This window comes from Amphiprion ocellaris, chromosome 7 (assembly GCF_022539595.1).
Source record: "Amphiprion ocellaris isolate individual 3 ecotype Okinawa chromosome 7, ASM2253959v1, whole genome shotgun sequence".
Taxonomy (NCBI): domain Eukaryota; kingdom Metazoa; phylum Chordata; class Actinopteri; family Pomacentridae; genus Amphiprion; species Amphiprion ocellaris.
Window position 1 is genome coordinate 15,453,519 of NC_072772.1, and position 121,896 is coordinate 15,575,414.

At 38.9% G+C, this 121,896-nt stretch overlaps 5 protein-coding genes and 1 long non-coding RNA gene across 10 annotated transcripts; 1 reads left to right on the plus strand and 5 right to left on the minus strand.

The window, feature by feature from the left end:
* Positions 1 to 1,041: 1,041 nt before the first annotated feature.
* On the plus strand, positions 1,042 to 45,468 carry gdpd5b (glycerophosphodiester phosphodiesterase domain containing 5b). Of its 4 annotated transcripts, XR_002746194.3 has the most exons (18): positions 1,042 to 1,424; positions 18,621 to 18,794; positions 29,565 to 29,668; positions 31,785 to 31,878; positions 32,065 to 32,124; positions 32,535 to 32,633; positions 33,484 to 33,577; positions 34,905 to 35,050; positions 36,185 to 36,267; positions 37,531 to 37,681; positions 38,837 to 39,058; positions 39,231 to 39,388; positions 39,485 to 39,632; positions 41,054 to 41,136; positions 41,895 to 41,909; positions 43,223 to 43,335; positions 43,608 to 43,932; positions 44,082 to 45,468. XR_002746194.3 is itself a non-coding variant. In XM_023271199.3 (17 exons), the coding sequence occupies exons 2-17, from the start codon at positions 18,678 to 18,680 to the stop codon at positions 44,165 to 44,167; spliced, it is 1,773 nt and encodes a 590-aa protein (XP_023126967.2). In that variant the 5' UTR covers positions 1,042 to 1,424; positions 18,621 to 18,677; the 3' UTR covers positions 44,168 to 45,468. The 4 variants fall into 4 exon arrangements, 2 of the variants coding, with proteins under 2 accessions (XP_023126967.2, XP_023126968.2); XR_002746195.3 differs by lacking the exon at positions 41,895 to 41,909; XM_023271199.3 differs by lacking the exon at positions 43,608 to 43,932.
* An 18,785-nt stretch (positions 45,469 to 64,253) lies between these two features.
* hspa13 (heat shock protein 70 family, member 13) lies at positions 64,254 to 68,300 on the minus strand. The gene is made up of 5 exons (XM_023296822.3): positions 68,135 to 68,300; positions 67,705 to 68,045; positions 67,176 to 67,389; positions 66,787 to 66,954; positions 64,254 to 66,370 (listed from the first exon to the last, which is right to left on the minus strand). Exons 1-5 carry the CDS (start codon positions 68,157 to 68,159, stop codon positions 65,790 to 65,792), a joined length of 1,329 nt encoding a protein of 442 aa, XP_023152590.1. The 5' UTR covers positions 68,160 to 68,300; the 3' UTR covers positions 64,254 to 65,789.
* A 666-nt stretch (positions 68,301 to 68,966) lies between these two features.
* On the minus strand, positions 68,967 to 87,126 carry samsn1a (SAM domain, SH3 domain and nuclear localisation signals 1a). Of its 2 annotated transcripts, XM_035942264.2 has the most exons (15): positions 87,005 to 87,126; positions 85,266 to 85,433; positions 84,842 to 84,888; positions 83,866 to 83,906; positions 83,511 to 83,594; positions 83,065 to 83,159; positions 80,547 to 80,670; positions 79,737 to 80,161; positions 73,628 to 73,708; positions 73,305 to 73,433; positions 72,695 to 72,812; positions 72,412 to 72,563; positions 72,079 to 72,294; positions 71,422 to 71,569; positions 68,967 to 69,804 (listed from the first exon to the last, which is right to left on the minus strand). In XM_035942264.2, the coding sequence occupies exons 1-15, from the start codon at positions 87,026 to 87,028 to the stop codon at positions 69,650 to 69,652; spliced, it is 2,007 nt and encodes a 668-aa protein (XP_035798157.2). In that variant the 5' UTR covers positions 87,029 to 87,126; the 3' UTR covers positions 68,967 to 69,649. The 2 variants fall into 2 exon arrangements, with proteins under 2 accessions (XP_035798157.2, XP_023152589.2); XM_023296821.3 differs by lacking the exons at positions 79,737 to 80,161; positions 80,547 to 80,670; positions 83,065 to 83,159; ... (3 more) ...; positions 85,266 to 85,433; positions 87,005 to 87,126 and adding an exon at positions 74,799 to 76,079.
* A 6,439-nt stretch (positions 87,127 to 93,565) lies between these two features.
* LOC118469428 (uncharacterized) lies at positions 93,566 to 94,607 on the minus strand. The gene is made up of 3 exons (XR_004846297.2): positions 94,444 to 94,607; positions 94,200 to 94,323; positions 93,566 to 94,058 (listed from the first exon to the last, which is right to left on the minus strand). It is a non-coding gene; the product is annotated as an uncharacterized LOC118469428 (long non-coding RNA).
* Positions 94,608 to 100,497: 5,890 nt separating this feature from the next.
* ly6d (lymphocyte antigen 6 family member D) lies at positions 100,498 to 101,679 on the minus strand. Its single transcript, XM_023266508.3, has 3 exons — positions 101,524 to 101,679; positions 101,190 to 101,288; positions 100,498 to 101,043 (listed from the first exon to the last, which is right to left on the minus strand). Exons 1-3 carry the CDS (start codon positions 101,570 to 101,572, stop codon positions 100,958 to 100,960), a joined length of 234 nt encoding a protein of 77 aa, XP_023122276.1. The 5' UTR covers positions 101,573 to 101,679; the 3' UTR covers positions 100,498 to 100,957.
* A 9,207-nt stretch (positions 101,680 to 110,886) lies between these two features.
* On the minus strand, positions 110,887 to 121,532 carry LOC111566097 (P2X purinoceptor 5-like). The gene is made up of 12 exons (XM_023266498.3): positions 121,332 to 121,532; positions 120,714 to 120,864; positions 119,581 to 119,652; positions 117,359 to 117,434; positions 117,098 to 117,194; positions 116,241 to 116,321; positions 116,006 to 116,147; positions 114,275 to 114,411; positions 114,028 to 114,121; positions 113,247 to 113,312; positions 112,314 to 112,396; positions 110,887 to 111,126 (listed from the first exon to the last, which is right to left on the minus strand). The coding sequence occupies exons 1-12, from the start codon at positions 121,469 to 121,471 to the stop codon at positions 111,069 to 111,071; spliced, it is 1,197 nt and encodes a 398-aa protein (XP_023122266.2). The 5' UTR covers positions 121,472 to 121,532; the 3' UTR covers positions 110,887 to 111,068.
* Between the last annotated feature and the right edge of the window lie 364 nt (positions 121,533 to 121,896).

The window sequence follows — 121,896 nt, forward strand, 5'->3', positions numbered from 1 at the left end:
TGACAAAAACAAAGATCTTTTGGGCCATTCATTCATTCATTCACTGCATCTCCTCCACACATGGGGTCAACGTTTTCGACATCATCCACCAGCACTGTGGCACGAACAGCACAAATAATAATAAGCACCAAAAGTTTCAGAATTAAAAATTACGCAGGACTTCTTACATAAAACATTACACGCCGTCTCTGACTGCACATGGTGATCTTTTGACAAAAATCAATAATTCAGATTTGCTTAATGAGTCATCTTGTTTCCTAATATAATAGAAAGTGACAAAGTCTAAACATGAAAAACACCAAGTTTGATAGTTTCTTTGTTTGGTGAATCAAAGAGACATATTTCAACACCAATAATTAACTTGCATTCAAATAAATCTTTGATTAATTAATCTGATCCATTGGTTTCCAGTGATGCAGAAAAATAGACAATCACTATGTTTTGTTTACAACAACCACAGAAAGCAATGACAATTAAATGTGCAGTGCAGAACAAGTAGTCTGAATAAAGATAAAATAATAAAGAAAAGCTATTCTTCATTTCATCGGGAATGTACAAAGAAAACTGATGAAAAAAATAAGACTGCTGTGAAATATACAAAAATGTATTTAAGCAGACATAACAAGACCATATTGTGTTTATAAGGTCTCCGTATCAGGTATTAGGAATGCCGTTAAGATAAAATATTGATAAAATGCCATTTTGCCTTGAACGCTGATATGTGCTTGGTGTTGCGTTTACTGTCACATTGGACTTTTGCAGTACCAAGTCCACTGGAGGGGAATTTTAGGAGGTGTAACATCTGGCTTCAACGTGTTCGTGCGGATAAGAAATTGCGGCGAGATGTTAATAAAGATTTACTATTAGAGGTTTGGTCAATTTTTGTGAATTAAAGGGTTCTGAGGCGTAGCAACGGAACATTAGCCCGGTTGACGGTTTTTTTCGAGTTCAATTGAATGCGCAGACCGGGAGCTGGTGACGCCTCCTCACCGTACAGGAGGGCTGCAGATAAAAAGAGCCACTCTCACTCCTCCCACCATTCACTACATTGAATTACTACGACGGTGTGTGTGTCCCAGCTCCCACGGACACGGAGAGGTGAAATTTGCCTTCAGAGAGGACCACAGAAACCCTCCACAGGGCCGGACGGAGCGGCCGAAAACGGGACTTTTTATCTCCGGGACCGAACCCAGTGACACCGTCCTCTCTCACCGGCTCTCCTCTCCTTTGTTGTCGTTGTAAACTTCGGCTCAGTCAGCATTTGCCGGTGAGCCTCCCAACCCCGTTACCTTTGACTCGGCTTGTCCCCGCTTGACTTTAGGGAAGAGGGGTCGTTTTTTTAAAAAAGCTATTTTATTTTATCGGAGAAGACTCAACTTTTACCTCCGAGGAAGCAGAGAAAAGTGGCAGCAGCCCTCAGACAGGTGAGTGCGTGTTTGGAATGTGTACCTGTGTTTTGTTTCGGACCATATTTACAGTTATACACATCACTTTTTTTCTGTTTATAAGCCCTCCAAACACTGGCTAGCATCCTCGCAACGTGCCTACTCATAAGTACAAGTTAGCTGCACAAGTTGTAGAGAGTGGAATGTTTAATATTCAGAGTTACTTTGTGTTTTTAAGCTCAACGCTTGATGCTTATTGGTGGGTTCATGTGCACCCAGAAACATGAGACACGCCCATGACGTTGTAGCCCCAGTAAAGCAGGGGTTCCTTCATCCAAAATAAAGATTGCACATAAAGTTCAACATGGAGGTAGAGCTCCATCAGTTTATCCAGTTGGAACTTACTTGTGTGATCTATCCAGTGGTGGCCAGATGGGGGCAACTGTAAATCTCAGGGTGGCAAACAGAAACTCAAAGCCATAACTGAATTGTCGGAGTTCTGTTATGCTTTTGTAGCATATAGGCTAGTTGAAAACTATGTCAATAAGAGAGTTAATAATTCACCTCCCTGACATAGTTTGGTTTCTCATTTTACAGTGAGTGATCTGATGTGTTCAGACTAATGTAGGTACAGTTAATATTTAGTTTATTAGGGTGACCACTGTTCAGAAATAGCCCACATTTAAGGGAAAAAGTTCTCACACAGGCAAAACATCCAGTTAATGTAGAAGTTTGATGATATCATCAAACTACAGCAACTTATGTTACAATAAAATGTGTTTTCATTGTTTCTACTGAGATGTGTGGTACTCACTTGCATCCATACACACAACACTGCCACTGATATCCTGCTGTGAAATGAAAAGAAAAAACATCTCCCTACAAAAAAATGAATTAAAAAAATATTTTGACTTGTGTTGATGAGACTGTTTCAGAAAAATAATATCCAGCTGTGATGGAACTCAGCACTCAGGATTGATTGAACTGTAGATGATACACTGTGACCGTGTGACATCTCACCTGTCCGATGTAATTAAAAGTAGTGCCACTTACTGTTCAATCCTGACTGATCCTGTCTCCATATCGGGGATAATTTCTAAGTAATTAATGAAGTTACTCTTGTGTTGCCTTCTCTTGTTTTGGAGACGTTCTTAAGGATCGTGCTGCTGTCTGATGCTGCAGGTATTTAATAAACTCAGAGGAAAGACTTGTACAAACAGCTGAAAGCAACAAACTGAGCTTCAATTCCGGTTAACTTTTTGAGGTTTGTGTACGATTCACACAACAAACTGTGTCTTTAGTGCTCTCAGTGTTTACAAACAGAACACCAGCTGACTGGCTGTTGTTGTGTATAACTGTTGCAACCATTTCGTATGCTTTAACTTAGGCACCGTAGTTGCATTCACTGAGACTAGGAAATAGGAGTTTCAGTGGAAAGTGCCTCTGACTGTTTACCACTTACATAATTCATAACACTATTTATTTTACTTTGGAAGATGATGATTGCCATTTGGATGTTCCCAGTGCATTAGCATTCCAAGAAGGATTTTGTAGAACACAAGATTACTCATCATATTTATGTAGCGCTGCATCAGAGGACGTTTAATCATCTTAAACCTTTGCTCTTTGGTGAGGATCCATTTGGTCCAGTGTCTCTGTTACAACCTTCCTGACTGCTTTAACACTTCTGTCTGTCACTAACAGATACACCCTCCGTAAAAAAAAAACAGCTTGTTTGTTTTGGTTCAGAGCTCCACAGATGACGGTTATTTACATCCCACTGGAATGTAAATAATTACTTCTCCAAGGATTCTAATGTGTTTAGTCAGAGTTTCAAGAAAAGGATGACTCAGGTTGAGTCAAGCCTTTAAAAATTAACTATGCAAGGCTGTTTCCTTCTTTTTGCTTTCTTCAACATCTATAAATGGATTAAGTAGCTTTGGACTGGAGTGTGCTGAATACAGTGTTTTTGAACCTCTGCAGGACAGTAATGTATACAGTGCCGCACAGTATATGGGGGCAGCCAGTACTATAAAAATGTTTTCAGGTCATGACATTGAGCCTCCTATTGTATGCCATGAGAGAAAATAAACACTATTCTTAACAGTTACATCGCTCCAGTTTCAGCTGAGGGACTAAGGTTGGCACTTTGAGGTTAGCTGGAGAAATGGTGACAAGTAATGTTCTTTGAATTTGCCTGGATTAAAGTATGTTATATGTGAGCTGTGGCATTCAAAAATGCACTGCTCTGCTAAATGCTGTTTTTTTTTTTTTTTTTAAAGAGTGGTTTAAAGTTCACCCTTGGTCTACAAATGTTGGTTACAGGTATAAACTGAATAGCAGGGAGATATAATAGGTCCGAACAGAGAGGAATGCAGTGAGCTGTACTCACATCAGTAATCCACTTACTGGTTACTTTTGCTTTTACAGAGATATGTGCTCTGCTGAATATATGCTCTATTATAGAGCTTTTAAACAAGCCTTTAGGTTTTATGCATATCGCTGATGCTGATTAGACATGTAGAGTTGCCCTGTGTAGCTGACCATCTTGTCCATTTGAGTCTCGTATTGATTTTGTGCCTCAGCCTTTCTCCTTTTGCTGCTTGTATAACTAGCCCTGTGTGCTTACTTGTTTATGTGCGGCATCTATTGCTTTAAAGTGGAAAAACATGCATATAATTTATCTAACAATAGATGCTGTATTATTTTGGATATTTGTTGGCTTCATATACCAAAAGAAATATATCTGCATAATCTGTTGAATCATAATTATCCAGAGGGAGTGTCAGACGAGTTGGAAAAAAAATTTACCTATTACTATTAATGAGTGTTCTGAAACTGTGAGGTTTAATTCCAGCACACACAATAATTTTTCTTTGCATATCCCCGAGAGATAATGAATTCACACAAAGAACTGACTTGCTTCTTAAAGTCTTAGCTCTAAGTTTGTAGTCGCCACATTAAAAAAGCCTGATTACCACGTTCTTCCACTTACTGACGCAGCAGTAAATGTTAAATGAAAAAGTAAATGAAAAAGTAAATGATAACTAAGTTGAATTGAGATGTAGGAGAAAACATGACAGAAAACCATGGATACAAGTCTGATCCAGATCTGCACCAAAATATAATTGGCCATGCTCCACCTCTCCACTCAAACACACAAACAAACAGCACTGAAAACATACCTGTAGGGAATAATTTCCTGAATCACAAAGCAAAAATGCTGCAACAACACACAAAGCAGTTGTGCTCACATCAGTGGAGCAAGTTAAAAGCAGTTGACGCTGACAGTCGTGCCAGTATTTGTCCTGACTTGACTTGCAAGCTGTGATACAATCCTGATTGTGAGTTTTGTGATCTGTTGCACCCCTAACAGTTAGGGTGGTGCTAGGGAGTGGTGTGTTATGAGAGGTTTGTGAGCTTTTTCACTGTTGTAGCTGTCATGGAAATGTAGCTGTTGGACAATAACAAATGCTTCTTTTTTCAAAACAGAGGCTGAATCACAGTCAGTTTTGTGCAATAGCATAATTGCTTCATTATGCCTACTGTAGGACAACATGTTTACCTGATACAGGTGAAGTATATGCATTGCAAGCTGAATGATTGGCCAACGTGGCCAAAAATCATTTCGTCCACAAGACCAAGAGACAAGTCAGACATTTATCTGTATATGATAACGTACACACATTTAGTCAATGTCTTTCACAATCAAAACTTGCAAAAAAAATGCCTTGGACTTTGGGGGCTGAGCTTTCACCATTCATCTTTGCACTCATATGTTAGGTATGCAGCTGATGTTTTTCACACAATGTGAAAACATTTCCGAGAAAGGATTTTGCATACTGTGCTACAGAATTGTTAGCTAAACAAATAAGGGTTTCCTTACATTTACAGACACAACCAGTTCCAAGTAGTCAAATAATCAGTGTCATTTCCCTGCAGCTTCGAGGTTGCAACGCTGGAGTTCCCAAGCGACTCGGTTGTGTCTGTATGTGTCCCTGCTGTCTAAAGAGTATATTTCTAGCGCATAGCAGGTCCTATTGCTATATGGAGTTCACTGTCCAGCACAGCATGGAATCTGTGTGAGGCCACTATTAATGAAACACTCAGAGTAACACTGGAGGCTTTGCTTTGTTGTCTTTGCTGATTTGCAACTTGAGCTCTGTTCAGAGCTGAATACTTTGACAAACTGGGTGGTGCACAGGTATTTTGTTAAAGCTGAGGAACCCCTCTGATGAAAAGGCATTCCCACCATCTGAGACCCACAGAATCCAAGTTTCAGTAGCTGAGAAAATGTACATCCCGTAGAATAACATTAAGACTTTCTATTTTTTCAAATCTTTAGTGCCTCAGGTGTCTCTGTGTCACACATTTTAAGCAGCCGATGTTTAGAGCTATTACCTAATCTTCTTAACTAGAAAAGTTAGTGTAGTAGTTTTTCAGGTTATTTAGCAATCACTGTTTATTTATATTAGACGTATGCTTTTTTCCCAGTGCATTGCTTAACGGGAAAATAGCTATGTTGTCTTTGTGTAATCGTCCCTGTAATAGAATTTAATAAGCCAAATGTTCACATAGGTAGAACACTCAGTTTCTATGGTGGCACCTGCTTGTCTGGCCCTGTAGTCCAAATCCAGACGACAGTCAAAGTAGAGGACAGAGATGGGTGTGATGTCAACACACAGATGGTGAAGAGCCCTCATGCAGACATACAGATGGCACCTTGATAAGTCACACTAGGTCAACTACTCTTTTCTTTGGTCTGAGGAAATAACTGTCAGCCTGAAGAGGCCTGAGCGAAACAGGCCAATGGAGTGGTCCATTTGCCCACATAGCATGATGAATGATTCCCACCGTGTCTCTGCATGCCGTGGATGTCTTTGTCAGCTGTTTGCTTTCCAGGTCACAGTATCAGCTCAACAGTATCACCTACATTTAAGAACTAACCCCAGAATATTCAGGCACACATGTGCAGGCTTAACTTCATTAAGAGTCACTGCTTGATAAGTTTTTTTTTTTTTTTTAAATATCATGCTCACATTTGTATCTTTCATGAACAAACTCATGCACCTTTTTTTATAAACAGTTTGGTAATATTAAAAGTTATGTGCTTAGATTGCTGGAACAGACTGTTTAATGGATGCTGCTGATATGCCAGGCGAGCTGGGCACAGAAGCTTAAAGCGTATCTCTTTTTCATTATGAAAGCCTTAGTAAACAGCTATAAGGAACATCAAAACCAGATGTAAGTGACACTGTAAAGCCGTAAAAGAAACCTCTTCATATAAGGCCTGAACCAGGATCCAGATGTTGTACCTGATGCTGGTTACAGCACCAGCACGCTCAAGTTGGTCTGATTTTTTTTATTTTCTCAGCTTGCTCTCGACTAAACATAATTTGCCTCACTGCTCTTTTATTATGACACATTTTCTCCTCTTTACATACACACACTGTTTTTGTAGATAAAGATTTTTTTCAGAAAACAGTGTTTAGCTACTTATTATACTGTTACACCTGCTTATGTAGCCATATAGGCATTTGACTCCTTTGCCGCTTTGATCTAGACCAGCGTTTCTTAACACATTTTTGATGGATTGCCAGGAAGTTTGGCCAAGATGTTCATGGCCCCCAGAGGATAAATCCTGACGACTTTGATGATCCCCTGGCTGTCCCTTTAGCAAAATATTGACATTTGTGGTTAAACGTCAAAAGAATCATTGGAGGGATTGCCATTAAATTTGGTTCATGCATTCATGTTCCCCTCAGGATCAGTTCTAATCTTTTAGGTCATATATTGACTCCTCATCTAGCACCGCCATCAGGTCAAAAGCTTTGATTTATGACCACATACCTGCAACACTAATGACAATTCCACAAGCCTTGGTCATATTTTCAATTTTGTGTTACTTAGCAAAGTTAGCATGTTAATATGCTAAACTGAGATGGTGGACATGATAAATATTTAACCTGCTTAACACCAACATGTTAACATTTCCTTTGTTCGTGTATTAATATGCTCTGATGGCGTTGTGCTATAAGCACTGTTGTCTTTGAGCACTTCTTCACTTCTCTGGTTATCGACTATTGGCCTTGTTTATTTGGTACCTTAAATTCTCTTTCAGATACATGTGTAATTTTATAAATTTGCTTTTCTTTTTATATGTTTGAGTAGGAGCTCAAGTCAGGCAAGCACCACAACTAGAGCCGTAGTTAGTGTTTATCAAAAGGAAGACTAACTCACGATATTTAGAGAAGTTCGATTTTAATTTTAATTTTAATTGTATTCCTAACTGTAGGATAGCACTAAACTGATAAAGCTGGCAGTTCAACTCCAGTTAGGGACATTGTAGCTGTTAAGCACTGTATTAATCAATTATTTCTGCATAAAAATCTGTATTAGTAGTGCTATTTTTTGTCCAAGCAAAGTTAGAGCACATCGCCGTAATTAGTGGATTCTAGTCAGCTTGAAAGCTCATGTGGGCAGCGTGTACTTTGACATTCAGCTCATGTCTTTCCAAGAACATCTTCCCTTGTAGCTGTTCACTGGCTGATATTCCTCTGTGGCATCCACCTCCTGTCCTGTGTGCTCTCCTTCATTTTACCTCCAGGCATCTGAAATCTCATGCACCACTGAAGCTGATGAGAGACTGTGGTGAATATACACATTAAGCAGACAACAGTGCTGTGATCCTGTCTTTAAGGTGATAATTATTCAAACCCACACACTATCAGCTGCCTAAACATTGGATGGCAGATGACAGGTTAGCACTGTCACCTCACAGCAGGAAGGTGCTGAGTTCAAACCCGACAAAGTTGGCTGGGAGGTTCCTTTCTGAAGTTTGCATGTTTTCCTTTCCACCTTTGCACTGAAACGTGTGGGTGGTCTGCTTCCCACATACTCCATAACAGATGCATGTTGTGCACGAGGAATACATCTGTCTTTAACCTTGACTCCTAGACGATGATAACCGTAGCTGTTGCTCAAACTGTAAAGTCCTGACTTTATTGTTCAGGCAATGCCTCCAAAAAAGCACTGCATTCACAGTACCAAAACCCCCTGAGTCAAAAAATGACCAAACCTCCATCCACAGAGCTCCACATGGCTTGTAATATGGCTTTTATTGGTCACTGCCTCCATATTGCTTTATCAAATTCTGTCCCTGCAGCATCAAACCAAATCATACTTCATGCATCAGAACAAATATACTCCACTATCAAATCATCTTTCCTTTCTTCAGACCATGAAGAATATTTCATACAGTAAGTTGAGGCCCACTGCCTAAAGCCCCCCCCCTTTTTTTACCTCTTTAAAAAAAAAAAAATGAGGGTGATATCTCCACACATTACTTGACCCAGTTACGCCTCTGTTGTTTTGTCCTCAGTGAAATGAGTGGGTGGATTTTCTCCTCTCTTGTTGTCCCGAGTTTTGCTCTAATAATGGAAATGAATGACAACGATGCCATGCGCTTTTCCTGCTGTCAGTGTCCTAATTTGAAGAAACTGATGGATTGTGATTAGATTAATTTTTCCTCGGATTATCGTTGACCTATATTTTTTCAGATTGATGAGCTGTCAGATTGTCGGGATGTTCTTGTCCTGAACCATTCCTCCGACGCTACATTTCTGCTATTTGCTGCTGTCAGCCAGCTTGAAAAATATCCTTCCTCTGTATAATTCTTCTGCCTCTAGCTGGCTTTGAGCTACACTAGCACTCTTAATCAGCTAGCTTGGCACAGCCAGGGATTTTAAATCTCGGATTTAATGTACAACTTTATCATAAATTGCTGTTATGACAGCTGTTGCTCAGCTCAATTGGGCACAAGTGGCCACTAGTCATTCTGTAACAATGAGCTGTTGTTTGTACTCTATCAAGATGTCTTATCAGTAGTTTCTGTTAAATAGCCATAAGAATATGATGCATTTGCTTCTTATTTTCACACATAAGTCAGTTACTTAAGATTATCTGTATAATATAGAACATACTGTACAGTAGAATCAATAGTCATTAAATAGAATCTACATTCAATGTCATGAGCAGTGAGAGCCCTAATGTAAGTGTTGTGCAGTATTCCTCTATTGTCATTTGCCAGGCCAGAATGTTCTGGCACCAGAGACACCCAACAAGTATGTCGAGTATGCAGTTTTGCTTTTTCATCTTGATGTCATAATACTCTCTCGCTATATTAGACACTTAAGAATATCCTCTGTATGAGATTGTACCATAGCATTTAACCATACCGCGTTTGAGCACAGCTTTCTCTATAACAGCCACAAATCAGTGAAATAGCCTGTCTGATGATGTGAACAGTTCACAGTACTATCAGCACTTTCAAAATCAACTTTAAAAATCTTCTAAAAGCTGCTTAGCACTGCACTCACTGCAGAGGAATCTTTGGCACCTCCCCAAAGAGGTTTTTATTCTGCCCCAAAACAGTAAGAACTGAGACTAAGCATAGATACTTGTACACTATTGTTTGTAAAATGGTCCAAAATAACAAGAAGATGCATTTTTGTCTAATAAGGTAATGGAGACTCTTTTGACAAGAAGAGGCAAATCACTTTAAAGTTATGCACTGGTATGGTGCAGCAAATGGTAGCATTTATGTTTAAGGTATACACTGTCCCATTTCAGTTAAAAAAAAAAATATTAAAAAGCTAGAGAAACATAGAGAGGAAACAAGATAAGATTAACTTGCATTAGTCTCTTGTGTGTTTATATCTGAGCTCTGTTTACATATTTGACAATCTGCTTCCTATGTGCAGCATCTGTAGCCATTTGAGAACTGATCCGTTAGAAATCTGACATTTTCAAGATTTGCTGAGGTGGTAAATATAGTGCAACAGAGGGCACAATGTGGCCTTGTCACAATGTTTCAGCTTTAAATTAACAGTTGTTTTTTTTTATTATTAGTCCTTATCAATCCTATTAAAAACCTTTGATTTTCTTCACTTAAAGGTACATAATTTACTACGTTGTTAACTGCAAAGTGATAACACAACGTCTTTGCCTGTGCATTTATTTTTCTAAACACTGGAATCATATGCTGCAGACAAATCTGCCACACAGTGATACTTGACAATAAACAGCTACAATGGTTGTTTTTTATTCAACACAGGAAGAGGTGGATATAGCATGAGATACCAGTACCAAGAATACTTTTTGAGGGGCAATAGATCTTTCTTGATTTAATTTTACATGCTGCCAGGACTCTCTACAGCAAGACCTCTTGCCTGAGCTGTCTGTGCTTAGACAGCTTTAGCAGCTCTGCTGTAATGACTCTCTGACTCTCTCTTTGCTTGTTATAACGGGCTTCATCACCCATGTGTCACTAATCACCTCCCTCTCAGGCATCTTCTGATACCACATGGTTCAGCCAAGTCTCCATGGTGCTCAGTTCCTTGGTCTCCATTGCACATCTCAACAAGCATTTCATACCGTTTAAACATGCCAGGGATAAAAACAAAATAAGATTAAAAGCAGGCTCTTTTGGGGAGGGCTAAATAGATCCCTTAGTCGAATACAAGTGCATGTTTTTTGTGTTCTGTTTATGTCAAGATTAGCTCTGTATTGCTTTTTGGGTCTATTAAATTACTCTATCTGACCTAGGTGTTCATTTCAGGCTTTGCCAATATGTTTGCTAAATTATGAAAGGTAGTGGACTTTGTAGACTGAATTATGTCAACTTTATTACTTGGACACCTCAGCTGGACAGTGTCACAGTGTCATGAAATGTGTACTTTCTCAAATGTCTTTACTGCTTTGTTGAGGGATCCTTGAATGTGCTGCAGGATAAGATAATGAGATAATTTTTGGACCCACTTTACAATCACTTGGCTCTGGAGCACTGATTGTTTGATTATGTTTGGGTAATGTCTTTTTGTCCATTTTGGGAATGCTGATAAGACACATCTGTACTTATGGCAAAGGCTGAACTGTAGCTTACTAGTTACACTTTCTCCTAACAGAAATGAATAAAATATTAGGAATAGTCTGAACTGTTGGTTCAACTCACTAGTGATATGTAATCAAGGACACTGCCAGAATTAATAGAATGTGTAATAATTACACAGAGCAGCTTTATAAAGGTAAATAGAGTTAGGAAAAATAATGTTCAACAAAACGCAAATAACAGAACATTACAAGCTTCACATCACTTCATGAGCATTATTTCTTCTGCTAAGGTGAAAGCAGAGGCAGAGATATGTGATCAGTGTCAATTGTTTGTCTGTTTGTCAGTGAAATTATTCAAAAACTTTGAAAGTTTGGGCATGAGGACATGAAGACCCATTCAATTTTGGTGCTAATCTTGGTCACTTCTGTTGAAACTGCAAGATGAGACACTGGCTTTGGTAGAGGATGGGTTCTATGAGTACCATTCTGCTTGCCTTGAAAAGGCTTCTGCAGAGTACAAAGATAGTTTGAATGACATTGCAGGAGAGTTTTCTTCAGGTAGAACAGATCTTTAAGATTATTTTATTTTGCATTAGTGTGTTGGCCCTTGGTCTCACAGTTTTCTGCTGTTTCGCCTCTCTCAGTTCCCTGGCCAGAAGAAGACACTGATTTTTTGCTGGGAAACTGCTGAAGCATTTCCTCTCTAGCTGTGCTTTTGATTGGAGGAAATGAGGCAGCAGAAAAGGAGATGACAAAAGCTGTTCAGGGGTTTTTCATACACCCCTCATATCTTCTCCTCTTGTTCACCCAAGTTCAGACACCGTGTGACAGACAGAAATGATAGGACTGATAGAAACTGCTTCTGTTGTGATGGAAAGCTTCTGTCACTTGTTGACTTCACTTGTTTAATCTGTTCCAGCCATGGAGGAGGCCATGTTAGATGACATGATCTGACCGGGTGCTTACAAGTTGACACAGCAGATATTTTATTACTGAAATCTAATGTGCTGCTCAGCATAAAATGGTGTTTGGGTTTTTTTTTTTTGCTTTGTGTGAAATGATTTTAATCCAAGATTCAGTTGTTGTGTCTGCGATGCTGAGTCATTGTGACAGTGTAGCCTCAGTCCTTATGGTGGTCAGATTTCTGCTTCCACTGTGGTTAAAGGCGTCACATCCATGTTGGCAAAATATGACTGTGCAGCAGAGTCTTCACTTCACAGATGCTTCACTTAAGTCCATTCTGTGCAGAGTTGTGCTATTCACGCCGTGTTTAACTTAACTTTGCCAATTAATTGCAGTTTATTCAAGATTTAATTGTCTCCACCGGGTCACATTTAGCTGATGAGTTTCTGGTAAGGCATCATGCTGATAAAGGGATTAATTGCGGTGCTTTTCCTTCTGTCTTCGTCCAGCCTGGAGGAGGGATGGGACACATTAACTACGAAGTTAAAGAAATCGATGGTGGCAAATCCGCAGCCTCAGTGCTGCTCTGCCTAATTATGATAATATGCCACATCAAATACATGGAATTAAAGGGCCGTTTGATGTTCTGCTCAACTGAAGCTACAGTGATTTATGTGATATTTTTTACTTTGAAGATACAAGTGGCTGTAACACTGGCATGAATGGAAGCTTTTTGAGATAAACAAGTTGCAACATAAAACCACATGCTGCTGTAACAACACGAAGGTCTTTCTGTGCATACAGGTTGTAATTTGTCAACAAAGTGACAGTATTGCAGTGCTGAAAGGGTTTTTTTACTTTGCCACGATGAAGACACTAAACTCTGCTGTGTCAGTCACACAATTGTTTTTCTGTCTTACAGGCTTGGTCGGCATGCCCAGACACATATCCATATTTGACTGTAGTTCATGTTAGGAGACTCGATCATTCTCAGTCATGATTAAAGTTGAGGCCTGCCACTTTTATGTAATATAGAAGAATTTCATTCAACTGAAATTTCATCCGACATTTGCATGTTTATTATGCAAGACAGAATTTAAAATAAAAATCCAATTTTTAATCTGTCAGTGAGATTTTTATTATTTTATTTTCAGTGCTCAGCTCAGTATATTTACTGCCACCATGCTAAATGAAAAAATGCAAAGAATTTTGATAATGCTTGAATTTGAGATTGTTGCATTGCAAGACAAAGATACAGTCCATAATTCTGGTGGATGAAGAAAACCTGCGACTGAAATGGCAAAAAGTAAATGAATCAGAATTGATTAGGCAGGAATGCAACTGGTTGCATCGTTTGCATATTGTAGTGTGTCATTCTAGTTGAACTGAAATCAATTTGTGACAAAGTACTACACACTCAGTTGTCTTTAACACACACACATAAGGACATACTGAAAACACAATCTACTCTTTGGATATAAAACAACCATAAACTTGTAAATGGCTAAACTTGCATAACAGTATGCATTTCAACAAGTTTAAAGGAGTTAAAAATAAGCAAATGATGCACTTGTTAATGTCTGTTGTAGCGGAACGTGTAGAAATGATATAAAGTACACTTTATGATTAAAATTGCACTCGTTAATTTAGGGGCACCATCCTCAGCTTGCCTGAGGAAATGATCAATTTAAGGCAAGTCTCAAGGAGACTTTGATTAAAATGAAGTTGATCAGTCTCATTCTGAAAGTCATAAACTCTGATTTCATTGACCACCAGTTCCCAAAACAAGGAAATACACGGTAGAACCGATGATAATTATACACAAACGTTTATTAACTAATACTACAAACAAACAATAAACAACAATGACATGACAACAGACAGTGAATAAATGAATGAGTAAATGCAGATAAATAAACTAATGAGCTGTGATCGTCACTGGAAGCAGTTGACAGAAAAGGTGATGAATTTAGAATTTGGAATTGGAAAAACATTGTAATTTGTAAATTCACCCATCTAGCAGAAGGAAAGTGATACTTGTGTAGCCTTTGTAGTAATGAGAGGGAGGCCTCTGCAGGATGTGGAGCTGTGATGATCTGCTGGATGAGATGTTCAGGAATGCAGGGACAAGACGGCACTTTGGCAGCTTTGCATTGCAAAAGTGTGCCAAAATAAAAACACTAAGAGTCAAAGCTCATCGTTATCAAGAAAATATTTGCGCTGTTGTAGTTCTTAAGTAATTCTTAAATCCAGTAGTATTCTTCTAAGAGTCAGTTTTTCTAAGCTCCTTTGTTACAAGCCCATTCTTACAAGCACAAGTTAAATTTTCCTAAAAGCCCAAGCTACATTCTTTGTAAAGCCAAGTTTTTCAAAAGCCCTGAAAAAGTCCAAAACTAAAACCTAAAACAAAACCAAGTCAAAAACTAAGTTGCATTCCAGTTACTTTTCTCTATATAGAAAGCTTTGGAGCCAAATGCAAATCAGCATCTAACCAATCATGGAAGTGTTCCTCCCAATGGGTGGTGTTGAGCTTCACTGTCCAGGAGAGGTCAGAGGCCAAATGCCTTTAAAACTTACTCTTAGTTCAATTCTTAAATGTACAAATTCAATTGTTCAATATTTATGGTGATCACAGATATGAAATAACACCGAATAAATGATTAAAATGACACCAAACACAACACGTTTATCTCGTATGGTTCCTGAGATAGTAATAAAATGTGTAAACATAAGAATAAACTTACAAATTGTAGACGTTAGGCTACATTGAAGTAAACTTATAACATGGTTAAACATACAAGCATATACATTCGGTAATAATAAGAAAAAGATTTAGGGAGTAAATATTCTCAGAGTGAAAAGTCTCTGTGTGTCTTTTATGGCTGTGGTCTGAGAGAGAGGAGGGGTGTTGGTATCATGTGTGCACATCTTCCACAAACACTTCAGATTTGATGTGTTCTTCTTCCATACTGGTCCTGATCAACCTGGTATCAGAAACTGAGTCCAGATCGTCACTCCGAAGATGATGCATTTCTTTAATGTTTTGATTTAAACGGTTCAAATCATTCCTGTGTAGAAAGTTCTGTGTGTTAGGCTGGGAGATCAGAAGGTCAGAATGCCAATATTCTTCTGCAGAGGCGTGGTTTTTCTCTCAGTTGACACTTTATGCCGCTTATCAGATTCTAGTGGAGGTAGGAGGCATCCTGTTGTCTCCAAAAGTGCCATGAGTGGTCCTTTATTTGTAAACATCCGATCAGCGGATGTTCCATTTGGAGGTGAATTTTGGGTTAGCTGTCTCCTGAAATGGTGTCTTCCCAAATTTACAGCTTTGGGAGAGGGTCTTTGGATCTTTGTGTGTTGCTCTGGAGTGTTCTGCTCCTTAGTACGCTACACCGTCACTCCCTGGATAATATATTGTGTCACTATCCACAGCGAATTTCATGGGAATTCCCAGAATTGTTTCTTTTTTTTGTCATGAACAAACCTGCCAAACCAGTGGAAATGTTCCCCTGTTGCTGGCACTAGATGAGTATTCTGTATTATAAGTCTTTTTTGGCAAATTTGAAGGATTTTCCCTGAAGAAGACTCAAAAGCTTGTCTTTACATGGCTGTGATCTTGATCAACGAGACGGACATGATTTATTCGGAAGAAATAGCAGACAGTCAGATGGCTGCAGCACTCGATCTGATCAAAGTCTAAATCCTTCAGATTGCTATGTCAGGATAGCAGTATAACAGCTTGATGTTTGGCAATATATTAGTGCAATATAAGGTAATTAGTGAACACACCTGTGCATTGTGTGTTTGGCCAGTGATAGGCCATAATAAAGTGAGTCTGTATTCACACTGGTCTATGCCTGGTTTTGTTCATCAGAGCTGGTCTTATATCACTCAGTGGATAAAGCACGTTGTTGCCACGCAGTACAAACAGTATATTTACTCACTGTACTGAAAATATTTGACTAGTGTAGACCTCCAGATAGTATGTAATCTTAAGTTAAACTGCCACAACTTTGATGTTTTCCCATTGATGATCTGACGGAGTCCAAACTGTGTCACTGGAAATCACAAAATGGTTCTAATTGTTCAGTCTATCTTTGAGAAAATGTTTTGCAGATTATGCATGTGACATTTTACTCTGTAATTGAGGACAGTTGAAGTTCATTTGTCTTTTTTAAATTGGTCTTTTAGGAGTGAATATTTTTTAGCTATATTTTCTTCTTTAGATTTTAGGCTTGTTAGTAATATATTGTGTCTTTGGTTGCATCACTCTTTAAAGTGATACAAAAGATATATAATGGTCTGAAATGCTGGAGAGATTTTGTGAAGGTTCTGATTGGCAGCTTCCACACAAACCCAAACTATACTAACTGTGCAAAACAGACCTGAGTTCATTTGAACTGACTCAAACAAGTTAGATGTAAAATCACAGATGTGCACTCTAGATACAGAACATTTCTATCACTTTCTGCCTGTGTCCTAAGCTACCCACTATAACAAACCTACTGTAATATAAGTAATAGATTGAACTAAGTAGTTACTCACTATAAAAAGCACACAAAGCAACTTGCACCTAATGGTGGCCATGTGCTGCAAATGAAGTAACAAGATATCTGCAGTACAGGAAAATGAAACCAGGAACATGGTTCTGCTGTATTCACCAGTAGTCAGTTAACCTTGAATCCCAGTTTTCTACAATGAAAGTTTCCGAAACTATCTGGTGCAATATGGTCACTACAAATGTAACTGTAGATGGTGCCACTCAACTCTCTATCTATGTAGCTCTGCACAAAAAAATCATTCCATCTCAACTTTTTGGAGAAATTTAAATTGGGAGACCATGGTGTTCTGCAAATTACAGCTAATAGAAGAGTTCTATCTTATTCTAGCAAGATGGCAAACATTAGGCTGTAGTAGGTGCTGTGATCAAGCAGGAGAACCGCTGATCCTATTGTATTCAAGTTTTTATAACATGTCAGTGTTAGGGGGAGAGGCAGCCAAAAAACCTTAAACTCAAAAATTCTGGAAAAAAAGAGTTAGTGGTTAGTCCAACCCTACAACTCAGTACTATGTAGTTCATAAATGTTTTTCAACTATTTTCTGACATGTTTAATGTGTTTGGGAACAAATCTCAGAACTTTGTGGACCTGCTATGGTGAGACACATTCATTACACCCTCGGGTCAGGCCCACCCTCACCAGAGCAGTTTAGCTAATAACAGGAAACATGGTCCTTGCTGCAGATGCTAATGAGCAGCTGTCCAGAGCCTGAGACAGCCTGATTAGAGCAGGAAGAGTGCAGTTAACATGCAGAATTGCTCTGAAACTTCAGATGCAGCCAATCTACTTTCTAACTATTTTTGCAAGGCTGCAAGTAAAGTGGAGTATAAGCAGTTAAAATGCTCCAGGGAGACATGTTTGTGTCTGTGTACACTTTTAATCATGCTTGTTTGACACTCATCAGCACAGACTGTTCACCCTGCCATTAATTATGTATCATTTATGCTTTGATATAACATCAAGTTGCACTTTCAACCTCAGATTTAACTGATGTGTGTGTTTGCAGCTGCAGCACAACAGGCTCCATCATGTCCCTGGAGAGTGAGGTAAACTTGTGATAACAGTCAGCACTGCTGTAATATCATTATTATTATTATAGCTGATTACAGAGTCTCAGTGCTGAATCAGCAACAGCTCAGTTGGAGGACTGAGTTATAACTGACTATTCATGCACACCGCTGCTTGGTCCCACTGACACGGCTGTAGGTGTGAAAGGGATGCTGAGTTTTGTTCTCAAGTATAATGGTGCTCTGCTGCTTTCACTAGGGATCTCACAATACCAGAAACTCAGTGATCGGTACAGATACCATAGAATTGCCTTGATTCTTGGTACCAATTTCAATACCAAAATAATAAATTATTTAAATAAATCAATTTTGACCATTAAAGATGTACATAGCTGCTTTCATAGACTTTGTACTGTAAGTCAAAAGGTTTAGCTAAAATGTCACTGGTACATTATCTTTGCATGGCCTTTTCTGCGCATGACATCAAGTAAAACAACGGGCCCTGCTTGCTACATTTTGGTCCAGACATGCAATGGTCACCATAATTTAATGTGATGTTCAATAGATGATCACTTCACTGAGCTCTTTTCAATTTCGTTTTCCTTTTTTCCCTCTTGATCACATTGATGAAAGCTCCTAGCGGTCTCAGTTGTCATTGGAAACAGGGGCTCAGAAACAAGGTCTTAATTTGAGCCTGGGCCATATATCAGAAACATGTTGCTTTTCAACCCAGCACGTGTTTTCTATCAAAGTGCCAGACATGTTACCTCAGTGGCTATTTGTTCCATGGGTTGTTCAATGCGGTCTTTGTGGTCTCGACAATCTGTAGCTGTGTTGTTTGCTTCAACATTTATGTTCTTTGTATTTTCTTACAGGATACTCTGTAGCCAGTGGGATGTTAGAGCTCTGGAAGCAGGACTGACTAAAGGAGCATGGTGAAACACCAACCCCTCCAGGTCTATGAGCGCCAGCTGTGTTTGTCATGTATCACTGGGATCTACGGTTGCCGATGGAAACGCTATCAACGTTCCCATGATGACACCACCAAGGTGAGAGTTGTACTGAAGTTTGCAATGCCAGTTAGAATGACTGTACATCTTGCTGTCAGTGAGTTACCATTTGCTGTTTTACTGAGCACCAATGTCTGACAGGGTGTGGCATATCACAAACAGTACAAGATACAGTACATGTTCTGTACTGTGTAAGGGGTTTAGTCACTTTAGATGTTCAGGTTCTTATTCATTATACAATGCCATCAGGGAGGCGTCTGAACGTTCATCATCTTAAGCATGACAACATGCCCAACATACAGCCATTAAAGAACAATTTCCAGTCGTCAGTCTGGAATTACATGAAGAGTACCTCAGAGAATTAGTGCTGTTCTAAAGGGAAAGTGTAGTTGCAACAAATATTAATGTGATTTAGTTTGTTTCAGTCTTTACTGCTCATTGGGTGAGGTTAACGCTTACATAAAAAACTGTTCGTCTCATGGTATCCTCACTTTTCTTATAAATATTTGCACAATACTGTATATAATGGTCTCTTGGTAATACACAGCTTTCACGTGTCTTCAGCAGCCAATCTGTTAATGCACAAGGAATGACATTTGACTGACCTTGCAGCATTACTAGTCAGATTCTTTCTCGTCTTACAGATTTACTCTGGCTTTACGTAGCCTTTCCTCCGTGGTGAAATCCTTTTAGATGGTTGGATGCTCTGCTACATAGAGTTGTCTAAACAACAATGGTTAGAAAAGCAGTAGGAAATGGAGTCGAAGCTCTCCCTGCTGTCACCGATTATCTCACAAGATAATTACAAGCTCTACACAAGCTCATATGTGAACATGTGCTCACATCAGGTTGGAAATGAATGAGACCTGATCATCTCATTCTGCATGTTTTTCTGAGGTCATTTTCCCCAATAGCTGCACAGCTGTCCCGAGTGAGATCACTACAGATTGCTGACAGTTCTTAGCTTTTTAATACCTCTCCTTTTGAAAAGCATCAATTTCTAGGAATTTTCATCAAAGATTACAGTTTTCCTTTTGTGTCTTTTTTTTTTTTTTTTTTTTTTTTGCTTCTTACAAACACCTGCCACCTACATTTTTAACAGAAGCATCTGTTGAATAAAATGCGGCATTTCTTCCCTTGGTTGTTTAGTTGTTAAGTTCACAAGCAATTATTGTAACTGTTACATGAATGGAAATCTTTTCACAGCTCTGAATAACAAGATTGCTGTGTAGGAAGTGTGATTTTTATTTTATTTTTTCCAAAAGTACACTGTTACTGATTGCACTACCGACAAAAAACGTATAAACGTATATAGCTTTTATACCTCCACCACGGCCTCTAGATGCCCGGCTCAGATGTTTGTCTCTCAGCATTCATTTACAAAGAACAATTATCTCTCAACAAATACGTCCTTGCTGGCTTATCCCCCATTCAGTAACCTTGAGCTTTCCACAGAGAGGCTCATTTGACATTACAGTATGCCATTGTTTTCCGCTTGTCTGTCATCTCTGGCATCCTGTCCATTTTTAATTAATTTCATCAGCTCTTGTAAGAAATATTACTTATTAAATTGTTTGTCAAGTCAAATCTGGCAGTGTAGGTTAGGAAAATCTGCACATTTTCTGGAACGGGGTCACATCTGAAAACATTTTCGAGCAAAGTTATAATAAAAGGTAGTGGGGGTTTCATATTTACAACACTTTGGCATCTGGATCATTTTAAAGCATGTAAATGTCCAGTGGCATTCGTAAATTCTTTTCCTGGATTTGTTTGGAGCGTTTGGAGCCTTGGCTCCTGAAAATTGCTTTTTTTTTCTAGTATTAGCCGCATGCCAGGATAAGTATTACAGCCTACACAAGATGATCCATTTGTCCTGACCTTTCCCTTTCTCTCTGCTGTTTAGGAAGGACATACAGGCTATGTTGCTGCAACAAACTCAAACACACAGCACAAACCCGTGTGTGCACTCACATGCACTCAGTCACTAGGCTGGATTATTTATTTATGCCCACATACCATACTGTAGACCAGCAGAAACCCAGGACACAGACAATAGTTGTGTCACTGAGCACACACACAGATCCCCTGAGGAAAGCATATGGCCTACATTAAACCTGCACTGTGTTAGACTAACAGACACAAATAACACAGGTAGATAGGAACATTTTTTTTTTTACACACTCTTCATATAAGGCACATAGCTCAACTAAATACAGATATATTGATTTTCTTCTTCTGTTTGCATGAAACTAGACACCATGTAGCTCTGTTTCCTCTTGCAAATGGTTTTCTTTTAGGCCCACTGATAGAATAGTGCAGATTCAGCATTCTTTGCTCATCCTTTGTTTTGGCTGTGCAGCGTTGGACACCACTTGTCTTGACTCTTGTGCAAGAAGCTCACAGTGAGGCACAAACAATCTGCCATCCATTTCCACTCAGCTGATTCAATAAGATTTTCCCTGCCCAGAACATCCTTTTGTTTTGTTTTGTTTTTTGCGTCATAAGCGGACAGAAATTAAAACAGATTCAGCCAAAGGGATTTCTTTTATAGTATTTTTTACAAATATATAAATTAAAAGGGCTTAGAGTGCCGCTTTGTCTTAATGCTGTAAGTAATTATGACGAGCGGAGGAGTAGAGCTGTGCAATTTGCTGTTTGTTTCTGTTTATTTGACTGTGCCAGAAGCAGAGAGCTGTCATTTCCGTTGAGAATGCTTCTTAACTTTGGCTGCAGTGATGTCATATAAGACTGCATCTGTAACGATCCCAGTAAACAAACTGTGACCAATCAAGGACCGGTATCAGGTACATGTAACAGGACCTAAGCGAATCACAGAAGCGTGAGAACTCAGAATCCCATGTTGAAACAACTGTAGGCTCATTCATAATCCACAAGTAAATCATGCAATTTCTCTCCTTTTTCATCTTTGTTCACTGTAATGAGTCGTTCAGGTTGGCTGGCTGCCTTAGAGAAGTCTGTGTTCAAGGTGCTTTGTTGGAAGACAGCCCACGTCATGCAGTGCAAGCCGATCTGGCCTCTCAGTAATAATTGAAAGTATTTCCATTTAGCGAGTCTTTACCATTCAGTCACACAAAGGCTTCAAAAATAGAAGCAAAGCTGCTCTGCCTTAATTTGTCGGTGATCTTGCGGTCTTCATTAGCCCCGGTCTGTGACATACTGGACAAGAAGGAGAACTAACAGTTACTTATTTCAGGCTTAATAGTGACTCCATAAAACTGCACGTGTTTTTTTCCCTTTGCTTTGTATAGCAACAGTTAAGATGGCAAGGGATTAGGAGATCAAATGAGCAGAATTAACATCAGACAGTAGTTGTTGAGATGGTAATTGTAAAATAGTCTGTTTTTTCATTTTGACGTACAAGATCCTCTTTCTTTTCTGTATCATCATCACTTTCTCAGACATTAACATTTCACAGCTGTATTTTTTAATTTTTTTGTCTGAACTTTGTGTGGCTGATCACATACTAGCCTGTTCATTTTCTTCTAGCTGTCAGACTTAAAGGTCATGAACTTGAGTACATCTGATGTGCAGTGACTCATTGATGAGACTTAGGATGTGATCTCTTTAATGTAGGAAGTGGTAATACTTAATCATGGGGAATTTGGCTTGGCAAGCAACTACTATATGCAGTGGAAAGAAAAAATCATTAACGCGAATATATCATTCACAAGATTTAAGGTGTGCATTAGAGCTTTTTGAGTTTGCTCTTGATAAGAAGCATTTGCTGATGTGGAAAAAAATGATCTCTGATGATTTACTGTCAAGAATTGTTTATTTGTACAAAGCTGGAAAGGGAAGCAATCATTCCACAGGTAGACATGTTGTCTATAAATGGAGATGATTTAGCACTGTGGCTACTCTCCCTAGAAGTGGGAACCCAGCTAGATGACTCTGAAAGCACAACACATAGAGCTCAATTTGAAGAGGTAAGCTTTGACTTAAGGAAATTGTGAACACAGTTTCCGCTGTATTCTCGCAATAAAACCTCAGAAAGCACTCTTATTGTAAATCAGTTAGAACAAATAGCAGCTTTTTGACAATATAGATTGTATTCAGTCTAAATGTAGCATGTGTTGATCTGCCTGAAGATCTGTTGGCTTTGCTACCTTTATTTTTCTATTGCGTGTCATGTTCCAGATGAAAAACAAGCCTGTGAAGTACGAGGGATTTATATATAACTTCACTGTGACATCAGTGCATGGAAACCCAGTGTTGCAATATCCCCCAACAATACGAGTCGTTCATTTGAAACTTTACACAAGAGTTTCTAGTTTTATTGCAGTCATTTTAATTTGCATCAGTAGCGCAGATGGCTGCTTTGTAAATTTAACACACTGCAGTGACGTCAAAACAGCCGTCGCTAAGAGACGGAAAGAAACTCTGTTGAATCTGAAAAAAAATCCATCCGTCAACATATGTACTGTATCTGCTGTAATTACATAGAAGGTCCCTAAGCTACATTCTTGTATGTGGGTGTCCAGCCTTGTGATGCGTACAGTTAGTTACAGTGCCGTAGTTCACGGTCTACCTTAAACAAGTAATCCCAAGCATACAGAAAATGCTTCAAATATACACAGTGTGAAATGTATAGAACAATAATTTAGTGGCATGAAGTTTGTGGACCTCCTGACTGGCTGGGAACTGTGTTTATGGAAGTCTAATCCTGAGTTCAGTCTTGTTGATCTTGCATGAGCGGTAAACAACAACCACAGACATGGAACACAAATGTGATCCTCTCACAGTGGAGCAGTGATCAAGTTTAGGGGAATTTTTAAAAGACAGATGTAATGCAGAGTCAGCTAACCATATTGACCTCTTGTTGGCTGGGATGTATCATACTTTCCTGTTAAGACTGTCAATCCTGTTCAGATCTACGTATTAATAGAATGGTATATAGTAAAAATATTGCCTCTTTATTTATTCATTTTAGTGCAGTCTAGTTGGAAAACTTTTGATAAAATAATTACAGTTCAGTAGGAGAAAGGCATTTGTCCTATTTTTCCATTTTCAGGATAACAATCATTTTATTTGCAGGTATTTTCACATTGTGTGCATTGCTCTGGAGGTACAGCTGAATCATAAAGCAGTGCCGCACGGCTTGTGTGAAATGCCAGGGACTTATCGGAATATGCTCAGGAATGTGAAGTGACTGAGGTGTTAAGTCCTGCGTAGATAGAGGCATGGAGAGAGGCATGCAAGGTTGTGACTCGCAGGAAGAGGAATGATAGACAGTTGAAGCATTTTATTTTATATTATTTTATTGCTGCTTGTATTCGTCTTTGGCAGCAAATTGAAATTCAGGAGCATCCCACTATATTGGGATGTTAGACTCTGAGTCAAGCTGCTAAACTCATTTGAAGTCATAATTTAGTTGCCTGTTGTCTAGTAGCAGGCGTGTGCACTGAAATGATCTTTTCAGAAATAACTCACCAACTCCGCATGAAGACAAAGCCTGACTGCTTGGCTGCTCAGCTATGATACATGCTACATGCTACTGCTACATGTTCTGCAGACAGTACTGAGTATTCTAATGTAAACAATCGAGTTGGAGCTGCTTTGCAGGACAAACTCTGTGATGACACAGGTTCTAAATGACATCAAGCATATTTTTCTGTATTATGTTCTGTGAAAGAAAGTTTTCCCACCGGACTTCCAATATATCTGTGATATCAAATATCGGTCGATACATAGGTACTGCAATCAATAACCCATCAATATGTACTGAACCTGCATAGACTGGGTTTGCAATTCTCTTTTTTTCTGCCTGTCCGTCTGTCCACCTGTCTCACAGTCAGCAGAACACAAAAGGTGTTCAGAAAGTTGCCTTATTGTATTGGTATGAAGAAGTGTTGACACCGTACATGGTGACATACTGTACATGATACAAGGACGGTTGAGTCGATGTTAGTTCATGCTGTACTATGACAGAAGAATGCTCCAGTACAAATGTGCACTCTTGTTATTATACTGGTAATCCACATGCCTGCCTGTGTGATTTATAGGCTGGTGGGCTGTGTTCTTTCTCTGTATACTGTTGTACAGAGGGTTGGAGTTTAGCACAGAAGACTAGAATGCTATAGTTGCTTTTATAAGTTTAACAGTTTGACAAAATGTGCATGTATTGAACCAGCAACACAAGCTGACTTTTGAATCTGCAGAATTACTTGTTTCAACGTGTTAATGTGTTTATTTTCTTTATCTTTTCTCAAGAACATTACATCCTGGTGTCATACTTGGTCAAAGTTCGACTTACAAATCAGATGCAAATCAAAATGGGCAGCATTGCTCTTTGCTTTACTGAAATGATCGTACACCATACTGTATCTGTGTTTGTTAATGCAAGCATGTTTTGTGTTGGAGAGTAGCTGCTGAGCACGAATAAAAAGTGATCTTGTGCAGATTGATCCAGCTTGACACGTTGAAGCATTCTTGGGCTGGGAAGTGAGCAGATTCAGTCCTATTTGCAGTAAGCAGCTGCACTCACAGTGAGATGTGGCACAATTGGAAATCAGAAAACATCTGTAACCATTCATCAGCATTTCTGATTGATGACTTAATTCAACTGAGCTCTTGGATATGACAGTGTTCTGTACATGCCTCATTGTTTGTAGTTTTATTCTGCTTGGGAACTAGATTGATGGTGTCTGTCCCAAAGGACCACATAAAAATGTTAGCATATCTAAGGAAGGGGTTAATTTAGAAGTCACTTACTATTTAAGACTTATTTTTTGCACGTAGAAAGCAACAAAGCACAAATGCTGTCTGTGATAGAATTTGAAAAAGAGAGAAGACAGTAATGTGGCGCTGACATTTTGAATGGTTCCTAAACCTTAAACTTCATAATGACATTGCTGCAGAAACACAGGAACAATCCAATAAGTCTTTTTTAATAAATATATCATTGGATGCTGTAATCCACTTGCTGTGAGCAATCTAGGACAAATGAAAAACTTGGGCATAATGTCACTGTGGAAGGAAAAAGGTAGACTCAAATAAACTTTTATTAAAATGCTGCACTGTTGTCCTGTTCTGTGGAGGCTCATAGTCCCGGTGAAGTGACTATAGATGGACCTTTTTAATTTACCACAGCAGTGTTTTCACTGTCTTCAACTATTCCTGTAAACAGGCCAAAGTTGTCTACTTTTTCTCTCCGCACCTGCCTTTCCTCCGATGCAATGGCGAGTCAGCCATGATATATTAGTTTCATGCTGTTTTTAGCAGTTTCTTTTTTCTTTAGCAGCCCCTTTTTAGAGTTTGACGGAGAATAAAGTTGGTGCAGTGATAAATGATAACACTATTTGAGTTGACAGTGATTGAAGAGGTGTTAAATCCTTAGTAGAGACAGCATATTTGTGTTTGTAGGTAGGAATTGTTTATAGTATTTATAAGTCTGCTACTCAGAGAGTTCAGTGAGCAAAGTGCAAGTGGAAGATTTTCTGGAATGTATCCTTTTTAGGTTTTACTGTTTACATGTTGCAGTGATATTGCTGTGATTCATTTGATCCCTCTATATTCAGCAGTGGAGTTTGTTCTGTTACTTGCAGTCTTCTCAGTGTTTCGAGCTATTTTGTTCCATGTTTATAAAATACATTGTACATTGTAGTCGTCTGAACCACATCACTCAGAGTGTATAGAAATACTTTAATTATTTCAATATTTGTGAATCACTTAATTACATACATACCTCTAAGACACAGTTAGATTTTAGTTAAAGATAATTCAACAGACTTGGTCCTTCCTAAAGAGAATTTGGCCTTCTGTGATTTCTTGAAGTGTCAACCCTAACAGGTTGTCAAAAGCATTATCAGAATGAGGCATGGATGACTGCTGGCATGCACTGCCGCACAAACACCCTGAGCCTGTGGTGTTCTCATGCCGCGTTTTCAGTGTGTGCTACGGGGATTTGTGCCCGAATAAAATGCCAGCCATGCAGAATGGTAATGTGGTGTCAGAAAGGCAGGCCAAGTCATATCAGGCTGGACAAGCTCTGCTGCTGAGTGAGCTGGGAAACAGGAAGAGAGAATATCAAACCTAACAAGAAGCTAAAAAACTGAGTCTTGAGAGCCATACAGTAATCTTCACAGCCTAAGAAAATATATAATAGTCACATTTTTGTGCTGATTTAGCTGTGTGTGGGTACTAAATATGTATGGAGTCTGCAAGCCAAGAACTGCAGTACCTTAAATGAAATGTATCAATTTAATAATAGACTGTACTTTATGCACAATATTGTGATTGAAACTCAAGATTTTCTCTCTGAGTCATGTTCAGCCTGTTTAAATTGATCAGAGCAGGCAAAGTAATTTTGATTTGTCCAGGATTTAACACTTCCCTAGTTGTTACATTGAAGACAATCATAACAGTGGCAGTAAACAGCAAAGATCTCAGTGTAGTCGATTTATTGAATGTGTCATCTCAGGTTGCATCTATCATAACCCAGAGGAACGGATGAGGTGGAGGGTTGAGGGTGGGGGTGAGGGGGGCTGAACAATGTCTGCTCTCAGATGCGAGGTCGGATCTCCCAGGTGTTTCCAGGTAGTCATTAAGGACCATGGGAACCAGGGTCAGTGCTTTCTCTTTAGTGGACCTGTCACACATACAGCTCTGTCTCCCACAGAGATCACGGTAACCTTTTTGTAACCGACATTTGCTGTGATCTTTGTCCTAAGACATACCTGAATATTAGAAAAAGAGAGTGCAGGAAAACTTTTTTTTGTAATGAGAAAAAAACACCAAGATAAGCATTTATATCTGCTTTTTAGAAAATACTAGCAAGAAAATGTTTTCTACAAATACTGCATTTTGTTTTTTTAGAGTGATTTTCTTGCTTTCAAGACAGGTATGTGCAGCCAGAATTATGTGACTGTACCCATATTATCTGATGTAAGATGACCTTCTTACATAAAGTTTTTTTCTTACACTTGTACTTCTGAAGCCATGTCCAAATATAAAAGCGGATTGAAGCAGCATTCCCCCAGGCTTGTTTCCCTTTTTTGTACAACTGAACACCAACATGGCCTAAGACTAAGCCCAGAAATGAAATAATACGGTGTTATTTTATCATGATTTCCATATTAAGTCTGACCCTGGTCTGAATGTTGAAATGTGGGAAAGCTCTTCAGACTAGCTTGAGGTCAAAACGTGACCTTTAAATACTGCTGTGTTTAAAATAATTTCTGACAGAATTTGATTCATAGCTTTTTTTATGTAACATTCTGGAGGCTTTTAAATGTTGTCAGAGAACCAAACGCATTGAGAATGGGAGCAGATTTAAGCAGGTCAGGCAGACTGTCTTACCTGGGTGTCACATCAGCTGGTCGAGGCGATAATGATCGGATCCTTGGCACTCGACAGTGCATTCAAGCTGATGTGCTTAGGTTGCTTAACCAAGTGACTTTGTCTTGATGCTACAGTCCATGTTTTGTAAGCATTCTGGGGCAGCTAACGATGATGAATTAGTCTTGGGATTTTTCCTTTCCATATTAGCCATTTATTTCCTGGCAGCTCAAATGCCATCTTTAAATGACGCGTTTTGTCTGACTGCTAGTCCAGCGCCAAGAGATACTCAGTTAGCAATTATATAGAGAAGAAAGGGCAGCAAATCTTCCCAGTTGAGAAGATTTAGCCAGTGAATGTTTGTTTTCTCAATCACTTGGCAAAATGCCTAGCAACTAATCAAATACCTAATTATTACGAAATATATATATATATATATATATATATATATATATATATATATATATATAAATGTAATGCAAGTGCTTCTTTATTATCTATGCAGATGTGTACACATTTATTTGGCTGAGCATCTTAGCCCTCCTAAAGACATACTAGACATCTATAATTACTACAATTACAGTTGACCTATTGATGCGATGTTTCCTCTTCCCCAGAAGCTAGCTCAAAGGCGAGATGTTCTAAGGAAATGTACATCTTGTCCAGATTTCACATGGAGTTAAAGCCAGCCCAACTAGTATTTTTAATCTAACAATGCGATCAAAAAGTGTGCGGTTTTCCCAAACAGTAACAATCTATGTGTTCGCTGGCATCGGATGTTTAAACTCCTATCACTTTTTAACCTACCAGCTTTATTTCATCAACATTGAATGTGTTATCTAAGGGCTGTCAGCATACATAAGTCAACCAACATGGCTGATGCTTATTTCTCCAGTGGGCAATGACTTTTCTTCAAATGATGAGCAATTTTCTCTGCTTTATGAAAAGGTCCAAAGGTTCTTGTCTGCGTCACAGTAAAACTCTAGATGTATTTAAAATATGTAGAGAAAAATATAAGCGTCCATATCCTCCTGAGTAAGGCCTAGGGGTGTTCTTCTGTCTGTCTGTACCTGAAGATGTCGCCCATTTAATATTTGCCAAGGTACAAGAGTGCACGAGTGATGAGGACAGTAATCAGTCAGCTCGCATGTGAAGTTATTAAAGTCATTCCTCGATAATGAGCAAAGAGTATAAGGGAATACTCTCTGCAAAGGTCAGCAGCCAGGTTGGCAGCATATGCTCAGCATAGGTAAGTCTGTGAAAAGTTAACTTGCAATGAACTCTGCTGGTCTTTGAAGGTGTTGTGGTTAAATTGAGGTTGTGCCCGTCAGTTCAATAAATGTCCGTGGTGGGATTTTGTGTTAATATAATCGTAGAATTCAATTGATTGTGTGTCGTCATTGTTTTGTCAGCATTCATTGTTGATCAAGTTGTGCTTCTTTTTTTCCAATTCTAATTAAATACAGCAGAGCCACAGAAATAATTAATTGTATTTGTGTATATTGTGTGCAGTGGGAGCTGCTGTGGTCCCTCATCCTCCTCCTTACCTTCTGTCTGCTGCTGGTCTGGTTCTACTTCTGGTGGGAGGCACATAACGACTACAATGAATTCAACTGGTGAGTACACAGCAAGCCTAATTCTCCCGTTGTGTTGTCAGGTCAAACGAGATAAATGCCTGCATATGGTTTTGGCTGTGAATGCATTCCACCCATACTTGTTTGCTTGTCGATTTCCTAAATCATTAGTTTAATCTGTCCTCCGCCATAATCTGAGCAGAGACCACCCAGCCCTCCACAGATTACACCATTACATAACAGATGGCTCGCCCAACATTTCCTGTCTGTTCATCGTTCAGCCCCGTGCCACATTTACTTGACCTCATACAAGTTTTTTGACAACATGCATGCAAACCAACCACAGGTTTTCACCAGCTACTTACTTACATCACATCACAGAGCATAATGAAAACACTGTAAACTACTAAAAGTAAGATTTGGTTAAACTTAGTGGGGGAATTAATGTGTTTTCACTTGTGTTTTAAAGCAAAGCTCCATAAGAATCATTGGAAATCACACAAAACCTCAGAATTTCATATGAAAATGTTGCAGAAATTTTACTGTAGACACTCAAATTCAATTAAACACCATTTAGAACATCAGTTTTAGCATCTCACCACCATCCTAAGACTTTCTGTCCCAAAATTATTTTTTTAATTATGGTAAATTTACAACCCAGAATGATTAATTAACATTTTGAATTGTATCTTGTTTGAAATTTTAGATAATTTATATTACAGCATGCTCTTGAACACAATACAGTACAGAATGGTTACTACATCTGTCCCATTTTGTAAAAAGCTCCCTTTCCCCTCCCCGTCTTCTCCTGCTCTCAGGGACCTCAGCAATTTCACCTTTCCTCTTATTATCGTCCTTTGTGTCCATTACCTCCTTTCACATTCCTCTCCCAGTGTATTTCATCAATATTCCCCCCTTTTCTCTATTTGTCGTAAGGTTAGCTTTACCTTTGTAGACTTTTCCTTCATGTATTTTGCTCAGCGTAGATTTGCCATTATCTTTTCCCTAAGAGACACTCAGTCCAGTTCCATCAGCAAATCTCAGCCATTGCTTTTATCTCAGTTCATGTCAGTTTTGATCGACAGACGTTTGCCATTCATTTTTAATAGCAAATTTCCTGCTTTTCTTCCTGCTTTTTGTTGGGGTTCCACATATAATCACAGCGATGACATCCCTGCCCTTATGTGTTCCAGTGATTTAGCAGCAGGGAGTGTCCCGGTCCATCTGCACTATAAATGTATTCACAAAGGGCTAGGAGCGATCAGCACTAAGTGAGCCTGCTGTGGCTCTGTGCCAATAGAATCACTGATAAGGCTTTGAATGTAATTAATGCTAGGCCCTAGCTGTCATGTCAAAACGCACACACACTTGCATTCATACACTTTCTCCTTTCTCTGCAGCTGTGGACTTATTGATACTAGTGTCACTTGATTGAGCATAATAGCTCAGAGCGACATGAAGACATTTATATGTGTATGTGTGTGTGTGTATATATATATATATATCTATGTCTGGCTGCATTTAGTTACAATAAAAACAACCGATAAATGCAGAGGGATATTTCTTGTTCCTTCCACTTACTGTTTCGTGTATTGAAGATTCCCATAAGACAAAACCCAGTTGTCAATAATTTTCTAACCGTCCATTAATAATAACAATCACATAATCTCTTGTCTCCCTGTGGTCCGACAACAGTGTCTGTGGTCACTTTGCTGTGTCTGTGGTAGTTTTATTGCAACAATAAAGCATCAAGCTTGAGAGCACTTGATCTGTATCTGTCTTTAAGTCAAAGACATCTATAGCACCAGCAGTCTGCAGCAGTTCACCAGTTTCTTACAGGATGTCGTCAGTCTTCGCCTTTCTTTTTCCGTTATACCTGTTTCAACTTGACAATGTTGTGGACTTGTAACCTCATATTCCACTGCTTTTCATACAAACATTTTTTAGTGTTTACAGGCTATTGTTTTCAACATAGCATAATGTCATTCTTTGTTTAATTGTAAGCTCATAAGTCATGGTTTGTTTTGCATGAGAGAAAACGCCAAATAGTGCTTCAGTCAAAAAGGTATATGAATAAACACAGACACACCCTTCAGTAATGAAGAAATGAGGCTGAGCACTCATGACAGGAACGTTATAAGCTCTCTTGTTCCTGCAGGTTCCTGTACAACCGCTCTGGGGAGTGGAGTGATGGCACTGTTCCCATCCTCACCACCACCGCTGCTGGCTTCACCTACATTGCATTTTTAATGGTGAATTCCAACTCAAATACTCATTCAGGAGCTGCTTAACATGTTGTGCTCATCATAAAACGCTGTTGATGCAAATTGTGACGTGTTTGCATGTGTTGCCAGACACAGCACCCACTTACATAATGATTCTGAGCAAGTTGAGATCTGTTTTTTAAAAAGTTTGACTCTGTGTTGTTCTCGTTTCAGGTTTTAGCACTTTGTCACATTGCACTTGGACAACAGTTAAATTTGCACTGGCTCCATAAGGTACTGTGTCAAATGTGTGGTTGAGCAACTGTGTTTGTGTGGTTGGTGAAAACTGAAACGTAGAAGTTGCTCAGTTTTACGTGTGTCCTTGTCGTGTTGTAATGTGTGTAGGTGTGTGTTGTATCTATTTGCTCGATGTTTGCATGTGTTCTCATTCGCTGATGATCAGCTGAACTTGTCCTGAACTTACAGTTTGTATCAAATTGTCCCCAGAGAGTTGTGAAAGTCCAGTAAATGACCTCTTCAGGAATGTTATCAGCAAACCGAATGCAGTTACTAAACACTGTTTGGGTGTGGAATAGCTCGCAGCTATTCAGGGTTATTCCGTTGGTTGTGTGTGTGCATGTGTGTGTCTATGCAAAATAACAGTCTGTCTGGTTTTCAGTCTCTCTCCCTCTTTGTCTACACAGATAGGAGTGACTGCTGCTTTGCTCACCACTATTGTTGGGGTGATATCTGTCAATCAAACATGGGGTCAAGAGTGGGATGTGATTCCCATCTCCCTGCAGGTCAGCAGACTGAAACGCCGGAAAACCCCAAAGCCAGTTTTGATGGCTTGACATCACGAATGTTGTTAAGTTTCAGGACTAAACTGAATGTTGTGATAAATAGGGTGGAGGCAGTTTGTTATTTTCACAGAACAGCCAAGACTTTGACCATAAAGCTGCATGAACTTGATAAAATAATTAGCTGTAATCAGTATTCCTTCACAAGGATATGATAATGAACTGTTTGTCTTTTCAGTGCTTTGAAAGTTTTCAGATCCTGTTTGAGCTTGTTCTGACTTCCACTTACCAAAATCGTTATCAGTGTATGTAGATGTTTTCCTTCTAATTATACTCTACCGGATTGATAAATTCCTTGCATGTAATGACTTGTTTTGGATTATATTTCCATATTTAACATTGTTATTTACAACAAAATGCAATATTTAAAATTGTATATACTGTTCTATGGCGGCACAACACTCAATCCACATTTATCCTCGTAACATTTAACAGCTAAACGATATGTAAAGAGTTGTGACAGGCTTATAATTAGTGTGTCCATGTGAGATTTTTGCACCACTAGGCATGTGTGATTGAAGTGGACGTACGTTTCCACTGAAACTGAGGCCATTAAAATTGAATGGCTCTACAAATTACAGCTATTATCTCTGAATAGTGTTGCAGTGTCTTAACCCTGGTTAATGCCTGTAATTCCATTCCTTTCTGTCTTCTTTATCTTTGTGTCCCTTCTTCTTTGCTCTATCTTTAACCCACTATCTGTTTTTTCCCTTCTGTCCATTTCTCTCTGTCCTTCATTCATTCTTTATGCCCTAAATTCATCCTCTCAACTCTGTCTCACATCTCTGTCCAGGCTACAGGTCCATTCCTGCACATCGGGGCACTTGCTGCCGTCACAGCGCTGTCTTGGATCGTGGCTGGACAGGTCGCCCGTGCAGAAAAAACATGTACGTTCACTCCTGCAATACAGAATACAAGTTATTCTTACCTAATGTAACCATCTGCCACAAACACACACAAGAGGAGTGGTGAATGATTAACACTATGTGGACAGAGGCCAGGACCTCCACCCAGGGTGTCCAAGATAACGAACATTCCTGCGGCCTCATGTGATGTTTTCCAGTCAGGACACTTCAAATTGTTTTGTCCAGGACTCTTACTGGGGATTAGCATCTTTGAGCATGTACTTAAACTCTCACTGCCATTGGTGCTTATAGAACTGAATGGGTCTGACTAGATCTGAGACTTGGTGTCATCTCTGTTAAGTTGGGGCCTGACTCTTGCTTTATTTACTGTTAATTCACTCATGTAAATGTATTATAGTTCTACAAAAGTAAACTTCTTATTTAATCTAGAGTTATTTACTTTAACTGTCTTTTTGTGACTGTCCTCATATTGGACGAGACGGTTACAATTTAGGCTGTACAAGATTTTTAACACTGTTCAGAGGAACGTTTAGTCCACAGCTACATTTTAAATTCTGTTGTTGGCTACTGTTGATGAGGTGGAAAGGTCTTGGCTTTATTACTCCCGCTGTAGCATCTCTGTAAAGCAGGGCAGCATCTGAATATAAAAGAGGATGTGAGGGCGTGTGTGTGTGTGTGTGTGTGAGTGTGTGTGTGAGTGTGTGTGTGAGTGTGTGTGTGAGTGAGTGTGTGTGTGAGTGAGGGTGGATGAATGCTGCGAGTCTCTGTGTAACAGGAGTTGCCTACTCAACCCCGCCCCGGAGCTGACCTTGAAACAAATACATTCCCTCTGTGAGCATGTGTGTGTCTTAGTGTGTGTGTGTGTATACACTCGCAGCCATCATCGCTCACTTACACAGAGGTAGATGCAGGAGAAAGTGTTTTCTCCTTGGCCCCTGATTGTACTGTTGTCCACCACACTGTGTAGATATAAACATGGCCAACCATTCATAGCAACAGCTGCTGCTTCAGTCTAAACAAAATGTATTTTGGCATGTAAGCCCTGGAAAAATTGTTGTTTCTATACGTTTAGATAGATAGATAGATAGATCTAATTAGTGACCTTTGGAGATGCTGGATGTCAGATTTTGTCATCATCAGAAAGAACTAGGTTAGCTGTTTAACCTGTTTCCAGTTGCTGTGCTGAGCGAATAAGCTGCTGGCTGTAGCTTCATTTTACAGGTATGAGAGCAGTACTGGTCCTCTGATCTAACTGTATATCTACATTTAAAAAAAAAACTGACTATTCATAAATATATCATGGATAACAGCTGTGACATTATAACTATTATTAACTGTATTCTTCCAGTGTTCCAAGTGGTGGTCGTGCTGCTGTATCTCAGTGTGTTATTAGGACTCTACGTGGTCCCCCTATATATCACCTCCCCCTGCATCATGGACCCCGACACCCTCAAACCACGACCCGATGTTATCGGTCACCAGGGAGCCCCCATGGTGAGTCTCCTGATTTTTATCATACAACCAGAATGTGGGAATATGAAAGAAACCTCTTTAAATAAATTGTATTGCATGTTTTCATACTACCATACACTTTTAGTGACCTGACACTGGCTTCACGGTGAGCCAACCAGAGAGCTAAGGACCACTTAATACTGATTTGGAGAAGGCAGATGAGAGCCTGTGTTGCCCTTATAAATATTTTTTCCCTTTTTTTTCATACATTCTTCTTCTTCAGTACTTATCGTTGTTAATTATGTACGGAAGGGATGCATTTTCCTCTGGACTGTGGTGTCCACCTGGCAAAAGCCTTGATAAGAAACAATAGTGATTGTATGTGATACAGTCAATGTGTACAATGTTTTTAAGAGCCTGTTGGAGCCTCTTAGTTAAGTATGCATCAAAAGCTGTGTTCAAACAGGATGTATGCACGCTAAAGCTTTTCGTGTTTGATTCATGTGCTTAGATTAATTTGATTGCTCCCAACCGCTACCGGCGAAAAGATTTATGTACTTGGCACAACATCTTCTGCAATGTTGTGCAACACTTTGGATGGAAAGGGAAGGCGGATTCCTGGTTATTCAAAACAGTTACTCACATGCTCAAAAACACACCCTCCCTTTTGTGGTATTTGTGCAAGGAGATCGATCCTAACAGTGGAATCTAAAATTAGGAGCGACCCTGCAAGGCTGTGAGAAACAAAAATCACATGACTAGACTCAGTTTCCCAGAAGGACTCCGTATTGATTATGGCATGTTTCCTATCCTGCGGTTGCCAGTCAGTAGCTTTACTCACAGGGTCTCATAGGAAGATGCTATTCTAGTAAGAGATGTTTAACCTTTTGGCTTGGTATTGATTATAACTTTGGCTTGAAGAGTTAAAGAGCAATCCACAACTGTGGCCTTCTCCATTTCACACATTCCTTTCAGTTTAGAGAGTGGAGCTTTTGTTCACATCATTAATGTTTATTTTTGAGTTTATAACCCTACATAAAACACTTGTTCTACGGAGCATTTCATAATGTTTTTCATCAGTGGATGTAGGTTTTCCAGTAAAGTCATCTATTAGGTCACATTGTTACGGGACTGCTAGTAATAATTGTGTGTTTGTCTTTTACTGTGTACTTCCAGCTCGCTCCAGAGAACACACTGTGGTCCTTCCAGCGAGCTTTGCAAATGAACGTCACTGGATTGGAGGCTGACGTGGCTATCAGGTACACACACACATACACATACATGCACGATCAATACAGCAGAATGATAAAGCCAAACGGTTATGTTGTCTGTCTCTGAATTTTGTATCCCCCTGTTCTGTCTCAAAATGCTGCTTTTTTGAAAACATCTTCATGCCAGTGCTAGAGTAAGCTTACACTAGTGTACATATCACGGTCAAAACCTAGTAAATACCAGCATACATACATCTAAATCCCAGGAATTAAGCACTTAACAGGCTAAAATGATGCAATAGCTGATAGATGCACGCATGACATCACCAACATAATAGAAGATGACAGACTGAGAGAAACACTTGGAGGAAGAGGGAAAATATTATGTGTGGATGCTGCAGCGGCTGAGGTCTATGATGAATCGTGGGTGTGCATGTCTACTCATGCGTGTGCAGCAATGGAGGATGAGTGACTGTGTGGAGGTGGGGAGTGTTGCTACTGGTGCACGGAGTGTGTGTTTGTGTTTCAGAGCTGCATTTTGTGGTTTAAGACTGTTGTCAGTGAGGTCTTGCGCGTTAATTTCATGTTTTTTCTTGCATTACAAGAAAGTTATATGCTCGTGTGTCCCCCTTACAGTCTTTGGAGAGGTGAATGGGTGTGTGATTGGTGCAGGCCGCTGACAGGTGAACTCCGGACAGTGCTGAGTAATTAGACTTGATGACAGCCAGAGCGACAGAGAGACTCCACTCCAGAAGCAGACACACACAGACACACACATGCATAACAATATAACAACATATCATTTATTCCCTGTGTCAGTCACAGTTAGTAATAAATTTGGGATATGGAATTATTTTCTCCCGATAGTTTATTTATAGTTGCTGAAAAAGAAACTAAGAATTTGAATAACATGTATTGACAAATGGGAAGACTTTCTCCTTTTGTCTTGTTTTGTCTTTTTCTAACTGGCCAACATGCTGATTTGGCAGTCATTTGGTATTCAGATATCAAGCAGCAGAATATTCTTCTTGTTTGATAAGATTTGAGCCTTTGTCTCTCCTGCTGTCATCTAAAGTTATCTTTAGGGTTTTTATTCCTCTACTACACACAAGTTACAAGTAAAACTGATCCTCTTGAGTTCTTTTTAAATATAAACAGTCCTTCGACATTTTGAAGTAAAAAAAAAAAAGTGAGCCACAGAAGTTGGGCGATTTTGAAAGGGAAAATCCCCTCTTCTGTATTTGTTATCAGTGAGATTCCGGGGGTTTTTATACAGATGAACAAGACTCTTTACTCTCTTCTGATCACTAGTGTGGATGGTGTGCCTTTCCTGATGCACGATCTTACCCTGCGGAGAACAACAGACGTAGGGAAGGTTTTTCCGGACAGACAGATGGATGAAGCCTCACGTTTCAACTGGACAGATCTGCAGCAGCTCAACGCCGGACAGTGGTTCCTCAAGGTAGTTCTCGGTTGCTAATGAGGACCAAATCAAGGGATTATTTTAAAGCTATTTCGGCTTTGAATTACAGCATGACATGATGCAGCGATGTGTGATAATGGCCATTAGCCCGTCGAGTATGATTATTCTGGTTTCTCAGTCATTGATCTGTCCTCGGGTTTCATCCAAATGCTAAGATCCACTGAAGGCTTGATGGATGCTCCCCTGCATACAGAGTGGATCATGGCCAGCTAGTGTTTCCAAATTATTGTTTCTACCTGCTTAAAGTGCTACACCAGCGGACCAAGCAGAATGTAAACAATCAAGCAATGAGAAGCGTGCGGGAAAACGGCCTATTGTGGCAGCCAATTATACCCTCCTGCACTGCTCCATGTAAGGCAATTGGATAGATGCTCTGCTTTTTAGGCTGTGTGCTGCTTTGCCATGTTTCAGTCTAATCCTCATACAATAAACATGCATGTCACTCAAAAAACTGCTATGGCAAGTAAGTATGTCTTGTTAAAGTACTGTCCTCCGATGTTTAGATTTATGAGATTACAAAGTGCACAAACAGACACACACTTGGCCTGTGTCTGTATTTGTGTGAATCTTTATTGCTTTCTCGCTCTTCTCCTCACTGTTTACACTGCATGTGTGCACACTGGAGATGGATATTGCTTTCAAGAATAGCCTTTCCACTTCATTGCGGAATTTAGACAAAGCAATGCCACAGTCAAATTTTTTCTTCTTGTTTTTTTAATAACACATATTAAATGCCAAACCTGATGCATTTTCTCATGAAAAAAGTAAGCTGAAGTACATTATGGATGACCTAATTATAAAGCATCTGAATTTGTTCTCCGAGGAGCGAGAGACCAATGAAGCGAGAGAAGATGTAAAGCAAATGAGTAAAAATATTGTACTATTTTTATATCCTGTGGGCGTTGTCCAGATGCTCTACAGAGCACGTGGATGGATGCTTATGTTCAAAGCAACATTACAAGCCCATACGTATTTTATTTCAGGTGTCCAGAAATACAATCAAATTTACTTAGAAGCATAAATGTTACTACAGTACAGCAATCAATTAAAATTTTAGATTGAGATTGTAAAACCAGTGATATTGTAGTTCTGTTGAATACAAATCTGATGTGTTTTTCTGTGCTCTTGCTTCAGGATGACCCCTTCTGGACAGTGCACACCCTGGCCTCACGTGAGATAGAACTGATCGCCAACCAGAGTGTGTGCAGCCTGGAGCAGCTTCTAAAGCTGGCCTCCTATCACAACACCACGGTGGTTTTCAGGCTGCGGAGACCTTCTCCAGAGCACCCCTGCTACCACAGCTGGATCAATGATACACTGCAAGCTGTGCAGCAGTCTGGGGTTTCTCAAAGCCTGGTAATTAAATTAATAATAAATCATTAAATAGACACTCGTTTAATGCAGAGTGGATGGATTAAGATGCTAAATAATATAAAAATAACAATTATTCATCTTTCACTTCATTAATGTTGGTGACAGAAAATGTCATTGAAACAACTGTGTGTCCTGTTTATTGTGCTGCGTCTAGGTGATGTGGACTCCTGATGAGCACAGAGCTCAGGTGAGACAGTTAGCACCTGGTCTGATCCAGACCTCGGTGGAGAAACGGAGCCCTCAGAGTCTGCAGAAGGACGGCATCAGCAGGCTGCTGCTCAGATACAATCAAGCCAGTACGCGGGAAATCAGGTAGGAACGACACACACACACAAACCTGACATGTTATCAGTTTGGCACATGGATTTAAATTCAAAGAAGCGCCTTAATGTGTGTGACTGTTTTCAGAGACTTCTCCGAGACCCACATAAACCTCACCCTCTACACTGTCAACGAGCCCTGGTTGTACTCGGTACTCTGGTGCAGCGGAGTGTCTTCAGTCTCCTCAGAGGCCCCGCATATACTCCAAAAGGTGCCTTACCCCATTTGGCTCATGGTAAGAACTCATCACATTTGGTTTAAGTTTTTCTTAGCAGCGAACTTTGTATTTGTCTTTTTTAATTGGGTTTCATTGTTTATCCTTTTAAGTTTGCGTTTCAGAGAATGGCTCTCTTTCATCTTTCCCTTTTCTGTTAGTGAGCATGGGTGCATAGAGCCACAAAGAATATAAGTATCCATGCTCTCTGACAACAAAAGAAATTTCAGCTTGATAACAGATGATTAAACAGTGCACCTAAATGCATTTATTAACTGGTTATGGTTGACGTCCTTATGTTCATCTGCAATATATATAATTGGATGTACTGGATAGACAGCTTTGTTAATAATTATAAGATCACAGTAGCCATTGTTTTCTGCCTCTTCCTTTGTGTATTGTTGTTCTTGGTGGAGCCATATTACATTCTCTTGTTCAGGTTGTACTGGGCAGTTGTTTTGCTGATTCCAAACCAGCTAGGAATGGCTCACTCACTGTATTCCTCCTCAATAGACCCAAAGATGTCTGTTTTCTCGTCATCTTGCAGACTCAGAAAATGTTTTTCCCCTTCTATGAAATAGTGAAAACCTATGGTTTCAATACATTTTATTTAAAAAACATAAATCATTGCTCGTGTCGAATTACCTTAAGACTCTTTTCAAGTCTTTTTGAAGATGCTGTAATTATTTGCCACTATGATAAAATTCAAACGAAATGATCAGTGATGACGTCTTGTTGTGTAGACTATACAAACGAACAGGTGGTGGAATAATTATTTCCAAAGCCATTGTAAAGCCCATGAAGTGCCTCCTTAACCAGTCTGTCCTCTTCAGCTGCATCTCCTCTGTATGAATAAATTGGATTCTACTGGTTGCTTTCAACAAGGGATTCAAGCTTTCACCTGAACTCATCATTTCCTGCATTGAACATGATATCCTATTATTTTTCAACACTCATCTGAAGTCCCAGCAGAGAGACGAGCACCGTTACTGTATTCTGCAGTGTATGTGACTCACGGTTTTCTAGGTCAATCATCTCCTTAAACTCCTACACGTGGGTAGCACCCACACTGAGCCTGTGCGGTATCGTTTCACCCGTCTTGTATGCGCAGCGTGCCAGTGTCCCCATGTGTGCCACCATACGGGAACTCTGCATGACCACATGTGCACATTAGCCCCGGCACCCTGCTGTGGTTCGTGGAGGCTGCCGTGACGTCTGCAGTGCTGTCTGTTAGTTTGAACTGGGAATCATGTCGTGTCATATTTATAGTGGTTTTATTTATTTCAGAAGCATTGCACATGTCTGAAGTAAGTTTGCGACTTATAGAAGAGATGATATTCACGGCGTATAGCTCCACCCCGTGGCGGATCCTGCTGTAAATATACTGAGGGTAAAATTCTTATCTAAACTAGCTGTATCTATGTATGTGTGTGTGCTTCCAGAGCCCAAGTGAATACTGCCTGATGTGGGTGTCTGCAGACCTCATCTCCTTTGCTGTAGTCATAGGAATATTCATTTTCCAGAAGTAAGTACAGACACTTGATGATATAACCGCAATCAAGTCATTGTTGTGAGCGCTTACGCAAGATTTTCCTGCTGGAGCATTATTTCTCTTTCACACCCAAACACGCTTATTTCTGCTATTTAACAGGCACCTATCACTTACAAATCTCTTTCAGTGTGTCCTACATTCACTCTGCACACATCTTTATGTCTGGAACACATCAGTAAAACAGGAGCTAATGCATGCCATGTTTGAAACACTTTTCTCATGTTTTTGCTGATAATAACCTTCAATGGATTGATTAAGAAGAATAATCATATTTAAACACATTTTGTTTGTGGCTTTATAGCCGTTATGTTCTTCTACCCTTTTACCTCCTTGGTTCGTTTTGTTACAAACCAGTGATGGCAGAGAAGATGTACATGACGTGAACATGTTTTTTTTCTTGGCTAAACCCTTCATGCTCCTCCAGTATTTCTTTTCCACTGTTGAAGAAGGTGGTTTTGTTTGTTTCCCTGACGACTCCAGAGACAGATGTCCTGTCCTCCTGTCGTCTCTTGGATGGAGGGTTTTGATTTCCCCCCCCTTATCAGTCCACTACGAGTTTGCTCTGCTTAGCCGAGCTCTTCAGTAGCTTCTGCTGGCTTCTATACTGACCTCTCTTTTTCTCCTGCCTTCTTTTGTCCTTTTTTGTCTTTCCTCCTCTTCCCCGTCCTCTCTCCTCTGCCTGATGTGCATGCTCTTCTCCTCCTCTGCTGCATTCTGGCATCTTCTCTCAGCTATCACATGATCAGGTAACTGGGTCACTTCTTCTGACCCGAAGTGTTCTCTCCTTTCACCCTCTTTCTGTCTACCACTTTATTTGTCCCTCATTCTTTCATTTGACGCATTCTTCACCTTCTCGCTCGTCTTACTCTGTTTCGTATGTTTGATTTTTTTTTTTGTAGCTATCATTATTATGTCATCCATCTTATTCAGAGTTTTCTCTCCACCATATTTTTCACTGTCTCTCTATATTTATTCTCATCTCTCTCTATCTCACCTGAATCGTTGTACTGCACTGCTGCCACTTTCCTCTAGAGGAACGAGTTCTTATCGTCACCCTGTGGGCTAAATAAAATTCCACCCACACAGCACAAAATGTAAAAGTCCCCAGTAGGATTTTAGATCTATCATCTGTCTTATTAAGTCAAATGATTAAATGTCTAAAATGAACTACATACCTGCATTCATCGGGGAAAGTGCCTCAGGACTGGCTTTTATTGATGCTGATGAACTAAATCCTCGCTTGTTTGCATTTCGGTTTCTGAATGCTTCCGTGCATTAGTCACAGTTCACTGTGACTAAGGCTCTTGAGTTAATTTAATTGAAATCAAGGCTGTTTTTTTTAAAGGAAGGACACCGTTTGTACACGCAGGAAATGAAATCCTCTGCCTTGATTGTAGGAAGGGATCCTCTGCGAGAATAGCAAATGAAAATGTGCTCTTGAATTTTTTTTACAGGAAAGACTAAAATGTTCTGTCTTTGTAATTCACTTAGAGAGTATATCAATAGGCATGCGGCATACACATGAAATACATTTAGTATTGAACTAAACATCATTTCTGTAAGTGCTCTAATTTATAAAGCACTTTAAAATGGTGAATAATTAACTAAGTCCCTTTAAACATTATGGCCACTTACCTTTGGAAAGAGAGCTGCACAAAATCTGCACCAAAATCCATTTAGTAGTAACTTATTAGACATTTATTATTAGATTACCTTTCATGTATAAAAATTAGCAAAACACATTTTAAATGCCTATAAGTGATTTATAAAGCATGCCTAAATTGGTTATTCATCATCAATAAAGCTAAATAGTGTTCATATTTTGTTCAAAACTCAATGTACACTTTCATGAGAAGTAAATGTGTTGTCTGAAGCTAAACATTTTCCCCCATCAGTCACAGCTAGGCGTGTACTCAAAGTCCATACTTCAAAAATTGAAATGTGATCCCTCCATACACCAAACCATGACCTTGAACTGCGTGTTGCAGGCAGAGGCAGCAGTATGTAGTGGTATGGCAGTGTCTCGAGGTGATTTCTGACCAAACATTTGACGCCGCAGGTATCGGACGAGCGGTATGCGCAGCTACAACCCTGAACAGATCATGCTGAGCGCTGCAGTCAGGAGGTCCAGTCCAGACATCAACGTTATGAAGGAGAAACTGATCTTCTCTGGTAAGACCCATGCAGGGAGATGAAGAGACACCTATGTTTGCCAGCCTCTAATGTTTTGTACTGTGTATTTGTTGTTGTTGTTAATTTTGGCTCCTGAACTCTCAAACAAATCGTCGTCCAAAATCGCTCCACACAGTGAAAGCTTTAAGATGAGAAACAAGCCATTTTGAAGTTCAGGTGCCCAGCCAGCATGCCACTCCATCCCAGCATGCGTCTTGTGTGAGTGTTTGTGAACGTTCTCGCTTCTCTTCTTCATCTCTTCCATGTCGAAGGTCAACCCCAGTAACCGCCTCCCTTCTCCATCCTTCGTGTGATGTGCAGCACCTCCTGTCCATCCTACCACACCTCCATCTTCTTCGCAAGCAGTGACTTCTCCCTTTCCTTCCGTGCATCCATTGCATCCCTCATTGCCTTCCACCTCTCTGCCTACTTTACCCTTTTCCACTCCATCCATCCATCCATCCATCCATCCATCCATCCATTCATGCATCCGTGCTCCCCTACAATCCTCCCAGTGGAGATGACGTCATGTAGAACCTCCCCTACATGATAGATGCCCCAGTCTGTCTAGACAGCCTCTAGTGCTTTGGGTCAAAGGTAGGTCATGTTAGTGACGTGTTTGTGGTTCTTCATCATTTCCTCATTCCTTTTATAAGTTGGTGTTGTGCTAATTGTTTTCTAAAAGCGGTGAGATGCGTTTTGTTCAGTATAGTGACTTCTCTCCTTTGTCCTTTGGCGCCCTCCAGAGGTGGGGAACGGAGTCGGCAGTGCTGACGAGCTGTACGGGGACAACGGCTACAACTACTACACCAATCAGGGCATCAGCCAGTGATTGGACCTCAGCCTGTGTCTTTTTTTCTGTTGCAAGATGGAAGCAGCCTCACTTAGCATTCACATCATTCCTGTTTATCAGTGTGAAGCCTTTTTTCTTCCCCTCTGCCCTACTGATTAACAGACAGACTGCTGTATCTGGAGGAGACACCAGGTGCCCATTTGCTCTGTGTACATTCTGTAAATAGTGTTTTTTTTCCTTGTCACACATGATGTAAATCACACAGAACTACAAGCACTTTTTATTGACGGAATTCGCCAAGTCTGTGGCCTCCTTTTCCCACATCCAAATGTCCAAGAGGCCCTAATGAGTTACCAATGCCTGCTTCTTTTTAAATATGAATTTCCAGATTCTTTACTTTTAGCTAATTTTCCAAAGCTGTTTGTTATTTTAAGCGGTGCAAATGATATTCTTCTCTTAGCAGATGAATTTCTTTTTAACAAGGCTTTACCGCAGCATGAGGTGAAAGATTTACAGCTCATTATGCTCCTGTCAGCTCTCCGTGGTGCTGTAGATCATGATAGTACTAATATTCATATTTATATTTAAAGAGAAACCAAACAAAAAACACAAACACAATGTTTACTGAAGTCCTGCCTTCTCCTCCAGGTGAAATGCTCACATGGTGGATGTAAGATGAGTATTTTATAGAGGCTAAATGCCCTCCTGGCCTACTTTTGACCAGTGCATGTAACTGTAAGGATCCTATCAACTGACTTGTGTGAGCTGTGCTCCCATTGAAACCAGAAGAACTGGTGAAAATGTTGGAGGATGAAGATTCGTGCTGTCTTTTTATGGTTTATGGTGAATGTGTATGAATTATCGTATTCTTTTTTTTTTAAAAAAGATGTGTACAGTGTATTGTGTGTATTCTGGCTGGGTATATATTTTTTACCCTGCGTGCAGTGCTGTGTTGAGTGTGTTCTTGTGTATATAAAAGGTGAACCAATGTGTGAGATGCTCAAGCCAACTAAGAATACCATTTGATCAATGTGATAGTTTAATAACTGCCATAGTCTGGTCATGATGGATTTCAATTCCCTGCACAGCCTTTGAGTTGCAGTTAAATCTGTGGTATTTTAAAATGCATCTAAATGTCGGTTGCTGGTGTAAAACTGAAATGCTGTAAGGTAAATGAAGTGGGTGCTAAATGTGAAAATAAAGCTGTAAGCTAACTGAAGGGATGCTACAAGTGTCACAACGAGCAGCACAGGTCAAGAAATGGATTGCCTTTTGTGTTTGTTTTCTTTCTCTGGGTGTTACTGTGCCTCAGAAGTAAACATTAAAAAAAAAAACTAATACAGATGTTTCCTGTTGGGATTTTTTCTATATCTTTTTTTAAATTATTAATTTTTTAATTTGGTTTAAAGGAATTTAATTATATTTTTGTCTTGTGTGTTATAGATATTGGCATATCAGATAAATTTAGTATCAGTAAAAATGTTGTCCAGTGTATGCCAATGAGAAAACTTTCTTTCACAGAACATGATACGGACTCCACTGTCTGCAGCACACAATTATGCTTCCATTTACAGTAAAATAGACAATAAACCAGGTTAGAGTTTAAGGTGATAGAGATGTGACGACTGCGAACGAGTCAGATGTTTGAACGGCTCTTTCAAGTGAACGATGAGAAACGGTTCGCAGTTGCAAGCCATTTGTATGTGCAAATTGCCCACACTTTCTTCACGTGTCACTTGTGTACCCCATGAGTCCCATGAGGCATAGTGGGTGGTGGTTAACACTATTGCCTTGCAGCTACAAGCTCCCCAGTTTGCGTCCCGGGCTTCCCAAGATCTTTCTGCATGGAGTTTGTATGTTCTTCCTGTGCATACGTGGGTTTTCTCCACGTACTCCGGTTTCCTCTCACAGTCCAAAAATATGCTGAGGTTAATTGGTAACTCTAAATTGTCCATAGTTGTGAATGTGAGTCCTTGTTTGTCTCGAAATGTAGCCCTGTGATAGTCTGGTGACCCGTCCAGGGTGTCCCCTGCCTTTGCCCCAAGTCAGCTCAGATAGACTCCATCGACCCTAATGAGGATGAAGCAGTATATAATCAATGGCATATCGTATCTTAAAACTGCTACCAGTGATAGGTTCCTTGATAAAAATGAGTTACCCCTAGTTGACTTCTAAAAAGTAAGTGAATATAACAACAAGCCAGTCTTTTGAATGGCTCTTTGAAAGGAACAGCTCCTCAAGATCCGGCTCCCTTCAAAGAGCCAGAAATCCCATCTCTATACAGTGGGGCTAGCTTGAGATTGACAAGTCATTGCTTTATATCTGTGAGTGGGTGAGATCATGGTGGCTACATCAGCCGATTTTTTTTTTTTTTTAATTTATTTTTTTTGTAAAGATGACTAAACTCACTAGGTAACATTGGCTACAGCTGTATTGATAGCAGTTAACATTACAATGGATAATGTCACTTACAGATATTTCGTTAGAACCAAATGACACAACATGAATACACAAAATGTACCTACCTTATCTGGTATGTCTGGTAATGTCACTCCCATGATCCTGTGCTACTTCAGAAAATTATTAAACTATATCTTTTGTTATTGTTTTGACTGGGAAACTCCCAGCAGCCAGAATTGCTCTTCCTATTTCAAAAAATTGTCGTTTGACTGTTTGAAGCTGCAGAACTCATTCATATCATGGTATGTCACTCATGTACACTAATACATCAAGAACTACTGGGGTTTATTGGTTTGCTCAAGTAAATCTTGACCAACCAGTATCGGTAAATGTCTAATTTTATTTCATTCTGTAGAAGTGTAGTATGGCTTCACCCTACTTGCATCTGAACTTCCTTGCATTACATTAGAGCCCTCACTGTGCATATTTAACGTCACCAGCGTCTTTATCAAGTAAATCATATGTGATCAGTATGTGAGGTACTTCTTACAGGAGTATGTGGGCTACAAAATGAACCTACCGGAGTTTATCGTCTCAAATCACAAAGACAGTCGAGTTCAGAAATGGAATTTTAATAGGCTGAAAAGCAGATCACAACAGATAAACGTCCTTGTTATTTTCAGTGGGCAAAACACTGACGGTGAGTATTGACAGTGGAATACAAAAATGGTCCGTGTACGGATCTGGTAATTGGATTTTCCGTTCCGAAACGGGTATTGAAAAACAAAAAACGAGTGGTTATTTGATTTTCGTTTTAAAATACAAAAATTAAAATTGAAATACAAGGCGTTTTTCCCTTTCATGATCAAAAAGGGGCATACGATTTTTTTTTTTTAATGCTTTGATTTTCGTTTTATATTTAGAATAAAAAGAAAGTAAAGTCATTTTCTGGGACCGGAAGTGGTCATCAGCAAGTGTGGAGCCAAACAGAGTACGGTGCATAGACTGTACATAAAAAAATTTTTTCGTGAGTTTTCATGGTCAGAATGAGAGATCAGATGGCCGATCTTAAAATAAATCAATATTGATTTTTTTTTATAGAGCGTTAAAGTTTTGCGAAGCAAGGGGGCGGGACTACTTGATTGACAGTCCGGTCTGGAATGAGTGACAGGTCCTATGGAGGAGGCAGCAGAGACTCCGTTCTCCTTGTTTGGATTAATTCTGATATAATAACTCTTGGTTTATTTATCGGTGCAGCAACAGAACCTTTTCCACAGACAGTTTTCCTGCCCGTTGGCTTGTTTTAACCAGTTTTCTACCTTCGGCTGATTCTACCAGCAGACACTGAAAGGACTCTAATAGTTTGGTAAATAAATGTTTATTTTCGTATCGGTGCCGCTTTTACTGCACTTTATATGCAACTTTAGTGTCAGGTATAATGTGTGCCATGCACTCCAGATGTTGGTGGAGTTTGTTTCAGTGTGTGTTAACCAGAGAAGAAAATTAGCATAGTAAATATTAGCTTTAATGTTAGTGATGCTAACCGAGCTAGCTGCTCAGTCGTAGCCTGATTAAAGCTAACGTAGCATCAAGCTAATGTGTTGAGTTTCATGTAAACAGCTGAAGTGTGTTGTGTTCCTGTAATGTGGTTCATTAAGTTCATAAAACTGTGGCTGGTTGACATTAATGTAACGTTCAGGAAACTTAAATGTGATTAAAACAGTAACATTAATGTTCTAGTTGTCAGTAATCAGCTTTAATATGACACTAAAACAGACTCTGATAGTTTTAAATGACATCAGTTTCATTAATTTGTTGAAAATTGTCTCATTTGTTGTTGTGATGTTGCTGCTGATTCATTAAAAGCAGATGATCCGCGTTGAAGATACGATTAGTTCTAGTATCAGGTGTACAAGAAGGAAAATGGAAGTTTAGTTCTGCTACATCAAAGATTTCAGGATTAAAATAACTAAATGAGTCTTTATGCCTCAAACTTTATTTTTACAATAAAGAAATAATGAAATAATCACAGATAATAAAAATATAAATAGCAGAGAAAACCTGAGAGAATAATTTCCTGAAAAGTCTGTGAAGGAAAAGCAGCTTTTTTATCCTGAAAGATCAGAATCAGCTCCAACATCTGCATCTGACAGCATCAAGTCAACCAGAAAGAAAAGAAAAAAGAAAATGACTTCTTTCTGATCACATCTGTTCCGCTGCTCACAGGCTGCTGCTGCTCACATTCTTCACATTTATAGTCCACTTTTAAAAGTTCAGCAGACAGGTGCTCTGCTTTGGAGTGTGACGATGTCGTCGGTGATGTGGAGAGTGAAGTTTCCGTTTCACCCACAGTGTGCTTTAGGGCAGCCGGGTTGGACTTGATGTTTGAAATACTGACTGACAGCTCAGATTTAACTGTCTGTAGTTCTGTTTTGATGGATGTTAAATTTTCACTCAAAGCCGCCAGGAGCTGGGTCTTTAAAATAACCGCCGTCTCGTTACAGAGTGAAAGCAGCAGTTCCTCCTGAAGGTCAGAGATTGCAGCATCTGAGGGCCTCTTTAAAAGAAGATGTAGTTGATGAAGGTGTTCTGGAGCAGGACCAGAAAGACCACGACCAAGCAGCCTTGAGATCTTAGGCAGCGTCTCTCTCGGGTGGGTGTCAACAGTGTTCACGGTCAGGTCTGTGGTAATCCCGTCAAAAAACAAAACTGAAAAAAATCTAGATTATAAATCAACATGTAACCAATGCACTCTGTGTATAAAGTCATAGTATAGGATGTAGTTCAGAAAATGTCAAAGTATAGTATACTTTTCAAGAATAACATAGTATGGCCTGTAGTTCACAGTATAGCATGTCAGCAAAAAAACCCAGCTGATTATTATGTGGTTCAAAAAGTGCAAAATGATAGGATGTTGCCTAAAATTGTCATGTATGATATGTGGTTCAAAAAATGCCATAGTGCAGTATATTGTCAAAATAGTATGTTTTTCAAGAAAACAGAATATATGTCATCTAAGAAATGCCATAGAATAATATTTCATTGCACAAGTAAAACTATAGTAATTTTTAAAACTGTTCAAATTCTTGAATGTTGCTAAAAAACAAAAAAAACTAAAACAAAAAAAAGTCATAGTAATATGTCAATTTAAAAAGCCTATAGTATAGAGTGTCGCCCAACAAACGTCATAGTATAGCATGTCGCTCTAAAAACGTCATAGTATAGCATGTCGCTCTAAAAATGTCATACTATAGCATGTCGCTCTAAAAACGTCATACTATAGCATGTCGATCTAAAAACGTCATAGTGTAGCATGTCGCTCTAAAAACGTCATCGTATAGCATGTCGCTCTTGAAACGTCACAGTATAGCATGTCGCTCAAAAAACGTCAGAGTATAGCATGTCACTCTAAAAACGTCATAGTATAGCATGTCGCTCAAAAAATGTCACAGTATAGCATGTCGCTCTTAAAACGTCATAGTATAGCATGTCGCTCTAAAATCATCATAGTATAGCATGTAGCTCTAAAAACGTCATAGTATAGCCTTTGCTTTTAAAATGTCATAGTATAACATGTTGTCCAAAAAACATCATAGTAGAGCATGTCAGAGTATAGCCTTTGGTCTAAAAACGTCAGAGTGTAGCATGTCACTCTGAAAATGTCATAGTTTAGCCTTAAGTCCACAAAACGTAATGTCCTGGCTTTCTGAAGTAGGTGAGGAGCGACAGAAAAACAATCCAAACGCTGATTTCCAGACGGTTAGACGAGTATTTATTTTAAAGAGTAAGTTTACAACAGCACAACATGTGAGGGGGTTAAAAGCAAATGGGTGTTAGTAAAATAAGAAGAAATAAACAGAACTAAAAGTGAACTTAACGTTGACATTGATGGACATTCCAACCATAAACAAAGTAAAAGATAATCAATAGGAAAAACAACTCTTCCTGTTCACATCTTAAAACCCAAAAACACACCGTAGTGGCATCCTAAACTAAAACTACCAATGGGTTCCCTGTTTTCCTTTCTGAACAATTCAAAGGTCCCTCTCTATCTCCCCACACATCCACCAACCACTGGAACACATCTCCAAAGTTCTGCTGGGCCAGCTCAGCTTCCCCTCAGAAGAAGTGCCGCCACCTGCCAGATGAAGGAGCCTTTTGAGAGGCAGCTGGCATCGTGATTGGACTGTACTTTGGTCTGTTCCAATCCAGCTTCAGCTCCAGAGACGGCAGGCGGGACGAGTCAACGGAGGCCGGGTGGACGGAGGCATGCAGCTGAGTCGAAAAAAAAAAAGCGATTTTTCAACATGTTGTAAAAATGTGCCATATGATGAAATAATGTAAACCAGGCTGTGAAAAACACTCCAGAAAGGTTTTCTTTGAAAAAAAAACTCATCATGAATTTTGGCGCAAAAAAACGCCATAGTATACTATGTCGAAAAAAAAGCGATTTTTCAATATGTTGTAAAAACGTGCCATATGATGAAATAATGTAAAGGAGGCTGTGAAAAACACTATGGTTAGGTTCTCGTTGAAAAAAAATTATCATGAATTTTGGCGCAGAAAAACGCCATAGTATAGTATGTCGAAAAAAAAATGCGATTTTTCAACATGTGGTAAAAACGTGCCATATGATGAAATAATGTAAAAGGGGGCGTGAAAAACACTCCAGTAAGGTTTTCTTTGAAAAAAAATCATGAATTTTGGCGCAAAAAAAACGCTATAGTATACTGTCGAAAAATGTCATTTTGCAACATGTTGTGAAAACATGCCATATGATGAAATAATGTAAACGAGGCCGTGAAAAACACTCCAGAAAGGTTTTCTTTGAAAAAAAATCATCATGAATTTTGGCGCAAAAAAACGTCATAGTATACTATGTCGAAAAATGTCATTTTTCAACACTAAATCTTATTGAAAAATATGTTTTACTTAAGTCCACCTCTTTCAGCCATCTCTACCCCTCATTAGGTACCACTATATTATACAAAAAAAATCCAGTAGATGTCACTGTGTTTTGAAATAGCATGCAGAGCAAGTTAGTCTGCTCACAGGAAGTTAGCACGAGCAAAAGCACTCCTCACATGAGGACTCTGCTGTGATTTTCAAAGATGAAGTAATACTTTTGACATATTATGGTGCCTAAGGAGTTGCTGAACACAAATGTGTCATTTGAAATGTAAAAAAAAAGATTTAAAAGGGTAAAATAATTTTTCTCAACTGTTTGGTAGAGGTCAATATTTTAAAAATTGGTGGGTCTCTTCATAAAAAAAACCATTGATTGGTGTTATTAGTGCCCCAAAGAGATAAGAAATATAAAGAAATAATTTTTCATTGCCTTTTTCTTGGTGAGGATGTTTAAGGGTTAACTTAACATCTGTAAACAAAACAAAAACGTATCAACAAAGTTTTCTGTTAGAGTTTGTGTTCTTGTAAGTTTAAATCCAAGATTTTAAATACTTTCATTTACTGCAAATTAATATTGACTCCAAATGTCTCACTAATTATCATTATCAGCCTTAAAAACCCACAAAACACCCCTCTATACTCGACCACACTTAGTACAGTCCGGTTCCCCCTTCTATAAATCTGCTTGGAATCTTCCACTTCCTGTTTGTCAAAGTGGCCTTCTACCTGGACAGGTTTTGTTGGAGCTCATGCAACAAACATTATGGGTAACTGCACTTTAATATAGATGGATGACACTGAATTAGAGTCTGTTTTAATGAGACTGAGTTAAGATGTGTAGCTCTGTCATTAAATAGGAAATTATTTCCCAGAATTCACAGAGAAAAGTCTGAAATGTTTGCTGGGTTAGCGTCCCACATGTTCTTTGGCTCAGCTAAAGCTAACTCTCTCCAACTTCTGGATCTCTTGAGTTGCTTGTTGTTAAAATATCTTGCTAGAGGTGCTGAAGCTCAGAAAGTCTGAGATGTTTGTTCAAAATAAGCTCATTCTCAAGTCTTATCTGAACTGTCCTCTTTTGTTTGAACTTTCCCTAAACTTAGGAGTTAATGACAGAGCAGCACATTCAGACTCAGTCTCATTTATGTAGAGATTAAACTTCAATGTCATTCATTGATGTTAAAGTGCAGTTTTTCAAATGTTTGTTGCACATGCTCCCGACCAAACCAGTCCAGGTGGAAGACGATGTGAAGAGAAAGCTCCAGAGGATGAATATCACACATTTTCATTGGAAATTAATGTCCTTTAATTAGACATTGTCATGCAAAAGTTGGATTTCCCTTTAATGATGTTCAAATCTTTGTTGAGTGTTTTGTTGATGTTGGTTTCTAAATGTTTTCTGACACTCGGCCCCAAAGATTAAAACCTTTTCCGGCTCACAAGCTGCAACAATTCACACATTATCAACTATCTTTCTGACTAAACTAAGATAAAAAGTGAAAAAACGCCTGATTCCTGCATCATGAATGTAAATCTTTTTGGTTTTAATGACAGTAAACTGAATATATTTGGGTTTGACATTTTATAAACCAAAATAAGAAATGAATTAGTGGAGAAAACAATCAACAGATTAATGGACAAAGAAAATGTGTTTTCCAACATTTATGGCTGAATTACTCCAACATTACAAGATACATACAATTTGAATTCAGTTTTATTTATATAACGCCAAATACAGGTCAAATTGTCTCAAGACGCTTTGTTTTTATATATTTTTTGTCATATTTAAAATATGACAAAGTAAGAAATTTAAACCTCTTGACTAATCCAATTTATTATTTGGTTTTTAAGAGACTAATCGACAACTAAAATAACTTTCTCCACTAAAACTAATAAACATGAGGTCAAATCGAAGGAACAGTTTTAAATACTGCAGTCCCACGATGACAAGAATAAAGTTTGTCAACAAAAACTAAATCTGCTGGTGGATTCTGTTAAAGTCCTAATAAATGATAATAAAGTGTGATACTAAAGGTTTGTGGTGCTAAAAATGTCAAAGATATCAAGTTGAACATCTGGATGGAGGTTGATAAACGTTGACCTTCTTTCATTTCTCTGGAACCAACTCCATGGATTTTATGGATGGTGGTTAAAGACCTGCTCTTCTAGTCATCTTCCTTCCAGTCGCTGTAAAAAGTCAGTCCATCCTGACCGACTTCAACACCTCTTCATGACAAGTTGTTCTGCCTCCGACCTGGTGGAAACTCCAGAAACTCGGGAAAACCTGTCGAGACTCGAAGAACTCGTGGAGACTCGAAGAACTCGTCGGGCGGGGGAAGGTGTGGTGGGCGGTGGGGGGAGGTGGGGGAGTAGAGGGGGGAGGCCGCCACCCACCTCCCCGCCTACTCTCCGCCCTGACTCCACCCAGACTCCACCCTGGCCCTGCCCATGTGGTCACTTCAGAAACTACGATGTCAAAGGGACGACGAATTTATTTCTTTTTGTCTGATCTGTAGCTCAGTGAGTTAAGGATTTGCCTGTGGAGCTGCAGGTCGCTGGTTCAAGACCAGACCCTTCTTAAATTTTTTGAAAATCGTGACAAAGACGAACAAAGAAAAAGGCCACTGGCGGGTCTTGAACCTGCGACCTTCCACTTCGTAGTCTATCCTCTTAACCCCCTGAGCTACTCGCTCAGATACTAATTCTTCTTTTTTTTGCGCATTTATCATCTATTTTTTTGTCGTTTTCGGTTTTTTTTTTTAACTCGAGTCGAGATTGACCGTTTTTCTCAGGAGGTTGGACTTCAGCCTTTGTGCTGGAGGGTGGAACCCTCAGTTCCAAGACTTTCCAAAGCCTCCACACCTCCCGAGTCCTCAGGACCTGAGCTTTCACACAGTCTGAGGGCTGAAATTTTCTAAGTCCCACAGTAGTTCTCTGTTAGATTGAACTTTCAGACAGTCCAAGGACTGATATCTTCTAAGTTCCTGAGTACTTCTCTGTTAGTTTGAACCTTCAGACAGTCTGAGGGCTGAAATTTTCTAAGTCCCACAGTAGTTCTCTGTTAGATTGAACTTTCAGACAGTCCAAGGACTGATATCTTCGAAGTTCCTGAGTAGTTCTCTGTTAGTTTGAACCTTTAGACAGTCTGAGGGCTGAAATTTTAAAAGTTTCTCAGTACTTCTCTGTTAGTTTGAACTTTCTGGTTATCAGAAGCCTTAAAACTTGTGACCATGAGTCTTGATTTCACATTTAGACCATCCATCTGAGTTCTTCTCAGACCTTCACCTGTGGGTTTTTTAGAAATCCTCAACAAACTTTGATTCTCTTCACTGAACAGTAAAGTTTGTGGCGATCAGAAGGTAACATTAGTTTGATCAATGCCTTCAACTTCTAGTAGATTTTATCTGGAAAGCAGTTTTCTGAAATGAGTTCTCAGTAAATCTGTCCACAATCAAACCAAGAACATAGAAAGAGGAAATGTTTGAAGAAACAACTTGATGTTTTCATTTCAGACTAGAAAACGCCTTAAGACCTTTATCTGTTTTTGCTCTTTTTGATCGTTTTATTGTCTCTTCTGTTTAATTTGATCTTCTAAAGTCTAACTAGTGTCTTTTCAAATGTTTTGTCTTTAGTTTGATTCTTCTTAAACATTTAGTTTTGCTCTTTTCTCACCTTTTATTCTTTTCTAATGTCTGATTTGATTTCTAAATGTTTTGTCTTTTTAATGTTTAATTGTTTTTTCAAATGTTTTACCGGCTTGTTTGAATTTTTTTTTCTTTCCCAATATTTAATTTTTCGATTAAATCTTTAAGGTTTTTCTTTTTAAATGTTTTACCACCTTTTAATGTTTAATTTTCTTTTTAAATGCTTCATTGTATTTTCTGTTTAATTCCTATTTGAAGTTTTATTGTCTTAAAGATGTAATTTTCTAATTAAACATTTAACTTTTTAATTGAATGTTTTGTCTTTTTAAAGGTTTAATAATCTAATTAAATGTTTTGTATTTTTTAAAATGTTTAATATTCTTGTTTCATTGTATTTTTTTAAATGTTTAATATTCTTGTTTAATGGTAATTTTTAAATGTGTAATTATGGAAAATATTTTATCTGTAATTTTGAATGTTTTTTTTTTTAAATTTTGTTTAATTTCATAATGACATGTATTGTATCTTGTTTATCTAATTCAATATTTTGTCTGTTTAATATAGTTAAACATGAAATACAATTACATTATATTAAACAGACAAAACATTGAATTAGATAATTAAACAAGATACAATACATGTCATTATGAAATAAAATTTTTAAAAAACATTCAAAATTACAGATAAAATATTTTCCATAATTACACATTTAAAAATTACAATTAAACAAGAAGAATATTAAACATTTAAAAAATACAATTAAACAAGAAGAATATTAAACATTTAAAAAATACTTTTTAATAATAAAACCTTTTAAAAGTTTTATTGTATTACATTTTTTTCCCTTTAATTGCTTTTTGTTATGTAGTTTATTTCTTTAATCTTCTTTTTCTGTCAAGATTTTAACCCCAAACTTAAAAATGAAATAAACCCTTAAATCACAATGAAAATACTTCTGTTGTCACAATCATGAGTTAGTCAGTTATTCAGTTTAACAATTCAACTTTATTTGTTTAGCACCTTTTACACAGATGACAAAACTAAACAAGCAAAGAGAAAAAAACTATGCTAAAACTATGATTAAAACTCAAAAAAAAAAAAAATAAAAAATTGAACATGGTAATAAAATATGTTGTGTCCAGGGGATGGAGGGAGTTTATTGAAGTCTTCTTGGGCTCACATGGTAAATCATTTAAAATATAAACTTGATATTCAGTCTAAGGAAACTGCAGGGCGACAGAAGAACAAACAATATCTCCTGTTTTCTCCTTTAATGAGTCGACTCTTCTTGTGCTTTCAGACCAAAGAACTACAGACTCTTCACAACCTGCTCAAACTCTTGGTACAGGACCTCACCACACGGGTCAAGAAGGTTTCCGTCTCATTTCTACTCTGAAGCTCACCTTCTCCTGCTCAAACTGCTGACAAATGTTTCTGCTGCTCTAAAGTCTGGTCTCTAGAACTTCCTAAAAACTCTCAAAGTCTCTTCTGCTGCAGGTTGCTTTGTAGAACTGTTCCAGAAAACCTCACTAAACCACATGGAGGGGCCTCAAGATAGTCGTCCAAATGAAACCGTACAAAAACCAAACTAGCACAACCCAAACGCTAAAGTCTCCTGCAGCCTACTAGAGAACCTCTGAGAACAGAGAATCAGGACAGGAACTCTTACCTTCTGGACAACCAACGTTGGTTCACAAACAAGAATACAGAATGTGTCTGACCAAAAACCTCTAAAGACTCACTAAAGCCAAGATAAAGACACAACTCAGCTGCAACAAATCCACTAATCACTGCACACATTAGCACCATGTGCTAACTGTGGCTAAAGAACCACCTTTATCAGGATGACTATCCAGTACAAAGCCCTAAAACACACCAAGAAACACATTAAAGATGATTTTACTGCTGGAAGCTGCAAGCCAACGCCTAAAGAACAGACTAAAGCAACGGAGCCAAACCCGGTTCAGTGGTGAAGAGAAGCAGAGGAAATGTTTGTCTGCAGCTAAATAAAGCAGGAAGACACTGAGCTGCTCAGGTGTTCCTGATAACACCAAGCAGCCACCTGGACAGCCAATAGGAACACAGCTTCCTGGAAGTCCAGAGGGCTGGGTTAGTGAAGGAAATTTAGTTTAAAGTTGAAGAAGAAAGTTAACAAAGAAAGTTGAAAACCACCTTCTGATACCTGAAATCTCTGAGTTTTCACACAAAGAACACCTGAACATGTCAAACTGGTTTCATAGTAGAACCATCATTGTAAAAACGTCATAGTATGGTGTGTTGCTCAAAAAACATTATGACCTGGCTGTCTGGGGTCACCGAGGAGCAACACAAAAACAGGACAAACGCTGGTTTCCAGGGGGTTAGGAGGATATTTATTTGAAAGAGTAAGTTTATAACAACATAACATGTGAGCAGAAAAATCACAGTCTGTCTTTAGTTCAGCTGAAAATATTAGTTTTTGTCTTTTTTATTGACCAAACTTTTCAGGAAGTAGATGAAGAATAATTAAAGCTCTCATGTAGAAGTCCAACTTATTTTGGATCCTTGTGGAGAGTTTAATCTTATAGTTTGTAAAGCTGTTGAGTTTTTAGTCACATGGATTGTTTTGACATTTATTAACCGAGTCCTGAAATAAAATTACACGTGGATTTCTGTCATTTAGTCTGGAATAAACAAATAACAGCAGCATAAATCTCAAACGTCATTATGAGGAGTCTGGATTGAGGTTTCTCACTTGATAATGATCAAAACATGAAATTTAGGTTGGTTTAAAGGAATATTCTACCTTAAATCTTTGAATGTTGACCTAAAAGGTTGGTTTCAGGAAGTATTCCACCTACAAGGTCCTCACACATCCACCTTAAAGGAACATTCCCCCAAAAATCCTTGGACATGCACCTAAAATGTTGCTTTAACCGAGTATTCCATCCAAAATCCTCAAAGAGACCTGAGTGGCTGGTTAAAAGGAATATTCCACCTAAAACCCCAAATATAGACCCGAAAGGGTGGTTTAGAAAAAATCCTTCATTGTAGACCAAAAAAGTTAGTATGGAGGAATATTCCACCTGAAATGTAGACCTGAGAAGTTGGTTCGGAAGAATATACCATCCTAAACATCCTTAAATGTAGACTAAAAGACGGTTTGGAAGAAAATTCCACCTAAAATCCTCCAATGTAGACCTAAAAGGTGAGTTTAATGGTATATTCCACCTAAAATTCACTGCTGTAGACCTTGGAGGTTGGTCTGATGGTATATTCCACCCAACATCCTTGAACATAAACTTAAAAAGTTCGTTCAAACGAATATTTCACCTAAAATCCTTCAATGTAGACCAAAAAATCTTGGTGTAAAGGAGTATTCCACCTTAAATGTAGACCTAAAGGATGGTTTGGAGTAATATTCTACACTAAAATCTTCCAATGTAGACCTAAAAGGTTGATCTGATGGTATATTCTACCCAACATCCTGGAACATTGACCTAAAAGGTTGATTTAATGGTATATTCCCAGAAGAACCCTTGAACATTGGGCTTAATGGTATATTCCACCCAAAATATTTGTACATATACCAGGAAGTCAGTGTAAAGGAAATGCAGACCTAAAAGGATTGTTTAAAGGAATATTTAAACGATTATTTTCATTATTTAATAATCTGTTATCAGTCAGAACCCATGCAAACTTATTTTCATCAGTTTTTTTAGTGGAAGTCACAAATAAAGGAGCTCTTGGTTTTTCCTGGCGTTACTGAGTCCAAAGCTGCTGTTTCAACACAGACACGTTCACATGCATCCACAAACCTCTCAGCACTCAAACACCCACAGACAGGCGGCCAGCTGGGCCGAGGCTCAGTGGCGTCCTCAGACCCACGAGTCGGGGAGTCGGTGAACTTGTTGGTCTGGTTTGAAGGCCTCCGTGTGGTCCAGTAGAAGTCCACATAGTCGGTGTTGGCTTTAAACTGCAGCGACTGGCCACCATCAGGTGGACCGGCTCGTCCTCGTAGGGCTCCTCCTGTAGCCTTGAGGGGACCACAGGAACATTCAGTAGCTGTTGGAGTTCTTCCTGTCAGGCTGGTGGTGGTAGAACGGCTCTGAAGTATCTTTTACTTGTCTTATCTGGAACAATCTAACAGCCTAAACTGTTAACAGCGGTGTAAAGAAGCAAACACACAGACATAGATTAGGACTCAAACTAGATTTATTTTAGAAAACAAATCAGCTTAGAGGCATTTGTTCACACGTGGCTGAATAGGAGGCCGTCCAATCAGATTCGAAGTTCATCAAATGAACACTTGATTATTGCTGATAACGCTCATTAAATTACTGAAGAAATCCAACATAAAAACCTGTAAACTCTCAGGCAGCTTTTGTTAAAGTTTGTCTATAATTCTATCATCATGTTCTGGAACCAGGACTCTGCAGAAGTTCCTTCAAACAGATACTTGTGTGTTTCTATTTCAGGCCTCAGGTTTGAACGTACAGCAGAGGATTAGAAAGGAGTGATTTTAATAATTAAATCAGTCCAGTAAATGCTTGGCGTGAAAATTATTAAAATTTTGATTTAGATAGATTTGTGTCAAATAATATTGTAGAGTCCCACTTAAATATATCCAGATTAGTTCAGTGTATTTACATTTTATAGAATATTTGATTTCTTAATCTCAATACTGTAAGGTCTGACCCTAAATATTATAATAATGATGTCAATTTAAATAATATTGTAGTGCAGAGTCATAAACTTTAATCAGCTAAACTTGCATAATAAATATCACTGTACAATTTTAACCTGAACATTCATATTATTGAGGTAAATTTACATAAATCATGATATTCTAGAGTCTTAACTGGAATATTTCTAACATTAATCTTTTTGTATTGTGCTGATAAACAACAACAACCCGAATTTCAGATAATATTTGTTGTCTGTGATTGTGAGACTAAATTCCTCCACATTCTGGAACTGGACTGCATCCCAAAATGGAAACATGGACAGAATTTAACACTCATGTATCCATGGCAACGCTAACGTTTCTGCTTCTTACCAAAGTTCACAACACAAGTAAAGATTTTAATGTAAAACTTCAGGGATGACTGCTGACCATAAGTATTCTGATCAATACTTCATGATCAATATCAGGACAGATGTTACAACTCCAGCTGTTGCATTAGACTGCAGTTATTCACAGAGAAATCAAAACATCACAGTCCTCATAAAAACTAGATGGGACTTTTATTAAATAAAGTGTTGGTGAATAAACAGTGTAAAAAGTGCAAAGCAGCTCCATTAAATCAGGAGATGTGAGACTTCCACAGCATGGATCACCATCTGCTGTGTTGATTCATAGCTGAATGTCAGAATGAACTGAGCTAGAAAAGCTGCTTTGAGCTGCAACATTACGGTCTGACAATCCAACACCATCACAGTTTTCATCTGGTTGTTTTGCTTCAACATGCTGTGAAGTTCAGTTTTTACCTGAATCAATACAGAGATTCTATTTTCAACCAAGACTGGAATAAAAATTAGAATGTTATGAGGTTATCAATGCAACTAAATCCTTTCAGATGGAAGGATTTACTTCTAAGTTCTAATTCAAGTTTCAGTTGGAGCACATTGCATTCACAAAGAAAAACAGAGATACCTTCATAGCAACATTTAATAAACCTAAAGCTTCCCTGTTGGCTCATTGGTGGAGTTTGTTACTGAGCATCTGAACCTTAAATCCAGTGAGACGACCATCTTCAGTCGAGGCCAGTCAGAGAACTTCAAGACCTTCCATCGGCTGGACCAGATGTGGCATCATCTCCCTCTGAACATCTGGATAACAGGAGAAAAGACAGAAATCAAACACAGATCACAGAAATACAATTTATTCACTTTCATCATTTTATAAAAGTAGCATGAACTTTATTAAAACTTGACAATATCAGTAATGAAAGTAAATGTTTTTATCTTGTGTTGAAGCTAAATTTAAAGTCAATTTTAATGACAGTTTATCCTGAGAGGAGTGAGAATGGAGCTTTTCTTTCCTTTTCAGAATATTCCGTCAAAATATTCTGTTTATTATTGGCTTTAGAAGCATTTTTCTTTACTTATTTATTTTTAGATACCTCAGACTGATGCACTTTGCTGGTTTGCAGATAATTTCATGTACAATGACAATAAAGATCTTTTATTATAACATATTTTGCTAAAACAAGAACTGTAAACCTTCTCAACCATCTCTCAGTCTGCAAAATTCCAACTGCGACCAAGAATTATCTGATGTAGTTATTATTATAATCTTTACTGAACCAGCCCTGGAATTAATAAAAATCTGTATATGGATATGATTTTCTCTGATGGGACCACTATGGAAGCCGTAGTAACAATTAACTATCCTTTGAAGGGAAAGATTAGGTCTTCATTCAGGTGGATAAAAAAAATGCTCTCCCTTAAAAAAAAGGGGAAAAAAAATGCATACAATAAAGTAAATCTCTTCTGCACTGCACACATACTACACTTTTGTATAACTCTGGATGTCAGAGTAAAGGCAGACAGATCCACCGATCAGCCACAACATTCTGACCACTGACAGTTGAAGAGAACAACATCCATCATCTCGTTCTAATGTAACGTTCTGCTGGGAAACCTTGACGTTCATGTGGATGTTTGACATGTACCACCACCTAAACACTGCAGGACAAACAACCCCTAGTCTCCATGGCAACAGCAGTCCTTGATGCCAGCTGCCTCCCTCAGCAGGACAAACAAACTGCTCAGGAGTGGTCCGAGGAACACGACAGAGCTAAGCTGTTCGCCTGGGTTCCACACTCCCCACATCCAGATCTGATTGAGCATCTGTGGGATGGTCCAGGATCAGCCTGGTCTAGGTAGGACCCACCCTGCAACCCACAGGATCCACAGAATCCACAGGACATCCCCAGAGGTTCTGATGAACCACTGGATCAGAGGAGTTTTAGCAGCATAAAGGGACCAACACAGTATTAGTCAGGTGGTCAGAATGTTATACTGTTATATTGTCATGCTGATTATATGATCAGTAAATGTTACCATCAATTATAACATCCACATTGATCAGGGAAAAAAATAAAAAACTATCAGTTCATTCAGAAACTGTGGGGTTAAACCTAAAAACACAGACCTCAACAGCAGTTTGTTTCAAAGCAGAACACCAGATGGTTTTCACTAAAGAAGCTTTCAGAGCAACAATTAAATGGCAGTTTTGTTCTCATTAAGTTCAGAGTCAGCCAAAATAATGTACACACATCAGGAAAAGAAAAACTTTTATAAATATTTCAATTGTATAAGTACTTCTACACATATAGATTCCTCTTTCTAAGTTTGATCAAATCACGATAACTCTGTGTCCTGTTGTACGATGTTTTCCCAACATGGCATTACCCTCATGAATGGAGCATCAACAAGTGACGTCTACAACACAACAGAAATGTCTGGAAACCAGTGGCCACCACTTTGAGCACCTCTTGTAATTGTAGAGGCCAAAGATAACTTTTATTAATCTCGTGATGTCTGAATAAATTTGGTATTGAAATATTTATGCAAGTTTTTCTTTTCCTGATGTGTGTAAACATTATTTTGGCTGACTCTGTATAATGGGTTTCTGACAGGTCACCAGGCAACATCTTTTTATAATAATGACAAACATACCTGCATTCTACAGGAGTGATTTTCCTCATGTGCAGGTAAAGATGTGTGAGGAGCTTAGAGATGACAGGAGCAGGAGTCATCCTCACTAATTCAGCTTCCCCCTAGAAACAGAAAGACCACAAACACACTGATATACTCTCAAACGTTCAACCTCACAGCCTCAAAATATCTGTTTAGGAAGTGTTGTGTTTCTAAATTCTCCTGAAAGCATTGGCAGACATTCTCTTACAAGGTTGTGTAAAAAGCAGCCAGTCCTCTGAGCTACTGAGAAATTTTCCTGAACAAAGTTTCTACGTGTAAATCAGCTCAACAAAAACTAAAGCCTCAGTCAGAGATAACAGGTATCGCAAATTATAAAGAACTTTCTTTGTTAACTCAGACTTTCTGCTTCAATCTCACATAAAAAGGGGAGTTTAACTCGTCAGGTGACTGAAAATGAACGGCTTGTGCAGTTCTAGATCCAAAAGTAGGATGTTTCAACTCATGTTTTACTACAAATACATGCAATAATAAATAAATACAATGGCTGGTTGTTAGTTTATTCACTATTAATGTCATTTTATATACTGGATTGAACTTGAGCAGTGGAAGAGAGAAGGAATTTAATGAAATTATGGAGATTCAGAGAGGTAATGTTGCACAATGTTAAGTTAAGCGCGGTTTAATTCAAACCAGCTGAATGTTAAACTTCAGTGCAGCTCAATGGGTTTCAGTTAACCTTAAAGTAAAATAACTTTTTTAAAAGCTAAAATACACAGCAGAGAAATACAGGTTCAGCATGTCATTCTAATAATGACAGACAGCTGTAGCAGCAACTAACACAGGTGTTCAGCGGTGTTAGCCACCTGTGCTAATTAGCCCGCTAGCTAACTTAGCCGCTTAGCTAGCTAACGCGTCCGGACCAACTGCTCAAACACGACAAAACACAACTCTTCACAAGTCGCTGACTTAACGTACAACAGTACAACGCTACTGGTTAGAAGTATTTATCTTCTTACCGTGTTTTACTCCAAAAACAAGGTCAACAGCAGCCAAAGATGCTACCAGACGTGCCGACCATAGATATACACAGACTAGATATGCTAGCGCGCTGTCTTCTATATTATCTATGGTCTGACCAATGACTGCTCTCTGGCTCCGCCCTCTGAGAATCTTGTTGTCGTTTGGCTCCACACTTGCTGATGACCACTTCCGGTCTCAGAAAATGAAAAAACGGACCTTTTTTCGTTTCTGTCTCTTACTGATTTTGCTTTCTTGTTATTCTAAATATAAAACGAAAATCAAAGCATTTTTAAAAAAAATCGTATGTCCCTTTTTGATCATGAAAAGGAAAAACGCCTTGTATTTCAATTTTAATTTTTGTATTTTAAAACGAAAATCAAATAACCACTTGTTCCGTTTTTCAATACCCGTTTCAGAACGGAAAATCCAATTACCAGATCCGTACACGGACCAAAAATAGATCCTAATATTGGATGTTCCTATTTTCCAATACGGATTGAAATACAGTATCAGTGTTCACGGTATCTTTATTAAATGCTGTATTGTATCAAGATTGCAGTTTCAACATGTTAAGTACAACAATAGGTGTAAATATGCCTATTCATGAAACAACATTTGGCAAAAATAAAAAAAAAAACAATTGTCTGTGATGCTTTTTAAAGGAATGTGTGTGTGTGTCACTGAACCATCAAAGATACAGTTCTGAATCTTCCAAAGACGTAGAACTTTGGAACAGAAATGGAAATTAACTTCCAGATTAGATGTGCAACACTGAGCCAACTAAAACAATGAAAGCAGGTGAAACGAACTTCTTCACACAAGATACCCTCTCTGATGTCCACAAATACTAATCGGGTCTATTAAACACCCTTGATGTGACAGTAACACATTTCTCGGTATCAAACACACAAGGCACTGGTAAGCAATGCTTTGGTCCTTCTGTTGGACTGAGTTGACTGTAACTCCCTACAGCAGCAAAAGCAGGCTGAACTACAAAACTCTGAAACGCAGGACAAATATTTAACATTTGTAAGCCATTGCTATTCAAATGAAGCATCAATTGTTGCACAAAAAAAATAGTTTGGCCAACAAATTGTCAAAGCATTTCTCTAAGAAGCAAATACTTGAATCCGTATTTTACTCATGATGCTAAAGGTGAAAGAATTACAGTACTGTGTGAACATTAAGGCTCTCTCCAGCATGCATCTTCATCTGTTGACTGGGGACTCTGCACCTCAACTGAACACTTCATTCATGAGGATATGAGTCTCTATTGCAGTGAAGCTGTTTTAAATTAATTGCGTACATCTACATATTTAAACTGAGGTGTCTCTCTGTCCCAGTGGACACAAAAAGAGTCACAAAGAGCTCCACAAAGGCCTCTGATGGAACCACTACTGTGCAGCAGTTCACTTTACAACAATATAGCAGCTTTTGAAAAGGCACAAGCACACTGCAATGGAAAGTTTATAGGCCTGCAAAACACCTGCACACACACACATCCACACGCGCAGGGGTACTCATTCAGGTAACAGGAATAAATAAATAAATAAATAGCTGAAGATGTACTGGCCAGTTTTGAAGTCTTTTAAACGAGTGGTTGTTCCCTGAATCAAACAACATTGAAGTATCAACTAAGCATCATCGCTGAAGCAGCAGATGCATGACGGAGAGGCTCCTCGGCCACATGTAGTCACTGTGTTACTGCGTTAGTTCTGCTGGAACTCAGTGCGCAACAAAAGCAGCTGTCACTTTAAACATTTAAAACAGGACTGACGACTTCTGCAGATGTTCTCTGTCGTTGTCAGAGGAATGTTTCAATGTGTGGTCAACTATTTTTTTTGGTCACCGCTTCCTTTCACAGTCAAAGAGGAAGCATTAGATGATCTGAACAACCAGCAAGTCAACCAGAGATTTGTGTTGTGCATGTTTCTCCCAGCAACAGATGTTAAATAAAGCACATCAGAGAAGCATCAAACAGTTAGGAATCAGTGGCAAGCCTCTGTAGCGTTCATTCCATCCTCATAAATACTCCTGATTAGAGATTAGCTGAAGTTCGTCTTGCGCAGGTGTCTGTTGGGTATTTCTATGGCGCTCACTTGTAAAGGCCACGAGCCTCCCATGATGCCAGCCTGAATGGCCACGCCTGTAACCACAGCCAGGTCGGGGTCTACTGACGTGTTGGGCTCCTTCCCAAAGTACTCGCTAATAATCTTCCTGATGCGTGGTATCCTGGTGGACCCTCCGACCAGGACGATCTCATCCACATCCTCTTTCTCCAGGTGGCCTTCGGCTAACACAGTTTCAACAGGGGCCAGAATCTTCTGGAAAAGGTCCTTGTTGAGCTCCTCAAAGAGCTCGCGAGTGATTTCAGCATGGAAGAGAACCAGGGAGGGAGCGGAGCCTTCGGGGGACTCGGAGCCGTCATGGGTGTGAAGGTGCAGCGGGACCCTGATTGTGGCGCTGGGTTGGAGGGTGAGGTTGAGCTTAGCGGCTTCTACAGCTTGTCGGAGACGGTGGATGTCCTCCTTGAGGGCAGGTGGGACACCGAACTCCTGACGAACTCGCTCTGTGGTGTACTGCAGGAGCCTCTGACTGAAGTCTTGACCTCCCAGTTTGTTATTTCCTGCAAATTATACAACATAAAATATTACTACGCTGCTTCCTTCAGTGACAACAGTCGATTTTAAGAAAAAAAGCTGCTTTGTTTCAGACCATAAAAACAAAAATTGCATCAGGTTGTTGTCTAAACAGATGCTTGTCATCTGCTAAACATAAAGTTGTGACCACAAATTCATGAAGAGGTGAGCACAGAATAAAACAATGAAGGTTCTAAGCCATGAACTGCTCAACAATGACCTCCTTATCATGCTCTTTTTTAAAGTATCTATTTATTTCTTAGCTTTTTTTCCCTTTATTGACAGGGATACTGGAGAGAGACATGTGAGGCAGTAAATGGTGCAACTGATTGGGATTCAAACCAGGGACTCATTACTCTGGGCATCAGTGCCTCTGTGGGTGTGAAACTGTAAAACGCATTACCTGCCATTGCCCTGGTGAGGAACATGCCTCCCTGTTTGTTGAGCAGAGACACATCCAAGGTCCCTCCACCGAGATCCACCACCAGCACATTAAACACGTCCACCTTGTGCAGCCCGTAGGCCATGGCTGCAGCCGTGGGCTCGTTGATCACACGCAGGATCTCCAAGCCTGCGGGAGAGTTAGCGGATTTATTCATATTACTGATATCGGGCACATAGTCCATTAAAAAGTTCTACTGAAAGATTTCTGCAGGTTTTCTGTGTGTGTAGTAGTGTGATATATGCAGATGACATCCAAACAAAACATCCCTTTTTAAAGTCAAGTGCTGAATGTGCAGCTTTCATCAGGACATTCAAAGCTCAACATGACAAAATAATCAGCAAACTGACCAGCGAGGTTGGCAGCCCTGACAGTGTAGTTCCTCTGTCTCTCATCAAATTCAGCGGGCACCGAGATGACGGCCTTCTGGATGGGTACACCCAGCTGTCGCTCTGCCATCTTCCTCATCTTCAGCAGCAGCCTGGAGCCGATGAACTCCGGACTAACAGTGAAGGTATGGTTGGTGGAGATGACAAACTCTGCACTTCCGTTGTTGTTTATCACCTGGAGGAGGAGCAGAGAATAAACATATATGAAGGTGTTGGGAGAGAAGAAAAATGAAAACATATTATCAAGATTACTTTAGTGAACTTGTCAAGTTAGGAATGACAACAATAGCTAGGTTAAGGTGTGAAGATTTGTGAGGTTAACCTCTACATTAAAAACGTAATTATCAAACAGAATGGGGTTGAAAATCAACCTGGGCTCTGGATAAAGAGTTTTGAGCTTTCAAAACTATATTATCAATTTACAAAAGAGGAAATATATCTTCTGGGATTAGAGGAAAGACACTCAGAGATCACTCCCAGCATGACCCACCTTAAACGGGTATCTAGCACTCTCCTGCTCCAGAACATTTGGCTCAAATATCTTCCCAATGAACCTCTTGGCATCGTACACGGTGTTTTGGGGGTTGCTGTCGGCCAGATCCACGGCTTCATGCCCGGACAGCACCGCGGTGGTGGTGAAGGAGACGGCGCTGGGGATGCTCTTCCTCCCCTCTTCGTCTGCTATCACCTCCACCTCCCCGCTGCCCGGGTGGAAAACGCCGACGGAGCAGAAGGTGGTGCCCAAGTCCAGGCCGATAACTCTGGGTTTGGGCGGCGGCAGGTACTGCTGACCCAGATAACCGGCCAGAAACAGGGCCAGGATGACAGAACCTGCGGCACGGAAGCAACACGAGTATAACAGGTGACCACAGCTGTTAGCTCATGTGTTAGCATCCGAAAATAGCCGGAATTCAACTTACCAATCATAGAAATCTCTCCGGCCATCGTCACACACCGCTGCGAAGTTCCCTACCGCCGAAATTTCACAAAATGTCGGTAAAATTGTTCAAGTTGCGGTATGATGATGTCCGGTTTTGACAACTGGATGACGCTAAACAGGAATTTTTCAGTCTGCCAACAAAACACACGTCAACGTTGTATGAGTCCATGTGGATGCTGGGTAATGTAGTTTATAGTCTACACAGCCGACGAAACAGAGCGCAGGAGATGTTAGCTTTGAACTACAGTTCCCATCAACACTAGCGGCATACTGCGTCTGGCGACAGTTTTGTGACGTACACATGTTCTCGGGCCAATCAGACACAGCCAAAGCAACGGCGTTCAGAAAAGAAAAAAAAAATAAGAAACGTGGACAATGAAATAAAATATTTAATTTTTATCATCATTCTTAAATAACAATAATTATTATTTCTAAGCTAACTCTTTTATTTTAAATCTTTTTATCTTCCTTAAGTTTTTTTACTTGTCTATGTTCAATGTATACTTTAAAACGTCAACTAAAAATAGTAAAAAAAAAGGAAAATAAATAATAATACTTACTAAATAATGCTAAAATTATTATTATTATTATTATTATTATTATTATTATTATTATTATTATTATTATTATTATTATTATTATTATTATTATTATTATTATTATTTCAGTCAAGTCAATTGTTTTTTATTTATGTACCATATTTAATTGATGGCTGTTAAAGGATGCATCATGCTTTCAAAACTATCCAACATTGTACTGGTGGGTAAAATACATTTCTCTGTCATCAAAACAGACAAAAAAAAGGACAGAAATCATATTTTACTGTATTTCTTTAATTTTATTTACAAAAATCAATGAAAACAGATGACTTTCCCATGAGCTTAGACACAGACTCTCTGACACACTCTTTCATTCACATACATGTTCAAAAAATAGCACACACATTAATCTGTACAGTATACAATATAGGCAAGATCTGAATATGCAATTGTCAAATCCAAACACTAGAACATATATGAGAAACTCCTTTACCAATATCACTTCATTCACAAGAAAAAAAAATACACTGGAAGTTAAAGTGAGATTGGATGGAATGACAAAGGTAAAAATGATGCAGCTGTGATAAATAAAGGCTTTAAATGCAAAAACACTGAATGATTTAGAATGCAATAAATATATCTGATATTAAATCGATGAAACGCCACTTCCTTCGCAACTTAAAAAAATACAGTCTGAAAAATCAACACTTGGAACTTTTATCTTGATAAAGTGACAAATGGATAAGATGACATCTAGAACGCTGGTTGCTGGTTTTTCCTGTCACACTTTTAAAAACTTTCTACTTTAGGCAAACTTGTGTCTGGAACAGGGGCGCAAACATAACATTTTGAGAAGATTAAAGGTACATTTTTTTAACCATTTTAATCAGAGTCATAAGAAAACATGCAACTCCCCAATTCCAAATGTCAGCGTATCCATTTGACAAACGAGCACTTCATGAGTCCACCGCCTCTGTGACGTGTTCTGTGTCGTCTTTGCTGTCTGAACATTCAGACGGGATGAAGCAGCCCGAGTCTCTGGGACAGTCGCTGTCTTCTTCCTGTAGACTGTGGGAGGACTTGTGCTCCTCCGCATCCCTGACATCATCACCTGCACCCACAAAACCAGTGGAATTATATCAAATGTCATAATATTACTAACCACATTAGAGAAGTTGGAATCTGATTCACTCAGTGGAAATTAACCAATATGTAGATTTGCCAGGCTGATGCACTTTGACATTTCCTGCTGTTATAGCAACAGCACTGTGCTATATTATTAATAGTGTAAGTGGTGTAATGACCTCAATATAAAATTAATTTGTGCGTATATAACCACACATCCACGCCACCTTGTTTAAGATATTTCCACTCTGAACAGTAACAATATTCCACCATTCTTTCCTTTTGTTACTTCACTGACAGAAGCTGCTAATCCTTACAGAGCACTAAACTAATGGAGTTTAGCTTGATGAAATTACTGGCACCTCATGTGAGTTAACGAGCTTGGCAGGGTCACGCTGCCATCTGTTTAGTAACACTGGCTTTCAAAGTGAAAAAATTAGTGACCTCTAAATTGTCATGCACGCAGGTTACATTCAATAAAGCATGAACACACCGATGAAACTCCCCAGTGAATGTTGTTCCGTCTTCATACTGGAAGTAGTTTTGTTTTCATTCACCCAGGCCTCTGTGATAATCTGCCTTCTGCTTTAAGACTTCAGATTACAGGAACACCTTCTGTCCTCTTAAGCACTTTCTGTCTGACTAACAGGAAATCACCGGTAAGCCTCTCGCTGGGTGCAGGATGTGTTTCTGTTCAGTGGCACAAATGTCTCAGCTTTTACCTGCTTTTTTACATTTTAACTGAACTTTTTTAAAAAATTCTCCAGCAGATATTACGTTGAAAAAAATACACTTAGATTGTTCAATAGTAACAAATGCAAGAGTATAATTTGTTTGAAGCTTAGAAAACAGGACCGTTATTCTTTTACCTGCTGTTTGTGTCATTTAAGTCATTAAAGCTATTTGTAGCTTGAACGAGATATGAATTTAGTCAAGTTGCCATTTTTTAAGCAGCACATTGAAAACAACAGACATTGAGAAATATACTAACGTTGCAAATTTACCTAACAATTTTAAATATTAAAAGTAATACCCTACAAATGTATAGAGAAATTGCTGCTGTTAGAGTGTTTTGTAGAATGTTCATTTTTCATTGGCTAAGGAGCTCATTGTGCTCATTATGTCCCATCTAATAAACAAACCTACTTGGCTCCACATGCTGCCTTAAAGACTTAACTATTACAACTAAATTACTGCTGCACTTTGCCATCTATACAGACAGATGAAAAGGGACTTTTCTTAATAAAATACACCTACATTATATAAATCTCATGAGTCCTGATTAGAACTTGGGAGGCAGTAATACCAGATAGTTTTGCATTTTAGTGTGAAAACCTCAAGGAAACATAGATAATTTTTACATTTATTTGTCTTTTCTTGCCTTTTTTTGGTCATATGCGCAACAAAATTTGATAAAATTTAGTTTGAAACAAAAAATACTACTCTATACAAGAACATATACAGTGAGCCAGTTATTACTGTAAAATAAGCCCCCTCATGGAACCCTTCTGAGTGATCAACGTACTGAAAACTAACTTAACTGCTCTATAACTTCAGGTGTTGTTAAGTGTGAACATTAGCAAAAGTGAGAGTGATTCTTCACCTTCTGTGTAGCGACATTCAGCAGCAGCCAGCAGCCTGCGTCTGTGTTCGGGGTCTTTGACGTTGAGCTCTATCAGGTGTTTCTCCTGCAGGTGCATCAGGTCCTCTACTGTCTGGTAGCCATTCAGCAGCAGGGCGGAGGCGTATTCCTGAAACAGCAACAGGGGCGTCTTTGTTACCATCAAATTATTATAATTACCTGAGTAAAAAACCTCAGTGGTGTACATGTTCACCTGTCATCTTACTCCATATCATCTCTCTTGTTTTTTCTAAGTCTAAGTTCATGGGTTTCCAAGAGTTTCAAACTGATTTCTAACACAGAGACAACACAAAATCAGAAATTTCACCTATATATTCATGAGACTGGGTTATTTTCAATTTTAGTGGCACATGAATCGTAATCTTAATAGATGCTTGAACCATAAAGGTGCACCATATGAGGTTCATTCTTTCTTTAATGTTTTTAACAACATCTGAAAATCATTTTAAATCTGTTCCTGTTTATGGAAACACTTTGATTAGTCACCAGATTAACCCTCTGATGTGCAGTCTGAGTCAGGAGATACCCATTTTACATTGGATTTGGGTCACTTTTGACCCATGTTGTGCACCAGAGGGTTAAAGCAAGCAGTCCCAGGTGAATGGATCCTGCCCTCACCTCCAGGTTCAGTCGCTCCAGTAACTCCAACAGCGTTTTTGGTCGAGGTCTTTTGCACAGCTTCTGTTGCCGTATTTTAGGAGCCTCTTCCTCTTCTTCCTCCCTCTCCACCAATACGTCCACATAGATGAACTTGAAGTTGCCCACTTTGTTGTTCAGCATACCCGTCCAGATGCCCATCGGAGGCTTGCTGATGATGCTGATGATGTCACCGACCTGCAGCAGGAAGAGGTACAGTTAATGGACAGAATCAGGAAGAAGATATTGATTAGACAGAATAATTGGAACTTGGTTGAGGCAGTTTTGTTGTTAGTACATAGCATGGAGAGCTACCTTGAGTTTAAGGGAGTCTGTGTCATACGGACTGGGAACAAAATCAGTGTGGACCCGAGCTCGGCCACAGAACTGTCCCTGGTAGGATCCGTCCTCCTCCAGCCTCAGACTGTCTCTCTGACCAGAACCATTGGACTCACTGGTCACACCACCTGTACCCACAAACACAGTACATCTGTTAACATTACCTAGCACCGCTTCAAGCTCTGCATATTGACCCACCACATGGGTTCAATCAACCCACCCTCTTTGATCTGTTTACACACTTCATGCTGATACTCACTCGAGGAGCTCTGGCCACTGTAAAGACTCTCTAGGGAGTTGCTCGTCTTTGCGGAGTTTTTCTCGGCTGGAGGGACACTTTCTGTCTCTGCCTCTGGGTAGTTGTCTGTGTCATCGCCCTGCAAGAAGAACAACATCAAAAAAAAATAAAATAAAACGTATAAAATACAGGAAACATCTTAGAATTATCAAAATGTCATAGATGAAATGTGTGCAAACTGATCAAAATCGTCCACATGAAAGTGAAAGACTGAACTCAAACAGGGACTGTCAGATGGAGATGTGGGTTGTGAAAGCTACAAAGCTACTGAAAACATTTTTATCTCACTATCTGTGTCGCAGTAAAACGCAAAACACTTTTCGGCTCGGGTCAGAGCGGAGAGCGTCATTTAAATATTACCAACAACGGCGTCACATTCGAGGATGTGGTTTTAAGGGAGATGAAAGAGATAAAACTCTTGAGAAAATCAACAGGCTGATGGTCTGGACTTTGCATGTTGCAGGTATCATGGGGGTTTTTCATCATTTATGCACAAACAATAATATACTCTTGACTTCCTAATTTGTGTGTATGAATGATCAGAAGCTTTATAAATGTGTGTTTGACTCACTGTCTCCTCAGAGAAGGACTTGGCATGTTTTTTGCCCATTTTTCTCCTCATGGTCAGTGAAATTGCTTTCATCTTCTTCCCAAGTCCAGCTGATTTGTGCGGGTCTGAACTTTCACATTCTTCAGTGAGCTGTGGACAGAAATATGATTTGTACTTATCAGATTGGTTACTTTTTAATATGAAACATTTTGTATAAGTGCAAATATTCAGCACTCTAAAACATCCTTAATGCAAAAGTTTCTTTACAACTACCATTCTGACTACTATATAAGCATTTACTGGCCTTATGCACTTAAAAATGAAAAACAAACACATCTACAAACCATAGTTGTTCCATTTTCCTCCGGTTTGGCCTGTGATGAGTTATGTCTGAGACCCTCAAACCTGCCGAAGCTTGTGGAGCGCTGTGAAGAACATTAAAGACAAGTGCATTAGGACAACTGGGACAGCACTGACAAGGTTGTGCAGCATTATTCAGGTCTTTCATAACTTCTTGTCTCAGATGTCTCAAGCCTCTATGGCCTTGGTGGATTGCACAGATGAAACGTCATCAGTCTGTATCCGTATTTCATAACACAATCCATTAAAAACGGTCAAAGTGTTTCTGGTTTTTGCTCACAGCTGCAAAGTCAAAAGCAAACTAAAGTGAATACAGTAAATATTGTGTGTATATATACAGCAAATATTCAATCTAGTCAGACAGTGTTCAGAAATCAGAGCTTTTAAAATATATGGTACATCTGTGGTCATGATTTAAATCATGTAACAATGCCATTGCAATAGAAACCTCTTTCTTTTAAATACACAGTGCCCTTGTTAAACTTAAACAAGCAGAAACTACATAAAAATAACTTCAATGTCTTCCACACACCAGTGGCATCCACTCACAGTTGCTTTATTCTGGTTTTAATTCTTTCCCTGTTCTCCCTCCCCAGTTTTTCATGAAACTAAAAGTCATCATAATCTCTTCCAAACCCCCATCATGTCCACAGCAAAGCACCAAAAATAATTAAATAAATGAATAATCCCTGGAAATCCTGGTTAAATATGAGCGCCGAACTCCTAGACAGCCCTCTGCTGATTGATTTAATGCAGCAGTGACTACACTTTGCACTGCAGTGCCTAAAAATACAGGAAAATTCAAGGTTTTCATTTTGTGCTATTTGTGTTGTATTGTTCGTGTTGTTTGCCTGGTTTGCAATGTGAAAAGTAGTTGGAAAATACATTTTTTTCCTGGAAAAATCTGAGCATTCTCTGGGTGATGTAACTAATTATTCCATTCTTTAACAATCTGTCATATGCTCACGTAAAGGATGCTGTACATTAAATTCAGCCACATCTCGTACAGATGTCTGCCTCAGACGTATTCTTGAGAACATTTGACATTTTTAAAGTGATTTCAAAGGTGACATTTAAACATCTCAGCTCCTTCGCTTTCTTGCCTCACCAGCTCCTACAGCAAACTTCTTTTTTTTATTTTTAATTTTCACCTACCTTTGGTTTGTGGCTCTTTGCTTTGTCTGACACATTGGATGCCGCCCTCTGTAACATTTTCTGCTGCTTTAAGGTTATTGTCAGATCTCAGCCTTTGCTTCTCTTTACCGCGCTCTCCTGACAGTCAAGTGTTAACTAGCAGAGCGGCTGTCTGTCTGATGTGCTGGCTGGCCCACTTCCTTACGACACACAGGATGTGAGGCAATTGACAATGTGTCTCTCACTGCAGTATCGCTTTGAAAGGGAAAAATACAAATGCTTAAGTGTGCATTTTGTGGCCCCGATGAAAAAAAAACACTGAGAGCCACTTCCAGGAACTGCTGCATTTAGGTTTTCTAATTGTGGTTTTTGTTTTTGCCAAGATACCAAAGAACCGAGTGTGGGTGAGCTCACATCATATCTGCTACTGGAGAAGCATCTCTGTGGTTGATTGACACAGAGTTGGGCTGTAATGTCACTAAGTATAACTCCATCACATATTCACTGTGTCAGGTTGTCATACATACTTATAAACTCGCAGTACACACTGTTTTATTCATTTTAGGGTTAAAATAAAAGGAAGAAAATCCACTCAAAACTCAATATTTCTCGCAGTTTCCCTTTATCCACAATGGGGAACTTGGTTATGGTAAGTGATGCTGGAGTAATTATTCTTATGCATCCATTTCTTCATGTGGGGTGAATACTTTTGAGGAAGTGCTTCTGTATGACAGAGGAACAGCTGAAAGTGGCAACTTTGTTGTGTCGACACACTTTCCGGTCTACCTCTGCTCTCAATATGGAAGTGAAGATTTCTTTTTGTGTGTTAGAAATGCTGTAAAAGCCGTCAAACAAGTCATTTCCTGCTTTAATTTTTTTTCGATAATAGTTAAAAAACCCATATCACCTGTGACCTCTTTACAAACGTGGTTTTCCAGTGAATCTGCGAGGTCGTTTTTACTTTACGTTGCCGTCAGTAATCGCTCTGACGTGGCCTTGATGTGGGGATTTGCCGCTGTGTTTACATTGCGGCTGGTTTCATTTGGTCAATTGTAAAAAAGGGAATTCTAAAGACAAAACCACTGCCTAATCCTACCGCTTGCAATCAGCCGTAAACTCCTGTCAATCCAGATTAAGGTTTCTAATCTATGACTTGAGAGGCTTCTGACTCTCTGGAGAAGCCGTTGTTCATCTGAAGTAAGCGCAAAGTGAGACGATGTGAGAAAATCACCTTATCTTTATCTAAATGTTTTTCGACACAGTTTCTAGGGAAGGTTTTCTCATTTGTTGTCAGTGTTATTTCAAGGATTTGTCTTTAAATTATACTAGAAAAAAGTATTAAAGTGAGCTTTTTCAAAATATAATGACAAATGTACAAAAAGACTCTACAGTTTTGTCTAATTTTAAATTTACAGATTTATGTTGTATTTTTTTGCACAAAAAAATTATAAAACTATACAAATAAATGGTGAATTTGTATGCAATTTTTTTAATAGCTACAAGATTTGTATATAAAGTAACACTTAATAACTCATATGATGCTTGATGTAAAATGAACATTTTATTATTAAAATTATAATCATAAATGGTTTGACATTTTTAAACAGGTAAATCCATTCATTTTGTAGCTGGGCCTTATTAACATGAAATATATTTTAAATATACAAGATTTTTGTCTCATGTTATAGTTTAAAAACTCATATTATATGTGATATAATTAAAGTTACATTTTTTTTTAATAACATTGGTTTGACAATTTTTATGAAGTAATGTGATCAATGTAACTTTTTACATTAAAGGTGTCTGAAATATACTAGATTTGTATGTAAAGTTACATGTAAAAACTTAGATTACACTTGATGTGGTTCTTGCATGTAGAATCTAAATAGCTAGTTTTGTAACAATATTTTCACATTTTCTTGTTAAGATTTTTAAAAAATACAGTCATACAATGAAATCCAAGTAATGATGGCATTTTCCTACAGTATTAAACCTTTTTTTGTGTGTTTGTTTGCTTCGTTTAATAGCATTATTTTTGGCCATGTAAGTAGACAGGTTGATTGTTTTCCTACATATATACCACAGTTCAAAAGTTTGGGGTCACTTAGAAATGTCCTTATTTTTGAAAGAAAGGAAGTTTTTTTTTAATGAAGATACCATGAAATTAATCACAAAAGCATTCTAGGCATTGTTAATGTGGTAAATGACTATTCTAGCTGGAAACGGCTGATTTTTAATGGAATATCTCCATAGGGGTACAGAGGAACATTTCCAGCAACTATCACTCCTGTGTTCTAATGCTACATTGTATTAGCTAATGGTGTTGAAAGGCTAATTGATGATTAGAAAACCCTTGTGCAATTACGTTAGCACATGAATAAAAGTGTGAGTTTTCATGGAAAACATGAAATTGTCTGGGTGACCCCAAACTTTTGAATGGTAGTGTAAATTTCCTTTATCAAAAGCTGAAAAACACATGATCTAATGTAACATTAAGGCTTAAAGCTGTATTTAAACAATGAGAAAATGACTGCGTTGGTAATCATATTTAATTTTTCATTATTACCCCCCCCAATAAAGCTGCCAGAATGCACTTTTGCTGTTGTTGTTGTTGTTCTATTATTTTATTTTTTATTTTATTTTTTACAGTGTGTAAAGTATTTGCTTTATAAAGAAACTGCTCACTGCCAGCAGTGTTAGTGTCACACTACATTTTGCGTTTCCTCTGTCCTCGTAAGAAGCGGCACTCTCATCAAAGAAAGAGGGTATCTGAAGGGAAAGTCTTAACCTCTGCACCATCTCCATCTACAATTAGATGTCTAGTTTAATGACGTTCCATCTCTATGAGCAGCGACCCTATAGATCTATAGGGGTTTCGTAATCTTGACCCCGGATCATTCTTTTCATCGAAGATCATTTTCTCCCAAGTCATAGTAAGCTTTAACAACGACCTTGTGCCACACATGGTGTTTGCTGCACGTGCTCGCTGGGTATCAGTGAGGGTCTTATGCTCTGAGAGATGTCGAATGCACGCAAAGGCATTGCCCTCCAAGGTCAATCTGTACTGCTGTGTGGTATTAGTAGACAGCAGCCACTGAACATGAGCGAAATCCACTGTTCTCATTCTGTGCAAAATGCATTTCACAATTCAATCCAAATTAGTACGTATGGAAGCATATTGCTGCCACACCAGGAACAGAAAAACAGATTAATTTCCAGTGAAAAGATTATTGTTTTTGATGTTTTTGAGTTATTATGACATACTAGCTTATCACGATAAGAAACCTTTCTTGTTATTAATAAACAAGTCCAGTAAACCATTTAGTTTACTAGAATATGAAGTATTTCAGGAAACAACATGATGATTTATTGTTATAACATAACATTAATGATAAAATATAATAACTTAGCCTAGGTTGTTATAATGTGAAACTCAGGTTAGATTGAGGAAATGGTGTATAAGAATGGATAAATTAAGGAGTATGGCTCGTTTATACAGTTTGATTTGGGTTGATTTGAGTTTGGGCTGAACAATGGCAATATTCTGGAGTTACTGAACTGCAGTCATGTGATAAATATGCATAAGTAAAGATGGATTTTAAAATGCATGGGTCTGAACAGAAAGAAGAATGAGTCCAACCCTCTGGAGGAAACCTAGCATCATTTCTCACTGATCAGCTGAAGAGGCGCTAAACACTGTTGACTTGTCACATTATCATCCATCATTCTCAATAACAGCAGAATCACATCACATCTCAACCCAAACATCCAAAAAAATGTACACAAGCAATTTATGCCTGCTTGAGATATTATAATAAAATGTATCACTTAGACAGTAAAACATTTGGCGTTATGTCATCATAAAGTGACATGTTATTTGTTAGAACAACAACTTAACGGGTTATAACATGAGAGGTTTCCTGTTATAATGTGATCAGCTGGTATGTCATATTAATGTGGAAAATGTTCATTTGAAGCATGATACTGTTTTTTTTTTTCCTTGGGTGTTGCAGCAATGCTATCATAAGAATGTAGTAATTTCAGCAGTCTGAGTTCAGCAAGGTGAGTGTACTGTTGGAAGATACACATGTGGTTTGTTCATGTTAGCTCCAGCTGAGCATTTGAATGCATCTTTGTCCAGAACAAGGACTGTGGAGGATTTTATCCATCATCATTCATACTGGACCCGTGAAGGGAGCATTTTATGGCTACTACAGACAGGAAGTATATACAGCAACCAAAAACTATTTTAGTGTTTATATGGTTATGCAAATATAGCTTTAAGGTAAACATAGAAAAAAGTTTAACTATTCTTAAAATGTTGTGGTGCCTGTAGGATAACTTTTAAAGCCAGTTGTAGTGTGGGACACAGAGTCTCAAACACGAATCACTAAGTAAGAGTGAGACACATCAGTAAAGCTGCATAGTGACCAGGAAAACTGCAGTTGCACATCTGTGTAGGAGTGCAATAACAATACTAAGTGCAAACTCAGCACCATTTTTGCTTAACTAATGGTTTGAAAAACGCACATTGCTGTGCAAAACCTTGAGGCAATTTTGGGTGTTGAGATTCTTGTCCTTCATGATACCATCAGGGAGTCATCTGACTGGTGCCACATCCTTTCTGCAGCACGAAAACAACCCCAAACAAGCAGCCAGAGACAAAAAGACTGACCTTCAATGACAACATGAACAAAGAGTCCTACAACAGGTTATCTGGCAAATACTGAGCCCGGATCTCAACGTCATCCAGTCAGTCTGGAAGTAACAGTGATAAGTTCTCCAAGATGTTTGGAACAACCTTCCTGCCTAGATACTTTGAAAAATTTCTGTACTTAAGGGCAAAAGCTGCTCCCACTAAATACTGATTAGTTTCTATTTTTCAGTTGACTGCACTTTGTTTGATTGAGCTGGTAAATAAAGTCTATGACTACTGTATATCCATCAGAACGAACTTACATTTGGTTCCGACAGATCCACATCAGTGACAGATCGCGGCACCCTTGGGGGAATCTGGGGTTTATAGTCCTGTTTCAAGCTGTCATCCTGGGCCGCTGGCTGCTGCTGTCTTCCCTCCCACTCCCTCCCATGTGCCGTGGTAAAGTCGTGGGAGTACACGCGATACTCGGTGAGCGGCCGGCGGCAGGTGTGCTGGATGCTTCCCCATGCAGGACTGTTGTCACCTGGGCTGCTCCAGCGCTGGTGGTGGGTGGGGGTGGCTCCACCGGGCAGGTTGACCATATCTCTGCATCGGCCTGGTGTCGTGTTCTCCTGAGCGGGGAGGGTGGAGCATTTGCCTGGGTGAGGCCTCCGGTCTGACCTGTACGGCACCTCCAGATAGTTTGATCCCAGCGGTGGGCTCATTGTGCCTGGTGGGGAGCTCACTGAGAGAGAGGGCAGAGGAAAGGAAATGAAAAGGGGCATTTGACTGGAAAAATAACCACTTCAGACATTTTCAGCTTCTCCTTGACCCTACGGTTTGAACCTGTTAAAGCAGCCCTGCGTGCACGTATGACACGAAGACACCGCAGACACCTACACTGACGATATTGCAACACTTTAAAGCAGAAGTATAATTTAAAATCATGGCATAAAGGTCATGAACTGGAGTAGCTCATTTCTACGAATTCTTCATACGTCTATTCTGCTACTGTAAGCACAAGTCTGTCTGAGTCACAACATGGCAAATGAGTCACACAGATGGCAGAAATGTCAGAAAGTACAGTTTTCATCAAGACAGTAGGAAGACAGTGTCTGAAGCTGTCTTACTTGTGGAGTTGTGACTTTTCTTTGTCGCTTCTTTCCCGTTCTTTGCGCCTGGTTTCTTACCAGTCTTTGGCCCTCTTTTGGCAGCAGGTTTAGTCTCTGTTGCCGCTCCATTGGTGTGGACGCTCTGAAAGCACACGCTTCATTTAAATACTTTCATCACATAACCCCTTCTGACTGATTACAGAGAAATAAAACACTCAGTGACCTTTAATGATGCAGTAATAGTATTGTTCTCTTGCTTTTACGCCAAACTATCTGTTGTTTGGTTGGTTTGCTATTTTGGTGCAGTCTGAAATATTTTACAAACTTACACGTATTGTTCTCAGTCTCAGTAGAGCTGGTCATGGTGATCTCTTAATTTTTTATTTAAATATAACCATTAGGGTGGCATTTTTGTTGATTTGAATGAAAAATGTTACTAAATTAATTTCAATACAGACATTTAAGTACACCTCATGATTTGTAATGTTACTGGTTTCTTCACTTTCCATCCAGTGTTCATTCAGTGCTTTTATTTATTCGACTACTTTCACACCATTCTACTCTACTTTTGTTTCTGACTAAATACCTGGTAGAATAATTATAAAAATCCCAGTCAAAAGCTTGCCAATCCTGGCCACTAGCTGCAAGCCTCCAGCAATATTTTGGTAATAATGAAAAGTTTGCCATGATTGGTACACTATAGTTGGCCAGTCGTGCTAAACTTCGTAGCAGACATGTCAGTTTGTTTACCGCAGATAGTTTCTGGTTTTCTATTCATAGTTTTCCAGGTTTCTGGGAGATGTTTGTGGCTATCTTTTTGGCAGTTTTGCTTCAAATTTGCAGTAAGGTCGCATTCTTAACACAAAGTGAGCCAGAAGTTCACCACAAGTTTGCCACATATCTAACTTGCGTGTAAAAATTAAAACAAGCAAATTTGTGGAAACATTGCCAAAGGTTTGCTCAAGTTTAACTGTCTGCCATAAAGCAGACATTTTCAACAATTTAAAGAAGGGTAAGTTCAATGACAAAATCATATTTTACATTTTACAAGTGGGCATTTAAAATTCATCTTGGCCTCCCTTAAAATTAAGCTGCAGCAGTGTCAAACCTAAATCAGTGGCATTAATGTTACTTGTTTATTTAAACCCAGTAAAGTATTAAATACAAGAATCTATTGAAGTTGATTCAGTTGCATTTAGCTGTTGGCAGTTGAGGCAAATGATTTAAGTTGGTCCAGCAGTTCTGTTTTCTGCTGGTTAAGAGAAAGATTATTTACTGTGATGCATCATATTTAACATATTTGTAACAGTAAAGCATCTCAGCAATCACGGCACTGGACTAGCCAGAACCTGCTGCACTATGGAAACAGTAGAGACACATCTGATAAGCAACCAAGCATGGCTGCCGATGTTTATTTATTCATTAAGTGGCATTTATATTTTTAAAAAGGGTTGACAGAGCATCTTCTAATGACTTTTATTTCAGCTGCACTGCCACACTGTGATGCACCCGAAACCGCCACTGATCCAGTACTGGCAGGCTCTGCTTTGTTTGCTTCTCACTATGATGGGCATTAAGCAGAGTGGGCACTAGTGTGCTGCTTGTGAAGGATCCGGTCAAAAGAGCGGATCTTTTGGTTGAACAAACTGAACTGAAACAATCAGTTTATTTCCCAGTTGAGCTGAGATCTAAGCCAGTTGCAGGTGAACAGAAACACACTAATGGAGTGATTCAGTCATTGATTTGTCCTCTGGGATAGTTCACTCACTCTCTGTGATTTGTTTGCAGGGACTGAGCACTAAGTGACCTGGCATGAAGCCTCTAAACCCTCCCTGCACCAAACAAACACACAGCCCTCTTGTTTTCACATCTCTCCCTGCCATGTGGCCCAGAGATTACACAGAGAGGAGTACCCCTCTTTGGACCATCTGCACTGTCCTAAAACCCAATCAGCATTTAAAGATCGTGCCCTTCAAGCCAACAGAGGCTCCGGATGTCACAAGCAGGTGGCAGCTTGGAACTCCCACCAACGCAAACAGGCCTGGTGTTACATGTGAGCATGAGTCTGCACTTCCAAATGTATCTGCTGGTGCAGCAACAGGTTCAATTAATGCTGCTGAAACATCAGGTTGGCACAGATTTATCAGTCTGTGATGGACAATAAATCACTGAGTTTGCATTAGTGACAGTGTTGGAGAGACGGGTGTAAGTCACATGTCATGTAAGTCACGATGAAGCTGAAAAACTGGTTCATCCACTCCTGCACAATGTTTATGGTTTCTGTTTGGCTACTTGAGATGTGATTTCTAACCTTTATACATGAAGAGCTAACTAACAAACTGTTCCTTCTTGTTCTTAATTGTAATTATGTGTTGATCACACTTATGAAATAAAAAAATATAAGTGCAAAAAAATACAATTGCTTTGCATTCATTTGCATCACTGCATTGATGTTTGCATATTTGCAGCATATCTGCTGAGTGAGTTTGTCAGTAAGTGAAAGACTGAGGGGAGGGCATCGAAAGTGTCTTCTAACCTGGCCTGAGGGCAGTTTCTCCTTTTTCTTTGTGCCGGAATGATGTGCTCCTTTCCCTCCTTTGGTTTCTGTTCTGTGCTTCGTCTTCCGGATCTCTAGAGGAACACAGTGCATATAATTCACTGGGTTAGTGATACACCAAGAAGTCACAGAAAATCAAGATTTCACTCAGTATTAACATTAAAACTGCACAGCACATTTTATGTAATCTGCTAAATTAAATAGCAACCTTGGCTGCTAACAGTGTGAACACTCACATGAGCTCTCATCATGCACAACTGCTGCACGTCTATGCAACAATGTTTGCTAGTCAGTGGTCTGAGGTGCAGTTTTGCTGGTGAACTGGGGTTGAAAACTGAGGCCATGTCTTTGGATGTCACGCTGAGAGAGCAAATGAATGTTGGCATATACTCTAGATGAGCTTAACCTATTTAATTCCTATTTACCTTCATTGTGATTGTTGGGGATGTGGACTAAATCTTCTCGGCTCTTGGCAGGCTGCCAGACTGCAGTATTACAGCCGGGGTTATCTGCCGTGGAGAGAGACAGACAGTTAGGATTTTAAGTGAAAAGTCGGGGTGAAGTGAGGCCACAGAGTCACGGCAGCCTGACTAAAACTACTATCTGAGTCACGGACGGGCTGACTGGTAGATTACTGGAGGCTGTAGGTCAAATAACAGACAATAAAATAGCAATTCACTGTAGTCTTCCTGAACATTTATGATACAGGTGAATGCATGAGTGGCAACACAGTGTCACGGACATTGTGTTAAGTTACACAAATGAAATGTATATACTCACCCAGTGCTTCGTTGTCTGACGCTGATTTGGATATATGCGTTCTGAAAGAAAAATTAAGCAAGAAATGTAATATTATGAAGTTGCCACATTAGTGTTTGCATAGATTAGAGTTAACAACATTAATATGGTTATTATTTGTAATATGATTTATAGTATAGTTACTGACAGTTGCCAAAAGAGTCAACTAAAGTGAACCAAAATCACAGAACACGAGGTTTAAAGTGTCACCAGGAGAGAGTGGACTGACAGTCTATTATATATATATGGACTGAGTGACCATCAGTGTGACCACAGAGTTGTGTTTCTTCCAAACTAAAGCCAGGGGAGTAAAGGTGTTGAGGTGACTGGCACCTTGAATCCGCTTAGTCCAACTAGCCCAAAGCCATAATCTGCCTTCTGGTAGCCCAACAGTAAGCAGGGCCCTACTTCTCCAAAAAAAAAAAAAAAAAAAGAAAAAAAAGGGGGGGAAAAAAAGCCTCTACCAATCAAGCAGAATAATAAATACAAATCTTTTTGGTCCAATTGTGTCTAATGGGAGGTCAATCCCTCTTCTTAAAGTGCAGCATTCTGCTCAAACAGAGAAAATGAACTAAAGATAAAGATGAGGAGAGGAGCACAGCTGAAGAGCCCGTCTGCACTGCTGCAGGAGGGATTTACAGATTTAACCCCCAGTGAAAATAAACAGGGAGCCTTTCAAGCCATATTATTACTCTATAGGAAAGCCCTTTCACTTGCAGAGCAGCTTTCTGCTCTGGTTTGCACGCACGTCCAACAAAAGGAACAGAAGGAAGGTCATAGTGTACAGAAGATGAACACAAGCCTGATTACTTGATTTGTTTCTCATTTCACTGTCTGTTAGTCATGTCTGCAAGTAATTAACAATAACAGTATATAACGAAGACTTATCTTCGAGCAGAAATAATGTGATTTGGTGGATGCAGTGCAGTGTTTGTGTGTAATGTTCTGATGAGCTCACCTTCTTTTCTTTTTATGAGTGTTGGTTCCTTGCATGTGAGGCATCTCCTGCAAGAACACAAAGCATGCAAGTGCTCAACAGTCTGCACAAAAATAAAGAATTTGCTGAGGAAATTAAATTTTGTTCATCAATCCTGTAGAGATTCTGTGATAGGACATCAGGAACATTTCATTTTAATTTGCATGACAAGACTACATTAAATTTTGGGAAAACTGAGGCAGCTGTCAACTGGCTCTGTTCATCATTCCATAATCAGCTTTATTTTGAGGGACAATCTGGTCGGTGGGACTCTAAAAGTCCCAATTCCTCAGAGACTTGACCTTCTACAATCTGGTCAGGGCTGCTCCCATGGCTCCACCATTCACAGTCTGTGCAACGTGCATGTAGGCAGAGGTTTGCATGATGTCGTGTTTGTCCCACCCACCATAGATATGGATCTTCCAGAGCCCTTCCACTTTGTGTTGTCGTCCAGCAGCACCGCCGGGCTGCAGGAGCGGCTGCATGACCGGCTGGTTGATCGGCTGGGGATGGGCGGCGGTGGGCCGTCACTGGAGCTCTGCACCGCCTCATACAGGCTGTCCATAGACCCCTCCTGACAACAAGTGGACAAATAGAAAAACATCTATCTGTTAAAGGGTAGAAATTTGGCAGCAGGGATGATTTATGAATGGATTTAATCTATTATGACGGATTAAGTCTGAGTACTATGATCACACACACCAGTTTGAAGGTAAAAACAAGGCTGTGTCCAGAGCCAAAATGTTTGCATGAAACAGCACATATAAGCTGTATTTCATGGTATACAATGCATCAAAATTTGAATTATGAGGATTGGATAAGACAGTAAAGACATGCCACTAATACTGCTGCAAAGCTCTTTCAAATTTTCTTGTCAAGCATGGATGAGAGATGGATTGAATTTCTTCGAAGCAGATTTGAGTGTGGATTAAAATGCGTTTGGCTTGTTTGGATTCCTTCTAGGTACACATGACAAATTCTCTCTTCAGCTCGCCTTGTCTGTACAGTAACATCTTATCTTTGCACTGGAAAAACAGCCAATTTTAATACCAAAAGGTATTTAAGTAGAAGTCTGAACTCTTGTAATGTGTTCATGTGGCTCTCACTGCCTTTATTTTCTACAGATTTCCTGACAGTTTAATACTTGACATGCATTTTAATTCTCCTGCCTTTTGACGTTGCTTCTATTTCTGTATCTCTTTATTGTAATCTTTGGTGCAATCATGTAATTTTGTCCATCTAGAGTTTTCAGAAAAATTGCTCCGTGCATATAATCTGTCACTTGTTCTGTTCCACTTTTTAAAAATATCTCACTCACGAGTGTGTGCAGAAGTCATTGTGCACGTGATGCAGAGTAACAGCAGTGGGGAGGACAATCAGTGCAACCACAGTTCAAGCCTCTGTTTTCTGCTGCAAGACATTAGTTTATCTTCTTGATTGTTGGTTTCCATCCCCAACATCTGTCCATAGCCAAGTTTATGCGTGTATCCCTTGTGCCCACGTGCAGCATGACAGCTGCAGCAGCATCTGAGGGACTGCATGTGTGTGTGTTCTACGTGTGTGTCTCATGTCTGAACTCTTGTGATTTCACTATCAATTTTTTTCTGCTTTCTCTTACCCTTTAGCAGCACTTGCATGGATGAAAACATCATGTAAATACGTAAAGTAAACCTGGATAATACTGTGATAATAGTACAATTGTGTAATATTCCTCCTGTGTGGTACACAGATGAGGTAAATTAACACAAAGCCCAACGAAGCGCATGAGTTTAGACAATTATTTTAAAATGTTGGGATAACTATTGTGTGGCTGGTGCAAAAAGAGTCTAATGATTAAACCGCCTGCCGTAAGTTAATGATCTGGCTGCCTATGAACAAGAAGTAACAGTTTCATTCTGACTAGAGTTGCATGTTTACATTATCTAAAGGCAAAAAAAAAAAAATCCTTGTGTGTACTTATTACATTGTTGCATACATATTTTTCCACGCATACACACAAGGTTTATATAGCATGCTCTGATTCACAGATACTTAGGATGTATTCATTGTTACGACCTCACAATTTGCACCACAAGTTTCTGTTTCACCCAGCAGCTCACACACAGCTCGTTATATATGTACAGAAAGCAAAGCGTCATCTCTTACCAGTGAAAAGCAGAAAAGGTTCATGTTGGCTGAGAGGTCTCCTGTCCACTGTGGTGAGTCAGATGGAGGAGAAAGAGCGAGCAGAGTGACAGCCAGAAGCTGAAAGACACAACAGCTCAGTGTGAGCCCAGCCCGGGTCGCCTGCTGTCTTCTCAGATTAATACCACAGTGAAATCCCTCCACTAATCCAATAGATGGACCACCATTACTCTACCAGCTAAAGCACAACTCGCTCCTGACAACAAGCCCACCATTGGTGGAGCAACAGATTGAGTCTTTGTTTTGAAATTTTTGTTTGTTTGTTTGTTTATTGTACTGCAGCCACGCTCTTTCTAAGATTCCAACGAGTACACCTGAGTAAATATAGCATCATTAAAGCATCAAAGGCACCATCTGCATTGAAATTACTAAATTATTACCAGAAAATTGGATTGCAATTAAAATAATAATTCCATAAGAAAGCCTGTCTGATTGGTGTATTATTATACAGGACATTAATAGGTTGTTAGTGTGGATGCATCAATGTGTAAGCAGCATTTTACTGCTATTTATGAGCATAGTGTTTTTAACTTCATATGTAGTTTAATCTAGCAGTTCCTAACCTCAGGGCTAGGGTGATCTGAAACTGAGCTGATTAATAAGGTCCAAGGAAGAAAGAAAAAGTCAAAACAAAAATTTTATTTTAAAAGCTGCCATAAACGTAAAAGTTTTAAAACAGCTAGTTTCATCTACAGCAGTTTATTGTACTTTGTTAACCTGTCATCTGTTTTTGATGCAAAGTTGAAGCAGAGAAAAGTATCAAGTAACAAATAATGTGAGATAAATGCAAAACATCTAAAAAAAAATTTCTAAAATCTAATATAGAAGAAGTAGAAAGTGCCATTAAATATATATATATATATATATATATATATATATATATATATATATATATATCCATCCATCCATTATCTATACACCGCTTAATCCTCACTAGGGTCGCGGGGGGGGGGGGGGGGGGGGGGGGGGCTGGAGCCTATCCCAGCTGACTCGGGCGAAGGCAGGGGACACCCGAGACAGGTCGCCAGTCTGTCGCAGGGCTACATACAGAGACAAACAATCACTCTCACATTCACACCTACGGGCAATTTAGAATAATCAATTAACCTCAGCATATTTTTGGACTGTGGGAGGAAGCCGGAGTACCCGGAGAGAACCCACGCATGCACAGGGAGAACATGCAAACTCCATGCAGAAAGATCCCGGGAAAGCCGGGACGCGAACCAGGGACCTTCTTGCTGCAAGGCGAAAGTGCTAACCACCAAGCCACTGATACTGATAGATATATATATATATATATATATATATATATATATATATATATCAGTACTGGTGATAATGTACTTTCTTCTCTGTACCATCTTCAAACTCCTCACAGTTAAAGTGTCTGCCTGGTTGCATCATCTCACTTCATTTCATTCAATGTCAGGGACACCTTCTCACTTTTTCTTCTTGAGTGATGCATTATCTGATGCTTAATCTAAGCTTTACATTCACATATGTGCACCAGCAGCTCTCTAGACACTTAACTTCATTTACACCAATACAGAATGGAACAATTTTAATCCCTATTCAGGCAAATGCATCACCTACAACAGCAACATGGGAAAACAGCATTAACAAGACATCACAATAAAAGCATATTTGCACACACACAGTCAAAATGGATATATAATCTGAATTTGTGAAGTAAGAACAGCTGTTAGATAAATGTAGCACAAGTTAAAAATAGAATAAAATGGGAATACAAGACAATAAAGAAGCAATAAAAAACTGCATTAAGTGAAGTACTGGAGTAAATAAACGTGAAGCCAGCACAGCTAGAGGCGTGTAATAACGAGAGGAAGGCTTTTAATATGTGAAAAAATACATTTACGACAACTACATCCTCATGGTATTCTCATTTAGACGTTAAAACACACCGAGCAGAGTGCGCACCGATTCTCACATTCTCCCTTTCCTGTGTGGGCAGCAGACGCACCTCTAAATGTGGTTCTGTGCAGCTATTGGGTTCTTCTTCGAAATATTGATGGAAAGTTGTTACATATCCTGGTTTGGGGGAAACACCGAAATGTGATGAAAAAAGAAAATGTGAAATATTTGTGAGCTGATTTTAGTGCAACCTACATACGTATTGCTGGTAGTGATTGGATCACTCTGTATCTGGTCCAGAGCTTCCATGTGCAATATGTGTGCATTAACTTGTGACACATTAAGTGCGAAGGTGGTGCTCTGTTAATCCACCAATCACCTACCTCTGATTTCTGAGCAGCTCTAATAGAAGAAACAGCTGGAGAGATTAACACATATGACCCATATTTTAATGCTGACACGACAGAGAGTATCATGTTACAAGAGGAACGAGAAGTATTTAGTGTCCGTTCAGCTCAGTCAGTTCATTGTTGTCTTCTGACGTGTTTGCGATCTGGTTAGAATGTCAATGTGTTATTTGAGCAATGTAATTATGGCTTTAAATGTGGGATGAGACATATGTGAAGAATTTTTAATAAATATACAGTGAACCACAAAATTATTACTCCGCAAAGGAACGCGGCGGAGTTACGTGACGATACGTTTGTCTGTCCGTCTGTTATTCCGTCTGTGCGCAACATTACTCAAAAACGGACTAGAAGATTTGGATGAAATTTTCAGGGAAGATCAGAAAATGACACAAAGACCACCTGATTAGATTTTTGCAGTGATGTGGCTTATAGTCTGGATCCACAAATTTGTTGAAGATTTGTGTATCACTACCAGATAGCGGCATAGCGTCACTGTAACTATGACAAGTGAACGCTACATCAGCTGCCTGCTGACGATCACATGATTGCGATCCTGCCACAAATCGGCTGCTGCGGACTTATTGGAACTTATCCATCAGAAATGATACAAGGAACAGTTGATTAAATTGTGGGGGTGTTTCCGAGTACCATCACTTCCTGCCGCCTGCTACATATTTAGGTCACGCAATTCGGTAACCGTACATAACATACACATGCATAACACACGCCTGTGCTTAGCATAAGGTCATTTTGATTGTGGGTACATCCATATTAAATGGCCACATTCTACAGTGCTGTAATTTCTGATCATCAATAACTAATAAACAAATGCTGCATTTCTTAAAAAAAAAAAAAAAAAAAATGCTGCATTCCTGACAATGCTATATGGGGAATGAACAGCCTTGGTGGAGTACTGCTCTCTCTGAGTGCTTTTCTTGTTTATTTACTTTTGTCAACACACTTGGTTTAAAGCGTCTCTTTAAAATGAAATGAATTACAGTATTTGGTTTCTGGGAACAGCTCCTGACAGTATCAAGGTGTGACGTGGCCAGTCTGAACACAGATACAGTGAGTGAATGTTGCCAGACACAGGGACCACATCAGGTGTGAACGGCAGCTTGGTACATGTGGGTGAATTTTATGTGTGTTTAAAAACAGATTACATCAAGGATCTTGAATTCTTTCACCATCAAGACAACAGAAGCAAGTGAAATAGTGACACAAGCTGAACTGATTGCATCACCCTCAAGCTTGTAGATTCATATCCTCCTCCGCAGGCAGCTTGAGCACAAGATAAAACACCCATTCATTAAAATATGGCAGTATAGAGCTACTAGCAGTCTGGAATGTTCTCTGGCACCCTTAAAATGAGCTGAAATTAGAGGAAACATTTGGATTAATTTCACCTACCTTCAATAAAAACCCATAATTTGCATATACTGTAAAAAAAAGAATGTTTTGAACTGTATTTTTAAAAACAATTTGCTTATTATAAGCTACTTTACAGATTTTTCTTGTTTTGTTAAATTACTAGTAAAATGACAGAAAAAAGCAGTCATTTATATGTTAACTGTTACATAAAATAGACCACAAGCGTTAAAAATCTGTATTTTTTTCTAATGGTAATTAATACTTTTACAGTGTGGCTGTAAAATTATATATATTTTTTACTGTATTCTATTTAAATCAGCAAAAATATAATATTAAAGATAATTGTGACTATGTGGATTTTTTTAAAAAAAACTGATCATGTACATTAAGCACTGACACGTGGAAAATATTTTTTCTAACAGTTTATGGATTTTTCCTGTTTGCAAAATTTGAGATATCTAGTGGAAATGCGTAGATTTAAATATTGACTGTAAATAAATAAATGGACAAAACTATGAATGAAGTTCACATCAAATTAAAGCTGCAAGCAGTGTTGGACGGGTCCTCGCATCCTTGCTGGTCGGCGAATTCGCGCACGTCCACCAGGTGGTGCTGCGACCGAGAGTGTATATTGGCCTATAGATGTGATCAGGGTCAGAGTCTGATCACACATGTAAAATTTCAGGCAGATCGGACCATGTCCAGGCTTGTTATAGAGCATTTCCTTCCATCCCCCAGGTGGCGCTGCGACGGAGAATTTATGTCGGCCTATGGATGTGATCAGGACTGGACTGTGATCACACATGTAAAGTTTGAGGCAGATTGGAGCATGTTTAGAGCAGTTACACAGCAGTTGATGTTTCATGGCGAAGCATCAAAATTCAGGAGGCCGCCATGGCCACGCCCTCAGACTTAAGGTGAGCATTTTGATAACTTTTGATCACCCATGCCTGGAGTACATCCTGGTCCAATTTCAGCTCACTCGGTGTTACCCTGTTTGAGTTGATAGCTTTTCAAAATGTGTAAAAATCACCAAAAATTTAAGGTTGGTGTTAAATTCTAGAAAGAAGAAGAAGATTAAAGAAAGAAAGTACATAAAAAAGAAGCAATTAAATAAATGGGAAAAAGTTAAGACAATTAAATTTTTATAAAGTATGGGGGGAAAAAGATGTAAGAAATTAAAGAATTGTATTTAATAAATAAACAGGAAATTTGTAAATAAGTGTTGTAGTCTTTTGCAGTTAATTGATGGATAGGCGTAGTGACAGAGAGCCAGACAATGGGGTAGTAATAAGAATGAGAACAATTCATATAGCACGGGGTTGCGAGCGGGAATTGAACCAGGGCCTCAGCGTTGAGGAACAACTACATGCGTCAGTGGCTTAACCCGCAGAGCTATATGATCACACATGTTGCCTGTCAGCAAAGGTGTACCAATCCAATAGAAAGTCTAGGGGAAGGGTTAGGGTTGGAGAGGTAGGTCCTGACAGTAGTAATGTATCCGCAAAAAATGGATATTAAATTTAACATTTTTTCATAATTTAATATTAAGCCACTCAACCCAAAAAATTTATAGAATAAAACTGGGGTTTTCCCTTCAGCATTGTGGTTGCACGTCTCTGTCTCTGTTAGAGGATATTTAGACCCACAATGCTGAAGGGAAAACCGTGGATTAATTTCTCGGAATATTCTGCTGCTTAGTATTAATATTAAAAATATTTATGTGTTATATTAAATTAACCCTATTTTTTCATTCCAACTGTAAAGACCTTGCTCTGTAACCCTAACTCTATCCCTAGACTTTCTATGGGATTTATACACGTTTACAAGGCCAGAACATGTGTGCTCATGTAGCTCTACGGGTTACGCCTCTGACGTATGTACTAGGTCCCCACCGCTTAGGCCCGGGTTCGACTCCCGCTTGTACACCCCATGCTGTATGCGCTGGCCTACCTCTTATTTCTAACCCCATTGTCTGGCTGTCTCTCACTACGCCTATCCAAACAAAAAGTGAAAGAGACTACTACACTTATTTAAATAGTTAAATGTTTATTTACAAATAAACACCTTAAAGACAATAACACTTTTACTAGGAATTAAACACAATTTACTATGAAAACTTTAAATATACAATTACACATTAAAATCTACTACAAGTTCTTAAAATTACAAACTACAACAGTTTATTTAAACATTTAACATTGAAAATAATATTTTAACTCATCACATCCAATCATACTTTTGACTCAACAATTACACATTAAAAAGACAAAACAGTTGTACATCTAATCTAATATTATAAAATCATACAGAATGACAAAAGACCAAGACTACACTTTTAAGATGAATCTAAATACAGACAAAAAATTTGAAAAACACCAGTGACACTTTTGAATATCTAATTACACAGAAGACACAATAACAAAATCCAAAAAAACAAATAAATTTACATATCTTAAAACGTTTTCTATTCTGAAACAAAAACATCTACTTGTTTCTTCAAACAGTTCCTCTTTCAATGTTCTGGGTTGCACTATGAATTGATTTACTAATAACTCTTTTCTCAAAACTGCTTCCCTCATAAAGTCTACTAATAGTTGAAATCATTGATCAAACTAATGTTACCTTCTGATCACCACTAACTATTAGTGATGGGATGATGATGCCTCAAGGAGTGTACTGACACACTACCCAACATTTGTTTATGAGAAGAGTTTTAAATTTGCTTTGTTTGTGTAAATGCTAAAATGAGTTGGTATGTAAAATATAGCAAATTTGTCTACAATAAAATTCAGAGTTCCAATTTTTAACTTATGTATGGATTTTTTTTAACTTAAGTGTTCAATCATACGAAATAACAAACTAAAAATGGATTCATTCATACACTTTTATTGAGGAACAAAAGTTTTTGTAGTGTCTTTGCTCCAAGACGATTTCTCTTCTTGGACACCAGTTTCCCTGCCTTAGAAAAAACTCTCTCACAGGGTACAGATGAGGATGGTGTGCATAAAAATTTAAGTGCAAATTGATACAGGTGTGGATATGTTTTCTGGTTATTTTTCCAATACTGTAACGGATCTTGTGCTCTGGGTGTGTTGGTTTCAGCCAGGTAGCGTTGGACTTCAACTATGGAATCAGCTGTAGTATTCGAGGTCGAGTTGTTCTCCTCAATCTCCATATCCAGGGGTTTCCAGAGATTGTGCCCTAACAAATATTTTAGAAATAATTCTTTGTTAGTTGTTAGTTTATTATCACATGACAAACTGCAACAGAAATATACAAACAAACACAAAAAAATATGTGTTTTCAGTCTTTGATGATCATGTTGACCACAGCCTCATCCACTGCTTGCTTGTTAGGAACTGCAAGCAAAACGGAAATATTTTGTTTAAAGCTTCTTAAAGGACTGTAATTTTTACCAACAATATTACAGAGTCACATGAAGCCTTTTGTGTGTAATAAACTATTTTTGGAAATTCAAATTTTTGAGAATTTCAACATACCCGGGGTACTCACACGAGTATCTGCCAATTCTTCATTGCCATGCCGAGCTCTATAATGCCTCAGCATTGATGAAGTGCTCTTATTGATGTAAGATAGCTCTGTGGAGCAGAGCCGACACTTCACCTACAATAAAATAAGAAGTTAATCTATCTGAAAACAATCAAACCTCTTACAGAAAAGAGTAGAAACATATTTATTTAAAAAACTAACAGTAAACAATGCCCAAAGGAGAAAAAGATTTACCTTATTTGCCGTCAAAAGATCAAAATGATTCCAGACTGGGGAAAACTTCTTCTTATTGGAACGATCCATGGAGTCAGAAGTTGAACAAGGTGAGGTCAAACAGACACAGCAACAATACATGTCAATACAGTTTGTTTCCTTTTAAACACAATTTGGCGCAGCACATCCAATCAACACACTTTCTGTATCGGTCACATGATTTTTTCTTAAAGCGATACACGCACCAATACGGGGTTTCACTCTTGTGTGCTTGGCACAGTGCTGATGCACCAGTGTTGTTCGTCCCATCACTACTAACTATACTTTTCAGTGAATACAATCAAAGTTTCTGGACCATTTCTAAATAGCACACAGGTGAACGTCTCACCAAAACTCAAATGGATACTCTAAATGTGAAATCAAGACTCATGTTCACAACTTTTAAGGCTTCCATTAAACAGAAATTTCTAACTAACAGAGAAGTACTAAGACACTTTGCACATTTCAGTCCTCAGACTATCTGACATTTCAAACTAACAGACAACTACACATGGACATAGAAGACACGAGTCCTTGGACTATCTGAAGGTTCTAGTTTACAGACAACTACTGTGAAACTTCGAAAATTTCAGCCCTCACACTGTGTGAAAGCTCATCTCCTCAGGACTCAAGAGGTCTGTACACTTTGAAAATCTTGGAAATCAGGGTTCAACCCTCCAGCACAAAGCCTAAAGTCCAACCTCCTGACAAAAACTGTCGAGTCCAAACTCAAGTTAAAAATTCAAGTTGCAAGCAGCGTTGGACGGGTCATCGCATCCTTGCTGGTCGGCGAATCCACGCACGTCCACCAGGCGGCGCTACGACCGAGAGTGCATGTCAGTCTATGGATGCGACGAGGGCCGGACTCTGATCACACGTAAAATTTCAGGCAGATCGGACCATGTACAGGCTAGTTATAGAGCATTTCCTTCCATCCACCAGGTGGCGCTGCGACCGAGAGTTTATGTCGGCCTATGGATGTGATCAAGACTGGACTCTGATCACACATGTAAAATTTCAGGCAGATTGGAGCATGTACAGCAGAGTTAGACACCACTTCCTGTTTCATGGCGAAGGATCAATATTTCTGGGGGTCGCCATGGCCACGCCCTTTGACTTTTGCAGAGCATTTTGATAACTTTTCATCAGGAGGCAGTCTTGCATATGCTGGCCCAATTTGACGTCTCTCGGACTTACCCCCGCTGAGTTATTAATCTCATCAAACTTCACAGCTAATTCAAGAAGGCCAACAAAAATCTGCTCTTTGCGCTCTTTGCGCTCTTTGCGCTCTTTGCGCTCTTTGCGCTCTTTGCGCTCTTTGCGCTCTTCCAGCAACTTCTTAGTTTTGCAGGAACCACCCTTCAACTCCAATCCACTGACACTCCACACCACAGACCACAACCTTTCCACTCCACTATCATCCTCCACAAGGTTCCCAGTGGGGATTCGAACCGTGACCCTCCACATGACAGACACACAACCTATGTGTGAGCTATCTTTCACACAAGGTCCTTCGTGGACTTTGTTGTAATGATGGTTGAAAGAGGTTGTCATACAGCCAAAGTATGTATATATTGTAAATAAAGCTGCTGTAACAATGTAAATTTCCCCTGGAGTGGGGAGAAATAAAGAACTTTATCTTATCTTTATCTTATCTTAAAAAGTGTCAAAAGAGCCCTGGGCTGGATTCGAACCAAAAACCTCCTGGATGGGAGGCAGATAACTTACCACTGCGCTATCCTTCCTACTGGGTGTAACTGTTAGTTTTCGTAAATGATGGTACACAAAACTATTAAGGAGGTGAAGATAATAAAGGTGCTAAGGTGGATTTCAACTGGGGACCTTCAACATGCCAGGCAAAAAACTTACCTCTACACCACCTGTCCTACAAGATGCTGCTCTAACTTTGCTTAAATGATGCTAGCAATTAGTACTGGAGCATCCAAAGGACACATAAAAAGTGTGAGTGGGGATTTGAACCATGGACCTTCAACATGTGAGGCACAGAACTTACCTCTGCACCACATTTCCTACAAGGTGTTGTTGTAAATTGGCTTAAATGATGGCATCAATCAGTACTGGAGCAATCAAAGGACAAATAAAAGGTGTGAGTGGAGATTTGAATCATGTGAGGTACAGAACTTACATTGTAGGTTTGTTTCTGAGACTGAATACATCCAATCTCGTCTGATCTGCGAAGCTAAGCAGGGTTGGGCCTGGTTAGTATTTGGATGGGAGACTACCTGGGAATACCAGGTGCTGTAAGCTTTTTACTTCTCCTCACAACCTGAACAAGACACTGCTGGTCATTCACTAGAGACAGCTATCAACTAAAACCTCTTGGTTTCTTTATTATACGCTCTATGAGGTGGATAAGCTGCAGCTCATGCTGATTTATTGCTGGTTCTGGTTGGAGCCAAAGAACAAAGGCGTCACCTGTTGCAGCAGCTGATGTCCTGCAGCCTCTTCACCACAGAAAGCCTCTGACAGCTTAAATTCTTTACACTCTGACTGCAAGACACCAATCACATAGGAACATATACATGTGTGGAACAAAGAGCTGAACTGACACTCAACATGTGTTTGACCATTTATTGATAAAGACATTCAAACATGTCTAGAGATAGAACACCAACGCACGGTGTAAGAAAGGTCAGAACAGACTTCACCTGCTCAGGAAACTGAGGTCCTTCGGGGTGCAGGGAGCAATTCTGAGGACCTTTTATGGTTGTGTGGTGGTATCAGCCATCCTGTATGGAGTGGTCTGCTGGAGCAGCAGCATCACGGCTGCAGACAGGAAGAGACTAAAGAAACTGGTTAAGAAAGCAAGCTCTGTCCTGGGCTGGTGTTAGACAGGAGGATGATGACAAAGCTGTTGTCTATCATGGAGGACATCTCCCACCCCCTGCAGGAAACAGGACCATCACCGGCAGCTCCTTCAGGGACAGACTGCTTCACCCACGATGTTTGAAGGAGGTCCTTCCTTCCTGCAGCAGTCAGACTGTGTTCAATCAAGCCTGCTCCCAGTAGTTCAGATCACCCATGAAGTAACTGCAATAAAATGTAAATAAGTCAATATGTGCAATTTCACAAGTTTTTTTTTTTTTACAAGCATTTCTATTTCTTCTCTAAGGAGAAAGCATCTATTTATATCTGTGCACTGAGTGCTGCTTTTCTTTTTACTTGTTTTCCTATCTGCTACTGCCACACTGAAAATTTCCCCACTGCAGAATCTACCTATCCATCCATCTATCTATGGTCCATCTACCTCCCTACCTATCTATCCATCCATCCATCCATCCATCCATCCATCTCTCTCACAGGTGTGGGGGTTGATTCACCTGTTCTCAATCACCTTAATCCACGAAGGCCCGGTTCTTCATTCTTCCGCTCTCTGCCAGACCAGAGACTTTGAAACCAGAACCTTTCTCCTACAATTAGTCTGGTTTCCCCTTTTTGTTTTCACCTTGGTTTAGTTATCCTTTCTGTGTTGGTTTTAGTTTCATTCGTTAAATAAACTCCTTGTAATCTTTGACCTGTGTCTGCAGATGTCCTGTGACACCAATGATCCCATCTGATATTTAGCATGTTTTCAATTATTAGTCCCATTTCTTTAAAAAAAAAAAAAAAGGCCCCTGAAATCTGATCAGATAAATGAATGTGAAACTACTTTGGGTCTGCTGCAGCTGCCTCCCTCTGATCTTGTTCCTGCCCACAGCACAATCTGAAGGACAACTTCAGCATGTAAAACATAAATAAGCAAAGACTGCAACTCGTGATTATTTTAATTTTAACTTGACTTTATGTGCTGTTCAAAAACTTTATTTTTTCTGCAAATGTGTAGTGATTCCAAATCTAGGTTATTGATCTCCTTGATAACAAAAAAATCTGTATCGACCCGGAAAAAAAACAAACATGTCAGGCACCCTATGATGTTAACTGTTTGCCTGAATGTTTTTGTTTAAAATCCTCAGTAATAACCTTTGACTGGTTGCTCTTAACCCTGTAAAACTCCCTGCTGCAAAAATACAACATCAGCTTATTTTTTAATTACTATTTTCTATTATATATATCTGAAATAAACCCTAATCTGGGGTCTGACAGCAGCGTGAGGTCAAAGAAGCTGCCATCAGCTGCTGCACTTCTGTCCGTCCAGCAGATGGAGCCATGGAGCTGCAGTGAAGTGAAGAGCAGCACAAGGCAACCACCACTTCCATCCACTGACGCATTCAATTTGACTGACGCTAATGTTTTATTGACTTCCAACCACTAAACCAATAAAAGCTGCAAGCAGCGTTGGACGGGTCCTCGCATCCGAGCGGCCCGACTGGCCCACGCATATCCACCAGGAGGCGCTGCAACTGAGAGAGTAAAGTTTCAGGCAGATTGGAGCATGTACAGGCTACTTACACAGCACTTCCTGTTTCATGGCGAGAAATCCAAAATGGCCGCCAAGTGGCGCAAAGATGTGATTAGGGCCGGACTCTGATCATACATGTAAAATTTCAGGCAGATTGGAGCATGTACAGGCTGGTTACACAGCACTTCCTGTTTCATGGCGAGAAATCCAAAATGGCCGCCAAGTGGCACAAAGATGTGATTAGGGCTGGACTCTGATCATACATGTAAAATTTCAGACAAATTGGAGCATGTACAGGCTAGTAAGACAGCACTTCCTGTTTAATGGCGAGGAATCCAAAATGGCCACCAAGTGCCACAAAGATGTGATTAGGGCCGGACTCTGATCATACATGTAAAATTTCAGACAAATTGGAGCATGTACAGGCTAGTTAGACATGACTTCCTGTTTCATGGCGAGAAATTCAAAATGGCCGCCAGGTGGTGCTATGACAGTGAGTCTATATCGACCTATGGATGTGATTAGGGCTGGACTCTGATCACACATGTAAAGTTTGAGGCAGATTGATGCATGTCCAGGCTAGTTAGACAGCACTTCCTCTTTCATGGCGAGACATCCAAAATGGCCGCATTCTGCTGGTCACCATGGCCACACTGTCAGACTGTTGCAGAGTATTTTGATAACCTTTGATCAACCATGACTGGTGTCCATCCTGACCAAATTTGAGCTCTCTCGTGGTTACGGTGTTTGAGTTAATAGCTTTTTAAAATGTCCAAAAATGACAAAATGTCCAAAATATGAATCATAATTCAAAATGGCCGCATTCCGTGGCTCGCCATTTTCACGCCCTCAGACTTTTGCGGAGCGTTTTGATAACTTTTGATCACCCATGACTGGAGTACATCCTGGCCAAATTTCAGCTCTGTCGGGGTTACGCTGTTTGAGTTTATAGATTTTAAAAAATGTCCAAAAATGACACAAAATTGTCTAAAATATGACTTACAATTCAAAATGGCTGACTTCCTGTTGGATTATGGGTAATGGTACAGGAGGCTTTTTTGTGCGTCTTGATGAGTTACATATGTGTACCGAATTTCAGAAGTCTAGGTCGAACGCTGTCCGGGGGCTGAATTTTCTTAGTTTTCTAGGGGGCGCTATTGAGCCATTTTGGCACGCACGCGTGCCATTTCCCAAAAATATCAAATTTTTCGCCGGTCCTGATGTGTGTGGCGATTTTCATGCGTTTTCGTGTATGTATAGGGCGTCAAAAAGGCCGATTTCGACGCCTAAAAAAAAGTATAATAATAATAATAATAATAATAATAATAATAATAATAATTCCTAGGGTTACAATAGGTTCCTCGCACCACTTCGTGGTGCTCGGACCCTAATAAACCCACGGGTTTCAATAGGGTCTTCGCACCATTCGGTGCTCGGACCCTAATTAGTTGTTTTGTTTTTCTTCGACTGTAAAATTACACCATCTTAATGTATATAAATTGGCAAAAATGTCTTTTTTAAAAAGGCATTTTCAACTTTTTGTGAGGTTTTTGAACAGCATTCCATAGTTTTTAACGTTTCTTTTTACAGTGTAGTTGACCTGTGCTGTTATTGAAGGACACCAGGCTTAGTTTCCTTCTGCTTCGCATACAATACAGACAGCTGACAGCCTTGAGTTGATTAAATCATTTCAGTTTCTTTATTTGGTTTTTTTTTTGTGATTTTAAAACAGATGACAGCGGGAGTCCAACTTTACATTTCAGTGGTGGCAGAGAGCGACCCACATAGCAGTCGGCTGCGGCAGTGACCCACTAAGTGACATCAGGAAGGGATTAAGTTTGTGTGTTTGTGTGTGTGTGTGTGTGTGTGGTTGCCCTGCTTCCAGCATACGTTCACTAAAAAAAGAAAAAGAACACGGCTGTGACTACTAGTGTGTAGTGCAGTTTAATGGGGATGATGAATGAAGCTCAACAGTTCTCAGCCAAAACAATCAGAATCCAGTGAAAGCACAACCAAAGAGAAGACTATCGCAGTAAATTTTACAGAACTAATAAATCATCTTGCACATTTATCAAATTCATGTAAATCATTCAGTTTTGATTCATCAGAAAGTGAAAGGGAAAGCAGAGAGGTGCATCAGTTCGAGCACAGGTCGTCCTGGCAGCAGCTTGTGAAAAAGTCCTCATCACAATCCTCCTCGCAAGTTCGAGATAATTCCTCACCTGTTGAAAAACAACAACAAACGCACCAATGTGCAATGACTGAACTGTTCCTGTTTCACTGTAAGATTATACCTTTTCCGAAGTATGAACACAAGGATGAACACGGACGTAAGACAACAACATGAATGCAGCAGAACAGGTCCTACCATGCGCAGTGGTTTTGCAGTACAGCGATGATGACGGGCATTCTGTCTCCGTCTTACAGTCCGGTCCATCCTCACAGGTGAAACATCGGAGTGTGAGCACTGATAGGAAGAAAAAATCCATCAACACTGAGTCAAAGTTTTAATTTGGCCCATCATTATGACAGTAACCCCCACTCACATCAAGGAAATGGTGTGATCCATCATTGATCAAAGCAAATATTTCCTTCACAGTTAAAGATTATTATTAACAGATGCATGCTTTTTTGACCTCATTTTGACCTTTGTTTTAAAACTAAGGCAAAAAAATAAACAATATAAAGTAGCGTTCTCTCACCTTGAGTGCTACACAGGAGCAGCAGCGCCATAAGAAGCAGGACCTTCATGTTGTCAGGTGGTATGCGAATAAACCTCCTGCTCTGGCACTTTTATACCGACACACCACGGACCAAACCCAGTTATGTACTTCCTTGTGATAGATGCCAGTAAATGCTGTACTTCTTTTCAACTCTATTGTCTTAAAGAAAACATGACCTAAACAGAGTTTCACAGATCAAATCAGCATTGTGTTGCAGATTCCAGGAAGACTGGCTAAAGCCTCACCAAACCTTCTCCTGCAGACTGTCACGGACGCTTTTTATCATCTTTGAATATCTGAGAGTGGCACTGAGATTAGCTCTGAGCTACACATTGGTGAAAAATTCAGGAAAATCTGAATTTTTAACCCCTGCAGTGAGAGGACCTTGTATCACTGCTGAGGGGCCATTTTGCTGTCATGGACTGGGTTCAGTTGTCCTCTTTAGAATGAACAGTCACTGCAGATTACCTTTATCCTATGATGAAACAGTCTATCCTGATGGGAGTGGGCTCTTCCAGGATGACAGTGTTTCCCTCCACAGGGCATGAGGGGGTCACTGAATAATCTGATCAAAATGGAAATGATGTGAACTATATGCTGTGGGCTTCACAGTCACCTTATCTCAACCTTAGAGGAGATTTTGAGCCAACATGTTAGACTGCATTCTCTACTACCATCATAAAAACACCCAATGACTGATTATCTTGTGGAATAATAATGTTCCTCCCTCAAGAAGAGTTCAAGAGGCTTGTGGCATCAGAGCTAAATTACATTGAAGCTGCTCTGGCGCCACTTGGTGGCAAAACACCTCACTAGGACTATTTATGTTGCTGCTTCCATTAAGTTAACTGTCTGGGTAGAACATGCAGGGATGCTAGTACAGGAGAGATGCTTTCTATTTTTATGATGAAGCACTGATGATTCACAAATACAGAGAGGTACAGTAATCTGATGTTGAGGACATTAATGTAGTGGTGGTGTCAGTCAGACAGAAGATGGATTTCAGTTGAATATAGCACTATTTTAAAACAGATTAATCTTTTTGTCCTATTTCAGTGCTGAATCAAAAATGACACCAAGATCCCCAGCATGCAATAAAAATGGATTCTTTAAAATGTACAAATACATTTATTTATATGCCTGTCCTGAAGCACTATATTTTGTTTCTCCAAACCCTTATACAAGCGTTACCTTCTCCTAGTCGTTATCTCAGGCACAATCAATATATACAGGACAGGTGATGTTTAAGAAACCAGGTTGTAGTGTGTGTGCACAACTGGTGTAGCTCGGTGGTTCCTTAGATCATCAATTCTGTTTCATAATTCACTCATCTCTGACTCTCCCTGGGATCAAACCACTGGTGCTGTCCAGCGTGGTTTTATGTTTTTTATGGGTTCTATGGTTTTATAGTAACCAAATTGTATTGTTTTGTTTTATCATGCTGATGGAAAGCACTTTGGTCTTCTTTTATGTTGTTGTAAAGTGCTCTACAAATAAATTCTGATTGATTGGTCCAGCGTCTTTTATTCTGCAGCTTTAAGAACCTTAAAAACACCTCAGAATTATCTACGTAAGTAGTTTTAATTTCCACAAATTTTTTAAGACTTATGGACACCTAGTACGTAAGATCATTGCACTTAAATATGAATTAAAATTGCGGGTGCACCTGGATACTCTGCCAGCAGTAACAGTATTGTGAAAATGTATCAGTGATTTAATTATGTTTTCTGATGACACTCTGCTAAGATGGTATTTCTAAAGCCGGTAGACCAAATCGTAATCAGGAGACCAAAAAACACTAGACAGCGCCCGTGGTTTGGTCCCCGAGAGGGATTCGAACCACGAAATCAACTAGATTTGTGCATAGAAGGAACCACTGAGCTAAACCAGTGCGGCAGGAACATCGGGTAAACCTGTTTTTAAAGCGCTGCTGCCTCTGCTCAGGTTTCAGTTCTTAAAGGGACACTGCAGAGGAGAAATCAACAATGGTTCTATTAGTGTAAAGGTTGGCTATTAATGTGTAAATTGGAATCGGACCAAATTATTAAAAACGCTGGACAGCACCGGTGGCTCGATCCCAGGGAGAGATAGAGGTCTGTGAACTCTGCAACTAAATTAATGGTCCAAGTAACCACTGAGCTACACCAGCATTGCTCACATACCAACATACTGACGGTGTAGCTCAGTGGTAACTTCGACCCAGTAGCAGCTGGTGCATGTTTACATCTAGCCCTACAGCGGCGTCCTACCTGAATCCAACCACCTGTCAATACCATCAGGCTTGCTAGCTTCCGGGTTGGCCGGCCTTTCCTCACAATGTCCAGCTTTTTTTTTTTTTTTTTGGAAAGTCCACCTTGAAAATTGCTATCAGACAATATCTGTGACCAAATCAATACCGTCTCCTCCGTCAACCATTGTGGGTTTAAAAAAAACAGCCATTAATACATTTTACGATAAAGTGTTAGCTTGTGCAGGTTGGTAGAGATAGGAATCGCTAGCTTTGGCTTAGCTCCCTGACCATCCAATCAGAGGACGTGAAAATACTGACGTTATCTTACACCTGCTAGATGGCCCTGAGGTCACCAAGTTGAAATTTGATTGGTTAAAGTAACAGTTTTATTAATAAAGTTTAAGCCACAAGCGAATGCGCTTTTGATTTTGAAGGCATCAGGGCAGATTTATTTGACCCTGGCAACACATGACGACTGAAATATGATTGGATAAACGCTGTAGTATAAACATACACTGCTGGAAGCGCCACAGTCCAGAGACACGCTGTGAAATGGAGAGAACAGACTATTAGGAATAATGAAAAATATTAAAACATACGTCAGTGATTCAGTTTAGGTCAGCAGACAACCCACCACTTCTTTGATCATCAGTTCTTTTGCAGAATAGACTGGTCTCCGTCCCTCCCTGGGATCGAACTACCGGTGTTGTCTAGCGTTTTAAATTTCTGGTCTGGTTCCAATTTGCACATTAATAACCAACCTTTACACTAATAGAACCATTGCTGAGTTTTCCTCTGCAGTGTCCCTTTAAGAACTGAAACCTGAGCAGAGGCAGCAGATCTTTAAAAGCAGGTTTACCCGATGTTCTTGCCGCACTGGTTTAGCTCAGTGGTTCCTTCTCTGCACAAATCTACTTGATTTCGTGGTTCAAATCCCTCTTCGGGACCAAACCACGGGCGCTGTCCAGTGCTTTTCGGTCTCTTGATTACAATCTGCTCTGCTGACTTTAGAAATTAAAACCCAACTATAACATCTTATTAGCAGAGTGCAATCAGAAAAAATAATAAAATCACTGATACATTTTCACAGTACTGTTACTGCTGACAGAGTATCCAAGTGCACCTGCAATTTTAATATTTAAATGCAATGATCTTACGTACTAGGTGTCCATAAGTCTTAAAAGTTCGAAATTTTGTAAAGATTGGAAATGCTAATGTAACCCGGGTAGATAACCTCAGGTCATTAATAATGTGTTTTAGCCAGTATTTTGAATTAGTCCCTTAATTTGCCTTTTATCGCAGGAGAATTAATACCTTAAATTGGCCACAAGGTGGTAGTAGAGGGCCATTATTGTCCTTAAGATTGAATTCGATAAATTTTCTTAGTGCGCGAAAAAGTGCTAGGGGTGGCCATCTTACCGAAATACGCCATCTTTTCTTTCTCTTGATGCACCCAGTCCTGTGTGGATACGCTTGAGCTAGAGCTGGATTTACTTAGAAAACAAACCATAAAAGAAGAATTTTGACACTAAAGTTAACTCCAGAAGTTACGAAAGTAGACAAGAACCGTCAGACATCTTTGAACCACGTAGAAATTGATATTCCGGTGAGTTATGGGTGTTCTTCAAGGTTTTACCGAAACATGCTAACGCTAGCAAAGTGAAGCTAAAAACGGGAAACACGAGCCCGTAGTCTGTCTAAAAAAACAGTCGGGATAACTTTGATAGGTATTAAATGGTTTTCTATTGATATGTGTTAACTGTTTTATGTGTTTACTGAGTTATATGTTGTTACTACTTAAGTAATTCACTGTGTAAAATGAAGGATCGCCACTCGATGCTGGTTAGTTAAATGCTGCATATGTTCAAATGCTAGAGTACGTTTCATGCGGCTAGACTGAGTTACTGAGTCTTAGTGTTGTGTTAAACTGTAAAATGTGTTACATTATTGGCTGTAGGCTGAGGGAAGAATGCATTTAAATTCAGAAGGTTATATTGCTCATCTATGATATGTTGTATTGTTATGTGTACAGCCTGTTATGAGCCAAGAAAGGACTGGCAGAATGGCAACTTTATTGGAGTAAATGTATTGGATACCTATTATGGATTGTATGAGTAATTGCCTTGCACTTCCGTGTAGGCAGTTTTTTTTTTTTTGAGGACTCTCTTCAGTGGGACTTCGATCTTCATCCATCTGCCACTATGTGTTGATGTCCATCCACATCCATATCTCCATCTCCATCACGCTGGGATCGGCCATCACCTCGGACCGTCTCGTTGGACGTTCATTATAAGGAGACGGTAGGATTTTTTTCTCTGAGTGCACTCAATATTTTTTTTGTCTGTTTTGTTTTGTTGCCCAGGGGTTTGGGTTTGATTTGCTTGGCCGGCCATTTGTGGGTGAACAAAGACATTTTAATCCTTGGAACTGTTGGCGGACTCGATTGTGATTATTACGAACTGTCAATGGATACAATGTTTTTGGTCGTTTCATCATTAATAAGCTAAACTTTGTGTGACTTCAATATTTTTTTTTCCTAAAAATTTACAATCTGTTGTCATTGTGTGTTTTTGGGGTGACTATATTCTTAACAAAATTCCTTCCCGAACCTGAATCACACCTTAACCCTTTGATGCGTAGACCACATCAAGAGATACCCATTTTCCATTGGATTTGGGTCACTTTTGACCCAGGTTATGCATCAAAGGGTTAAGTGTTAGAACCGAAAGGGAGGGTTACACTAACATAGATAATCCTGCTGTTTATAAGATTCTTAAAGTCGCAGGACAGCGCTGGTGGTTTGATCCAAGCTAGGGAGATCAGCAAATTGTGAAACAGATATGGTGATCTCAGTTACCACTGAGCTACACCAGCTCTGCACACACACTACAACCTGGAGTCTTCAACATCACCTGTTATGTGTGTGTTGCTTTAAATGATTTTCATAAACTATGAAAATGCAGCATCAGTTTATCTGTTGATTGCAGTGTAGTGTAGTAAAAAGTAGATTTTGACCTCAGAAATGTGGTGGAATAGAAGCATGAAGATGCAGAAAAAAATGTTAATTGGTTAATTATATTATTATGCATATATATTTGTTTCAATAAGCAAAATGCAGACTATTTGAAAGTTTTTGGTGTGTGCCATGAACCTGTATGTATCAGTGTTAGTAAAGCACAAACTATTTGTCTGCATGGCCTTTTCAAAGAATGTCAATCAACTTACAATGCCATCAAAATAGAAAATAGGCTTTTATACAATCATAGAGACCACAAGTCAGTGTGTGAATGTGTGTGTCAATGGGTGAATGTGATGTATAATGTAAAGCGCTTTGGGTATCGTTTCCGGTAAAAGTAAAGCGCTATATAAATACAGACCATTTACCATTTATCATTTACAAGCACAAAAAACTATGGAAAACTAGCAGCTGCTGCCCTTAAGTTTATTAGTTTGTATCAATAATTACAAACAAAATAAACATACTCTATCATATTTCTTCATGTTTCAGAATCAGACATTACAGCAACTGTCAGCAACTTGTAGGTCCACCTGCACATTTTGGTTTCAATTTCTAGCCTTCCTGTACTTCTTATGTTATATTTGTTTTATTTTTGTTTTTGTTTGTAGAGTTGAGAGTTTCTGTGTTTTCTGGTTCATTCGCTATAAGCTGCACTTCTGCACATCAGCCTCTAGATGGACCTTTGGTTACTCTGAAATAAGCTACGCATACAGTATGTTATATGGCTGAGACACCTGCACATTTTATACTGGTTTGCAACCATACAGAGAAGTCATGAACAGTAGTGTGAGACAAGAAGAAGAATCCAAGAATCAACACCGTAAACCTTACTGAAAATATTGTGATCCAACATGTAAAATCGAATGAAGGTACCATAACATAAAACTTTAACTGAAACAGAGACATTACCACTGAGCTACACCAGCACTACACACACACCAACAAACTGGCTCTTTAAACATCACCTACGATGTGTTTTGATTCTGCCTGAGGCAACATTTCTATATATAAATAGTGTGTCATGACAGGCAAATACATAAAGCTATTTGCACTAACCCCAATCATCTTTTTGCATGCAAGGAATCTTGATGTCATCTTTGATTCAGTGCTGAAATAGGATAAACAGATTAATCTGTATTCAAATGGTGCTATTTTTAACTGATATCAATCTTCTGTCTGATTGACACTGTCACTACATGAATTTCCTCAGCATTGGATTACTGTACCTCTCTGTATTTGGCAATCCTCAGTGCTTCATCTGCAGATGATGCAAGATTCCTAACTGGTACCACAAAAATAGAAAGCATCCCACCTGTACTAGCATCCCTGCACATTCTACCTGATCTACTGTCTCTAACTGAAGTCCAAAGAAAGCTTTGGAGTTGTTGGCTTTCTCTGATGATAATTGATCTTATTTTACACTTTTTTTTTTAAAAGAGAGAGAGAGAAAGCTTGAAACAAAAGGTCTCTGTTTCTTTTAAAATTTTATCTTATGCTGGATCACAATGTTTTTTGGTCTCGGATTCATTAGGATTGTTTTGGTGTTTGTTGTCTCACATTACTGTAAGAATGCAGAAGCAGAATTTTCTTCTATTTGCGACAATTAGTAAAAATGTGAAAAAGAAAAAACGAAAAAGCTGTTTTAAAAAAAATCAATAAAATCTCCAATGAAATGAGTTGTAAATAAAAAGTTATCATGGGTGCGTATAATTTTGGGCTTAAGTGTAACTATCATGATATGAAATTTAAATAGAATAAAATGGAAAAGAAGTTCGATGAATTAACAGAAGAATAAATAGAATGAAAAGAATTACAAGTTCTGCAGGCAAACTAAAAATGACAAATTTCTTCACTGATGTACTTGTAAGAAGCAATTTTTGACATTTGCAGCTGATAGATAGATAGATAGATAGATAGATAGATAGATAGATAGATAGATAGATAGATCTTTATTGATCCTACAGCGGGAAAATTTACAGTGTAACAGCAGCAAATAGAATAGAAGAAAAAGGAGCGCAGCACACGGTGCATAGATATAAATATTTTCTTCTTCTAGAAGAAAAAAATACAATATTTACAGCAAAATTCTTATGAAATTGCACAGCATCATTATTTACATTTTTATTGCACAGTTTATGGGTGGGTGAACTGAGCTACTGGGAGCAGGCTTGATTGTAAAGTCTGACTGCAGCAGGAAGGAAGGACCTGTGGTATCTCTCCTTTAGACACCATGGATGAAGCAGTCTGTCACTGAAGGAGCTGCCCAGTGATGCTACTGTTTCCTGCAGGGGGTGGGAGGTGTCCTCCATGATAGACAACAGCTTTGTCATCATCTTCCTGTCTCCCACCACCTCCACAGGATCAAGGGGGCAGCCCAGGACAGAGCTGGCTTTCTGTACCAGTTTGTTTAGTCTCTTCCTGTCTGCAGCCGTGATGCTGCTGCTCCAGCAGACCACTCCATACATGATAGCTGATGCCACCACAGAATCATAAAAGGTCTTCAGAAGTGCTCCCTGCACCCCAAAGGACCTCAGTTTTCTGAGCAGGTGGAGTCTGCTCTGACCTTTCTTATAAAATGCTTTGGTGGTAGTAGTCCAGTCCAATTTCTTTTTTAAGTGAACACCCAGGGCAATTAAACTTTCACTTAACTGGAAGTTTGAATGAATTTAAAGATAAATCTCAGGAAAAAAAAGTCAAATGAATACAACATTTTTTTCTGTATGGTTGCAAATCAGTATAAAATGTGCATGTGTCTCAGCTGTAAGACACTGTACATGAAAGTGAAGCTTGTGTCAGAGTAACCCATGGAGTAACCAAAGGTCCATCTAGAGGCTGATGTGCAGAAGTGCAGCTCCTGGAAGAAGCATTTGTTGAATTTGAACTAGAAAACGTAGAAATGCACAACTCGACAAACACAAAATGCAATATGTGTGGCCAAAACAAACAAACAATAAAAAACAGGATTATGAATCATAAGAAGTTCAGGGACCAATTTATATGAGGTCTGTCTTCAGTAAAAAACTTTCGGTTTGTTTTTTTTTTTGTTAACACTTTTGTGTTGGGATCAATGCATACCCCAGTCAACAGCACACACTTCTACATATGCAGTTTTAATAGATGGAACTATATTTACTTCCCTTTAATTATAATTTCCCACAATGTAGTTTGCTTTACACCAGTGATTTTTCAAAGGCAAGTGAATTAGGCATTGCTGAAATTATGAGATATAAATACAAGACAAATAACATTTATTAGCAGTTACTGAAAATAAAATCATACCAAAATAAAGAAAAATGATTTGAAAAAATGATAACTGAGCACTAATGTGGATTGTACCTTGGATAAAAGCTGTACTTTGTATTAAAGAATGGTAGTTTTTTTTATTGTGTTATGCCCAATGTGCAAATTTACTCAACATTTGTTTGCTTTTTTCACAAGATTTTGATGTTTTACTTTTTACAGTAGTTTTTTCTTGAACAAACAAACTGTTTTGACTTGAAGGTGACTGACAAACATTGCCATACCTAGAGTCATACACTAACGTGGTAAAACACAAGTTGTAGAAGTCATGCAAAACAGGAAAGCATTGCAGAACAACACTGGCTTAAAAACAAGTTGTAGAAAGTAACAATACTGTAAAGGGAAAACACATAAACTTAGTCGCATCACCTCCCTCCACTCTTCTGAAAAAAATATTTAACAAAGAACAAGATTTATGTGTTTTCACAAACTGCAAAAAAAAAAAAAAATCTGGCTTTATGAGAAACTAAGCCATAAAGGAATTTATTTACAGGCGTGTCACTTTCCAAGAGCCCACTGGTGTCCTTCTCATAATATTCCAGTCTGAGCAGCTGGCACCATGTCAGGAGTTCATCTCAACAATACTTTGTCACTATATTTACACAATTTATAAACAACAGCTATTCAAGTCACGCTGAAGAAAAGCCAATAAACAAGCTGTCACACAGCTATTCTTCCACTGATCATGTGGACGTCAGGAGGCTCCACTGAGCCTCTACTGGTTTTACATGCAGGCAGGACAGACGTTAGGAAATATGGACAAAGCCTTCAGAATCCACTTGTTGTACATCATCTCTTTAAAGAAGCAGCCACGGAGCTTTGCACGTTTCTTATTAAAAACTTTATTTGAACATTTTCTTACATCACAAGCAGAAGTTCTCTATGTAAGAATAAATAAATACAAGTTTTGCTGGTAAACTGACACAACAAAATCTGAGAAATTATGAAAAACCATTGTTGGAGGAAATGTGGCATTCAGTACTCGACAGCCTTATTGTCTTCCACACTGCTGTCTTCAGCCTCTTGCTTAACACTGGAGAACAGAGACAGATTGTGGTGGCAGTTATTTATATGTAAAATAATAATCATAATAAATCAGATGCTTTTTGCCAATGAACCATATATGACCAGAAACAGCTCGAGATTTGTTTAGAACGCTTTTACCCAAAGCAATATACATGTGAGAGTAGATACAACACCCCCCTCCCCTCAGGCAGGAGACTAAGGTCCATCCGGACCAGAACCTCCCGCTACATGAACAGCTTCTTCCCCTCTGCCATCAGACTGATGAACACTAGATGACTCTACGTCACACACACGTGCCTATGTTCAGCAGCTCAGCACCGACTCATCAACAATTACCACTGTTTTTTGCACTACAATATTTGCACTACGTGGTGGCCCCCACCACCTGCTGCTACTGGTCACTTTATTCACTTAGTCACTTTTTTGTTGTACAGTGTACTTAGTTGTTAGTTTTTATTATAGTAGATGTTAGCTTTTATTATAGTATTTACTTTATCTTTATCTTTATTTTTATCTTTATTTTTATCTCTACTATTTGTTAAATGTTTAATGTAGCAGCATTGCACCGAGTCAAATTCCTCGTTTGTGAACCTCATGAACAATGGCAATAAAACTCATTCTGATTCTGATTCTGATTCTGATCTAGTCAGGAGAAAACAACCTGGATAAGTGTCATAAAACAAGTTCAAGTGTGTGTTATTAAAACAGAAATTAAATGTGATGTATAATGAGAGCTGCTCCAACAGATCAAACAATACTAAATGTGGATTTTTTTTCTAGACTATTGTTGCACAAAATGTCAGTTTATCCCTAGAAAACCTATATGCTCCAAATTTTGAAATTAAATATTTTAACAACTGCTAAATCAAAAGTCAACACTTTACAGTTCTGATGTTTAACATAGTGTTCATCGCTTTCCTACATGATGCATTGTGTGTGCTTTTGGTTTTTATATCAGCCACATTGTACATTTTGTGACTTAATTCAAATATTTTGAGCTGATTGAAACTGTCTTTATTGTTCAGATTATTAACATCCACCATAACAGCCTGAGAATTAGACTTGATTGAATCTCAATCTGGCATGAAGTCAGAGACTCACATGATCATTATCACATACTAGCTGTAGATGGACAAAAAGTCATTCATTTCAGTACAAATACAGAATTCTGTGCTCGTGTGCTGCTTATCTTACTTCAATGCTTCAAACTTCCTCTGTCTGTAAGAGTCGCTCTTCTTCATCAGGTGGAGAAGCACCATGTCACAGAAGAAGGCTCCCTGTGGATCAAGTTTATTCACACTGTAAAAAATGCTCGTAAATTTTACAGTGAAAAACTGTCAAACCATGACGGTAAAAATCTGTAAACTCTAGAACAGTTCGATGCAGTTTATATAGCACTGGATCACTGTAAATAAATTAATCAGGAGAAAACTGTGTTTTTAAATTAAAAAATACATTTCCTTTCTGTTGCATCATTATTTGGAAGCATACCGTAATATATATAACATCAATACTTTTTGCTTTTATTTCTTGAAAAGAACATCAGTTTTGACAGTGAAATGTACATACTGATAATGGAAACATGGCGTAATATTTACTACAAGCAACATTTTTACATTTATTTCATGTAAAAAATTCAGTGTGTAGCGGTCAAATTGATGTACTTCTGTGTTAATAACGGACATATGGTTCAATATTTATGACCTCTATAACCACAATATTTGCTAAAAATACACATATTAAATGTTAAATACACTAACTGTTGCGCTCAACATGGAAAAATGTTGTAGTATTTATAACAGGTCACACAAACTTTATTTCATGTGGTATTTTCATGTAAATTCTCAAATAAAACTAAAAATTTTTTAAAGGTTGGAACTTTTTCTAACAGTAAAGCATGGAATGAAGTACATTTTTTAACCATAAAATCAACAGCATCAATTCATTTGTTCACCATAAATGAAGAAAGTGTTTTACTGTAATTTTACAGCAGTGTTCTGGCAACCACAGCTGCTGGAATTTTACTGTAAAATTAACTTCTTCTTTTTTTACAGTGCAGTTCTGCGGCTCTCACTGCTTAAAATATACAAAAAAAACAATCCTCTGCAGTTCATTAGAGGTACTTACAGCTCCCATCAACGCCAGTCCTGAGGCAACATTGATGGCTGTTGGGACTATGCTGAACTTTCCAGCCTGTGAATGACAGCGCAAATGTAAGAATTTGAATTTAATTTTTTTTTCCCACAACACGGCAGTTTGAGTGAAGCTACCAATTTTTATATAGCACAATAAAAACAACTTTTACGCTGCTGTTCAGTAAAAAATATGATTGGCATTCCAAGATAGCCTAACAAGTTTAAATATTGGGGTTATGGTGTTATTTATGGTGTGATTTTACCTGACCAATTTACGTATTCTGGATTAAAACTCAACAAGAATGACATAAAATATTACTTTACCAGAATAATGCAGGGATTTACAGTATTATTAAGTTTAATATAGTAGCAACACAGAGCATGTGACTAATGTGCTGCATAAGGCTAACTCTTCTGCCTAGTTGGGCCTCAAAACACAACACTATCAAGATATACAGCTTTTATTCTTATAACACCATAATATTCCTCAGATGTGGAAGTTCACTGAAAAATCATATAGAAATACATTCACTGGAGGGAACAAACTCACAAAGCTAATTGGATTGTATCTTTTTACCAAGAAAGCTGTAGCCTCAAACACACGATCTATCCTAATCCTGTCCTCTTGTTCTTGTGGATGGAGAAAGACCCAAAAAACTTTTGCCAATTTGTCATCATCTGCTAATCTATCCATAAAATTCACTTAAATTGTGTCATATCACAATGCTTTGTCAACATTTCATTCATTCACCCTGTAAATGACATTTTCCTACCTTCCCGTGCACCATGATGTTAAATCGAACACCGTAGACTTTATATAAAGATCGATAGTCTTCTCCAGCAGCATTTTTAAAATACCGAGTGTGTCTGTTGGATGAAAAGGAACATATGGAGGCATGAAAAAGCAACGAAACCATGACAGCTAAAGACTTTCAGGCTCTCTTTTCCTTTCAAACTGCATGCTGTTAATTCTAGATAAAGATAATCACCTGTTAGCGCAGCAGAGCAACAAAGACTAACCTGAAGTTAAACCCCTGTGCGATGGTCTTGTTGGAGAGACTGATGTCCAGGCGAGTAAAGTGATACTCTGGGTGGCACTTAGAGTAACCTTTGTCAAGGTCACAGTTCCACTGGATTGCTATGCCAATGGAGCCACCCTGGAAAACAATACAAAAAACTACTGAGAATGTCTTTTCTTCTAGCTTTTTAGAGGCACTTCCTTAAAATTTGCTTATTTCTGCATTGACAATATTATACAAATTTGTAGCATGCTCTTCTGAGGATGTTTTCTCTGTGCATACAAACAACGTTGTGGAGAAAATATTGTCATGCAAATGTTTGTAGGTAATAAAATAAATCAGATGATGTGGAGTCTAAGAACCGCCATGTAAATCAATAAAATCTTCAAGTATATTAACAAGACAATCAGGTATAGTTTCTGTTCATTATCAGAAAACAAGCTGAATTTCTTTCAGTATGTTATTATGCACTTTGTTCCAGAGAAAGCACTGGTATTAATTTGGTTATGATGGATGGACATTATGATTCATCCATCCATTATCTACACCGCTTAATCCTCATTAGGGTCACGGGGGGCTGGAGTCTATCCCACCTGAAGGCAGGGGACACCCTGGACAGGGCTACACATAAAGACAAAACATCCCATTCACATTCTCACCTCTGGTCATTTTAGAGTTACCAGTACCCTAGAAAGCTGGAGAACCTGGAGAAAACCCATGCATGCACAGGGAGAACATGCAAACTCCATGCAGAAAGATCCCGGGAAGGCTGGGAGGCGAACCGGGGATCTTATAGCTGTAAGGTGAAACTGCTAACCACCAAACCACTGTGCAGTTCATTATGACTCATTGAAATTTAAATGTTAAAAAAAAAAAAAAAAAAAAAAGATTTTATAAGGCTTAGAAATTAGGTTTATTCTAAACAATGGACAAAACTGATCGCATATTTGCTTGTGTGATTAAAAAAAACAAATAGCAAAAAACCCCACAACATATCCATATTGTATGTGGATTGCAACAAGTAATTCCTAATCCTAATATTGGCCATTAAAGATCCCTCGCTAATGTGAATGTAACATGATTAGGGACAAAATTCACAGTTTTGTGCAAAAATGTTTTTTTGCATTCAGAACATTGAGTGGATGCCTAACAGTCCTTTTAGTGTCCTTATTTTACCTTGAATAGCGTTTCTATGATAAGCTTCAGAGGAAGGGTACTAACCAAAAAATGTTTAATTTTCTTACTAAAAAGACAACTTTTGAAGATTGTCACTTAATTTGACCAATTTCAAGCCTTGTATTGTCTTCACACAAGTTTAACAAAATCATCTTTGCATTGACAATGGCAGTGAATTTCTCCTCCTTCACTTTTAATGTCCAGCATGAACAGGCAGGATGATTACAGCAACTAAAGCTGATTCAAGGCCTATATAAGAACCTAACTAATGTTTTAAGACAAATTTGAAAGCTCCAAACTCCAAATGTCTTTTTATTTTACCCTCTCCACTCTTCGCTGACTTTGGCTGGCTGGCTGAAATGGTTGCATGCTGTTGATTTAGTTTTATGCCAGATAATAAACCAACATGGTCCAGTGTATCTTCCAGTAAAATCATGACACTGGGATTAAACTCTGTGTACCGCTCAGCATGAGTCACACAGTGAAGTTTAAGGCATATACTTCAGTAACATTCTCTAACTCTTGACCAAACACAGGAGGAATGTGTAGCACTAACAAACGTGGACATGTCCTGGAAGTTGTATCCAGCTCGCTTGGTGATCTCTCCCAGGCGGAAGATGGGGCAGTAGGGGTGAAGCTTCTCATCATATCTGCATTTCTTCAAATAGGAGTCATCGGTTGTTTCGAGAACGTTGGACCTCAGAGTTAAGAAACACACAGTATTAGAGTGTATATGTAGGAGTATATTGCACACAGAGAACCACACTGTAATGCTGAAGGAGTGGACTTACTTTGAAAACATGAATTTGGGAAATTGGATAAAATTCTTGATGTAGATGGTGAAATTTTCAGCGTTTTTCAGCAAAGGCCCTCTGTAAATGGAATGATAAGAAAATTATGAGGACATCAAAAGTGTGTCAATGCATAGGCACCCAGATAGCTCAGCTGGCTGAGTGGGCGACCCATAAACAGGCTAGAGTCCCCAATGTAGCTGTCCTCGGTTCAAATCCAGCCCATGGCCTTTTACTACATATTCCACCTCCTACACCAGATGATCCAGATGAAGAACTGGAGCTGAGTGGAGAAGGAGAAGAGGATGTTCCAGAGGAGAAGAATGGAGAGATTGTAAACAACCACAGGCATCACATGTCTCCACTACTCTCTTCCCTTTCTTGTTTGGTCCTCTACCTCCATCACCACTCGTCTTTGTGGCCAGTGGTGACATTAGTGGAATCAGATATACAGAGATCGTCACTGCACTAATAATTGAGAAAAAGGCTCAAATTAACCGTCTGAATCCCTGTCTCCTTGAGAGGCATGCTGTTCTCAAAAAAATATCCAAAATTACGTAGTTTATTAGCTAAAAATTGTAAAAGCAACTTTGTGATTGTCCTTGAACTACTCATCTGTAACGTGCCGTGCAGTAGAAAACCAAATCTAAGCTTAAAACTGTGAGACCCGTCATCAGTCACGTTATTTTACATGTCCCAATGTACGAAAAGCTGAAAAAAAAGTCTGTTTTGGTGTTAAAACCTGTGTACGGTACACACACACATTTACACAGTTTACAATCGATATATAATGATCAATAATTTTTACATTTTTTCATGTCCTAAATACTCTTTCATGTGACTATGTTGCTCCTTACTTTGGTTTGAATTGTTTCTCAATTGGACACCAGGCGTAGATTTCACAGCTTCCAGTGGAGTTTTCATCTTTTCTTAAGCATCGACCACTCATGATTCCTAAACAAAATCAGCACAATGAGAAAGAATGGACCATTCAACTTATGACATGTCAAAAGACAAAAATTTTTACTTTCTGCTTCGGATATATCCGTTTCTCCCAAATTTTCACTCAAATCGTGTATTAGAATGATGATTTGAAATTAGCTGTGCTTCTTGCTTACCGTTACCAGCCACTACTGTCTCTCCTTCTGTACAGTCCTCATCGTCTCTGCAGTGGCCACCCAGAACTTTGGGGCTCTGGGAACAAATGGCAGCGGTTTAAGAAGCACTTCAGTCATACCAAAGCATTTCATTACAATGAGAAAATGGATGAAGAAGCATGCAGCAGCCTGCTACACTATAATAACACTTTAGTGAAGCTATGGTTGGCTCAATTTTCATCCCATTTTTGCATAATAAAAAATACTCAGAATAATGTGACATTGTGACTTGATAAGTCAAAATTATGAGCTACTGAGTCTTAATTGTGTAATTGTCAACATTTTAGTACATGATTATACATTTTCCTCTGTTTGCTCCTTATTTTAACTTAATGTTTCATAATTTTTACTTACTCCCTCCTGATTTTGACTTAATGTCAACTTCCTGGCTCATAATTTAGCATTTTAAAAATATGTACTTTTTTAAAATTATACATGGCTTTTCATTTATGTAACACAGGCTTCCAAATACATTACATTGTTTATTTGCTGTTACTTTAGAAAATACATGAAATTAAATGATATGAAATTCTGTTATAGCCAAAATACATATTAATACACAGTTGTTACACAAAAATTTCAGCTTGGATGGTATTTAAAACAGCTGGATCCAGACAAAAATGGCCATAAAATAAAAGTTTTTAGTTCAAGCAGCAGGACTAATATGACAGTAAGTGTAGTTAAGGGCAGTTTATGGGCACGTCTTTGCCTTTTTAGTAAAACAAAAAGAGAAACTGCTTAAACACTTTGATTGTGATTGACGAAGTAATTACAGATGGCACTAAAAGGCTTCCTCTCAAGTGTTGCAGCTTTTAGAGGCAGAGGCTCTGCATTTGAAGGAGCCGAAATATATACGAGAGCAGTTTTGTATGGCTTTGCACAGCTTGTACAGGCCGCCAGACTCCTTGGCTGCTGGCAGACACCAAAGGCAGTTTACATACCAGGAACCCTCTGGAAATTTGTACCTAATGATATAGCTGAGAGAAATGATGAGCAGTGAAATAAATGGATGCACACACACACATATACAGGAAGAAGGTGGAGGTGTCAGCTTTGTTAAAAGTTGAAAATCTTTTGTTATGACTTGGCACTGTGAAGAAAACGCAGACCGCTGTTCTTCTGACTGTGATGGCTGTACCACCAAACCAGCCATGTGAGGAACTACAGATCAACCATCATCCATCTTACTGTTTCACTGCTCAATAGACAGAAAACATTAATGATTCACAAGTTTCTGATATATATAGAGTGAATTTTTTGGGGTCACTGCAGCGTCTAATCTGCAACACATTAAAAAAGAACAACTTAGAATAACTGTGTAGTATGTGACTAGTCTTCTTCATGTTGGAAATTTCAAAATGGCCTTGATTTATGGTGCTACTTAGATGACTGTAATCAACAGATATGACAAAACATCAGATAAGGCAATGTGAAGGTAGAAAAGTATTTCAAATTAAACTCACATACAGCTCAGGTAATTCATACGTATGCCACTATCTTTGAAACATGCCTAGTTTCCAGTGTCAAACAGCGCAGAGTAAATAAAGTAGCTTTAAAATAAACACAGTCTCAAACGGTAAGTCCAGCTGAGCTCTGCAGACAAACACGGCATCTAAAGATCACACAATGCCCTCCGGCTAGATTACAGTTTTAGTAGAAAACTAGCAGCATTATGTCGAACAAGATACGATGTCTGTGTCAAAAAGTGTGTTGCGTTGTGGTAACAGCTGCTTGACAGATGCAAAAAGCAGGAAGTGAGAGGGAGCTTTGTTATTGTCAGTGCCAAACACCAAAAACAGAAACTCCTATTTTCCCTCAGGAGCAAACAAAGTGATTTCCCCGAACAACCTCACTGATAATGCCTAAGGTAATTTAGAAGTGTTTGTTCATGTAACCGCATTGTGTTTGTCTCACAGCAAAACTTTCTGTCATATGACCTGCAACTGCAACTGAAACCAACACACCAAAACCAATGTGATGTGTGCCATACCGTATAACAACTAAAGGCCATTTTCAAATACGGAAATAATGACAGCAAAATATCTTTAAAAAAAAAATCATTTTGGCGGCTCCTTTTACACTCACCTGTGTAAGTGCAGTTGTATCGAGGTTTTTCATGTGAATACCAACATCGTATTCCAACATATAGTCGGTAATATACATTCAAATCTAAATATTCTTACCTCAGCGCAGTACCCAAGCTTCTGGTTCGGTGTCTCTAAGAACCCGGTTATAATAAACAGAACTGCCTCACCCTATATGTGGAGAAAAATCACTGTTTATATTATGTATATATGACATTTGTCTGAGCAAAGTTACTTTAATAAAGAGCTGTGTAGGAGCTATGTAAACCTTTGAACACATAGTGCCCAAAGTTTAGGGGCTTCAAAAGTAGGTGGTCACACACAAGCTCCCAAACAATACAACAGAGACTTGTAAACATCATCCAGACTTGAGGTAAAGGAGTAAAGGATATTTCTCAATCAACTACAAGGCATTTGTGAGCTTTAGATTACACACAGTCGCTAAAGAAACGGTTAGCTACCAGTTCTTTTAATACTGAGGAAAACCTACTCAAATGAATCCAGACATAATGTTCCTCCCTACCAACCTGCTTTATGTGATTTCTCCATTCGTTTTTCTTTTTTTTGCCCATTTGTTAACAACCTTCAGCCTGATAGAAAGCCTTTAAATACATGTTCTTACATTTTGGGAAATACTACATTTACTTGACAGAGGTTTTCTATCTGTAGACTAACTGAGCAGCTGAACTCAGACTAAAACTGATTAAAGGGGACAACAGTTAGCAGTCAGACCTGACTCATCCCTGTGTCCTGTAATGTCGGAGAGGTGCTTTTTCAATGGCCAGGAAGTAAAAGATGAATGTGTTTAAAGTCTTACCCAACACCAAAACACTGCACAATTGTTTGTAATAGACTCAGCCATGACTTTACAAATGTGGAAATTTATTATGATGGCGGCTATTTTATCACAATGCACCGACAAACAGATGCTGGGAAGTTCAGGTATAAAGTTGCCTGATGTCCTCTCAAGTAACTCTAAGCAAGAAAGCAAGTGAGTGCTTCCTAAAATGTCAAACTACAGCTTCAACACAGCTGTCTGACTGTATTTTAGTGTTCACATTTTGTCTTCTTGTCAACTTTCACTCGTGTCTAAACAGACGTACAGAGCAAATGCCTAAAATGTTTTCCGAACTTAAGAGTCTTATTTAATTTAAAAAAAACACAATTTTCCGAAAATGAAACCACTAAATGCATGATTATGCAACTGCCACATGGCATGTGAGTGTTTTTACCTGTGGTGGGATTACATAGTCCTGTGGGCCCCACACCATCAAACCAGACTCAGTGGTGTTTGTCACTGCGACTCCTTTCACTTTAGTTATAACAGAGCTCTGGATGGCCTCATCTGTCTCCTGGTAGCCTTTCTTGTTTACGAAAACCCACCTTGAAAGAACCACACAAGGGAGAAAAAGCATTATTCTCAAAACTCTGCAATAAAAGACTTGCATTTGTTTTGTGTAATTTACATATGATAAAAAATATGTAGTTTTTTTAAAACTCTTACATTGATTGTATTTTATGCCTGTTTCTATGTCTTTCATTATAACGCATAATGTGACTTCTGTTCTTTCATCAGTCTTTGGTATGTAAACAACGTTTTAACTTGCCAACATGCAGATATCTTGAAGACAGTTAGTTGCAGTCACCAATGCTGTTATAAGCCTATTTCTATTTTTGATTTGCCCCGAACAAATAACTTACAAGGGACTACACAAAGTCCTCACTGATCATTTCTATAATAAGAGGATTGTTTGCATTTTAAAGTCATATAACATACAGAATGAGGTAAAACTTTACAGCCTAATCCTCTGGGATGAATACAGTTTTATCTTATGTCTTAATTTACTTACCCTATAATGTATCCGATGATAGATAACTGAATAAGTCTGTACAAAACTCCAACTTTCTTATTTTTTGCGACAATGAATTTTTCCGTTTTGTAGTCAAGTAAGGCTAAGAAACGTCCTTTCCAGAAGCTCCTGGCCATCATGCAGCTGCCCGTGGACAGTTGGATGTCAGTGCGTAGTGAGTGGGATGGTGGTTGACTCGCACACAGCCAGAGGAAAGTTTCAGTACAGCCTCTCACAGTAAACAGCCTGCAGGAGGAGAACACACACTTCCTCCACTGCCTCTTCTCCAAGTGACTGCTCAGCCACCATCATGATTTTTGTTAGTGTAGTCTTGTTTTCTGATAAATTATGCACACTGCTATCTAATATACAACCCTTGGAAAGTTTTTCCTTTTATTGATTTGCAGTGTTGAGTCATGATCATTTTCAGTAGGCTTTTTGAGATTCTTTTGTAAAGATGACAGCAGATTTCTTCAATATAAAGAAATAGAAAATAAAATGTAGAATACGTGATTACATGAGCATACTCCCCCTTTAAAAAGACTCACCTAATTCGACACAGGTG

Bases quoted from the DNA above. Each gene is read 5' to 3' on its own strand.
- gdpd5b (XM_023271199.3), top strand. From the start codon at position 18,678: ATGGTGAAACACCAACCCCTCCAGGTCTATGAGCGCCAGCTGTGTTTG. The intron at 33,578-34,904 runs GTACGTTCACTC...GTATTCTTCCAG, and splicing joins CGCCCGTGCAGAAAAAACAT to TGTTCCAAGTGGTGGTCGTG. The intron at 39,389-39,484 runs GTAGGAACGACA...GACTGTTTTCAG, and splicing joins GCCAGTACGCGGGAAATCAG to AGACTTCTCCGAGACCCACA.
- hspa13 (XM_023296822.3), bottom strand. From the start codon at position 68,159: ATGGCCGGAGAGATTTCTATGATTG. The intron at 68,046-68,134 runs GTAAGTTGAATT...TCCGTGCCGCAG, and splicing joins CGGAGAGATTTCTATGATTG to GTTCTGTCATCCTGGCCCTG. The intron at 66,371-66,786 runs GTAATGCGTTTT...TATAATTTGCAG, and splicing joins CCTCACCAGGGCAATGGCAG to GAAATAACAAACTGGGAGGT.
- samsn1a (XM_035942264.2), bottom strand. From the start codon at position 87,028: ATGAACCTTTTCTGCTTTTCACTG. The intron at 83,595-83,865 runs GTGAGTATATAC...TCTCCACGGCAG, and splicing joins GTCAGACAACGAAGCACTGG to ATAACCCCGGCTGTAATACT. The intron at 83,160-83,510 runs GTAAATAGGAAT...GTGTTCCTCTAG, and splicing joins CCCCAACAATCACAATGAAG to AGATCCGGAAGACGAAGCAC.
- ly6d (XM_023266508.3), bottom strand. From the start codon at position 101,572: ATGAAGGTCCTGCTTCTTATGGCGCTGCTGCTCCTGTGTAGCACTCAA. The intron at 101,289-101,523 runs GTGAGAGAACGC...TCTTCCTATCAG, and splicing joins GCTCCTGTGTAGCACTCAAG to TGCTCACACTCCGATGTTTC. The intron at 101,044-101,189 runs GTAGGACCTGTT...GTTTTTCAACAG, and splicing joins CTGCAAAACCACTGCGCATG to GTGAGGAATTATCTCGAACT.
- LOC111566097 (XM_023266498.3), bottom strand. From the start codon at position 121,471: ATGATGGCCAGGAGCTTCTGGAAAGGACGTTTCTTAGCCTTACTTGAC. The intron at 119,653-120,713 runs GTAAAAACACTC...CTCCACATATAG, and splicing joins ACTATGTAATCCCACCACAG to GGTGAGGCAGTTCTGTTTAT. The intron at 117,195-117,358 runs GTAAGCAAGAAG...GATTTTGTTTAG, and splicing joins GACAGTAGTGGCTGGTAACG to GAATCATGAGTGGTCGATGC.